Genomic DNA, 129,859 nt, shown 5'->3' on the forward strand with positions numbered 1-129,859 from the left:
GGCATCATAAAAAAAAGCTGGGAACAGGGAGGCCCCACAGAGTGTCCATCACACCACACAAACACAAGCTTCACTCAATAGAGGATGTCAAGATTGACTTGTGTGTTTGTTTCAGCAGCAATTTCTGTCAGAAGAAGTATAAATGCATGAAATATTAGCTTTTTATTTACATATATTAACATTTCAAGGACTTGTTGATATGAGCAGGTGCTTATTTGAAGGTTGAATTGCCAAACACTCACTATCTATACTAGTCTTAACTATCCCCCAAACCTTAAAGGGTTATTTTGTGTGTTGACTAGATAAAACATTAGTTCAGATCACAACAAAACCAAAGTCACACATAAACACAACCAAAGCATTGGTAGACAAGCAACTCCTGTTTCCTGTGAGGTAAAATTGCCGTTTTTGTCAATGGAGTTTGGTGGTTTTCAAGAGAGCCTTTTCTGGTAAAACATAAAAGGGATTTACTCTTCAAGAAAATAGTTTATCTCTGTTCTGATCTGAGCCTGTCAGTTGCAAAAACAGGTACGTTTTTAGACAAACTTTGACAGGTGCAGTTGCCCCAAAGATTACACTGCAGCCATTTGAGATAATGAGCATCATTTCCCTCACATAAACAGCAGATTAAAATAAATAGTTGTTAGTTGCAGCTGTAAATGTGATTATCATCAATAATCATTTTATGTCATTACTTCCGGTGAGACTAAAACATGATTAACATTAACGAAAAACCAGGATATTAGTTAAAATGTTTAAGTATTTTTTTCCGATTTGCAAAATCATTCTGCTCCCCTTTGGACAAAATTGCCTCTCTACTCGTGCCGATCATTATCATTATTAAAATATCTTACCTAAAGTAATTGGACTAAATATTAACTACTAGAAAGTCTGGCTTCACCGTGCAGGTCGGAACAGGACTACATGACCGGAGGCTCGGCGTGTGTGTGCAACCGAAATAGACTCATAAAATTGGATCGGGCATTGTTCGACATGTAATATTAATTCAGCGGCGATATCCTCTGCTGAGGCATGACTGACATTTATGAACATCTCTCTGAGGCATTTTATCACTCGAGGAAGTGATATAAAAAAAATATTGCAGCTGGCTCTCCCAGCCTGAACGTGACATGATCTCACACCTCCCCAGGAGGAGTTTAGGCCTGTGAGACTGCCGCAGGGCAACAAAACAAACCCTTTGTACGTCTTAATCCCTGTTTAGTAGTGAGACAGTGCATCTACACCCAGTGGCCACTTCATTAGACACACATATTAAATCTAATGCACTAAATATGAACTTCCCAGGTCTTCATGTGGGTGAATTTAATTAAAAAGATTAAGTTAAAGTTTGTGGTTTCCTGGAAGTATTACTAATGGCGCATTCATGCGGCGTCTGAATAGTCAGAAAAATGAGCTTCTGACCGGGGGATTCACGTGAACGCTGCCCTCGAGTCAGAACGACAACTTGGACGGTTGTCAAACATGCTGGTACTTGACTTCGATGTCATCAGTCTTATATTAGATCCAATAAAAGTCTTGTTGTCTTGTTGATTTTTTGATCGTTTTTGCTCACGTGTAATTTGCAATATGGTATCAGGTTGTAAACGTTAGTTGCTGTCCACGTAGAAAAGTTATTTATTAACATTAACCCTGATAAATACAGCACATCCCCTTCGTCGCATTCGTATTGTTTTTAAAAATTACAATTTAAAAACACACCAAAGTCCTAAGAGCGACTTCCCAAACTCTGGACTGTCCAAGGAGCACGTGAATGCACAATAAGGCCGTCTCAGTCGTTCACGAGCACATTTGGATCTTGTGCTTAAGGAGGCGCATAGCAATGCTAATGCCCGTGATTGGGTTGTCTCTTGGGAAAGCACCATATCTGATTAAGTGTGGCGAGGGTATGTGAGAGGGTTCCAGTCCCTGTTTAGAGTCAGACATCCTGTCTGTTCAACCCTCTCCCTGCCAAACTCATTAAGAAACTCCTTTCTAATATTAGAGTATGATTACAACTTCTCTCTACTCTGTTATTTGATCTAAGCACAACAGTCAGCAGGATAAACTTTTGAACTGTGCAGCTTTCGAATGTCCATGTTGATGTTTCCTTTCATGTTTAGTTGTTTGTATGAAATAGGGGCAATGGTGGCCTGGAGATGAAAGAGGCAGGAAGTGGAAAAACTTACTGTAAACACTGTCCCTTTCTGTTTGAACAACACTCTGTATGCTTTCTGGAAAATATTAATTATTATCATGTCTCCTCTCTCTCCACCATGGCAGGCTTTGAACCTCGTCTTCAAGAGTGCCCGCAGCCATGAGATGTAAAATCGCCGTTTTTGTCAATGGAGTTTGGTGGCTTTTAAGGCGGCGATATGACGGCTGTTTCTGGGTAAACAAAAAGGGTTTTACTCTTCAAGAAAATAGTCGGATTACACTGCAGCCGCCGGAGCCCATCTGAGGTGAAGAGGCGATCTTCTTAGCCAGCTGCAACATTTTAATTTAGTTTAGTTTAGTTAACTTAGCATAAAGACTGAAAATGGAGGAAAACCAGCCCAGTCGGCAGAATAAAATGTTGGCAGTCAACACTTTTACCCTCTGCTGTAGTCTGACGAGACATATTTTGAGCATGATCCGGCCGACGCTCACAGAAGCTTGTATATAATATCTGCAAAATGGTTTCACTCCCTAAAAATGAAAATATACCAAAGTGATGAACTCGACAGCTCCTCTCCAGCTCTAAAGAGCATTTTATCATCTTGCTTTGGTTTTCCGTCTTGCAACTTTTTACTGATTTACTCTAGCCGCTGTCATCGGCGTCCTTTCCAGATGTGGTGTAGGCGGCTGTTTTCAACAAAATAGCTCTAAAAGCACACTGTACACTACCTGCCAAGCACTTAACACCAAACAGACAGACAAAGTTAACGACTGGCCGGTCAACACAGATGAGCATTTAGCAGCTAACGGGCCAGATATCTGTCTCAGGAGTTGGTGAAGACAAAACCAGAGCTCAGAGGCGCACAAACAATGCGCTTACACAACACCAGATGAATGACAATGTTCCTCTGTGTATGCAAACACTTGACAAAGTCATGTTTACAGCACAGTCACTGTTACTCACTAAAACTTACGGTGTGAATCTGTGATAAAAAAGCACATTTAGCAAGTTTAATTTTCTTTTGGCAACTTAAAGGGTAACTTAAAATTGTGTTTACAGGTCTTGGGGAATGCAACTGTATATGTGGGAAAAAGTAGTATGAAGCCTTTTGTGGCTATAAAGGAAGCTGCATGTAATCTGATAAATTGCCTCCTAAGATGCATTGTGGGTAATGTAGGCGCCAGGTTTTGAAAAGGGCGAAGAATACGTGGAATAAAGAAAGGTGATATCTCTGGTTCTGCTCGATTGATTTTGATTATCTGTTTTTTAACTGTCCATTATGAGTCCAACAGTGTCAGTGCTCCACCAGTGGACTCAAAACATGGCACCTACATTACCCACAATGCAATGTAACAGTTACATTTCACCAGAGGAGAAAGAAATAGACTCAGCCGAGACTAAAACTCACACATCACATCATCAACGCCGACTCGTTATTAATTAATTACAGTAAAACCAAATTTTTGTGTCTTGTTTCTGGGAAATTTCTCAACTTTTGCAGGTTGTTTTTCCGCCTCTCTGACTCTTGTTTAGGATAAAGGGTTGTATAAATAAGTAAGTGTGACTCTGGATGGAGCTGAGGACCATAATTCGAGACAGGCACCCTTTGTTGTTTCAGACTGAAACAAACTGCGACCTCTTTTACTAACAGCTTGGAATGCATCTCAATATAATCAATTCATTGTTACTGACTTCACGCAGTGATCTGTGCATTATGGTTAAGTGTCCTGTCCTTACAGTGTTGCATTTTTCAGCCTCTTTCAAACATAGACTGCCTTTACACCACAGGAAATGTAATTATCCAAGAAATCAGTGCAGCACTGAGTGATGCCTCCATGTAAAATGTGATTAGCTCCGAGAGCACAAATCAATCCTTATGTGTTTTCACTGTGCTGTTTCTCAGACAACGGTGTTTGTATTCAATGCTTCGTGAAAAGTCTTTCAACTGAAAACAGAGCAGAAAAGACAAGAACACTGGAAGGTAAGTTTGGCGTTCGCCTCATTTGATTATCTGGTCTTTGACTGAACCCTAACATGGATAATGTGAGTCGGAGGCTTTTCAGTACAACTCCTCTGGGAACATCGGACCATGTTCTTGTCAACAAGTCGCAGCATGAGTCATCCATTAAAGAGAAGTGCTTCCTGTGATCTGAGGGAGAGTCTAAAATAGACTGTATCATTAAAGATGTCCGCCTTTGCTATTCATTCGAGCCTTTTAATGCAAAGTACAGAACACGTAACTCACCACCTAAACGTATACTTAATACGTGCCGTGCATTAGTTTCTCTTCCCTCTGAAAAGACGAATCCTGCTTGTGTCACTGCTTGTAGTTTGTGTCCGGATGCTACAAACTAGAATGAAAGAAATGATCTATGTGTTAAGAGAAGTCACGTCTGTCCATTCTCTGTAAAATCACAAATTTTCTGCCTTTCGCTGCTCTCCAATAATAGCTCAGACAAGCAATGCTACATTAAATATTTAGATATGCTTCCAGCGAGTTTGGGTTGTGCAACGCCCTGGAGCACAACCTCTGAATTGTTTTGGATGTTTCCCGCCGTCACATGCTATTTTCATAATGTTTAGTCATCAATTCACCATTTGTTTATATTGCTTTTAAAGGAACAGTACACCCAGAAAGGAAAACTATCCGCTCGCTCGTATCATGATGGAAAGTCAGGTGAAGTTTCGTAGTTTAAAAGTCAGCTTAGAGGCAAAACAGCGTTGCAGCATTCTCCGAAACTGAAGAAGATAGGGACTTGTTTTAAAACGTGAAATAAGCGAACAAAGATAAAGCATAAAATGGCTCCATACAGTTCGTCTGACGAAATCCAAGTCTCTGGAAGCCCCAACATCCCTAGTTGACCTGAAAAGATGTTATTTACACCCTCGAAACGCAGTCGAGCTCACACTCCCACCTCAGACGGGATGTGCGCTAACGCTTTTAGCTGAGCAGCTACAGTGAAGAGTTTGGCTTAGAAGTGTAGTCCTACTTTTGTTGTTGTTGCTGTGAAAGTCGAGAAGTGAGAAATGGTGGACTACATCACTTCATCTGACTTTCCATCCGCATGAGGGTGAGCAGATCACTGAATGACTGAACTTTCATTTTTGGGTGAACTGTTCCTTTAGGGTGCAAAACCAATGTCTTTTACAGCATCATACAATCACTAAATACATTGTGAGTGAAGCTCAGCTTCTGTTGAGTCCGTCAAACACGTGATATGCTAGTTATTTTAAAGCCTCGTCTTGAATGTATGAAAACAGTGTTGTTTTTATTCTGGGTCGTCTCCTCGAGCCTTCAGCCTGCACCTCCGGGTCCAGCAGTGCTTTTCCAGGTTGTGTCCAGTTGAATTATTGAGCGCCCACCGAGCACCAGACGCTTCCTGGGAGGACTGCTCCAATATGTGCCGCCAGAGACGGCCTGTAGTGTCCTTATTCCGAGAAAAAGGTTCCCTCCTATCGAATAAATGATTCACGGGGCTCTGTGGCTCTCACTTGTGACTGGCTGGTCTTTGGTGAGTCTATATGCACAGTAGCTACAGTATGACAGCTCTTAGCAGTGTCTTTACAGGTCAACACGCATTTTCTCTAAAAGACAAACTTGCACTTGCTCACTTTCCAAAGAAGAAGGACGCCTATTTTTGCCTCTTTGTCTGTCACGCTGAGGACACATGTAATGAGAGAGTGAACACCCAGCTCCACCAAGCTGATTATTGCCCGAGCCTATAATCTGTGAACATCTGCAGCCTCAGTAGTCTGTCGCTGCTGGTCTCCAGAGTGTTAGAAATCTGCCAACAGCAGATTTGTCCACTCTCGCTAGAGAGAGACTTACCTCAGTTTGGACACAAACACAGTCTTGCTCAGTTTTGGGACACGGACACGGTCAAATAGAAAAGCCACGTACTCGTTGCACTGGTGCCTAAACTTTTTATTTAGGTGCACCAGCACATGATTAAGGTGCACATGTTATCAATGTAATTTACAAGAACATTACTGATGTTAAAGTGCTGGACAAACTGAAATAAATGCTTCTTTGTAACACACCAACCAGCCAAGGCTCAGTTCTTACATACTAAACCCAAATGGAAAACATCAGTACTCGTGGTGACACTCAAATTCCTCAATTATCAAGAAATGGGGAGAAAACAGTCAGCGTCCGACTCACAGGAGAGGGAGGGGAGGGACAGGCCGAGGCCAAATCTCGGCCGAGCTCTGCCTTCGGACTGAGGCACAGTCGGACGCACCTGCCTTGAATTGGCACCTGAACCACAGCCACTGGCTCACAAGAAATGAGAATAAGCGTGAAGGCGATGATTCAGGTCGACCCTGTTACATTCATCCAGATACAGACAGATATTTTTGAGAATGTCCCCATTTAAAAAGAAAGAAGAAAGGAATCCTGTCCACATGAGTTTCATTTTGCAAAACATCTCCATACACGAGCACGCAAAGCGATTTCAAATGTCTACATCGACTACACGTCGAACACCAGAGAAGAACATTTTGAGCATGTGCATGGAGGTTATTTATCTTTGGTGGTAGTAACGATGGAAGCTTTTTATTTATTCACTCGTCGTTATTTGCAGCCTGTTTCTGAACCCTCACTTCAGACCTTTCAGAAACACCAACAGCGCCAACTGAACGTAAACTAACTAGTAGTTAGACGGCGCTGTTGCTGTTTTGGGTTTTTAAATCTGTACTGCAGAAGGCATTTTCAAAAATGGCTGTTTTGGTGTCTTAAAACGCTGTTTGACGGACGGCCAAAGCAAAGTAGAAAACATGGCCAAGTCAACTGAGACAGAAGAAAAAAAAGATCCATTAGAGGAAGCCATGTTAACTGTCTCATTATCTCCCAACAGAACCACAGTCCAACAGTATATAATAAATGCAAACACTCGATAAAAGCAAATTATGTAAAAGGTGTTTCATTTGCTGTTTTTTTTCTCCGTCCAGGTTTCTCTCTCCAACAGAAGCTCTTTGTCCTGCTGATTTTTACACCCCGAGCTGATGAAATGAGCAGCTGTAAGCGAAGTGTTCCTGTAACTGTTAAGACTGTGCCATGCTGGCAGACCAACCAAGTGAGGCAAATCCAGTCTATCCCAATTATACAGCGGAGCGCTTTACTCCACTTACTGGAGTAAGTGCATTACCCACTAATCAGTGCCTGGCTGTACTTGTTAGTGCATGACCTTCCCTCATATTCATGCCAGAGTAAGTGCTTCTGGCAAATTAGCTCTAATTTCGCCATCACAGTGAATTCTCCCTTTCAGATGCAAATTAATGTTTGCTTTAAAAAAGAAAAATAAATTGGAAAATGTTTGTGGGTTTCTCTCGACAGCAGCCGGCACCACATCAGACCACACATCAGCTGATACGCTGCTGTAAAACAAACACGTATGAACATGTTTATTTCACTTTTAAGCGCTGAAACATAGCGTTTGTCTTTAAAACAGCCATCACTGATTCATTTGGCCACTTTGGGTCAAGTTTATAACGTGTTAACATACAAATAACATGACATTATCACAGGTGAACTTGTGTGCGACAGCTGTATTCCCGAGATCACATGATCAAGCTACTCGCTCATGGCCAAACCAAGTGGTTTCAGACCAGTCGGCGTTCTTTGAGGAACTACTGGCAGCTGCGGGTGAGCGAGAGAAGCGTCTGTTGTCAAATGCGTCAGCGTGGATGCTGCTACAGCGTCAGTCATCAGGACCGGAGAGTATTTCCGTGTTGAAAGAAGAACCAAGAACAGCACTGAAGGCTTTTCTCGATATAAAAAGATGGTTTCGCACTTCACCTGACTGACTTCACCTAGTTTCATTTCTCGACACGCCCTGCTACTACAGATAGTTTGTTGATCTGATTGATTCAAGTTCGCCCCTGATAGACAGCGATATACTTATAGATGTGTTTTTTTGTTTTTCACCAGGAAATATCCGCTACATTCACCAGCTAGTCGCTCTGCTGTGAGCGGGTAGCGTGCGCAGTGTTTTTCAAATGTGTTTTCTGTCTTTCAGCTACCTGCTGCAGCCAGAAACAAAACTGTGTCGAGAGAGTCGTGAGACTGTTGTGGTCAGACAGCTGAACAAGAAGAGATGCATGATGAATGCATTTTCTACATTATTAAACATTTACAAAGCCTCGTCTCGAAGGTTTACAAAACCAACAGGCCCGAATGAGCGGTTATAGCTATCTGTGCTGGCAGGAAGACTGACATGTTGGTATAAATCCAGATTTACATATTGCGAAAAATACACTTCTTAGTGTTCTCGCCACGAATTAGAAGATGGATGTCTCAAGTCTGCTGGCTATGCTAACTGTGTAGCTAGCGCCAGAAGACGATTAGCTTAGCGAGAGTGGAAACAAGGAGAAACAGCTAGCCTGGCTCTGTCCAAATATAATATAGAAGATCAGTAATTAACTTTTTTTTAATTGCAAGTGAAATGAAATTTGAAAAAAGACTAATTTATTGAGCAACAAGAGGTAAGAACATGTTATGTTGTGAAATCTCCCCAAAAAATGTCAAAATAGACAACAGAAGATAATTCTGGTTAAACAAGAAGTACAGCATGTTCCATTGCGGTCGGCAGAAACGGATATCGAGTCAACAAAACTCTGCTCCTTTGTGTGATTGAAGCCGACAACACACACACACACACACACACACACACACACACACAGACGGTGACTCGCTCACCAAAACATCACTCTCCAGCGCCACGGGGCATCGGATACACTTTCCTTGACGTTTCCTATAATTGCAGAGAATGAAATCAGGAATCACAAATGTTTTTCATGTCCGGCCGACCCCCTCTGATAGTTCATCGTGTCTACTTTATGACAGTTGCGTTCTCATATTTCACTCACAGACCAAAGAAATGTCTCCATGAGGTTTAAACAGTGAATAGTTCACTCAATGTGGAGCGTATCACGATCCAGCAACCTTTGGACAACCCCTGCAAAGTTTCGTGAATGTTTTTGGAAATCAGTCAGGCCAAAAAGTCCCTTTTGATACTCCAGTTATCTGGGACAACCTCAATCCTGCACTTATGTTAATCCATCCGTTGCAGTACCATGCAGTCGGTGCCTGTGACACAGGACTGAACCAAAGCAGATTTGCAGTGATCTACAAACCCGGATGGCATACACCGAGTCTGAGCCGGGGCCTCTTACGCAAATTCAACCAGCTGTGGCTTTTTGGGCTGTGCGTGCCGGGAATGTGTTTACATAACGCTCGTTTGGGCTGTTTTCTCTCACACAGCACGTCCTATAGAAAGTTGAAGGCCTGCAGTGAGGATTATTTATATTTATTAACTTTTTTTTTTTCACGACAGGTCTGTTTTCTTAAAGGCACAAAGACATTTTTTGTCCTCCATGTGAAATTTGTAGTGTCTGTGGCATACACACTACTGCTTAGTAACAATCATACGCTACAGTGTTATCAATATGCAACACTTGTGGAGATTATTGCAAAAAGTATTTAGCGTTTATAATGTAGGGAGAAGTGTAAGACATGCGAGAGAGTGGTTGTCAGTAATTGAAGTAGTATTTGGATCCCTTTGTTGAGACAAAGAGGAGCTAAAGTAACAGTACAGAGGTATTAGAGATATAGATTAGATTATAGATAGACAGACAGATCAAACACACCTCTAGCAGAAGTCCTTGAACCCATGAAAGGAGCACCCTTCGTGGGGGCGGCGTTGAAGGCACGGTGAGTATCCTCCTAAGGTGAACGGCAGCACCAGGCAGTTCAGAAGGTGTCCCAAAAACGGCAGAAAAAAAAAGGTATCATTCAAAAGACAAAGCCCTCTAGTAACTGAACTCATCATGATAGGAGCAAAGGAGGAAGTGAGATGACATGACAAAGTCCACAGAGAGAGGAAGTTGAGGTGGATGGATGATTCAACAAAACATCAGATCAGATACTGAGACAAAAGGAGCGCTCACTGATGTTCAGTTCCCAACTGACAGTCAACACTGATCCAACTTCCCTTCTTAGAAACATCCAGAGTTGAATGAATATAATCGATAACACGTTTCAAGTTTCATTTAGTATTAAATCTTCATTTTGGCCTTAAAACACTCACACTGAACCGCTTTTTCTTAGTTTTAGCTGCGTTTCTCTTCCAGGAAGTGTTCGAAGCAGACGTGTTAGAAGAGAGTTGCATGATTATGATTGATAACAAGGTTAACGTTTCATTTAATATTAAACTAAACACACTAAATAAGTCATTCGGCAGTCTGACAGTGAAAAACACTGAACAGTTTCATTTTGTATTTACGCAACACGCTAAATATTCATTTTGGCCCTCTGAGAGTAAAAAAACAGTCACTTTGAACATCTTTTCTTAGTTTTAGCCGAGTATCATGTTAACAAACATTCAATGACCAAGCTAACCATCACCCCATGTTTATTATTGTAACCATGACAACAAAGCCTCATACAGTGTCGTACAGTCAGAGGGCACAAATGTATCTGATCGTCAAACAATAATTGTACCTTTCCACTGTGCAGCTGGCCTAGATTTAAGAAATTGTACTTTTCCAGCACTGAAGTGACCTTTTAGATGTGTTAGCATCTGTTTTACTGTTGTAGCTGGTTGAGTTGTAGCTTTAACAATGCGTCAGAGTTTACAAGTTAAAGGAAAGTAGCATAGAAATAGAAATACTCATGAGCACAAGCACCTTATAATTAAATAAAAAGTCTAGTACTTGCATTAATATATGTTATGTGGTCGATTTCATCAATGCTGATTTAAAGTCGAACAAACGACAGCTCATCGCCACTCAGGCTCAAACTCTCCTGTGTGTCAGCTCGTATACAACATGTACACTCAGTGTTTCAGGTCCTGCTTTCATCTGCGTTAACCTTAATGCGTCTCTCCCAGCATGTGCCATAATGGAGGCTCAGAGTCCAGTCCCGTTTTCCTGAGGCTGAGAATCAGAGCCTGATCTGTGCTAAGCCCTGGAGCTTAAATCCCTCTCAGACGCTCATTAATACGCTCGCTGTGGGACCACACCACACCGGGGTTATGTCACTCTCCTGAGCCCCGGAGCCCGACCCTGTGTCTGACAGAGGGATCTTCTCCTCCCCCTCATCCTCATCTTCATCCTCTTTCATTTCTTCACTAACCACTGTCTCTCAGCCTCTGACACCGTCTGACCTTTACGCTCCTCATCTCCTCCACAGGTTCCTCTGAATATGACAGCAGAAGGAAATAATCACTGGGTTAAAACTATTCATCTGTCTGTAAGTGGTCTTCTTTACTTACACAGAGAAGCAGCTCGTCCAACATCAACACAGCTCCTGAAAGACGATTCGCTCTGAACACATACGTTCATTTTACATTCGTCTGTATCCGTCTGTGTTCTTCCCTGATGATCACAACCTTTTTTTTTTAATAAAGTTCTGTAAACATGCCAAGAAAAAGGTAACTTTCAAGTCATTAATGCATTTTTTAAACACATCATATAAAGGAGCACTCGCACGCCTCACTGACTATGTTTACATGCACACTAGTATTCAGCTATTATTATTAATATGACAGTATAAAGGCCATGTAAACAGCAGATTCCCAGCCTTAATCTGAATGTAGTGTTTTCTGATTAAAGGAACAGTTCGCACAAAGATGAAAATTCAATGATTATCAGGTGAAGTTTCATCGTCCACCAAAGATTTCTGGAGCTTCACAGCAAAGCAGAGTTGTAGCATTATCCTGAACAACTGAAGTGGATGGGGACTTGTTTTAAAATGGGAAAATAACAACGGAAATAAACATAAAATGTAGCTTTAGCTCTAGTTTAGACTTTTGGCAGTGGGAATGAAAGATGGAGGCTGTGTTTGCACGAGTCAAACGAGTCCAGCAACGGTGGAAAACGTCAAAATCTTATTTTTGAAGGCAAGACGGCACAAGCAGCTCCAGTTTTCCATATGTTGACGTAATAAGGACACGTCAGGTCGTGTCAATCCAGTATGCCCAGCCGCATGTAAACGGGAATATCTGTGTAACCATTTTTAACGTGCCTGTAAACGTAATCAGTAAGCAGGTGATTTAAAGTGTGAAGTTATGCTCGGCCTGACTTAAAACTTGTTGTGATTTATTTAGCTAAACATAGCATCCATAAGCCATACTTGCTTATCCTTAAGCATCACAGGGGGGCTGGAGCCAATCCCAGCTGACAGTCAGCCTCAGTCACACTGACCAGACAACCTCTTAATGCACACGTGAACTTTCATCTCATCACAGTGATTTGATGTCGCCTCACGTCTCAACGGTTCATTTGTGTTTTGAAGTGTACTAAACCCACAAAACAAAATCCTACGTGTGACTCTATCCTTGCGTTTCCAAACAACGATCTTCTGACACTGGATTGTGCAAGAGGCAAAGTTCACGTCTTCTGATGCATGACTGGAAGAAGAAAAGCAAGAAGTGATGATTGACAGAGCACCATGAGAGCTGTTGATCATCTGACAGTCATATGTTTGCAAAGTCGAATCGTTCTCTTGCCTAACTGGTTGCTTGGAGGGTTCATGACCGCTAATTTTTTTTTTTAAAATAGTAGTTTGGCAAAAACAATCCTAAAGCTGCACCACTCGATTGAAGTACTGTGTTTAAGGTGCAGTTTAGCATCTTTCAGCTCCGTGTTTTGGTTTCAGCTTGGCCCACAACTTTACTCTCACGGTTCACTCTTAACGCTCTCATAAACCCAGATTAAAGTTCTGAAAATGCGACTGTATGCTACCTGCGCAGCACCAAACAGCGGTCGGACAAAATTAGCGACGAGCAGGTAAACACAGCGGAGCATTTAGCTGCTAAATTCTGGGCCAAATATTTCCCTCATGAGTTGGTTCAGAACAAGCAGAGCTGAAATCGGGCTGAAGACCGGACTTCAATTCAAAACCACAGCTCCAAATGACTGATCTTGTTGCTCGACGTCTGTAAGCATTCAACTGTTGGCTAACACTTGACAAAGCCATGTTTACAGTACAGTCACGTGAGTCAGCGGCAGTTGGAGTTGAAGACTATAAGTCTAAACATGAAAAACATCTCAGCTGTGTGGAGTACAAAAAGACAAAGTCAGCTTGCCAGACCTCTTTGTATTTTTCTGGTAAGTAGGCTCAGGAAAATAGGTCTAAAAATATCATTTCTTGACATTTTCTGAGTTTAATTTGTTCTTCCAGATGAAACTACGAGGGTTATCAGATCATCACCTCTCAGAAAGTATTAAGAGACAGGACAGACTAAGGCTAGCAGGTTAGCATGCTAACTTTTGCAGACACTTCTGCAACACAGTACATAAAACACCAACACTGTTGTTTCCTCACACTCAGTTGATAATGTAGCTTCATTTTTTTTGAATGTTTTAAAGAAAAGATTCTGGCCATATCTTACAAACTGCTCCTTAAAAGGTGTAATTTGTAGATTATGGCCAGAACTCGAAGGTAGCTCCAAAAATTTCACCAGATTAACAGACGACTGTCGCTCCTTATACTTTCTGCTGTAGCTGGCTAGCTGCTGTTGGCTAATTAGCTCAGTTAGCTGTGGAGCTTGTGGTCTTATGAGCTGACTTGAGTTTGCTTTGCTTGAATGAAGTGTGTTTTTACGATGGGTCTACAAGTAAGGTTGTCTCAAATGGTAAAAGACCATTCAAAACTTGAATTTGGACGGCGTACTATTGGAAAGTGTAAAGGTCAACAGGTCAGAGCTGTTTTTGCCTAATAAGGGATGAGCACCGTGCCAAAGTTCCCCGAGAACCCCAGCAGGGAGGAAGTTAGAAGTAAAAGCCCCTTTTGGTTTTGGAGATGGGGAAACTCATGTTGTTGGACAGCTGTGACTCATATGAGGAAAACTGACAGGTAACTAAAAGTCCCCATTGGTGTAAAACAATGAACAAGGAGGGATAAAAACGGTAAACAGACTATAAAAAAGACAGAGTTGATAATATTAGTTCATTTTGTGTTTTAAACTTAACTTTGCCCCTTTGAAACCAAGACCGTCCATTGTGAGTCTGACGGGGCTTTAGAGAGGTGCGATGGTAAGTTAATCAAGCGCTCATCTAAGAATTTAAGTTGTAAAAACAAACTTTGGGAATGACTTGATTAATAATAAAAAAAACAAAGTAGCCCTCATGTGTTTTAATAAAGTCTGTCCAGGCCTTCTGGAGTCCTGTGTTACCTTTTTCTCAGCCGCTCCCTGAGTCCACACCTAAAAGACAAACACTATCATCCGTCTGTTTAAACTGAAGTCATGATATAAATATAAAACTTAACCAAACAAGCTCGTGACACACGTACTTTCACAAAGCATACAAACTTTGAAAAGGAGCATTTTGCTGACCCGGCACTATTCAGTATCTGAGCTCACAGTATACACAAGCGCGTTAGTACACCCGCCACTTAGCAGCCTGACACAGAAACCGCAAAATCATCCAGTCATACATCATCCTCTCATTTCACTGTAACTACGCAGGCCTGTAAAGGTTTTAATCAGCGTTGTCTTTGTACGCTGCCACACATGGAGGCTGCTCATTTGTGCTCTCAAGCCCCAGAATCTATTTCAAACTGAGCATTTCATCACAAGAGATTCAGTTATCATGGAGTGTTTATTTATCTTATTGTTGCAACACCAGCGTTTCCACGAATTTCCGAAAATAATATCCTCTCAGAGTGCTTCACAATCTTCATTTTTGTGTACTTTAGCATTGACTAACCCACTGCTACCCACCCACACACACACAAACACACACTTTACCTTGTGTCTACATTGCGTAATCCATTTAGCTTTATCAACACTGTGAGATACGTTACAGCAGCGAGCATGTCACATGGTCGACCGTATGGCTGCGGGGTATACATGTTTGAACTGTTGCATAACCATCAGGGACGTTTCCACCGCTGGTTCTTCCTCTACGACATACAGCTGAAATACTTTAATTATGTCTACAGGATTATGTGTCTTACAGCAGCTTTACTGTGCAAATAATAAAGCAAAGCCAGTACAGTGAAAGTAGGAAAGTGAAAATACAGACAGTGAAAACTAACACCATGAGAAATGTTGTATTTTCTAACAGAGCAGCAGTAGTTTTTTTTAAAAATATATTTCTAGCATGAGAGTGAACCTCCTCCTACACAATGTGCTCGCTCCTCCCCGTGTGCGTGATGGGCCAGTAGGCTGAGGACTAAAACTCGGCCAGAAGCCATTAGTTGCAACATGAGATATGAGAGCTGGGCTGGAGTTTTGGCTTCCCCCCAAGTCACAGAATGTACTTGAACAAATTCCAGCAGCAAAAAGTTAATACAGGCCAGAGTGGATTTATCTATCTGCGTCTCAGATTGCATGTGTCTACAGGAACAAGCAATCTTCCCACAACCGCTTTCAGCCTCTCTACTGCTTTATTTATAAGATTTGCTTTACCCTTCTTGTTGTCGAAAAGCGCTTTAAGGACGAATATGAGAGAAAAATCTGATGTTTCAGAGATTTCACCACAGCTGCAGTGCGTACTGTCAAGATACTGTGTGCTTGACAATGTTATTACATTTATTTTTAGCCATACTACCACTTATACTACTTGGCAATGATGGTCTGTCAGTCAGTCGGTCCTCTAGTTGTGCTCCTGAATGAAATGCAATATAGACACACCAGTTGGATGTGTTGCAATGACATTCATGGTCCCCAGAGGGAGAAGCCTGCAGGCTGTGATGATACCTTGACTTCTCTTCTGACACCACCGTGTGGTTGGGGTCTTTACTTTTTGTGAAACATCACAGCAGCATTGGATCCAGTAAAATACCTCTGTATCTACGAAAAGGATTGGCACGTTTTGAGACAAACATTCATTGTCACAAGATGATAATTTTCTAGTGACTTTGGTGATTCGCTGACTAATTCTGTAGCACCAACGCCTTGACTCTTAAAGTTAAACATCTCGACAATCTTTTGCACCATATGAGGATATATGATATATTTCATGGATTGCCATGAAAATTAAATTAGTACAGACATTCATGGTCCCCAGAGGGAGAAGCCTGCTGTTATTGATGATCCCTGACTTTTCCTCTGGCACAACCATGAGGTTGAAATCTTTACTTTTTGTGCAATGTCTCAATAATAATTGGATGGATTGTCATTGAACTTGGTTCAGGCATTCATGGTACCCTGAGGATGAATCTTAATTACTTTGGTGGACCCCTTATTATTCATTTAGTGCCACCAGCATGCCAAAGTGGCAACTTATCCAGTTAAAATATCTCTACATCGTGTTTTTAGACCGACATTCATGGTCCTCAGACGATGATTCCTAGTGACTTAGGTGGTTCTCTGGCTATTTCTGTCACGCCACAACATTGACATTTACATTTTTGATTCAAAGTTAAATATCTTAACAATCCTCTGCAGCAAATTTTATAGATTGCCATGAAAATTGGTACAGGTAATCTTGGTTTTCAGAGGATGAATCCTGCTGACTTTGGAGCTCCCCTGACTTCTCATCTAGTGCCACCATCAGGTCGACATACGTTGGTACGTTAACATGGAGTGATGTCACCCATGCTGTATTGAAGAAGACTTGAGACCACTGACGGAGATCATAAACTCATGACGAAACCATTTACTGAGTTAAAAGAAATAAATAAAGTGAGAAGCAGGGGCATTTTCTCATAAGCTCATATACAATCGGACTTCTTTGTGAAACCAGTGGAGTCGCCCCCCCTGCTGGCTGTTAGACAGAATGCAGGTTTAAGACACTTTGGCATCAGCTTCACTTTTCAGACTTGGAAACTGTTAGCATCACGTTAGCTCACATCACCGCTGTGCCTAATAAGTACAGCCTGGCAGCGCCGCTAGCAGAGCCTGGCAGCGCTGCTAGCCGAGCTGTAGAAGCGTAGTTGTTTGTTCCTCTACCGTGTACATGTGTGTCTGTGTGCACGCATACATGCCTTCAACCCTTTTAACTCCACACCCTATTGATAATGGCGCACACAGCTGGTCACATCATTAGTATTGATCAGCGTTTCTAAAATGGATTACAAACCAGACGGCCTCCACTCTCTGGGAGCCACCAGATGACAATGAAGATACATTTTATTATCCTCACAATCCACTAAAAAAAACAAACCATTTTTATTTATTTATATGATAGAGGGTAAACATTGAGGGTTGTGTTCAAGTGGTGGACGAGCTGCGAGCCAAAGCTCTGCGTTTGCAGACTCTAATGAAAGGTGACAACAAAGGGAATATGGTTGGGGGATGGTTTGCACTGAGAAGATTTAGTTTTACTTTACGTAACACATAACAAAATATGATGACATGCTTTTAAAGGCGTACCAGAGTGATGTGATCAGAGCGATCCTCCATTATCAAGATGTGTTTTATGGGCCAGATTTTACAGCTGGTGTTTCTGATAAACAGCAGATAGATTAAAGGGGTTAACATGTCGTACATTACAGATGTAAAGATACGGTATAGGCCTGCGGCTGCGATGAACCACGGGACAGACATTTTGTCTGCAGGGAGGAAAAGCTCACAGCCAATTAATGATAATAAATTAGTTACCACAATGCTCTCTTTCTCCCCCCCCCCGCCCGCTCTCCCAACGGTTAACCCCATTCCTGAACACTAAGAGGATTTTTTCCATTCATTCCTGTATTTATTATTTTTGCTTAGTAATCAGTCTGTGTGGACGCTGATCCATCTGTATCATTAACGCTGTAATCTCATGTGAAATGACGGTTACTGAACATCAACAGGAACTTATTATCTACAGGAGGAGGAGGAGGAGGAGGGGTGAATGTGTATTAAGCCTCAAATATTTGATTTATCCTTGTTTGAACAGAAAACACCTGTAATATCATCATAAATGAATATTTAGACACAGCGGGAATGCTTTAAAGTCTTTAAAGTCCGGTCTAACGCTGTTTGGAGTTGGTAATCGGTATAAAAGAGACAGTTTAATTATGCAGCTTTATCAGATTTGTTCTAATCTTGAGAGGATTTCCGTTCACGGCACTGCATTGGTCCGCTGTGTCTCTACTGAATAGATGTTACACAACAGAGGATCTATACCGAGCAGCACACAGATGGAAGGATACTGCCCCCTGTTGGTGTCACACTGCACCTCCTGGTTGGTTTACACCTCCTTGTGCATCACCTTTTCATGAATTGAAGACAAGGGGACTCTTTTTATGTTTTATTTCTACGGATGCAAAATGAATTGAAAAGACAATATCTGTAAGAGATATTATCTGCTGTTTGCAGTGTGTTAAGTATAATAAGGAAAATGTATTAAAAAGTATTAAAAGTTAAAGTACTCAATGCAGTAAAATGTCCCGTGACTGTTATATTATTATATATGACATCCTTAGATTATTATGACTCTTTACCGTTTTAGTTTGTTGAGGTGGAGCTCATTCTGAACTGTTTTGTACAGCACTGCAACTAATGATTATTTTCATTCTGGATTAATCTGATGATGATGATTGTTCTACATTAATTGATTGTTTGGTTTGAAAAGAAATAATCTGAATTAGTGAGAAACGGCGTCACAATTACCCCCGTGACACCTTCACAGTGTTTATTTTGTATAACGCTACTAGTTTTTTAATGTATTTCTTGTAGCTGCCACCAGCTTCATTTTTTATAAGGGCCTGATGTCACATGTGGAGGTAATCAATGTTCATGGCAGCATTATTAAGTGCTTCATTTTCACACTGGGATTGTTATCAATGTTATCAATCGATTGTTTTACAGGTACATTATGTTGGAATAATTCACAGGAAAGTTTCCTGAAAGTGACTAAATTTTAGCGATTATTTTAAGCAAAATAGGAATTAACATTATTCAATTATCATTGTAAACTTTCTCTTTTAAATACTACGCCTGCGAGTAGACAAATATCCGATTTTTACTTGCTTTGCACTGACTAGAAGACTTTTGGTTACACCAGCGATGAATTGGAGCTGCAGTAACATCTAAACTCAGTCTACTTAATTGATTTAATTAAGTACCAAGTTATATTTTTATTTTCAGGAAAATTTAAGGACATTATTATGGTTTTATTCAGCAATAATGGACTGAAGACCATATTACAAAATCAAAAGAGGAGTGAAAAGATTAATTTATAATTCCATTTTATTTTCAGTATTACGCAACATTAGAAGTATAAATATCTGTTTTAATATACAACATCTATGACATCCATAGAGCTTTCCTTGGGCAAATTACAAAACTCAAAACACTTTTATTGCACATATTCTAAAAGACAAACCATCGTTAAGCGAGTTCATTTAATACTAGTTTTGCACAGAGGAAGAAAAAGGAAACTGAAAAGACAAGCAGACGAAGAAGAACCTGACATGTGAAAAGACATTGATTACTGCACAAACAAATGTTCTTATTAAACATCCTTGTGACAAAGGGAGCAAAAGTCTCACACTACTAGAAACAACATTATCCGTGACACAGAACATAGATTTGGCAAATCAACAATATACAAAATATACATCCATGATGCTTTGTAAACAAACATTGAATGTGCTTTGAGGATTTAAATGTCAGTCGTCACAAGAAAGAAAAAAGGTGTCGAAAAGAAAAAAACACACGTTCAATCGTTCAAATAAAACCCAGTGATTCATGTAAAGTCAGGACGAGTGGGGAATTCATAAACCACCTTCAGTTCCAGTTTTACTCCTCCTCTCACCCTCTGAACTGAATATTGGCAAACATTAAGGTGCATTTGTTCTCTCACAATACATTAGCGATACATTTACAATATCTAATGCGAGTAAACATCAGATTAACATTAAAATCTCTGCTATCAATCTCAATGTGTTTCGGTTTCATTCTCGGATACAGTATGTCGTTTAGATAAACTATATTTCTGCGTCACGTTAAATGACGTCTTTTCTTTTTGACTCGTCGACATAGAGTATATGTAGTAGACAAGATTACTGTGTTTTTGACATAGCCAGCACGACGGAGCAAATACTGCGTTACATACTTAGTGTCCTAGGCTACTTTCTGGTCGTCCTTTAGGGTTTGCAATTTAAAAAGGCATCTACAGTATAGAAACGTGTTTGTGTGTGTGAGTAAATCGCAGAACGTGATGCGGATATATGACAGCCTATATGTGTAGTACCAAGTATTTGTACATTAACATCAAATGTATGTTGTGGACACGAACTATGCGATGCAAATAATCAGGATTCTGCATATAAAATCTCTAAAGGGACAGTTCAGTTTTGTGGAGCTTCACAGTAGATGGGGACTTGTTTTAAAGGTGGCATATGTAAGAATTTTAGCTGAAAAAATATCGACTAAGATATCTACTGAGCCCCTTCCAATCCTAGTCCAAAGCTCCTTTTCTAGAGGTGTAAACGAACACTTCCCCAAGCTCCCAGTCTGGACCACTAGCTAACTAGCTTCAGGTGCAGCAGGAAGAGGTTATATGGTGACATGCTGTCCACTATTTTGGAGTATAATTCTGACAGGCGGTCAATTCTTACATATTGCACCTTTAAAACGTGAAAAAACGTCGTAAAAAATACGTTATTTACACCCTCGAAGCGCCGTTAAGCTTAAGCAGCTACAGTGAAGATCTCGGCTTAAGACGGTGCAAAGAACGTCTCTTTAAATCAATTTGGGATCTCGGGGCTTCTAGAGACTTCATGGAGCCATTTATTGTTATTTTTCTTTTGGGTTTTTTAATGTTTTAAAACAATTCTCCATCTACTTTAGTTGTTTTGCTGTGAAGCTCCAGAAATGTTTGGTGGACCACTTCATGTTTGGCTGAACTGTTCCTTTAAGCCAGCTGTTGCTCATTATGAAGAACTAAACACTCACACATGACTCGAACAACACTGAGACTGAAGCCTGATGTCAAAAAATCCTTTGAAACCATCGCTCTGTGCTCACTTGTCTGACCTCATATCGCTCTGCACAGACACGGACATGACCGCAGATGATGCCCGAAGCCTTCAGAAATCTAACCGCAGCAATTATTTGCAAAACATGAGCAGAACTGCTGGTTCGAATCGAACATTTTTTTTCATATTTCACACAGTCATCGCTCTTCGAACTGTAGCGAGCCAGCAAATACAACCCCGACAATAAAGACATTCTTGGGAATCACTGACAGCCCTCACAGTTTCGTTATATAATGCTACATTTTTAGAAATAACCCAGTTACCCCCTCATGCCCTTTTCCTCTCTCTCTATCTTCAAGTTAATTTTGGAACATGTAGGTCACAAAGCAGAGGATGCCTTTTGACGAGATACATCACGGTAGCTTACTTTAGACCACGGAGTTATCAAGCAGAACGTGATACTCTTTAATATCAAGCATACAAACAAATGACACTGCAAAATCCTATACATATAATACAAACATGTAAGCCCATGTATCCCCGTTTTACAGTGTTATCATATTTACACCCTATTGCATAAAAATCAAAAATATATGTACAGATGTCAGAGGAATGTGAATAAACACCACAGCTTGCTAAGAACAGCAAGGTTTATTTCCTATAATCCTAAGGCCCCTTCACTAATTTATGATTTCTAGAACCGTGACGTGATTCTGTATTTTCTTGTGAAGTTTTAGGTGCGTTCCCTCCGTGTGCCACTGCACGAACCCCAACGTTAAAACCGATTTCACTGAACAGAAACAATCGTGATACAGCTGCTAACTTTGCCGAGTGAAATTTGTGTGGTCTACTGCATTTTAAAAGACATCAGGTCCTCCGAGTCTACAAGTAAACAGTGCAATTAAAAATCTTTTTATGGCACTGACTCTACAGTACATCACAACCTTTGTAAGGCTACTTACCCCTATTGCCCCTGACATACTGATTGCACAAAAGCATTCTGGGATCAACGAAATTTACCAAACATTCACTTAAGAGTAAAACGCAAACGTCAGAAATCATCAGCAAATGATTGCCTACATTCAGACCTAGAAACGTGTCACACACTCACACACACGTCTACCTCTCTATCAGCATGTAACAGCTTGCCCGGTCCTTGAATGAACAAAAAAAAAAAAAAAAAAGAAAAGAAAAGAAAAAAGAAGGCATGATGATGTTTGCACATAACATTTCTAACATTTTACTACATCTGGATTCTCGGGAGCGATGATGCTATCTTCACGTCCCTCTTTATTTTTTGTTGTTAGAACTACGTGGAGACTCCTTCTGCTGCTTGCACCTGCCAGCGTCTTTGTCTGAACTGTCCTTCGCTGCAGATGGCGCAGCTCTGGATGCGTCTCTTTTTGTGTTTTTCTGCGCAGACGTCGGCTCTTGGGCAGTTTCTTTTTTCTTTCTCTCAGCCTGCTCCTTCTTGCTGAGGGTCACCTGTTTGTCAGGGGTGGTGGTTCTGGTATCCGGGCCCTTGTGACTGTCAGGTTTGGGGGATTCCTTGGATAGCTTGCCACCAGTCTCCTGGGGTGCACAGCCGGAGATCCTGCCGCTGCTCGGATCCTTTCTGGCTGCAGGTTTCGGCAGCACTGGCGGTGGATCGGGCTGTAAGGGAACATCTGGCGGCAGCTGGTGTTGAGGTGCAGCGAGAGGTGAAGGAACGTGTTTTGGTTTGGAGTCGTGATGGTTTTTAACGACTGGGGCTTGGTTTCTGGGGGAAGGGTCTTTATGTTTGGCATCAAGAGTTTGTTTAAGCAGTGTCGGAGCTACAGATGTCTTTAGAGTGGACGAGGAAGGGGCAGCTTTAGGAGGGAGACATTTTGGCTTCGAGTCAGTGTTTTGAGCTGCTACAGAGCTTTTGGGCTGGGTTTCTCTTTGCTTCGCGTCAGCAAAAGTGGGGGAGTGTGTCAGCTCCTCCCGCTTTACGTCAACTCCAGCGGGTGGCAGCGCGGCTTGTTTCTGTTTAGAGTCATGGGTTACTTGAGCGTTTGAAGTTGGGAGCGCAGATTCTTTAGACAGATCTCTCTGTTTATTGAGCGCTGGGACAGGAGGAGCTGAACTGTGTGATTTCACCTCAACTGTTTTTGTCTCCTTCTCTGTTTTCACAGCGGTGTGTGCTACAGGTTGTGGGTCAGGCCTCGACTTTACATTTTCAGCTGCTGGAGGTGAACACTTCTGTTTTTCTTTCACACTGATTACAGGTTCCTCTTTTTTAGAGGTGCAATGTTCTGGATCAGGTGATTTGTGTTGTGCTTTTTCGGCTGGATTGTTTTTTGATAGCTGCTCTGAATCTTTCACATTCTTAATCTTTGGTGATACGGGATCGTCTTTTTTCTGCGGCAATATGCTACCCCTCTCTATTGCACCACCGGACACAGTTTTATCCTTTTTATTTACACTCAAAGTTACATTATTTAACGAGGTGACCACAGTAGAAACGTCTCTCTTCTGCTCCGCTTTAGCAGCTGTGACACATGTGTTGACCGGATCTCCTGCCACTTTCACAGCTGATCTGTTAGCTTGCACACTGTCCTTACTAACAGATCTTTCCGAGCAGTCCTGACTTTGAGATTTCAAACTGCAGGTTTTATCTTCACGTGCAGGAGCAGATGCTGCTGTTGTGACAGAGGCCTGCGGTTGCGTTTTTGAGGAGCAGATGTTCACCGGCTGCTGTTTTGTTTCTACAGATGCAGATGAGTTGTTCTGTACTTTAGGAACGGAGGTCATGCTGGAGCTCTGTGCCGTCTTCTCACGCTGACCTGTATCCAAACCACAGTTTATACTCTGCTTCACTGACACAGTTAACAGCTCACTGGCTGCTGTAGCCGGATTCTGCACTGTTTTTACATTCGCCTCCAGCTTTGCTGAAGTCAAAGAGACTACTGTGTTGGAGCTGTCTGTGTGAGGTGTGATTTCCGGCTGCTCCACTTCATCCTCCTGATCCTCATTGCTGACTTCCCGTATGGAGGGTGTTTTTCCACATGAAGAGAAGTGGGAGCTGTGTCGAGGGCCTCTGTGTTCATGAGCCAGTGATGACCCGGTCTTTAAACCCGTCCTGCTCTCTTGTTTAGCAGTAAAGTTTGGCGCCTCCACTTTGCTGGTTTGAGCCTTTAATGATTCACTGAGTCTATCCTGTGTTTTCTCACCACTCGTACTGATTTTCACCTCGGTGGCTGCATTATTTGACTGATCTTTGGAGGCAACTATGCTATTTAGAGAAGAAACAGCTTCAGGGCTCGGAGAACAAGTCAGTGGGCTCTTCAGCTTGTCTGCAGTTTTCAGTTGAGGGATGGTTATCTGTCTCTCTGTCGGGGTCTGGAGCCAAATTGGAGGACTCATAGAAACAGTGTCGCTTGTGTTGTCTGCCATCTTAGATAAACAGGTTTCTGTCTTGGAGACTCTGGGCCCTGAGAGCAGACCTATATCCAGAGTGCCCTCCAGAGGTCTGAGAGAGGACACATGGCGTCCTTCCAGTTTATATTCAGACGATGTCTTTCGAAGTGAGGACTCTGCAGAGGAGATGAGCTGGAGCTTTTCCACAGCGCTCTCTCCTCTGCCGGAGAAGAGTTTGGGGGCCAGACCTTCAGGGCTGGAGTGGACACTTCCAAGTCCGGCCTTCATGTGGTCATGAGTCATGGCCGTGTCCAGCTGGAGGCTCTTGGACCTGGTGGAGCCGAAGTGCAGGTTCTCATGGATGCTGGAAGCGCAGCGACACATGCAGTCTTCTCGTTCTTCAAATGACAGCCTCTTCCTGGTGAACTCGATGTTTGGAGCTTTAAAGTCCAACCTGTCCGGCTTCATGTTGTCTTTACTTTGTCTGGAGTGCTGCCACTCGGGGTGGATAGAGCACAGAGTCGATCTGAGTCCTCCGTCACTGTCACCGCTGCTACCAGATGATTCAGCGATGCCCTCAGAGACACGTGTGTTGAGTTTCTTATACAGCACATCTTTGAGTGTCGTGCTCGCAGCTTTGGGCTCCAGAGGACCAGAGTCTGGGCTGCTTTTGTTTTGACTCCTGGTGAGAAAATCATCCCTGTCGTCAACACACACGGAGGATAATTCGGGGTCACGTAGGGCGTCTTGCTTCTGTAGAGACTCCCTCCTCTCTGACCAGTCCTGCCTCTTCACAACCACCTTGGACTTCAGCTTCTCCTTGTCGAGCTCCTCCACCGACTCCTGCCGGCCCATCTTGCGACTGATTGGCCTCTTTAAGCAGCCCTGCTCAACAGGTCGCACACGGGTGATTGCTGGTGGCTCGCAGGCTGTTTCTTCCACACTCTGCAAGACGGTGTAATCCCTCTCACCGGTCCTCACTTCCTCATCCTGCACCTCCTCTTGGGTCACTTCCAGGCTGTGTTTTCTGGGACACAGGTGCTTCTTATCTCCTGTGTAAGACGGGGACAGCTTCTCCTCAGACTGGACTCGTTTCAGGAGGGGTGAGCGAGGCGGCTCAGCACTTTTGGGACGCACAATGTGGCGAACAATCGTGGGTGGGGAATGAATCTTGGCTGGGAAGGATTGTGTTGTCTTGGAAATGGCGACAGAGTGCCCACTAAGAAGGGGAGAGGGTGAGCGCTGAGGAGATGTCGGCTGAGGTGTAGGCGAAGGTGTGCGAGCCAGAGGAGAAAGAGGGATGCTGCTGGCAGATTTGCGCCGCCCCTGACGAAGCCTTTGACCCGGCAGTTTGGGGCCGAGGCCGTGGAGAGTGCTGGGACGAATGTGGCCCGAGCCTGCAGGGGAGTTTGGAGCGCTGGAGCTGGGAGAGCTGCTCTGGGAGGAGTTTCCACCTGGAAGTTAAAAGAACAAAGACAATGGTTATCAGTAATTTCACATACGAAATAAAAACATACAGTTGCATCAGAGTGAGTTGAAATCCCCACCTGACTGGGTGAAATCTGGTGTGGGGCGGAAGGCGGCGGTAGGGGAACGGGGGGAGAGACTGTGGGTAGGGGAGCCAGGGAGACTCTCACCAGATGACAGGGAGTGGTTCAGAGAGGAGAAACTGCGGCTGGTGTGCAGGAGAGGAGAGGGCTGCATGGCAAAACGTCTGAAAAGGGAGCGTCGCCTGGAAGAAAGCAAAGTGAGACAGAGAAGAAAGAAATTAGTCCAGATTCATTTGAACACCCTGAAAACAAAACACCCACACAGTTATAGATCAGTGGTTGTAGTGATCCCCAGCAGAGGGAGAGACAAATATTTTAACTCTTATCATATTTAAAAAATAAAAAGGTAAGTAAGGAAGGGTGGATGGATACATAATAGCTCAGAGGTGCATTAGAAATCAACATAAAACATTCACGTTGTTTCAGAAATTAATACTTTTGATTTTGCTCTTTGTATTTCTATATTATCACATTATTTGCTTTTCCCACAGTACACACATCATCTTGCACATTTCCACAGTCTCCTTAAGTTATTTAGATGCAAAATAGCCCACTGATCCTACAGAGAAATCATTCACATATTCAAATATCCCCTCAGTGTTGTCTCTCTGCCCCCTAGAGGACAATAAGGAACATAGTAATGCTCAGCTGCATTTCAAACAGGACTGTGTCGCAGTTTCTTTCTGCGTTGAACCAGCACATGAATTCTTAACTCTGGTCCTCATTAGCTTTGGGTATGGAACCTCAATTCTGTCCAGACCGACTGAACTGGGCCAAAATTGTGTCACTTTCCCACATTTGTCACTTTCTGAACAATTTTCCACAATAAATGTCGAGCATCAAACACATATACTGTATATTTAGAAAGTTTAAGATTAAATCCACAGCATGTGGTTACATTTTCAAAAACATATTGTGGAAGAGAAGAAGAGAAAAAAGCCTTCAATCTACAGTGAATAAAATGAAAAAGTTGAACCTTTCTGGTGTCCGCTCCTTCTTGGGCTTTTTGGCACATCTGACCATTTTGCTCCTGTAGCTGTTCCTCCTCGCAGGACCAGTTTTTATCGAAGTATTTTCAAACGGGGTTGTGGAGATGGCCACTTTGCTGCCACTCTGAAAAGGAAGGACAAAACTTAGGATGACAGTTTGTTTCCCAAAAAAGGTACATTCATCCTACAAAGGACTAAAACCTAAGTCAGACCACACAACTGTTCAATTTCTAGTTATTAATCTCAACTTAATTTGCATTGCAAATTACTAAACTACATTTTCCAAACACCACGAAGAAAACCATTAATAACTTAAGCTGTAGAACATTCAAAAATGAAAGTCATTAAAAACTGAATTGCTGATACAGTTAAAACATAAACTCTTGTTTACCTTGAGCAGGAGCTCCACCACCTCAGTGTGGACGAGACCGTGAACTGCTTCTCCGTTCACATGAGTGATGAGGTCTCCAGCTTTCAGTCCGGCTTTATGTGCAGGTCCACCGTCTTCTACATTCTGATTAACAGACACAAGACGTATTTATTATTGTTATCATCACTATTATCATGATCATCTATTTTTCTTTACAGCCCTTTGGAGGGTTAATGATATTTTGAACATTTGGACGTCAGCAAACAACCATTTGCCATCTAGGGATGTATTTGAGTAATGGCATCCGTGTGTTGTTATCTGAGCGTCTCTGTCCAGCATGCATGTGGGACTTTCCCTGTCCTCCCCTCGTTTATTTTCAACATGGCAGCCTGTTAAGAAGCTTCCTCATATTATAGCATATTTACATATAACAGAACAGGAAGCTAAAATGTGTTTCTGAAACCATTTTTAGTGAGAAATAGGCTGTAGAAACAGAGAGATGATTCATATCTGATCAGCACTGCCTAATTTGACAGTTTGATCTGAGTTTCGTGTGTGCTCAGATGCTGCTTTCTTGTTTTTTGAGGGAATGATGCACACATTTGTTTTTGGTCTAAGACGCTGGTGCTCTAGTGTCGTATATTTATATTTTAAATGTACCATCACTAAATCTTGTGGTTGGTATGCTTTGCTATCACACCAAAAACGAACAACAGAAGACCAGAACAGAGCACCCTTGGAAGCTGAATGGGATTTCATCTGTGCAGCCTTCACAAGAACCAAACTAAATTGGTGATCACGCCACAGTTTCTTTAAACTGCACCCAACAGATAAAGTAAAGCACTTTTACAGTTTGCTGACTCATAATTGATCACGACTTGTCTACTACAGGCTGATATAGTCCTTACCCAGACCATATGGTAGACAGTGTAGATGTCACCGTCGCAGGCATACACCCGGATCGCTCTCAGCGTGAAGCCAAATTTCTTCCCTGAACTGTGGATGATGATGGGCTGCCGTGGGTTGGCGGTGAACAGGGAGGAGTCTCTGCTCGGAGACGAGTCTCTTGAGGAAGGGTCTGAAGAGAGGGAGTAAGGAGACAGGGGGCTGGCCAGCGGAGACACCCCGAAGATATCTGTAAAAACAAGAGATAATCACCACCTGAGCAGACTCCTTTATTTAATCAATCAGACTCTGACCGGCCCTCCAGTCAGCAGTGAGGTGCTGCTATAAAGCTCATGAGCCTGGTTCATTCTGCTCCTGCTGAGGGTGAAACTAATGGGATTTTCTCTCTCCTGCCCTGCCTGCTTACTTTACTTGTTAGCGGCTTGTACTCGGCTACTCGCCCGCAGCCACTCTGCAAAATGGAACTCACAGCAGGTGTCATGCTGGGCCAATTTCGCACGGATCTATAGGGCGCTTTCATCTCTTTCACATTATTTGTTCAAAGTCCGCTGCTCTTATTGTAATTCTGCACACGGTATGGCTCTGACATACTCCAACCTTCAACGAACTGGCTGAGATCATATTTTTCAGTCGGCGTATGCATCTCTTTCTGCATTATGTTCTTCGACTTACCTCCAGGGATCATGAGAGACAGGGCTCCGGTTGAGACAGACTTTGGGACTTTAGCCACGGCCCCGGTCTTCTCTGCAGCGCTCTCAGGCCGCAGAGAGTTGTTCTGAGCCCCCTGATCTGCAGAGGTATGACTGGTGCTGTCTGGGCTCTCAACACCTTCACCTCTGGGCGTCAACTGGTCGAGATGTTCGGAGAAACTTCCTGTTGTTTACAGGAGATGAGCATAAAATGAGGCACACAACTACACGGAAGAAATGCTCATTTTTACTTCTGTTCTCGTCGTTATAATATATCCAAAAATCACATTTGAAATTTGATATTTTGGGAAATTATGTCTTTTTGTCATTCCTCCTTCATCTCACTAGTTAACAGGTTGTATCTTAATTGTTTTGAGGATTTACAGGTTACTCGCAGACTATTTGAGTGACTAAAACACAGTGAAAAATACCAAGCAACAAGAAAGAAAGAAAAAAACAACATATAAAGCAGGGATACATGTTTCAGGTAAAGGTCATGAACAGTGCTCTGACGAAGGTCATTTTATAAATTGGGACTCCACAGTTGCAGTCTATATGTTGACCTCCCCCTTGCAGATATAGAGGACATAGTGGTATTTCAGAGCATAAAACAGTCATCAAAACAAAATATCTAGACTATGCAAGCGCCATGCATTCCTCTGTTTATTGACCTTGAAAGAGTCTGAGATGTTTTGGTTCGACAGGCTTTAACGCTGGTTTTTACTTATAAATCTTTCTTGTAATGATTTGATGCATGACACAGCAGTTGTATTCTTGTATTCCCCTGGACTAGATTGTATTTTGTAAGAGCTACTCTCTCCTTTGGTCCGTTCACTTGTCTCTTGTGGCTATCTAACAGTTTAGGACAACCTCTTTTAAGTGTGGTCTGTGACACTGGTGTCCTCTTTAGATTAAACTTAGATTAGTTTTCTTTGAATGGAAGTAAAAAAGGTCCAAGTTCAAATGTTGAATGAATGTACCAATTCACTTCTAACATATCGAAAAAAGGATCCTTGCACCGAACCAAACTCCATCCTCAAAGTTAACACTTTAAAGTTTCTCTGCTTACAGTCCAATGTAAACTCATCAAAGACTATTTATCAGGTTATCACGTGAACCACTCTTCATATCGGCATAAATTGGATCGACCACAAAGCATTTATTAAACGCTCCTGTAAATACTGTCTTGCAAAAAAGCAGCAATTGCCAGATATTCACTTGCACTGGTAGGGGAGACACTGCTGTAGTTTCATTGTTTCACAACTTATTGATTTGTGAAAATAAAAACCAAGCATGTGTATTATACATCTGAATACTATGCGGTTCTAGTTTCGTACCAGAGAGTGTGGCCCCGCTGTGGGTGCTGCCTGGAGTTGTAGCGTCAGGCTCATCCTGTGGGAGCTCCCCGATGGAGAAGGAGGTCTTGCTGGGGTCACCGAGGCCTGAGGTCTCGTCTCCTTCGCTCTCTGCTGAGATGGCAAACTTTGGTAACAAGTTGGGACGAGGACCCTGATTGACACTGTCGGTGTCTGTCGAGTGGGACAGTGACGGCCTGGTGGAAGAACAGGACATATTCTTAGAAGATTTTCCGCAGAACGAGCACTTTTACTTTTGATATTTGATATATTTCTACATTAATGGTGTCATCATCACTGAATTTGGAGAATAAGAATATGACATTTCTGCTACTATTTCTGACCATCGTAAAAAGGCCTTTTTTCGTCTTTAATGCAATATTTGATTGCTACATACTATATTGTCTTCATGTGCAGAGGTTTAATGGACTCAAGGACGGAGGCAAACGTACATTTCAGTAAAGTCTGGCGTCCAGCTGAGCGTGTCAACAGTGAGTGGGCTCTCGCTCTTCTTCCCCTCCGTCTCTCCTTTCTCCTCCAGGTGCCCTCGGGACAAATCCAGGCTGCTGTAAACCTGACAACCACACAGAAACAGAGATTCACTTCAGTACATGCAGGCTGTAAAATGTAAAATTATGTTCGACACGCAGATGTTTCAAAACACACACTGTCAGGTTTAGAAAATGTATAAATAAATGTATGATATCCTGTACAGCTAGCATTAGTTTATACAGCAGCGTTTTTAATCTTTGCAATTAAAAGCGGAGCAGAGACATTGTGCTGTCTGTGTTAATGCAGACCTCATCATGTCTAACAACCCTGCCGTTTATGTGGAGGTTCAGTGTAGCTCGACACTTCCTCCGAGACGCCCCGCTGGTCTCTGAGACGCTGTAATTCTTTGTTTTGATGTGAGAGGGGTGCATACTGCAATGCAGTACAACAATGACTCCCAGCTTATATGACTCTATTGTGTATTGTGTTCCACATTAGCAAAAAAAGAAAGAGGAAAAAAAAACAACACACATCTGATTTGCAAGTGGAAAATATATGCAAAGCCGAAATCTATGTTTAATACTGTAGGGTTAAAGGGAGAGCAGGAGAGGTGGGGGCTCGAATTTCCATATGAAATGAAATCGCTCGTGTTTTCTTTCCCATGAGAAAAGGAGCAGGACAGATGAGGGCATCAACTCATTTACATTAGGAACATTTTTGGCAGTAATGATGATAGATGTGTGTTGGTGTCAGTTAAAAATGTAAGGTGGGAGATTAAGGACACACCTTGGAGAACCTGTGAGAACACGAGGAGAACTGCCGCAGCTCCACGTTGAAGTCTTCATCATTTGTATCCTCTTCCTCCGTCTCCAGGTGATGGTATCTCTCAGAGCGAGCTGGGAATGAATGATGACAGGTTTAGATGTCAGATGATAAAGGTGTGAAGCACATAGACAGTACTGTTGCAAATCTATTGGTTCATGTTATTGCCATTTGCTTGTCTCAACTTTGTTCCTGAGAAATCCTGTTGCGTTTGTCATTTTGTCATGGCTGACAGGTAAATACTTCAATACCCATGTATTATTCAAAGTTTTGTCGGTTCAGAGAACAAAACAGCCCCATTGTTGCTGAATTCATCCAAAACTGTTTCACAATTTCAAAGTGTGAAAGTGATTTAAGATGCAGATTACAGATACGCTTTCTCGAAGACGTAGAGGTCCATTGTGTGGGATTCAGGGCGAAATGTAATATGATATTCATAATTATGTTTTCATGAGTGTATAATCACCTGAAACTAAGAATCATTGTGTTTGCATTGACTTTGAACAAGCCTTTTATATCTACAGGGGGAGCGGGTCCTCTCCCACGTGGTCCGCCATGTCTCTACGGTAACTCAGAATGGACAAACCAAACACATCCCAGTGTCCCCCCTAAAGCCTTAAACCCTGAGCCCTCACGGACTTTGCTGATGTCAACAGTCAAGTGTTTGAGTGACAGAGTTTGCAAGGGGTCAAAATGGTATATGAGGAAATGGGACAGCACTTTGTGACGCTTCACTTTACCTTGTGAGTTTTGTACTCTTTTATTTCACGTTTTAAAATATAAAGCCTCATAAAAGAAACAAAAACCTGGAGTACACATGAACAAAAACAGAATCTTATTCAGTCAGAGGTTTCGGGGAAAACGTTCCATGTTTCAAAAGCTGTCAATAAAAATAGAAAATCAGTTCTACAGAAAATGTCAGATCCGTCTGTTTGTTAAAAAAGGAAGCTACATATAGAATAATGAAAGCATCCTGATAATTGTTGTTTCAAGTGTTTTTCAAGATTACCAGTAACCCATGGTGTCCCCTGTGTTTAATGTTAATTTCCTCAGGCGAAGTCTAAAGAAATGCAGACTTACTGAAAATGGCCACAAAGGGCTCAAAATGTCGGCGTTGGAGCCCTCATGCACTCAACAATTTGACAGTGGGACAGCCCTAAACCCGCGCAGACTTAATGGGATTGAGCCTCAAAGTCTGTGAGTCTGTGAGTGTGGACATTGGGATTGGGCCACTGACTCTAAAGAGGGCCTTTCATGTTCGAGGAGGGTAAGATGTGGGGTGAAAAATGAATGGTAGCTGCACTTCTCAAAATACTGTTGATACTGAACAAAACTTCCAAACATGATGGTTATGAGGAGAGATTGTAAGTTGTCAGGAGCTGATCAGTTCTATGATTTCTAAGTACATCTATGGATGTTTTTTTTTAGCTATGTTGCTGTATATTTTTATATTTTTTGACTCACTGTCGAAGTAGCTGGTATCATCTTCAGACTCCAGCTGAGGAATAAACTCAGCCTTCTGCCTCAGCAGGCTGTTCCAGTCCAGGTTGTGGAAGAACTGGTGCTGCTTCACTTCAGCAGCTCCACCTGCAGATGCAATAAACACAAACAGATGACACGTTTGAGTTTCATTCAAGGACAACTGTGAGGAAAACACAAAGACAAACACTGGGCCTTGACACTGAGCGGTTCAGTTAGACACAGGTGGTAAAGAAACGCTAACGCTATGTTTTCCTTTTCCTTGGTGGCTGCAGGCCAAACCGATATCATGACCATAAATTATGCAGGACCATTTCCTGCCTGTGACCTTTTGTGGAATAGCGGGAGCATTTGTGAATGGCAGCCTGGCGAGATGAACAAGGAGGCGAAGCTGTCCCCGGACTGAACCGGCTACATGCATCCCTCTGATTAAAGGCCATTATCCCAGGTCAAGGCCACTTTTAGAGTCCACACAGCTACACTCACTGCCTGATCATGCATGGGACTAGGTTCATGTACTGGTGAAGAAATAATTGCGATTGATCAAAGGGAAGGGGTGAGGAGGCCACGAGATAAACTGCTCTGCTGGTGGATGACCTCAATTTCTCCCCCAGTGACTTGGAATAATGAGCAGTGCTGAGGTGGCACCAACGCTCACTTGAGAATTTATGGCAGCCTGCTGTGCCTGTCTGGTGCTAACCGAGTTACCGGCTGTGCCACATGTTTCTGCGCTCTGTGTGTTTGTACCTGCGCCCATCCTCTCCAGAGGATTCTGTCTGAGCAGCAAGGTGATCAGCTCCTGAGAATCGGAAGGCGGGGCGTCCTCTCCCTCTGGCCAGTTGATCTCGTCTGGAAACACACAATGCATCCGTTTGAATCAGAAATACTCCACATGCAAGGAGCACATGAAGCTCAACTAAGAGTAGACTAGTAGGGCGTGGTTTTGGAGTTGAAAAAACATCAAGCTTTGCTCAGAAAAATGTAGGGATGTGTTTCTGAGCAACATAATCAGAACACAAAATGAAAAAAAAAAAAAAATAATAACCAGAAAGTGTTGTTTATGAGAAGTTGCCTTAAACACTTAATGGCTGAGGAAACACCCCTGTCAGTTCAGGGTGCATAATTACTTGTTTTCATTTAGTGATTTGGTCAGAGTCCTGTATTTTAATAAGAAAATGATTTCAGGTTAGACAGATCACATTAAAAACTCCTCGTCTGTGGCTGTTAAATAATCACTGCAAATGTTTGTCAGGCTCTGTATAATAAAAATAGAAGTACTGCCTCATGGTTGTATGACTCCACACAGCATTAAGGTAGCTGAATTGTTGAGTAATGGCTAAAATTGTGTTCTGTAAGGCCACGGTCACCAAATCCATCCTTCAAGTTGACGGTTGTGCTGGATTTGAAGATATTCCCTGACATTAAAATGGCTAAATCCCAGCAGAAGAAAAGGAAACAGCTGCTAGTTTATTGAAGGTTTGGACTGTTAATGACCAGGTTAGAGTTCAAGTAACTTGCCAATTTAAGAATTGTCTTTATTCGATTATTAACTTGGAGATTGGGCCCGTCCTGAGGACAACGTTCACTTAACTGTGACCTACTAATGTTAATATTTGTGACACTTTTCCCTCAAGTTTAAAAAACGCTTCACCAGCAAAGTCAGACAAACAGTTAGCTTGAAGGTGTTCGCATAATATTGAACGAGACAATTTACATGTGGTCTAGCTTTTAGTGAAAAGCCTCGTGGATAAGCACTGAAAAGGGGGGCAAAGCCTGTCTGTGCCTCACTGATTGTCTGCTCTGTGTGCAGTTTGTCCCCCATTTTAATCAAATTTGGGAGGGGAGCTATGAATATGTATGCGCGGCCCGAGGCCATGGTGGCGTGCATTCAGCGTGTTCAGGCCCCTTTAATTAACAGTCACTCTCAGAGGCTTGGTACAGTTTGATTGAGAGCATAGCAAATCAGTCGTGGCACGCCATTCATTTCCACGCCACAGACCGAGGCTGCAAATAAAACAATCCATGAGCCACACCGTCGACAAGATAAAAGCTCTTGTTGTTTCAAGATTAAGATTTTCTCTGTGCCGCTGTCACCACGAGACTACGAGAGAACAAAGTGACATCATTATAATATTATAACTTCACTTGTGGTCTAAAGTCAAGCAGGATCCACTAAATGCCATCTGTTTTGCTACTAGACCTCAGGGAAATCTCAGTCTTCAATAAATTCAGAAATACACACATCAGCTAATTCCTCGTGGTCACTATTTAAATGTTTAATTCATATCTGAGAGAGGTTTGGGAATTTCTGCTGATGTGCTCGACAGAATTTAAACGCCAGATGCTGCGAGACTTTGCTTAAATCACCTCGAGCAGCAGAGAAAGAGTCTAGTCAAAGTGTATATTCCATAAACGGACATAAATAAATACGTATTGTTTATTTTCATCTTTAAATATCAGAAAACATTAAAAAATAAGGCAGTTGGTTTGATAACAAGTCATGTCTGAGTGAAATGTCATGCAATATCTGTCCGTAATGTTTGAGTAGCAGTCATTGTTAGGCAAAAATATCACAGAAAGGATGTCACAAAAAACATTATGTTTTATGTCTGAGAATATAATAATACCTTTAAAAAGTTACAACAAGCAACAGTTAATAAAATAGTATGCTGAAATACAATGAAAGATAATAAAACAAACAATAAAATCAGTGAAACAACGACCAAAATGGCACTCCACCAAGGCCTAACGGTCCGTTTTATCCACATCAACTTGCTCTCACTAATAGATACCAGCCGTCTAAATACAGCTGACTTTATTTTATGTATTTATTTATTTCATATCATCAAGATCCACGCATTATTCCCTGAGAAATTAATGAAAATGTTGAAAAATGCCCCATCTCACAATGTTAAAGAAAATGAGAAAATATTCCTGGATCAGTCCCTTTGTCTGGATCCACACCAAAAAAAATAATGGGGTCTATTCTGGGAAGAGACACATCCTCCATCCAAGTTTTGTGAAAATCAGTGAAGTAGCTTTTGTGTAATCCTGCTGACAAAACCAACCAAGCAATAAACAGACACTGGTGAAAACATAACGTCCTCGGCAGACGTAATGAAATCAATAAAAAGGAAGTCTAAAATCAATACAATGCAAGTGTAAACTAGTGAAAAGGATGTAACACTGACCGCTGATGACCTGTCCGAACAGCTCCTCTGGTGTGTCTCCAAAAAAAGGCACACAGCCCACCAGAAACTCGTACAGGATGATGCCCATCGCCCACCAGTCCACCGGCTTCCCGTAGCCTTGCCGTAGGATCACCTCTGGTGCAATGTACTCTGGAGTCCCACATACCTGAAGAGAGAAACAACCATTCAAAACATGATGTAGTTTGTGGAAGATGTACAAACTGTCCATGACTGTAGTTATAAAGTAAGATTTACCTGCTTATCAGAGAACTCCCTGGCATCTTTCTCAATGTGTCCCTCGTACAGGTTAGTGGTCATGTTCATCAGCCCGACTTTAGACAACCCGAAATCTGTCAGCTTAATGTGTCCCATAGATGTAACCAGCAAACTGTGAGGAAGAGGGATGTGAGGGGAAGGAGGACAAGAGGAAGAGGATGGAAATATTAGGATAAAATGCGATTATAAAAACAGACACACTTAAACTTTGCAGACAGCGATCACTGGCCGTATTTCTAGCATCTTTAGAAGTTTTTGTTGTAACCTCACAGTGGTGGTGGAAGAAATAGATCCATTACTGCAGTAATGCTAATAATGCTAAAATTTTAAATGACTACAAATGATTACAAGTAAAACTCCTCCATCCAACATTTAATTTGAGTAGAAGTGAATAAATATTAAAAAGAAGTACCAAAATTAACAGAGCTAATAATTAGAAGTTGACTTGATAGTATGCAAAATAATGAAATTACTCCGGTTGAATACTATTAATACTATTCAAATCTATATATATATATACATATCTATGATGAGAAGAATTAAAGGTCTTTCATCAACGTTATGAATCAAGGTCAAACATTTTTTTGTGTAAATAGCTCAGCACACGGAGTTGAGGGAGGGATTGTCTTTGTTCTGTCGAAAGTCAAAAGTTGAATTCGAAGCCTTCCTGGAGTGACAGCTGCACAATAAATGTCACCATTTAATTTTCTGTGACAAAAATAGTCTGTATAATGTGAAGGCTGCATGCGTTATTATGAGGGCAGGAGACTAAAATATTTTCACTTGAATTGTACAGAAACTTTTTCTGTAATCATACTCAAACTGATTTCCCAAAAGGAATTTTATTGAAGCTGCAGTCATTTACGTGCTAATCTATTTTCGGAAGTTTTAATTGTAATGTTAAACTGGCAGTGAAGGCAATAACCACGTATTATGGACTCTTCAGGGCAGCCGATCGTTGACATATCGTTTTTTAAGTTGCTTATTTACACATCCAGCAGTCATGGAACAAATGCAGCTTTCATTTGGAGTCAACCTGACAAAAGTCCAACACTTTTTTGCTCTGCTTTTGTTCTCAACTCCTGAGGGAAATATCTGCCATTTTAGTTGCTAAATGCTCCACTATGCTCACCAGCCAGTCTCTAACTGTGTCTGTCTGCTGTTTGGTGCTGGGCAGGAGCGTACAGTGGCTTTTGAGAGCTTTTTCCCTTAAAACAGCTGCCTGCAGTGTCTGAAGATGACTTAATGAGCGTGATGATGAGAGTGAACAAAATCAGTCATTTTACACATGGTGAAACCAAAGACGTTAGCTGCAGGGAACTGAAGAGTCAGTGGATTCATCACTATGAGCTAAACAAAATACTTTTCATAGCTGCTTTAAAATTTGCGAGGTCTCACTTGTCTGGTTTGAGGTCCCTGTGAACAATGCCGTAGTTGTGAAGATACTCCAGAGCCAGAACCGTCTCTGCGAAGTACATCCGGGCCATGTCCACAGGCAGGGGACCCATGTTCTTCAAAAGAGTAGCACAGTCTCCACCTGTAGAGATCAATGGAGGGATGTCACAAAACATACACTGATTTCAGCTGCAGCACTATGCACTAACAATCGTAGCTGCTGACCTTCAACATACTCCATGACCATGCACAGGTGCCGCCGTGTCTCAAAGGAGCAGTACATGGACACGACGAAAGGATTCTCAGCAAAGGTTAGGATGTCTCTCTCCACAAAGGCCTGCTGTATCTGATTCCTCAACATCAGGTTCTGCTTGTTGATCTTTTTCATGGCGAACCGCTGCTTTGTCTCCTTGTGTCGAACCAGATAGACAGCTCTGTGGAAGAAACAGTTAACCAGTCAGCTCTAAACAGGTCTACTGGGGTTGATCGTCAAATCTGTTTTATTGTTAATTGTTATCAATGTCTAGTGGAAATAGAATGAAAAATGCTTCTTTTTGGGGATTGTAACAAACCATCCATCATCAGAGATTAGATATTCTGATAAACAATGCGATGTCCTTACCCGTAGGCTCCATTGCTGATTAGTTTTGTCATTTCAAAGTCCAGTTCACAGGGTTTACGACGACACCGCAGGGCTGTGCTGAGGCTGTGAGACTGAGGACAAGAAGAGACACAAACAATAAAACAAATCAAAACGATAAAAATCTGTTCACATGCTGTAAAGATGGAGCAGATCAATGCAATAATCTTTTTCTTGAGTGCTTACAGAGTCATCGGTTTCTGGGGTTTCTGCAATGCCGCTGTCACAGCTGGTCAGCTGAGCAATTTCTACAGAGATAACAGAAGAAAATAACGAAAAAAAGAAGAAGAGATGCAGCAGATTAAATATAAAAAAATAGGGTAATAGACACAATTTGCATAGAGCCTCTCATCCATGAGTAGATGCACACTTCCACTTCCGGGGAGGGTGACATGGGGTGGTTCGGTAGAGAGAAAATAGTTCCTACATGAAACTGCTCACAAAAAGGTCTGTGGATTATCTTGAGAAACTGGGTCATGATTTCTGGGAAGAGACATTGCTGTTGAGGTTTTTAAATGTATTTGAGAACCACAAGCTGAGTTTTATTAAAATTGAATAAAGGCAGACAACTCGGCTGATAGCCAAAATCTCTGCAACTCACACCAAAACAATCTAGGACGCGTGAATAGAACAACGGGTAAAAGGAATTGTATTTTTGATTTTTGGTGACCTGTCCCTTTAAGCCTCTGCAGTGCCTAAAATCAGCAAACAAAACAACACAAAAAACAGCAGATGTAGTCTTTATTCACCTATTAAGTTTGAGGTGCTGACTCCGAGATAATCTGAATTGAGAGTAAATGGGCCGGAAATCAGATGTGGCAACACAAACACCCATTTTGAAAATCACAACTCCAGAACAAGCGCTCATTATAAACCACCTTGCATCTTTCACATTTGTTTCTGTGTGCGTTTGTCCATGTGTGTGTTTTCACAGGGGGGTGTTTGTCTCATCCCCAGAGAGCCTGTAAACACATTTCCACTGCAATTTAACATCTGTCCTTCCTCGTAGGTTTGCTTCAGGCACACGAGGCACTGGGCAAACGAAACACAGGAGACACTCGGGGGAAATGAATGGAGAGATTGGCTGATGGGCCAGCCTGTGTGGATCTGTATAAGGTCTGTGGGGAGGCCATTCCTTTCTAATTAGTCATAATGAATGTTGTTTGTTACTGAATCTGGAGAGACAGAGGGTCATTAGAAAGACAGTCTGTTCAGTACAGGACATTAGTCAAGAGTATCTTTGTCTTTTATTTCCTTCCACGGCTTCAGTTCTTTGAAGCCTTGCATTCAATTTGGGCATATTTACTTCAATGCTGACATGTTATTGAAGAAGCGGGAACTGTAATCTTCTGTAAGACTACCAGAATGCATTTCTCTTTATTTCTCTTTACAAACCCTAAAGAAGAGGAAACTAGATAACTTTATGATTTGCTGGCCCAGTCATGCTGAAAAATGACAACTAAAACAATATTTTAGGATTTATTTCATTCTGTCAAACCATTTCAGTGTCTTCTAACCAGTTGTTATTGTATTATAAAAACACAGATGATGGCTGAGCACTTCCTGTACCTTCCAGAGGATCTCTTGTGAGTCCCAGCTGGCTGATGATGTAACGAGGGATGTCCGTTTTGATGCCCTGACCCTCTTTAGCGTGTCCTTCAGCGGCCTCCAAAAGGTGGTAAAACTCCTCTGGGTCAAACTCCTAAAGACACAACAAAAGACACAGTTAAGTATGTTTCCGTATGAACAGTAGGGCCTGTTAAAGGCTAGTTAGTGACATGAAACATACCAGACATTCCAGCAGTCGAGCGGGTCGCGCGATGATTATGAGGATCTTCTTCACCAGCTCTCTGATGAAGTTCACCTCCTCACTCTCTGATCGCTCTGTGGACTAAACAACAGCAAACCAGAAAGGATTCAACATCTCAGTTTCTGTTTTACATGTAATCATGAACTGGCCAAAGACAAGTATAGTTAAAAAAATTGCATGGTTTGTAAGTCAAAGCCAAAAAATAACTATTTTGTGATCTTTGAAAAACTTGATTAGAAGTAATGATATAAATCGATTCTAAATATTACCTCCTGAACAAGCCTCTCCAGCTTGTCTGTGAGCTCACAGAAGTAGCTGGAGGTGATAAGTCCTAGCCGGCTCTTCTCCAGACAGTCACGGGCCAGCTCAATTATCTGGTGGTGGGCAAAGCCGAGCACACCATCTGCCAAAGGGAGGACGCTCTCCGGAGAGTTGCTGCGGATGATGTCCTGAATCCGTTCCTCCATCTGAGCTGTGGCCTGCAGTGACAAGGGAAGGTTTGTTTGGTAATGCGTGAGATAACAAATGACCAGACAGGGCTGTAGAAGCTTATTGTGAGCCCGTACCTTAGGAAACCGCTCTTTGTAGACGTGATTCATCATAATAATCTCATGGTCGTAACATGATGGAGATCTTCCAGGGCTGAAAAACAAATGGCTCTAAAATCAGTACCTGAGGGGTGACAATGGTATGCATTGTTAGTTTGTAGAGTTAAATCAATACCTGAGACTGCGCGAGCGTGGTCGCATGGCCGTCGCTCTGCGGCATTCATCCCCGGAGATGCTCTCAGTGCAGAAGTGCTTGGAGAGGAAGTGCAGTTCATCAGGCGTAGGCTGGAAGGGCAGCTGGTGCAGCTTCTCCTGTGATGAACAGGATGACTGGAAATGAAACACATATATATTCAACATGAAAAGAAAAAAAAAGAGACGGTAATTTTATGTGTGGATGGAAAAAAAAAAATCATGCTAACAGATTCCTTGAGGGGCAGCAGTTTCCCCTCAAGTACCTGCCACATTTTAAGGAATAGTTTGACATTTTGGGAAGTCAATTTTATGCTTTCTAGCTGAGAAGATGTGAATGACATGAAGCTCCAGTCAGGAGATGGTTAGCTTAGCTTAGCATGAAGAGTGGAAGCAGGGGGAAACAGCTAACCTGGCTCTGTCAAAAGGAAATAAAGGAAAGCTGACAGAGTCTGGCTAGCTGTGTCCCCTCTTTCCAGTCTTTATGCTAGGCTAAGTAAGCCACCTGCTGGCACTAACTTCATATTCAATATTTTTTTCCAGGGTGGTGAAGTCATGACCCGCTCTACTCTGCAAGCCAGTCAGAGAGAGAGCAAGGCAGATCATGCCTTCACCACCCTGGGAAAAAAAAAAATCACTTATCAAACACACAAAAAAAATGCTATCAATCTTCTCATCCGATTCTGAGCAAGAAAAACATATCACTGATTTGCCAAATGATAAAACCGTTCCTTTAAAGTAGAGATGCACTGATTCTGGGCTGGTTGATGTCGCTTATTTTGTTTTTGTTGTTATCTACTTCCCCTTTTTTGGCAGGGAAAGAAATAAATCTTCAGTAACTGAACAGTTTTAAAGTCATTCAGCCCTTCATTACATTGTCTTTGAAAGAAATTTAATCATACAGATTAATGGACAATCTTTAATTTAACCTTCTTTTGCATGAAAAAAGATTGTTGTTTTCGGCTTTAAAAGCCTTTTTCAGCCCGCTTTACAACTGATAAGAATTTTCCAGTTCTTACATAACCTTACAAATTGATGGCAAAGTGCCTCATGAATGTGCCAGCACAAAATTGATAAAATAGATAAACATCGGCCGATAGTGACGTGCAGCTGATAAATCGGTGCATCTGACTTTAAAGCATCTCACAAAATCAAGTCTCTTGCGGAAGGTTTATCTGATATCGACGTGTTCGTGTTGTTCCTGGAATATCGTAGTTAATGTTGCTCCAGGACTGGCCAGTTGATGGTCAATGATGGTCCTGGAGAAACATTAATTATGACGAACAACACGGCGATATCAGATTGTACTCCTGTGGATAGTAACACATGAGAAAATGACACAGCTCTGGCAAATGATACTGAAAAATGACCAAAAAATAAGAAGAATTTCATGAAACAATCAGACAAAACTCATTCAAAACTGATAACACATTCATTTTTACATTTAATTTAAAGTCTATTAAACAAATCAAACTGCTGCACTGAATAACTCAACCATGAGTCTGACTTTTAACACAAAACAAAAACAGGTACTGTTTCCAAGACGACTCGACCCATGACTGATGTTTGACAGAAACAAGAACATGCTTCCTGCGATTGATGGTGTGAAAAGCAGGAAATGTACTCGATGACCGAAAAACCCCATGAAACAAAAACAAAACATCAATATGAGCAATTTCTACTAGCCAGGACACTTTTGTTATTCCTGTAAAATGCTCTGCTGTGTTTACATGTATTGTATGTAAATGCTCGGCAGCTCTTTTTTTGCTTCCTTTAAAAGATTATGCTGATGTTTGAAAACGATTGTGTTCTGTCAGAGCGAAAGTGATACAGAGATGTAAGATGGAGGAACTGGACACAAAAACAATGAGAGGAAAAGTGTTTGTGTGTCTGTTTGTCTCTTGTCAATTTGTGTGCACTTCAGACTTTTGTGGCCGGATTGAGCATTACAAAAACAAACACCTTAAAAAAGATAACACCAATTAATAAATAAATAATTCTTAAATAAATAAATTAACAAGAAACAAACTTCAGAATAAAAAAATAATAACTTAATTTAATAGTACATAGACCACAAACACAGGTCTATAGTTAAGTTGAATTATTTTCCTCAAAATCGTTCAACCCTTCTTTGGTTGTGTTTCGCTGGTTGACCTGTCACATGTCTTGTTGCCAGTTGTGTGAGTGCACGATGCTTACAGAGACGGTGGAGCTGGGCGTGTTGGTTCCATATCCAGAGGAGGGAAGGGAGGCCAACGACCAGCGGCGACCATCAGTCCTGTGACCCAACAGCAAACACACAGAGAGAATCGTCACAGTTCGACATCTGATACCAAATCCATAAATGAAAAATGCATTCAAACATACAGACGGGTGACAAATTAAAGAAAAAACCTGAATAAATGAGTTCAGAAACATAACAAACGGCGGCTCTGTGAGGCTGTGGGGGGCAGTGCTCTGAGGGAATATCTTTTGGAAGAATGTATTCATCCCTCTGTTGTTTTGTTGCAGAGAGAAGATGATTCATGTTGTTTTTCCTTTAATTTTTCAGCCGTCTGTGCGTTTAAAGTTCCTTACAATTCTAGTCAGCGGGAAGAATTTGTCTTTGTTCAAAGACAAATTTGTGAAACTATGCATATTTTCCATGTTTGTATTCAAAACATGTAAATTAAGTCCTGCAATCCTAATGTTCATGGTTATAGATGAATGGTGATCTTTCTCTGGTATTGTTCAATCAGTTAAACTACACAGGAAAAGGGGAGAAACATTACAGCAACTGAAACTAGATGCCAGAATGATGTAAAAGGAAACTTTAAAGCTACAATGAGACAAACTAATGGAGGTAGGTGTACGTCGTTGGGACAAATGCAGGGTTCAAGGGCAAATGAAAGCCTAACATGAAGTTACCTGTCTGCTCTGTGGCAATGACTGTGGATTGTAATAAAAATACACAATTACATGACATCATGTTGAGGAGTGGTTCAAAAATAATTACTGATGTTTTGAAAGCATAAATAGACTCAAGAGGCTGAATGTTGGCAGAAAAAAATCAAATCTGACACTGTATAGTAGCTACAAATCAACTCTCATTTTTCTCTAAACAATCTGTATCCAACAAATCTCCCTCTGGTCTTTACTGGCTGATTTGTTCAGCTGCAAATCAAGTAAATATCCATGTGGTTGTGCTGTGTGTACCTTCGTGCAAAGGAGAAATGAGCAGAGGCACTAGGAGAGAAATTTCTAGGACTGTCTTGTGGGCTTGTTCCTGCAAGAAAAAACACAAAGAAACGGAGATTAAAAACAAATTGAAGGGGAAAACAACCTGCAAGCAAACAAAATTCAATAAGACTGGATTCCCCATTTCAATTTGAAGCCAAAACAAAGCCTGACAAACTGCAATTAACCACTGATGGCTGCATTATCACGGATCAGAGTAAACATCACAAAGATGTTTGACAGGGGACACGATAATTACAATACCAACTGAAAACTTATCAACTTAATTGATAAATTCTCACAATTTAGAAGTTCAAGAATGAAATATTTAGCTTTTTTGCTTGAGCTGCTGTAAAGCCAACAGCACGACACGAAAATGTTCATTTCTAGTTAATTTTTTTTACCATAACAGACATTTAGTTTGAAAGCACCTTGATATAGAGGATTAATGCATCTCACCTGGACCTAAAATTGTCTTTTGATGACCTCATTACTGCAATACGAGCTCTCACTTCACTGAAGTAGGTTTAGAGAACTTACTGTGTGATATATCGCATTAATCCATACTACAGAGCACTGGTCAAAAACCAGGTCAGCCACCAGGCAAACTAAATACACCCACAGCTCATTCCAAAGTATCATTTTCATTCACACCATATTCACAGAATGGAGATTTTCCTAATTTGGCTTAATGTCACGTCCGTCCTCCTATCTCTTACCCTACACCTTCCACTTGCCAGTAATTTTAAAACAGTCTGCTTTGACCAATGTGTTTCCAAAAGCTGCGTGGTTTTCACACAGCATGCAAAGTGTCTGAAAGTCAAACGTGACACCCAGAGGCAGCGCACGGTGCAGTGTAATACCTTCTCCTCACAGATCTTAAACGGTTAAACTTCTGAGAGACGTGGATTTGCTTTGCAAATGTGATAGCTGTACACCAAGAAAAGCCTGACAGGCACATAACCTATCAAACCTGCCTTGATGTTGCTATAAAGAGTGTTAGAGAGTAGAGGCAGGTCTTTAATGTGGGTTTTGCTAAAATGCAGTTCAGCTGTGCACATCACCCGAAGAGAGCAAACTTGACAGAAGCAGAATCACAAACATACATGTACGAATGTGAAGAGAACAGCAGGAAGTTTGAGTCGACTAGTTTACAAAGTAGAACTAGAAGTATTTCTTCAGAAAAGCTGCTAGAGTGCCTACATTAGTCCTACATAATGTTGCTTTAATTGTCCACCTTGATGCATGCACACTGGCTCGCCTCGTCTTTCTGTTTCTCTGTAATTTCTGTTTTCTCTCTACCAGCAACATTATCTGCTTTCATTGTCAGTGGTGCTTTTTATAAAGTCGACCAAAAACAGGATAGGATAGGATTTTTTTTCACCCGCAATTTCCGCTGTCATAACAGCAGGTGAGCCGCGAGCGGAGGAAGCTGGTTGTTAATTATGTAGCCGATCAAAACCAGCGTGCACCGAACGACATCACAAAAATCAGGTGCACTTGCGATGTTGTACAAAGCAGTGGCATAAGTAGGTCTATATTAAATAGGAGAGGTTGCATCACAATCAGTGCATTCACAGGGGGGATGTAAACAAAAGGGTGTCTTTCTCTGCAAAGCATGTGATTGACAGTAGACAGGAGGGGAAGAGAAAGGGGCGACTGTCGCCTAGTTAATCGATCGTGGATGGTGCTGTTCTCTTAAAAAAGTAGCTAATAAAATGCTTAAATTGGTTGCCATATATACCTGCGCGGCCCACCCAGGAAAATTTTTTACTTACTGACTATGTCCTCCGATAACCATGCACTCCCTCTCTTTACCTACATCAGTAACTGTATTATCTTGCTGGTTGTAGAAGCTTTGGGCCATTGAACACATTATACTGTAGGGACTTTCTGAAAGGCACCAATTAGCCGTAATATAAAAACAAACCTATGGTCCAGCATTAATCAGACATAATTACGTCCTTCACTAAAGAGAGGGACAAAACGGTTAATTAACCAGAAGCTAGGATGGAACCTCCTCCTGTGATGATAAAGAGAGGCCTCCTCCATGGTGGGGAACAACGATCGAGCCACTAAATCTTGTTAGTGATCAATGTCACCTATTTAATTGCAATGTCATCTTAATCATAGCCAATTAAAGATGAGAATCTCTTCCTTTGGGAGTTGGACTGCACCTGAAGAGATTATCTACAGACTAGAATAACAGGAAATACAAGAGCTACAAGCAGAATTCAAAGAGAAACATCAATGTAGAAACTTTCTTAATTACTGTACGTCACTGACCGCTGTAAATGGAACTTAAAGGATGTTTTCCTACCTTTTATACCAATATTGCGACTGAGCCATAGTCTGAGGTCATCCAACAGCTGAATACATTCATTAGCAAGAGTACAGTGGCTTTCCGAGTCTGAGTCCATCTTGAAATACAGACCAAACACTGCGAGTTGCGGCTCTGCTTTTGCTGACCAATGCCAGGAAATAAAACGCCCCGTGGTAAATGAGGCCTCCCCTCCCTCTGCTCCTGTGCATTTCCTCTCTGTAGGCCACCACTTCCTCTCAGAGCACAATCACTGACCTTCAACTTACCACTGCACAGTTAAATTCTCACCCAAACACCACAAAAGTGACCTGAGATTACCACTGAGAGGATGATTAAAGTTTTATGACTTCTTTTCAGTGCTTAGCTTTCTGTGCCTGGCAAGCTTTGGTACCCTATGTGGTTGGGGTCAATCAATAATATTCAATATGTACATTAACTGAATGTATTTCCATTTTATAATATCAATATCATATGAGCATGCCAGATAAGTGCTTTCATTTGGTTGAAAGCTATGGAGAGAGGGAAACACAGGAGGATTATAAATCTCCTTGAGCATTTTCCTGTGTTGTACTCCAAACTTCATTTTGCTTTACACAATGGACTGCATTCCTGTGAGAGAACATTGTGAATTGTGTGCACTAATGGGTACGTTTCTAACACTGGGGTGAGGGAGCAGTGCATGCGCATTAATAGACATTTGTTGTACGTAGACTTACCTGTAAGAGATGAGAGAGGGGAGTGAGGTCGTGGCAAACCTGACGACTGGCCGCTTCCTATCAGGCTTTTTCTGTTGCTCGTTCTGCAGCTGTAAAACCACACAGTCAAATATTAGGCAGGACACTGGATGGAGAAATTACTGAACATACATTTGTCTAATCGACAGCAGGGAAAATCTCAGTTTGTATGCATATTTTAATTATTTGGGGTTTTGAATGTGTTAAAATATGTGCTACTTTGTCAGTTTTATCCGTCTCGTCTTTTCTTTTGTTTGGTGACGTCATTACGATTTACTGATGTGTATTGGTCAACCCTTCTGTCTTGCTATTGTTCTTGTCAAGTGTTTAAAAAGGGAAAAAAAGGAACTCATATTCCCAAGTTGACTTTGAGATATCACAGATATCACTGCAGACACACAGCAGGGTAACAACAAACATTATCACTTCAGTTCTGTGAAATATTTCTTTCTGAGAAAAAAAATGTATAGATGGTGACTGCAAAACCTCGGCTTAATATAACAAATTTTCTTGAGTACATTTACTGTAACCAACCAATCCTGGCCTAAGAGATCATTACTGTGGATGTAATATTAATCCAGAATACCACTTATAATTATGGAAACACTTTCGAATTTGCAAAGAAAATGGCACTCAGCCGACAGTCAAGTTGTGACTTGTTTCAAACATTTCCTACAATGCAAAAAGAGCCCATTATACCACAACACGACACTTAATACAAACAATCAATCACATGTATTCTAATAAATAGTCTAATACATTCCCCAAACATGCCCTCGACATGATGTAACGAAGGGCAGTCCTGCCGTCAACAGTAAATTTGGTGTACACAGTGCCATAAAACAAGAGACAGAGCATCTTTGTTTAGTCACCAAAAAATTAGGCTCCGTGTACAGCACTGAGAATATCTATGTAATATCTACTGTGTTGGTCGTGTTAAAGCAGGACTAGGACTCACGGTGATCAACAGCATGTGACACATTAAAGCAGCCCAGTTTTTAACCTTGAGAGAGAAATGAACTAATTCAGTGTGTTAAAAAGCAGCTTTAGTGTTCAATGTCCCGATTAGTCTTGGATTTACACTTTGAAATTAGAGGCTGTCAGTGGAAACGCATAATGCCTGCAGAACATGAATTCATTTCAAGGTCAGAGACTCAATGACATCCTGTTACATAACCTCCTCAGAGAACTGAACCATTTTCAACAGAGTTTTAAAGATGTTATTCAATAATAATTTCAATCCTTTGCATTATACAAACACCACAAAAACTGACCGACTCTCCAGTTTCTCTCAGTATTTGAAGACTGGAGCCAGTTGGAGCTGTTCTCATATATTTTACTGCATCCGTTAGTACCACACCAGAGTATTCGTATTGCCAAGCTAAAATGTTATGATCTTTAACCTTTAACTCTCGCTTGGATCGAGAGTTACCTCTCTGGAAGAACAGCAGTTATTTTTCAAAGGCAGATTGTCTGGCAGCAAAAACTTTCATTTCCACTCTTTGGTGTTTCACAAGTGAGTTGCTTCAGACCACTTTCTATTTTTACTTTCTATAAAAGATTTACCATGTGTTGTTTAAAATGCCAATGTAGTTATGTATATGAATCAACTTTATTTTCAGTTAACCTTAGTTTCTGGTTATTCAGGCAATCGTCACATTAAATTACACACCGCACTTAAACTTGTACACTCTGATTTTTATCATAGGTATCACAAATAAAATAAATCATATTAGCACTAGCCATCTGGTGGTTTGATGTCCAAGAATGATGGATGTTATTTAAATTATTGCTGTTTTGGTTAACCATTTTGATTCATCTTATTTTCTTTTGATTGCTATATTTTTTAGACAATTTCATTTTTGTTTTCATTCTCAGCTTCAGTTGAATCATTTCACTCATTTTCTGACCTTTATCTATTTTATTCATCAATTTATGAAAAATGTTAACCAATCCCTGCAAATTCTGCATCATCTTGCAATTTCTTATCACATCATAGCAGTCCCCTCTGCAAAATCTTGAGCCATGCATGCATGAACATCTGTATGTACAAACTATTTTTCCAATTTTTACTCGCTCCTTCAATTTCCTTGCAAAACAATCAAAGAAAATATTGCAACATACATCACAATATTATTTGGGAAAGCTGCTGTGAGATCAGAACCTTTACACAGCCCATAAAACCTGCTAAATCTCCGAGGGACTGATTAATACTGAGCAATTTTTAAATAGTTTCTTGTTTTTGTGTCTGTTAGCTAGCAACCACTAGGGAAGACAGCAGGACCCAAAAAGAGAATGATGAAGCTGAGAGATAAAAAGATCTTTATGAAGAGCAGTAAAACTGATGCACAGCTGTAGGACAGAGTCCTTGACTGAGTGATATAGATACAGAACAACCATTCATTTAGGAGAGAGAGGGAAAGACAAAGAGAGACAGCGAGTCAGTCAGAAGTTCAGCTCTGCCTGTTGTCTGTGTGTTGCAGCATTGATCGCACAGAACGATCAAATGCACATGAGCTTCTGCAATGATGCAGAAATGCGTGAGCAGGCGGCCTTCATCTCTTTGTCACAGTGCTGAAGAGCAGCTCGTACAGGTGCCACTGCAGAGCCTCAATGTCACCTCAGCAGTAGTGACAAGCTCTGCACATTTTTACTAGAGTTGATAATGATGTGCAAAAAGCTCTCAACACTCCATGTTTGGCACGAGAAGACTTAGAGCACAGTAAAGGCCTTGATGGATACAAAAGAAATGACAAAATTCTGACTCTGCAAGATCTGCTGCAAAATTCAGGTGATTTCCAAATATTATGATTTTCAAATGCTCTAACAACACCTGGCCAGAGGCTAGATATTGTTGTGCAAAGACAACAATGCTGCTCGTGTATTCTAGTGTTCGGAAGGATCACTGCAAAAGAGTGATATACAAGTGTCCCATGATTGACTTGTGCTCATATTAGTGTTGATTACTTACAGGGAATTTCTCACAAGTCTGATGCATCGATTTATCAGTGACACCAGAAATATTAGTGGACAGAAGAAGAAGCCTCGCTCCTGCTCAGTGTCTGAGCAATTAGCCACGTACTACTACAATATAATGACACGATCAATGGATGACAAACAAATGTTCAGATTAGTGGTTGCTATGACTTTTGAGTAAATACTGCAGGATGCAAACTTTTGATAATGCTCAACGTTGCAGAGAAAAGTTTTGCAAATGAAAGTTGCCTACAAACTAAATGTGTAAATTCATATTTAAAAGGAAATTCTTACAAATTCAAGCTTGAGAATGCATAAAAAGGTCTTGTAGCTGTAGAATTATTTTCGGCAAGTGTGAAAAAGATTAATTTGCACATATGTATAAAATATTTTCTGATGTGTAATCAACATTTGTGCAGGAATATTTTGAGTGATTTTTCACAAGTCTAAGAGACACGCGCACAAATTTCCCATCAAATATTCATGACCCTCATTTGCTTCCACAGACTTGAAAGACTCAGAAAAAAGTTGGAAATTTAGGATGAAAATGCGACATTGAGGCTCAATGACTGACATCATACAATAAGTATTCCAGGCTGCTTGTAGTTCTCAGTAGTCCGGTTGCTGCCCCATCATTGCACTAAAATCTGAATTCATCTCCCTAAATCAGATGGGGGAAACCCTTTTTTTGTATGAAATCCTGTTCATCCGTTTTACTCAAGTGGTTTCTAGGGCTAACCCGTACCATCAAGAGTGTGGACACATGCCATGAATCATTTATCATGAACGGGAGGGAGTGAATAATATCTGGTACACAGGTGCTCAGTCAAAGAGGATCAGATTTAACGAGATCTATTTATACCCTCTCACTGTGGATTAGGCCAAGAGAATGCCACGCTGCTGCCCAATCAAGCCTCTTGTTGCTTCACCCTCTCACTACCCATCACAGTGTTTGCACCATTACAACCCCTATTAGAGAGCTGAGTGCCACTCATAGGGACGTTAAAATGACTGCTTCTGGACTACTTTCAAATAAACTGCCACAGGTTACAATGACACATGGGCCATCTTCATCTCATTTGATGCTAAGCTGAGCTTTAGTAGAGACACCTCTGTGGCCAGAAAGGCTGACTGAGGGGTAAAAAAAAAAAACATGTCTGTATAGTGGAGCTTTAAAGGAGGGATAAAGAAGCCCTGGGCGAAGATGATAGGAAGAAAGTAGGCCAGTGTTGTATGCTGTACTGCAGATGTGTGAGATTTCCTGAAACGGATCCAAGTGAGATTTACCAGACTCGGTTATATGCAAAACCCTCAACCTCACCAAACCATTGTTGTATTACACATGAAATCTCCACAAGCGTAGCTACAGATCTCTTTTTAAATGCCTAAAAATACTCTTTCAAGGTGTTTAACAAAGTTAAAAATACTTTATAAATCACCATTTTACTTTTACTTAAAATTTTACGTTTATTTCACGTTCAACACTGACCTACATTAGTGTAACTCTTTATTATTACAAAGTAATCTGAATCTGTCAAAAACTCTTAGATTTCAGCTTGCTAACTTATTTTGGGCTCCGGAAGAGGCAAAAATAGATTATAAAAGCATTTGATTTGCAAAACTCTGAATCCAGATGAATCTGAAACGTCTGATCCTGACCCACGGCAACAAAAAGCCATGATTAATCTTTTTTACTCGTGAGTTTTGCTTCCTTGTCAGAGCTGTCAGGTAAGCTGACAAAGCGCAATGCCACATAAATTGCTGCTCCTCGCTGACAAACCCAAATTCAAAGTCAGACATATGACACACACAGCTCTATTAATAGTAGTTACAAACTTGCTGCTCGGGTAAAAGCGATGAAGCCACTGGAGACACAGTCATTTTCTACATCTGAAGATTTACAGTATTACATAGATTTTCAGAGACTCAGCTGTGACAAATCTCTTATTTAAGTGCAGTGAATCAAAGTGCATGACAGATTTAACTTAGAGGTAATATGGTTAACAGTTAGAGCAAAGTTATGTCACCTTGCAGCTCCTTGAATGTTCACAAATTATAACAGAAAACAGCTTTCTGCATCTTTTTTTTCCTATTTTGTCTCCTGCCTTATCACTGAATTTACATTGCCTCGTTTAAGGTAACAGTTGCGGCAAATATCATCAACTTAAATCAAAATATTCTGATCATAATTAAAGCAGAAGTGTGAAAAATGACTAAACGAAATGGGGGGAAAGTGGTCTACAGGCAAAGTACTTAAAATGATAACAGACATCAATCACTGTTCATTCTGCTGCAAAATTAATTAAAATTTGGTGCAATATCCAATAAGCTGCATTTCTTTAATGAGGTAAAATGCGGGACAAAACAGCTATATAAGAAATGTCAACAAATATCATATCATCATTTTTTAAATTGTTTTTTTCAGTAAAAATGAAAATGAAATGAAAAAAAGATCATTTCCATTAATCGTGAATCATATCGCTATTACAATATCAACCGAAATAATCAGAATATGATTTTTTTTACCATCTGTAATGAAACTAATCATCTGTATAAAATATATAAATTATGAGGTCATATTTACAGCTAATAACCAATGTTTTCACAAACACATAGCTGAAAAACATGGCTGTGATCTTTGATCTTTCTTTCCAGTTTTCAATATCCACTAAATCTGATTTTCAAATGGGAGAAAAATATTTATGCACTGCTGTAAGATGTCCACAAAAAAGCCAGTATTTCATGTTAAGCTGTTCTGCACTATAAAATGGGTCAGGACAGGGATTAAAAATAAATATCGGTTATATGGGCTTCACCAAACCATATACAAAAACTGGGATCAAGTGGCTTAGCTGTAAACCAGTGTCGACATACTCTGAATCACATAAACCAATGACATGTTTTCAATTCAGAGATGTTAAGAGTGCTAAGTAATGTTAAAAAGTCAAATGAAATATTAAACCGCAACATGTTCTCAAAAGCAGTACTTTGTTGAAATAAACACAGAAATTATGGACAACAACAACAATCAGTAACAGGAACATAAAAAACAATCAGCATTTCCACCTTCCAGCTGTTAATTACTGGGGACAGCATATAGGAAGGTACGCATCCTGTGTGAGGAACATGAGACTGCCTCGAACAATAAACATTAAATTACCATTTGACTCACAAAGCAAATAATACACAATAGGCAAGAAGGGAACACCCAGCTTCTTATTCAGGCTGGCCTCATAAAAACTGACCTACTGTAAATACAAAGAAAAACATCCCTCCCTCCAAACACTGATCACAAACAATATATGTCACGTCACCGTTTTGGTAGAAAAATACGATTTGTACCAAAGAAAGACATTGCAATTTATAAAGAAATGCGTCGTTTGAAGCAACAAACCCTATTGCAGAAAAGGAAATATTTCCAACCGTTTTAACGTTACCTTTTGGAGCGGCGCAGACGGGCTCCACTGAAGAAATGCGGCATGTTAAAGTTGGACAGCACTGTCCACAGACTAGAATCTGACATTGTGTCCAAGTCATGCCAGAGAGGAAGATGTAAAGGCGGCTTCTGAAGACCGAGTGAGGAGAAGCGACGCCTCTCAGGGTTCTGGAGGATGCGACCTCCGGAGCAGTCCTGACAAGTACTCCTACAACAGCTCTCCTTAGGTCCAAACTTCCTCTGTACAGGCACATCTGCAGCCAGCTGCGGCATAAACACACCGGCAGAGGACACGTTGTCCTCCTCTGTCCTCAAATAAAAAAGTAATCCAGGGAGGATCCTGAGAGGCACACAGAATGTGTGATCCAGGTCAGGTGTTGACAGCCTCCACTGTTGCAGGGATGTGACACCTAATACCAGCTGACTTTTTTGTTTTTACCGTCTCACTGCGACTGTGCTCTGTATCCCAAACACTCACCCTGCTCCCTTCGCTCAACATGCTTCATATCATGTAACAGGCATCTACCACTTCACATCCTGTGAAGGGGGGGTTGTGAGACAGAGGGGTGCTGCATCATCAGCAGATGCTGCTGTGCACTCACTGCTTTCACAAACTGGCACCCCTCCAAAAGTTTGGTCGGTCAGTGTATTAAGCAGGGCCTATTTGAAATGGAAATGCTGTGTTTTTGCATGGATTATTTTTTCTGCTGCTGCATGCACTCTTCCCTCAGCTGTTCCCTGTGTAGACAGACGACGTCATTCATTTGATGAGAGCCTCACCTTAACTTCCTCACCTTTGATCTTTGCTGATAAGCAGCTGAACACAAACGACTACTGAAAAACACTCAGAAGGTTTACAATATCCAAATATCGATTAACAAATAGTTTTTTACTCTGTGTTACAACTGACCTTTCAGAAAACTTGATTGGAAGCACTCACTCATGCACATCCAAGCATAACACATAAAAACTCAAGTTTTGTCAGTGCAGTGATGAATTTGACTGTCAAGTCCTGCGTGTATGTGCAAGAATTCAGGGTCAGCTCATCGCAACCACCTGTGACGAGCCAAATGCTGTGAAGCAGCTGTCAGGGCTACGAACAAAATAATATTCCAAGATCATATGAACCATTGGGAGCCTATCACTAAGAGACTAACCTTGGGACCAAGCCATTGATTACTTTTATCCAATGACTATTCACCACAGCAGAGAGCAAAGTTCAGCCCTGCAAACAAAGCGCCTCTGTTTGCGCCTCTGTTGGGGTGTGTGTGTGTGTGTGTGTGTGTGTGTGTGTGTGTGCGCGTGTGCGCTCTGAGTCTGAGGTCACTGAAATCACATGATTGATGGAGTAAGGTATAGGTTTTACTTTCACAATCCAGCTTCAGGACATTAATCTTTTCTTATCGAGCTTTAAGCCAACAGAAACAGCTATCAAGCTCATGTAAGCAAGTAAAAAGAAAGAGAAATGCAACTCCTACTCGACAATAAGGTCTAATATTTAATATTAACAACACTTTTGATTTGGAATGAAAAATACAAAAAAGTGCGTTCTTGTTTTTGTTTTGTTTTCTGTAATCATAGACTTAATACCTTTAGTTTTTGCACTGTTGGTCAGACAAAACAAGCTGTTATAATACAAATATAACTTGGACTTCACTTAGACTATGATGGACGTTTGTCACCATTTTCTGACATTATTTACACCAAAACCAAATGTTTAACTGAATAATTGAGTAAGAAATTGTAAGAGTAATCAATAATAAGAGGTATTTGCAGCTCTGCTCTCAACACAAATGCTCCTCTGGTCAATAAATCCTGGTATCAACCACTGACTGTATAAAATATGGACGGAGCTTTCCAGTTTGAACAGTGAAGTCATAAACCTGCAGTCTTCCCAATGACCAGCAGGGGGAGACTCAACTGGTTTCAAAAAGAACTTTGTATATAAGCTTATGAGAAATGACCCTACTTCTCACTTGATTTATTACCTCAATAAACAGTTTCACTATGTAGTTTTTTAGAATAAATTCAAACTCAGAATTGTATTTTATTTGAAGCTAGAAAGGTGGCAGGGTCCGTCGTATATATAAAAAAAAGTAAAACAGTATGCAACTGTGTTGAACTTCAAGGTCAGTTTGTTTATTCAGTCATGAAAGTTGAGAAAGTTTGATTATTTAGTTTAAAATCAGTCAATGAACATCGTTGTCTTCGGATTAAAATTTCTTCCCAAAAACTACTTAGTGCATTTTTAAGGTATACAGAACTATAAAGAATTGAAGGGTATTATACTGTGTACATTTGTTAAAAAATATACATACTTCAAGTGTTATCAAGTTTTATGTCTGTCAGGACAGTACATGTTGTTTAATTATTGTAAAGCGTTTGTTCAACCAAAACAACCCATGTACTTTCATTTCAGGGTTACTGTAACTGTTATAAATATTAATAACTGTTTGATACCGTATACCACGATACCGGGAAACCCTCATACCACTGCAACCCGAGCAGGGATAAAGACAAACAGACCACATGAACGTCTAACACCAACAGTGTTATCAGATCCTGTCCTGTTATAACACTAACAGTGAGCAGGAGAGAAACAGAAGTGTTTCACAGACTGGCTGAAAGATTCTCTAAGGAAGTGCACAGTCAGACCTGAGGACCATCAGGATGCTGAAGATTAGTCCAATCATTTGCCAAGTGCATTGCCTGGAAGAGATTCAAAAGCTCAGGAGGAGAGACGGAGAGAGAAACCGACAAAGGAGGAACACTACCATGACTGGCACATCACCACCGCTTCTACTTACATGTGCCTCTTCTGTAATAAAGTGTTATCAAAAGCCATTTTTGTAGGTGTGTGTGTTCCTTCAGAGTGGCTCAGTCCATCTCCCTACAGGCCGGTGTGACAGCCTTCACTCTAATTATGGCTCTGCTCTGTTTCTGCGTTCCACATTAGAAACGATGGTTCAGACGGTTCAAAGTCAAACTTGCATAGAGCAGCATGAGCTGGGAGGTCACCGGAAACATTCACATTACAAGCACAACATTTAGGTTACCGTCCTTCTACTGACTGGTTTCTGGAAAATACATGACATTGGTTTGGCTTTAGTAAGATATGGTATTTTTATGTGCAGAGATGAAGATTAGCAATCTAGATAACTGTTAGCGCTTCCATAGACCATAATGACACAGGGGATAAAATGTAATTCTTTGCAGCAAAGTGATTAGCACAAGCACCAATCTGTTATCATTCATAAATCCTGGGAAAGGTCAGAGTGTTTTGTGTGTACTCTGATGAGTGATATGGTTTATGGACTGTCTTCCAGTTGGAGGCTTTTCCTGGACTTCTCTTTGCTTTATGGGCAGGTGGCCATGTATAGGGGCAATGCAAGTGGAACTGTCTTGTAGATAAAGTTATGTTAACATTAACCATTTCTCACCAAAACACATTGTGTGTATATACTATATATGTAAATACTACATGTCCCTCAAAGCAGCTGCATTAGGAAATATAATCAACTGCTTGAAAGACAAAATTGCTGCTCACTTTAGCCTTGTGTGAAAAAAAAAAAAACATTTGCTGGAACGCAGGATCGTCCAGGAAAAAATGTTTAGCCTGCCACAACACAACATCATCTGGCACGCTTCTGCACTGGCCAATTGGAGACATGCAAGCACACATTCCTTGTAGATTACTGAGTAATGTAAACACATTTTTTTGACTGTTTGCACTGCGATCCTCAAGATGAAATATAAAATGATTGTCACTTTGATAGCTTTCCAGGAATTCACATGTCAGAGTATCATAAACCGCTGTGCAGAGTTCTGACTCTTCCTTGATCGTATTTCACGTCTCAATGTGCAGCTTTAAATACATAATTTCCTTTATGCACAAGCGTTAAACAAAACCTGAAAACAGCCTCCGCAGTTTCATGTCCACATGTGAACATCAGGGTTTATATGCATTAAAAAATATCTGAAAACAATATAATACCGACGTAGAGTTGAATCAAAAGGGAGAGAAGCTGCCTCAAATGGTCGCCTGTAAACATCAAGGTTTACATGTGCACTTAATTTTAATACCTGCTTGTACAAAATGTCCCTAGGATGGTAAAATACTGCAATGTCAGACTAACTTTGCCACCAACTTTATCGAACATCAGTCACTCACTATCAACCTGTCTCTCATATGTAGATTAGGTTGGTGCAAAGCGTGATGGTCCTACAATGCCGTATGTTAAACTCTTACCCCTTTTAAGATTTGAACTAAATCTGTTATCTTTGTCTGTACTTTTGCATTTTTTAATGTAAATCTTTTTACCTTTACTGTATTTTATTATGATGCAAAGAACTTTCATCTGCCCCAGTAAATGAAATGTGCTGTACAAATAAAGTTGACTTTATAAGATGTGAAGGATAATGCCCTCTGTACATACACATTACAGGTTACTACCACATTCTTTGACATGAGAATTGCGCCTCTATCCCAATCATGACCCACAGCGCTGCAACATCAAACTCAGCCTATTGCTGCATGATGGAATAAAAACTGAAATTGTCAATAAATAAAAAGAAAAACCTCACAGTGAGTTCTTGTATGGGGCTGACTCACTTTAATGCCTTCTCCACTTGACTGTCTATGAAAGCGAAGCAGAACAAGAGGAGAGCAGAGGTGACATGGGTGGGTGTTTCATGCTATTCATTGATACAGAAAATTCTTCAGTTTTTTGAGTTTTGAATGAGTCGAGGGAAAAAAATTCAAGTTTCATTTTGACTATTGGCAAGATCTGCCTCACAAGCAGCGAATAAAGGCAACTAAACCTGACAGAAAGCATAGACTGACTCCCTCTTTTATTAGTAAAACATAGACATTTCTTTAGCCGTGAGGCTTTCCATTGAAATCCTGTTTTTTTTCTTTAAGGTTTCAACAGTTGAGTCATACATGGACTGTGTTTAAGTGAAGCTGCTGCAGAAGCGAAGAACCTATAAGAGGAGATCGCACTACTCTGTTGTAGAAAAGTATCTTTAGTCAGTCAGACAACACATTAGACAACTAAACAATTTACACAATGGCTCATTAATACATACAGTAATGTCAGCACTAAACTCGCTATGTCTTATTCTGCTTTTTGCAATATTATTCTATATGTACTGTATGTGTGTCACTACTGGTTTTATTGTTCTGCACGTCACAACCCTTGTTATTCTGTTTTGTCTCCTTTGTTTTGTGCCCTGTTCTGTTCTGTTTGTTTTGTTTTTCTCTTTGGTTTGTTTGTTGTTTTTTAGGAAGCATTTTAAAAGACCTTGGCCAGGGGATATTGTCATTAAATACAATAAACTAAACTTAAGTGAAACCTTCTGGGTTTTTTATTATCACTCGCTGCATCCCTCTGCGATATCTCCCAACATATGTTAGGTTAGCCTACAATTCAATGCAAGAGAGCAACCTTGAAACATGACTTTACAACTTTATTGTCTGGTCAAGGCTGGAAAATAGATCAACAACTTTAGCAGGGTATGATTTGTGTTGGCTACAAACTTCCGATTACACTCTGTCAAATATCGATGCAGATTCTCAGATGCGTCTATGATGAATCTTCTACGTCCTCAGCGAAATGCATCTCAGAATCGAGAAATGTTGACACCTGTACATATCAGACTTCTTGTCAGGCTCTTGGCCACCTTTTAATTCAACCAACCAGTGATTACATTAACACTAGTTAAGAAACAGCCACAACAAGATGTCTCCAACATTAATGACCTATTTGAAAGAGAAACCCCAAATGAGGCTTATCGTTGAACAAAAAGACTCGTTTTGAAGGGTGAAACATGTTTGAGGAGAAGACATTTAATCTCAAACATCACTGATGCACATTAACCCCCAAAGAAATAATCTCTTCAGTGACACGAGGATAAAAGTCTTGATAAATCTCAAACTTGACCAGCACACAGATTATTAAATATGAATCATACACTGGTTGAGATTATAAGCAATAAGCCTGGATAGGAAACCATTACTGAGGAATCTAAAACTTGCTTTTCGAATGCTCTTCATTCCTAAATGAATCAATCCAGATGGGATTCAGACAGATTGAGACCATTCTTCACTTTGATGTTTTGCAAATGCCACAAATCCTACTTAGCACATGAAAGAGGAGCATAAACCTCCAAACAGAGAGGGGCAAGATGGGGGAAGGGGTGACACTATCAACATTATATAAGCACTGTGTCCTCCTCCTTCAATGTCATCTCAATGGCAGATGATTTTAGGAAGGCAAACTGAATTCCCAGTCGCAGCCTTGTGATGCATGAAGACAGGACTCAAACATGCACTTACAGGCTTTTAAAAACAAAATAGTCACGGTTAAAGAGCTCTCGCTTACCTCCAGAAATGAAAAGCGTGCAGCGGGCTGCACGGACTGCAGGGGCTAGTGGGAGTGGGGCTCAAGCTTCGGGGAGTGAGGCTGCAAGTTAAATGGAGTGTAGTGAATAGTTTGTCTTTTATCACACACATAGGACAGAAACCCCCCCCCATACGCCTCCACACAGCTCCGACACGTGTCCACATGAAGACAGCAGCATCATGAAGAGTAATGATCCCTGTCAGATGAACCTAAATTGTGTTTAAAGAGCAGGTTCCCAAGGAATTTGTCTGATTCTGCAGGGTTTGTTTGACATTGAAGATGCTGTTTCACTCCAGACTAAAATAAAAGACAAACAGGCAGCCTTCAGATCTACAGATTATAAAATGAGGTACAGATTAACCTAATTTCACATTCTTCATTTATTTCTTGTGTTGCAATTACCGTGTATATCCAGAAAGACACATTTTGCCAATGTGATGTCATAGATTGAGCCCTGTTTACACTGAACAGTGGCACTGCAGAGCATTAGGTCATATAGAGGTGAATAACTTTCACTGCAGTGACAATCTAGAATACAGTTTTCAAAAAGGACAAGTCTGTTTTTTCTTCTTCTTTCATATTCATTCTTATTATTAACAAATCCCATGAAAAGACCAAAAAGATGCCACTAACATGTACTGTCTGTGTAGCCGGATATATCTTCCTCTGCACTAGAGCGCTCCATTGTGTCCTACAAACATGTTTCTTTTGTAAGATGAACATGACCACTGCAGTTTATTGTGTGTCAATACCAGTTATCAAGTGATCTCGCAAATCCACGTCTCCAGGATTCAAGCTTGTAGCCAACCCACAATGGTTTAACCAATCAGCATCCTTTAATGATCTACTGGCTGCTGCAAGCCTGGTTTAGGTGTGATGACCAGCAAGAACAGCTACTGTTCGAAAACAAACCACTACAAAAACTTGCTTCAAAGCCTGGTGCTCTTCCTTGGGCTTGCATTAGAAGTGGACATTTTATTTCATCGAAAGAAGAGGAAAGAACGGCACTGACGGCTTTCCTTAATGGAGAAGACTTTTTCTGTCTTCTCCTGACTGGCTTCATTAAGAGTTTGATTAACCAACTGTCTCCACTTGTGGTAGCGCTCTCCTACCGTTGATCTGATTGGTTGAAGTTAGCCTGTGATAGACAGTAATAGACAGTTTGTCCAATCACTGGCCAAGTATTTTTTCCGCCTTTCAACATGGTTTTGTGAAATACACCATTTGGCATGTCAGGTTAACTTACACCATCCTGCTGCAATAAATACTCCCTCGCAAACCAAATGTGTATTAATAAGCTGATGAAAATAGTCCCAGACAAATGCACCATTTCCTCATGTTAAAGAAAACTGCAGTGCCCAGCCACCTAAAAAATTAAAGTATATATTCGTGACCCACTTTCAGAGATTTTCATGCTCAGTTGGAACGAATGGGCTTGGTGTCGAGAGCCACAGACAAGCTCGATGAGTCAGTAAGTATTGAGAGATGGACAAAGACGTTTTTGGTCTCGTCATGGGAATTGTTGATAATTAGAAAAATATAAGAAATTGCCAACCTTACTAGAGAAAACTGTATACATGTTGGATAACATAGAGCAGTGAGTTATACCTCTATATCTATAGTTTGTAAATGAATACCAACACAATTATCAATTAATTACTTAATTTTCTTTCTTTTTTTTTGGAGCGTTTGTCATTGTGACCCAAAATCTGCATAGAAATAATGGTTTTAAAGCGAACATTCATCCGTCTAATTACGCTCTCTCTGCTGCAGGTTCTAAAGCCTCAGATGGAGGGAACCATAACAAATACCTTGTTGACCTAAATACAAAAAAATGTCTCACGTCAAACAAACGACTGAGGCTTTCACAAAAGGGGAAACCTGCCATGTAAACACACAGCCATCAGTGATTCACTGTTTTTCACCGTATTGATCACATCCAACAAAACACTGCCTCATCATAGGTGTGTTATGACTGTGTGTGTGTTTCCTGCGTGTGCACTGTGTGTGACTGTGTCACGCCAGCAGATAAAGCATGTTGTGCAGTTGCGGCACTCCTTTTGCCTGACACGTTATCTGTCTGTCCATCACACAAACACGTGCATGATAACACAAATGCAGAACACACACACACACAAACAGACTCACAACCACAAGTCTGCTGCTGTTGCCTAGCTGTGAAGGATTTGACATTAGACTTCCTGCTGCGGATGCTGCTGCTGCTAATGCTAACGCTGCACAGAGCTTAAAGCAACAGTGAAAGACAGCAACACATATGACACAGAGACACACACTGCGGAGGAGCTGCCACCCCGGTAGGATAACGGAGGAAAATACTCACTCTAGCGTCAGCCCTGGAATTCTCAGCCTCTCCCGCTGGGCTTTCATGGCTGAACTGTGCTCGTTTGCTCTATTGTGGTCATGATATGCATTCACACTGCCTGCCTGCCTCCCGCCCCCCCTGCACTGACAAAGAGCCAAACCCAGCCACCACAGTGCGATGAGACGGATTGGTTTTCTCTCCCCCCACAAAAAGGGAGGGGGTTAAAAAAGGGGGGCTTGTCTTCTTGTTTTGGTCTCTCCACGTTCCACCTTGAAGCTGTCAAATGAAATCCTCAGTCGCCTGCGGAGGGCATTGGAGGCAGGACAATACCCCTTCTTCCCTCCCCTAATACACGCCCCCTGCTCCTTCACATGCACATTTGTGTCCCCCACCAGCACCACCAGCACAACCAGCACCACAATTCCCCCACCAGCTGGTGACTTGCTACATAGCAGAAATAAATGTAATGAATTTAATCTTCATTTTGTCTGCTTGTCTAACAGGCAGTCACCTTGACAGATGCTAACACGAGGCACGGGCTATACGATGCAAAGTCACCACAGGCACAGGGATGATGTCATCTCCGAAGGAAAAACATAATGCACCACTACCTGCCAGTCCACGTCAGTCAGAGTACAGCAAGACAGAGTGCACTCACACCTGGATTCAACTCCGTTTTATACAATCAATCATGCAAATAGAAAAATAAGAAGGAAGTAAAAATGCATTTTGCAGTGGAATATCACGACTCAGGCAAACAGAAGCATGCGCTTAGATAAGAGAGGCATACAGTACGAGTGCTGGGTCTGACTGTAGCATTCAAAGACTTAAAGGATAAATTCACCAAAAAATGAAAATTGAGTTATTATCTATTCACCCTCAAGCTGATGGAAAGTCAAGTTTTGTTGTTGACAAAACATTTCTAGAGCTTCAAGTCGTTCTCCTATAGCTAGGAAAAAACAAAAAAACAAAACAAAACATAAAATGGTAAAACAGTAGGCTTGAGTGACATCGCAAATTTTATATCATGATATTGTTCCACCCAAATATGACGATTAACGATGTTATCGTTTTTTAAATGATTTTTATTTGTATCTTATGTTGATTAGTAGTGTGAATTGTATGAATAAATAAGGGACTGAGAGGTTGATATCCTACGTCTTCACTGCTCCCTTTACAGGAACCCATACAACACTTTTCAATAACAAAATAATATTAAATGACTTTTAAACTGGGACTTTAGTGAAAAGATTGACTTATAAACATAAGAGAATAGCCTTCAATATTAAGTGCAGCAAGACCGTCACCGGTTCCCTTATTATACATTATAGATTATATATCCTAAATTCAAGGGAGCCAGCCAGGTGACAAATAACACTTATAATCTAAAATTAAAAATCAAAATACAGTCAGAGTAGTTGCTCTCAGGAGAAGAATCTCAAAGCTGTTTGATATTGAGAAAATACTGCATATGAGGGCAACTATCATGATATTCAATATTATCTAATATCGGCCCAAGCCAATAAAATAGCTTGTACGGCATAATACAAATCCTCAGAAGCCCCATGATCCCAAATTGATTTTAAAAGGAGTGATTCACGCCTTTGATGTGTGGTTAAACTTGTGCACTCACTTCAGATGGAGCACACGCTCACGCTTTTAGCTTAGCAGCTCCAGTGAAAAAAAGGTAGAAATAACCCCTTTTCAAATCACTTTGGGACACCTGGATTACGCAGGACGAGGTGTATGGAGCCACTCCATGTTTTTTGTTTTGTTTTGTCTTTTCACGTTTTAAAACAAGTCACCATCTACTTCAGTTGTTCAGTAGAATGCAGCGACTATTTTCGCAGTGAAGCTCCAGAAGTGTTTTGTGGACTACGAAACTTCACCTATCTTTCCATCTGTATATGGGAAGATAATGACTGAATTTTCATTTTTGGGGGGGGGGGGGCTTTGCCTGTAAACCCAAAGTAATAAAGCATGATGACGCACCAGAGTGTCCTAGTGGGATTTAAAAGACCTCAGAGGCGACTGCTTATCATTTGGAAAATCACCCATGGTTTTATCCACACCCATTGTCGCAGATGCTTTATTGCCAAACCTTCAAGATCCCAATAAGTCAAAATGAGTCAGTGACTCACTGGCAGGAAATAGTCTGAGGATGAACTACTGCATGACAAAAGACAACGCACTGTTAAAAAATAAAACAACAAGAAATGTGTTTACAATGAGTCAGCTAACAGCTGTATGATGATGCTTTTGTTAAAGCTGGACTGATGGGAGAGGCAAGGAAAGCAGCTCAGACAGACAACACTCAGCTGCTGCCTCCCTCACTCAATCAAGTGTACCAATGAATTCTTTATTACGATGAGCATGTTTGAGGAGAAACAGCCACTGCAGACGACAGCAAACACTGCATTAACCGCAGAACTAGAAGATGAGGCAGATAGGAACTGGAGCAGAAGAAGAAGAAGAGTTGTATCTCGAGTAGAGCAGGTCAGAGTCGGCTACAAACTTGCAGGAAACTATACACAGCCTAATGTGCTTTCAGGCATTTTTATCTTTCATTTTTTAATCTGATAAATCTTCCAGCTTTGACTGTTATATTTGGAGGACAAAAGAAAAGCCAGCTATCCAAGCAGACAGTGTATGGAGCCAGTTTGGCAGAAACCTCTGACCCATGACTTCCTGTCAGTAAATGATGCTGGACCCGGTGGCTTGAAGAAGATTTTTCCCTCTTTCTGAAAGTCAATGACACAAAACTCCAGTCTTTTCAGGGTGCTGGGGCAATGCCCTCTGCCATAAAATGTGTCTTGGAATATGCAGTGAAGTGAAGAGGATATAAAAAGAGACAGACAGTATATTATAACTAGAAGGGCACTTGGAGAGCTCCGTCAAGGCCAATAATCCACTCTTCTTTGATGTGCAAAACTGCAGCAGATATATATGTCTGGATATACTGTATCTCTAAAATGTGTAGAATAATATCAAAATATGTTTGTGTTTAGCTGAAGCCTCGTCATCTCAGCAGAGTTCACACATTTCTCCTTAGATCTCTGGTGGAGTTTAATGCAGACAGTTCACATTTGGATGTAAAAAGTATAATCAGCTGCATGAAATGTGTGTGTCAACGTGTCGATTACACGCATTTTAAGTACAGTAAGGTAGTGTTTGTACGTAGTTACTCCCCACGTCTGTCTACAGTTAGTCACTAACAACCTCTAGGAAGTGAAGGGAACTGCAGAGTCTCAATGGGAATAAATGAGCATTGTGATTTATTTCTATTGTTAATTTTAAATATTCATTAGTACAGCTTTAAAGTTGAAATCCATAACTTAATGCAACTATTTATAGAAAATTACAAGGACTGTACAAAAGCCTGATGAATGAGCTATTGCAAAACATGAAAATGTGCCAGCTAGCCGAGTTCAACACTGTTGAGCCTTTGATTTCACTGCACAAAACATTACTTGCACCAATTTTTTATAAAAAAGAAATTCTCAATATTCAACAGGCAGTTGCTAAACTGAAAATTAGAATATTCTCCCACAATTTACTTTCAAAATACTTTCATTCTCCTCTGTATTACCTTTACAAATTACCATTTATATTTATTCATTCAGCTTTTGTTGAAGGCTAAGTACAAATGAGGTACTATTCAAGCCTTAGATTGAGGAGGTCATTGCAGGGGGAAAGTAAGCTTTTTTAAATCAGAGAGAGAGAGCATGTTCGGTGTGCAAGTACTCTCAGCAGAGGTAGATATTCAAGCAGTTTTTAAAGGAAGAGAGATATTCTGCTGATGAACCGTTTCACCACCGAAGCAACACACAGATGTTTGGGTTTAGATTTCCAACCATTAAATTAACGGCAGAACTAGAAATCATTCAGTGGCTGATCACCTCAGCAAAAACATATGCTGCCAGAACCACTGAAAACAAAGAACAAACTGTGTATAAAAAACCCTCCAGGAGGGCTGCAACTATAAAACTTCTGCTCAAAAAATCTCATGAAAAGACTAACCTCTGACAACAACCTCATCTGCTGGTGATCAAGTTCATGAACTATGGTTGTTGACAGCATCTGTTGAATTCAATATCACTACAAAAAGACCATGTAACAGAATCCACAGCCAACAATTCCTCCTTGATATCCTGTTGCATGAAAAAGCAGCTGATGGAGCTGGGCAGCACGACAGCTTTGGTCCTTCAGAACAACAACAGGCTGTTTTTGTGCTGAACAGCATCCAACATAATGTTTGTTCATCCAATAGTGTGTTCCTTAAAGGTGCCAACACTTACAAATGATTGATTTTCAGATATTTAATAGGACCCAGCACAAGACTTCCAGTCATTAAGGTCAACCTATAAATAGGTTCCAGTAATCGCTCATGTTGAAAACAACTCTACATATGACAGCATCTAAAAACATACAATCCATCACTGTTGTGGGGGTGGAAAGGGAATTACAGTAGTAAATGCCCCGCCAAGAGTTAAGGAGTTTGGGGAAAGGGCTGACCTTGGTAATTAACTGGTATGTTGATGCCAACCAGACGCTTAATGGCATCGAATGTTCAGTAGATGGCTCTCTGTCACAGGAAAACCTCTGTGAGATTTCAGTGCTCTCAACATTTAAAGAGTTAAATTCCTTTTTCATGCCTTTTTTTCATTGGTGGGTTAAAGATACATAGATTTAGAGTCCGGCAATCCCAGATTAGGCATCGTTAACAGTGTCAGTTCACATGTAACAAGCTTCATCTTATTCCCTTCTCGGCTCTTACATCTGTCACATCAACATTTTATCCTGTCTAACACACTGAAATCAAGCATGAGTGACAAAGCAGCCAGAGATTACAGCTATAATACCAATCTCATAAAATATGAGACACACCAACATGTTAATTATGGTCACTTTTCTCATTTCTAAGACGACAAATCCGTCCTAACCAATTTAATTCTATCAGCTTTTCAAACAAACGGCAGTTTTGATGAATTTGAAGCAGTTTTATCAACTTTGTCATATCCAAACACCATTACTATGGTTACCAAGGTCCCTGGCGTCTCCAGCTCTCTAAATATAAACTGGTGCGGGTTGGTGATCTCTCACTGCAGCCTGTTAGTAATGGCTGACCTCTATTACAGCAGGTGCCCCCTCTGGTAAGGTGCCACGAGAGCAGCAAGGTGTCAAGGGTACATGTTTTTCCTGCACCATCAAACTAAACCAAAATCAATGTCCAGGCGGTCTATTATGTCTTCATCTGGCTTAAAAGCTGTGGCCATCAATGGCTGAGCATCATCTTTAATAACCTGCTGTACAGAAATCTGACCATCCTAATTCACTGTACAGATCCTCTCTTTCTAATGACAACTTGGACCATTAAAGGAATAGCACTGATTAACTAATTAACAAAAAGATGTTCCGATAGCATTTTTTCTTTCTCGATTTAACATACTGATTTCAACTGGATCATGCAGCCGTCACATTAGTTTTGGCATGCAGTTCAGATAAAATTTTTAAAAAAGCTTGAACTTGTTACTTCAAACATCAACTGTTTATTTGAGTATCTACACTAACAATGTAATAGGTAGCGTGACAGCTGGAGGTTTATTACATGGTTTCCTGTTAAACAACTTTCAAACCACCAGTTTACAGCAGATGCTTTTATGTAGCAGATATCGGAGTACTTACAAACTGCCTCTTCTGGGAAGACTCAGCTCTTTCTGCAAATGAAAAGAGAAGAGGTGTAAGTACAGAAAATTAAAACTTTCATATAAACACAAGTTATAACATTGAAAAGATTACTTGGTCATTTATGCAACGCTTTCATTGATTCACTGAACAAAATCTTTATTATACCCACATATTTGTGTTTTCCCTTTAAAACAAGAAGCAAATGCGTTAATTTTATTCAGACCAAATCAGGCATCTAGGCGATTGTGCGGTGGTGTGGGAGCTTCATTACATGGCCCATTTGTGTAAACGCATCTATTGCAGTTAAAATGTTTAAAAAGTAAAGTTTATTTTGCATTTCTGATGTTTGCAACTAATGGGGCTATTACACTTTCTTAAAAATGAAAAAGTTTCCTCATTAGACTGGAGGAGGAATTTTGGATATATGATGCAGTGTGCAAAAATCATCTGTTATTTCAGGCTAATTGGTGGTTCTGATACTCCTCCTAGATCCTGCTGCCTGAGCAGCTAAATATTCAAACAATTAACACTTGTGGTATTGTTGATATATAAACAAAATTGTGAAGCTGTGTTGTGCATTGCGGTTGCAACTTAATAATAATATAATAGGATTATTAATAATGCTGTTCGCCACACAGTCTGATTGCTGATTCGGATTTATGCCTTTGCAGTGTTTTCCGGCATCCCCGAAAACACTACCCACGCTCAAATGAATCAGAGGACTGGCATTTTCGACTTGGTCTGAATACAGCCTCAGAAACACCACAGGTAACGGAGAACGTTGAAACCACACTGACAGCAGACTGTTCTGCTGCTGCAGCAGTGGCTTTACAGCCTTACAAATAGCCACCATATGGAAAGAGATCACAGAGCAGGTGTGAAACTGTAACTCAAACATCCCAAGAGAACTGGTAAGAAGTTTAAAGAAAGCATCTGGATTTAAAAATGTTCAATTAAAATCACATAACAGCTGTGCCAAGTGAACAGGAAGGCCATGAAAGGATGATGCTCTCCCAAACACATTTCCTGTAATTGATATACTGTAAATTATATAGTAAACAGGCATAAAATGCTCAAAAATACAATACATTGGAGTGTGGGGGGGTTAATTCTTGATTTTGTGATAATAACTGTAAATGGAAAGTTAATTTCCTACCTTGTCAAAATGAGATTTAAGTTCTCATGATACTTTTACAATCTGTTCTGCTCTTATGTATGTTTATCTTATTTTATTCAATTACATGAAGACCGGACGGTATATATGATGCTGAAGCTTACCACAGAAGGCAGAGTTACACGAGGTCAGGCTTTAATAGCACCGACAATGCCCTCATTGATTGCTTGAGGATTATGCTTCCTCACAGGCTTCTTACTTAAGGGATAAAACTGCTGGCAAACATTTGCAATATTGCAAAGTCCATGGAGTCATTAACTTACTCTGACTAAATGTCTCTGTTCATTTCCATTCTATACCTGAGACGTATACAATAAACACATTTCGATCGATTTTCTATTTAAAATTGAAATCTTGACTCAACTAGCAACTTGTGCCTCTAAAAGATGAAAGTAAGGCTGTTGACATAAACAAACTAATGAACACAGCATGGACCAACATGGTGCTAGTTAAACATCAGTCAGTCAGTCCGTCAGTCAGTCAGTCAGACTCTGAAACTCAGAACTCACATGCGACTTCAACAACTCTGGAAGGGTTTTAATTATCATATAAGGGTTAAAAGCTTGCGGCTCCCCACCAGTCAGTTACACCTCGATTCCACTGGGCACGACTCTGTAACATCACATGTGCAACGCTGTTTTGTCCCATGGTCCACACGCTCAGTGGAACCACAAGCATTGTCTAGAACGGCTGCGATTAGCTCCAACGACTGTGTCGCAGCCATACCATGACATGAATGTGCCTGTTAAATCTGGTGGGTAAAACTGAGGGGGGCCTCTAGGATGAGAAATTAAATGTCTTAAATAAACTCAACTTGTTGCCTGTAATGTTGCTTTAAAAAGGACCTATTTGTAAGAAAAGTTGATTTTTGAGTCTCAAAAATCAACTTTTCTTACAAATAGGACCTTTAAACCTGGCATTCTCATGAGTTTGGTTGACTGGGCACAATTTTAGAAATTCCTAGATGTATGAATCTATATGGAGAAGAAGGGGTCGCACTTAAGAGTAAATCAAGTTAAGGATAAAAAACACACCATTCAACTTGTGCCCCTGTCACTGGGTAAATTTACTCTGTTTTTTTCAGACTAGAGACTGAACCTAGCATTTGTGTTTGCGAGGCTGTACGGACTCAACAGAACACCTCAAAAGATGCTGTTCAGCTCCTTCACGGAAATTAAAATGAACCCTGACAATTTAAGATTCCAAAGACCATATTTCTCTGACAGCCGTGAGGACGAATAAGTGAAATACATCAGAGCAGAAACGATGCTGCTGCTGCTGCACCGTGGATGTGCCACATGGAAAGCCAAGCAATCAACCTCAGCCACAGTGACAGACGAGCACACCGTGTACAGATCGCTGTATCCCCTTTAGACTCAACACAACTGTTTGTTAATCACAGTAGTTTCTTGTTAAGAAGCGGGTTGTTTTATCACTTTCACAACATTTCCCTGTGCTCTTTTATCTCAGCAGTTTGAAACAAAGACAAAGCTCTCCAGCTCAGATAATTCCAGATCTCTCCCCACTGAATCTGTCCTCTCACTGTAAAAGAGCACTGATAAATAACCTGGCTTTGGATCCATTTTGTTTTGGGACTACAAATCCCACTGATTTGATCATTAGACATTTCATTGTCTCATAACTACCTGATAAGGGTGAGGTCTTTTGTCTCAAACAGTGTAGGACATGAGGTTGATGTGTATTGGCTGCTCCAGTCAGCAGAAAAAGCGCTAAGCCCCACTCTCCCTTTGCTATCAATTAGGGCTTAATGTCTGACTTCCCCTGCTGCCTACACAAGACCAAGGGCAGAGAGTTTCCTTGGGAGACATGGCCACAGCTCACACAACACTAATTACCAGCAGGGAATGACTTACAACGATTGGATATCCACCAATCACGACACACCAAGTAACAGTGTGAAGTCCAAAGACAATTTGAGAGCAAAAACATGACGATAACAAACCAATTTACTGAGAAACATGCATTCATGTGAAATACAATTCACGGCTCACTACAATATTTACATAAAGTGAAATAAATGTCTTGTGTTGCTTATTCATGCTTTTGATGCTTGATACTTACAGCTTTCTGAATAAGCAAAGCTTTTGTTGAGAAAATGGTCCATTACTGACAGCGAGCGCATTCAAAGTGCACTGTGTGATATGGTTTTAATGAAATAGAGTGGTGAGACACATCAAAAACACACAAACACTAAAACTCCCTCTTACTAAAGTCTGGTTTTGTCTTTCTAGTATAAGTAAAGCAGGAGCAGGATGGAACAGACATTGGAAAGAACCAAATGAATGCACTCATACTTTTGCGTAATCTTTTGAAACAGACCATTATTTGTGGTGTCGCTTTGCAGGAGTAACACGCTGAGCTTACAGAAGGTAATAAAAACTGCCAAAAAAACAAACAGAATGATAACACTAGTTAACAAAATTAAAGCCCACTACTATACTAAAGTTGCATTCCATTTTTGAGAATATTTATGATCATCATTTTCTCAGCAATAGCCACTCAATGTATTTACATTATAGAAATACTTTACACTGTAGGGTCCGCCACTCCCTCGTGGGATTAAAATGGCCGTCACGTACAAGGCTATTAACAGAACACAACACATGCATGCAATCGAGCAAAATTCTCGCTGAAAAACACTCGCTGATTTTCATGTTTCATCTCACTGGCTTACACAAGCATACATTTGTGATGTGCTTTTGTGTGTCAGTTTGTACTGCTGGTCTTGTCTCGTATGCTGGTTTTACTCTGCACAATTTGTGAATGTGCTGTGTCTCTGCTCTGAGCTACCGAGGGACTACAAATGCGAATTAGCTCGAAGCTATAATCTGGTACGGTGCATCGAATCTTGACCTTTATGTTTGAGCTGTACACCGTCTCTTTTAAATAAATTAAATTAATTATAAATAATTAACATAAATCCAAGGTCAGCACTGACAGCAATGCTACATAAAAAATGCATCTTCAAAACAAGACAAGGAGATTTTCTGCAGGTGAAAGGCTGCACATGTCCAAGTCCTCCTCAGCAAGCATCTTGTATTCGCCTAACTGTGCAGGTTTAATAAGAAAATAATTAATGAAACGTGAAGATGTAGCGTTTGTGCATTGAGTAGCAACACACTTCAGGGGACTACTTTCTGTGCTCTCTGGTGGGGCGCCTTTCAAATCACAATGTTTGCACCCAACGGTGCAGGGGCTCTGTAGTCGGCATCGCCTTATCAGCCCAACGTTAGTAACCAACATTTTCTCCTGGAATGCTAGTTGTGTAAGATCGTGTTGTGGTCTAATGGCATGATGGAAAATGACAACTATTGTCTGATGTCTTAATTAAAAAATTAGTTCAGCTGCACTGGAAACAGATGAGAAACCATTTGCTCTCCTGTTGCATTTCTGACAAAGTTGTGGGACTTAAAATTGAAATAAATAATTCTTGCTGTTACCACCAATGGCCACAGGTGTCGCCAAATCAACCAGTTCTGAAACCTAAAGGATTCCAACTTTAACCTGCAGTGTGGGACTCTGCTACAAATGAGTTCACACAATGTTAATTAAGCCTATCACTGCCAGATAGATCTCTCTGTATTTCACAGTTTTATCTGTAAAATCTGTAGTGATGCATTTTACGTCAACAAGCAATGACTGGTTTGCAAGAGCTGCCAGAAGGGGGAGACAAATGTGCTGCACTGTGGGGTTAAAGAACATGGAGGATTTTATTGGCGTGATATTTCCTTTCGGGGTTAACCTCAGTAACATTAGCAGACACCATGGAAACATTTTTCTTTTCTCCCTTTAACAGCCAGTGGTCCTCACCTCTTTCTTTTATTATCCCTTACAGACACTTTTATTAATGTACTCAGAGTCAGAGTGGAGCCTGAGCTTTGTGCCAATGTCACGGTCAGTGTTTCAGACTCACACTGCTTAAAAATCAAAAGCATCAAAGCCAGACCGGAGAAATCAATTCACTGAAACGCTCTTATTGGACCTATATGTACAATAACTTTTGTACTTTAACTCACAATTTTTGATCTGTGAATGTATCACTTTACTGTCATTTGAATCTATTTGGAAAGTTATACATGCTCTGTAGTACAAAACATATAATTTGAGGACAAATGTATGAGAAACATCGCTTACTAAAGCTTCAGGTGATGCATTTTTCTTTTCAACTAAATGATTTACTTGGCTTATTGTTGGTTCAGCATATTCTGAAAGAATTCTGACTAAACAATTCAAAACAAAATAAAAACCTTGCACTGATCAAGCAAAAATTTGAGGCTGTGTGCAAATGAAAAGCCTTGACGTGTGTTTTTCAAAGTCAGCATGAGGCTTAACATAAATACAAGTGTTTCCATTAAATGTTATGATCCTTAAGGAGGTTAAATCCTGTCAAACAGGTAACACAAACTGAGAGTAATTGCATGAAAACCTTTCATCTGTGAAAGTTGTCTGTCAGGAAGCCAAACAGGTGATAAAAGTAAACCTTGTAGATTTAATCATTAGTTTATCCACTAATCTTCTCAGTGTTCGAGAGATGACCTGAGATAGCTTATTGTTCCTCGGGGTAAATGTCAATTAATGACTTCTAGCAACAACATTTCATCTCCAAGACACCACATCAAAGCTGTGGGACTGCTCTGGTAAAAAGGCCTATGTGTAATGGTTCATTAATAATTCCCCTTGATTTATCTTGGATTTTCCTACATCTCAAGATCAAAAGTGTACTTGGTTTGACTGCAGTACGCTGCTGAGTGGCAGGAAAATCCCAATTCTCATATGAAGTCATAATGTCGTCAGATCAGCACCTTAAATGACATCAGAGTAAAGGAAGGTAAATCCCCGCCCAATCTTTCCTGTTGCATCTGGATTCTAGTCCAGTTTGTCCGTAATTATCAAGTGTGCCACAGAGTTCACGGAGGATCGCTGACCAGATCTACTTAACTATCTTGTAATTAAGGGTTCTCTGATTTAGTATTGGCAACCCTAATCCAGCACTGAGCAAACTGCTGCCTGTGGCTACATGAAAAGAGATGCACGATCCATTTTTTTTCCAGGTCCCATCTGACTTGATAGCTACATTCTGATATCTGCTGAAAATATAATATATATTGTTGTTGATCTTGTTCATATGTGTAAGATCACATGAGGCTGTAGTAAACTACAAAATCTGAACAGATCAAATGCAAAGCAATGCATCATCAACTAGAGACCGACCTGCTTGACATTAGGTTTAAGAAATAAGACTTCTTGTACATTTATGCGTTAGATAAATAAAGGAATCTACTGTTTTTTAGAACGGCCATGGAAAGGGTCCTAATTAAAGACTTAACTCAGAATAAAATCTTTGCCTACATCTAACCTGAATGTTGCTTCAAAGTCAGAGACATCAAGTGTATGTGGAGATTAGGAGAGGTCAAATAGATCAATGAAGCTGGCTATCTGCTCCCAACACATGTGTACAGAAAGTAGACAAATACAAAACTGACTGAAGGATCTTTAAGTAGCAAACAGTCTGGACATTTATAAAGAGTCAATGACCTAAATTTGGATCATATAGAAACTATGTGTAAGCAGCTGATGTGAATTAACCATGACAGCTACATCAGTAAACTTAAACCCACTGTCTGAAGTAATATCTTCCACCATTATGCCCAGCTCAATGTGAAAGATATTGATTTCTCTACCAGCAGGGGGAGATTCAACAGCAAAGTGCACAGACACTGTTAGAAAGCTTGGCTGATTAAATCTGTTGGCATCCTCACATTTCTCCTTGTAGCAGGATGTTAAGTGTCATAAATACTTAATCCTGTGCCTCGTCCAATGTTGTACGAGGGAAACAATTAATTTCAAGACCGACAGTAAAAAAAACGGTCTCGTAATTTGATGATCTCTCTTGTTTTTTAATGAGGAGCATCTTTTAATGCCACGATAATGGAACCTAGAGTCAAAATAAATTAAGATTAAGAAGATATTTACAGCTGTAGCCTGACGCTTGCAGGTTAGAAGTTTTGTTAAAGTTGCTTTATCTGGTGAGAGTTTATAAGCCTAATCATATGAGATTCTGTTTTTGCCTAAATGTGTCTCATATTGTTGGATTTGAACAACATATATTACCATTTGGTGATACATCACTGTTGATTTTGCACAGTTGTTTGATAATTGCCACTGGAACTAATGACATTATGTTTGTAAAAATGCCACATTAGTAACTGTCACTCGCAATGTACTTATGTCTTCACTCACTGTTAAATGTGGACTGGTGTCTGTTCATGGTTGACAGGAGCAAATGCAAATGACAGAAGTGATGCACAAACTCAGACAACAGAAGGGACGAACAGCTGGAGATGACAGAGGACTCCAAACTACTGAAGACGTCACTACAGCTTGAACAGAAGGCAGTGTATCCTCACAGAGCATCAGAGAGATGTAAAATCTAGTGGAAGGTAAAACTGTGTAGTCTCTAACAACTGATACAACAGCAATAAAATATTTCTGTAACACAAATGAAAGACAAGATTTAAAAAATACTTGCACTAACCAAAGAAGGTGGGACGCTGTGTAAAATGTAAATAAATCAGAATGCAATCATTTGCTAACGAACTGTTTAACAAACAACCGTTGTATGAAGTGTTCCTGACTCCAAGAAGTAACATCCTTCTTACACTCATGTGCTTCACAAAGTGGTGAACCTCACCCCATCCTTGTTTTTGAAAGACTGAGCCTTTTAAGGATACCTCTTTCATACCCAATCATGAAACTATCACTTGTTACCATTTAGGGCTGCCGCAATGTCAAAGTTTTCCCATGACTAATAAGCTTGTATGAACAGATGCTGTAGAGTGCTGTACTAATTTAGTGCTAATGCAAACTTAACTTTCCACTGCTGCTGCTTGACATTAAAAGCATTTAACTGGCGAAATGCAAGTTGACATTTATTTTGAAGCAGACTAGTCACAGGAGATGCATTGTTCAGTGAGTTTAGCACTTATTCCTATCGTTCATCAAAAATCCGTCTACATAGCAAAACAACGGTCATGTTCAGCATTTGCTGACAGCGGATCAGTTTGAAGTATGTCTGGGGGTAGTTTTCCCCAGTTTCCTTGGAGGAACAAGAAGGAGCTGTTTGATGAAGAGCTGCAGGCGACAGGCTGCACAGCCCCAACTTCTCAACGAGGTAACCAAATTAACTTGGATCTGCATCAAGTTTTCAAGGGAACCTAAATATGGCAGAGTTCTTTCATCAAGATCCATGCATCATTCTCTTAGAATTGAATGAATGTGTCAGAAAAATGCCATATCTTACAATGTTAAAGAGAGTGAGAAAAAACTCCTGGATCTTTAATTTTAACTGGATCCGCACCAAAAGTTAATGGGGTCTGTTCTAGACTGAGACACACATCCTCCATCCAAGTTTCATGAAAATCTGTTCAGTAGTTTTTGTGTAATCCTGCTGAAAAACAAACTAACCAGCAAAAGGACATGGGCGAAAATATAACATCGTTGCTGAAGGTAAAAAATGACAGATTGAGAAGAGGATGTGTACACAGATATTGTTATTTTAATGTAAGTGGTTTGTTCCAACCTCAGCAATCCAGATCAATAAATAGTTTTTAATTCACCTTTAATCTGCTGGAGGAGCAAACATGAGGCAGCTCCTGGGATCCACACCAGAGGATGCTATTGGACACAATTTTACACACTACTACCAACAATTTTGTTTACCAACATTTTATTTTATGTAAATATTTTTAATTATATTGGAATCTCTTCTGTTGCAGCAAAAATCAGTCATCTATTTGTTTACATTACTTGCAAATCATGCTGAAATTTTGCAGCTGCTCTTTTACAAATGCGTTGAAACTCAAACATCAACTCAAACATCAACTCAACAGTGACCTGTAAGAATCTGTTATTATATTCTATCCAATTTGATTTCTCAGTGATGACGGAGGTTATCTTTTGTGATTATTCTTCCTCAAGGTGAACCTAATCTTCGAATCTGACCTCTTTCACTGCATCAATGAAGACCACTGGAGCTGATAGAAACTCACTGTGTTGCACAAGGACACTTCAGCAGGGAGGCTGCTGACGTCCTTTAGCTAAAGAAAAGCTGGCCTATTCACTTGTCCCTCCCAGATGAGAGCTTTTCTTTGGTGCTTCAGTAGTGATTGCTTCTCTCGTCAAATTAGCACAAAAAACAAGAACTCAATGGGAATACAATTTTTTACCTGCTGTTAGATACCCGTAAGAATTAATGGGTCAGGCTTCAAAAAAGTGCTCAAAAACGTGCAAGTGGCTGGCTTGTCTTGTGCTTTACCATCACGTTTTATCAGCCAGGCCCTCACAACTCGACATGAATGGCTCTTTAGAGGCTCACAATGTCACTGCACTCGTCAGGATGGCTACCTATAATTACGAGGCAGTGTTATGTCACAAAGTACAGTACACAATGCAATGCGGCAGCGTCTGACAGCCTGCGCCTAATTAAGATGAAGGGTGTGCGTGGCTGCTATAGGCATCATTAAAATCTATATAAATCCTACAAATTTTATGTAATGAGGGAACATGTCGGCTGTACACCCTCAAACCTGGTGAGACGAGAGACACAAAAGATAAACTAGAGGAAATCATCAGAGCAGGGATGCTTGTTGAACTGTCATGACAGATACTTTAGATACACTGACATATTAATGAGGTGATCTTAAAAAAAAAAACTCCAGCAATATAGTACGGCAATTATTTACATTTCTTAAAACTGATAGTCTAACACACACACACACAAAAATATATCTTTTAAAAATATCTTTTACTTTTATTTCTGTAGTGCATTAAATCAACTGCCAATTCTTTACTTATTCTTATTCATAAAAACTACCAAAACTACAAAATAAAAAGGAAATGAAGTGAAATGCATCATAAACATATACCTCCATCTCATTATGCTTCTTAATGCGTCTCCAGACAAGCCAACACAAGCTCCTCACAATGCTGACAAACATTTATACTGAACTGAGCTGAACCACACAGCTGAGAACTTTATTTAAAGAACTCATTAATGGTTCTAATAACGGGTAAGAAATCTCCTGTGCATTGTTCGTTAGACTGCGCTTGTTTTCAACACATCTAAAAATAAATTCTGCACGCTGTCACATCCATTAGGCAACAACATGAACACTTAAGCTTTCCCTTCTTGTTCATCATGATCGAAGATTTGACGTTTTATCGCTTAAGATTACAGGATTCTTTCCACATCAAGCATTTTCCAGTTACATAAAGGTGCAACAGTGTACAAAATAATAGCTGCTGATGATTTTGAATGTTGTTTTTATCTCCTATTGGATATTTTTTGCAGATGTTGCTTCTTAACTTTACTGGATCTCATTACAAAATGGAACTTAAATCAATAAAAATTCCCACAGTGTTAATATTTTGTGAAAGTACCAATAGTCACCCCTACAATAAGAAGTAGTTCAGCTTGCAGTGTAACTACCCACAACTTGTCACTAACTGACATAGCTGCATACCTGATTTTATTACTTTTGGACTGAGCCAGGTTACCCATTCCCCTTGCTTCGTGCTTCTATGCTAAGCTAAGCTAACAAGCTGCGGATGATGGCTTCATATCTACCGATATATCTAACTCTTTGAAAGAAAGTGAATAATTTCCAAAAATGTCAAACTGTTAATAATTAATAAATAAACATCCATGTCTTAAAAATATTAAGACTTTAATTGAACAGAACAGTTCACCAAGTTTGACTGAGACGAAGTTGTTAATTAACCAAAACTGTAAAAAGCTCCGTTTTTTTAGCCTATTTTAAAGAATAGCTCCTACAATTTTACACTTTTATTTTACACAGTACGACTGCATACAGAAGAAGCTGCATGTAATCTAATACATTGCCTGCAATGATGTCACTCTGTTGCTAAGTTGCATTGTGATAAGGTGATATCTCTGGTTCTGCTGTATCGATTTTGATCAAACTGCTCATAATGAGTCCTGCGGTGTTTGCAACTCGGCCACTGAGTGACATCACTGGAGGGAGTTTATCAGATGACATGCAGCTTCCTCTGGAGCCACAAAAAGATTTTTACTACTTTTTTTTTTTTTTTTTTTTTACATATGCAGGAGTACCACAAGACCAGTAAACACAACTCTTGGTGGAGTTACCCTTTAAACAGTTTTTACAGGACATCAATTTCATAACATGATAACAAAAAAAGAAGCAACAAGGTGCCTAAAGATTTATGTAATGCTGAGCTGTGTCAACATGTTTCCCCTGAGAGCGACACCACAGACACCCTCTGTACTGTAAATAGTCCAGTTCTTAATCCACTCAACATAAACAAGGTCTGACTGGAGTGATGTCATCCCTTCCCTGCCTGAGAATGAATGGGAAACTGTGCAGCTGAGCCCGCTACATTCATTTGCCTGACAAACTAACTTCCGTGTTTCCTTTTGAATGCAAAAGTCGGAGCCACAGGAGCAACCGTTGTGTCTGGTGTAGGCAGTGCGTGTTCAGGCGAATAAAGGAGTCCTGTGTGGAAGAAAGAGAGCGAGGGAGGAGGAGGAGGTGTCCATCAAAGGAATAGAGAGATTAGGGTGCACAAAATTACTGTTTGGAAGCTTTTTGATAAATCCAATTACAAAAAAATTGTATTGGTTTCTGCAGAGAAATTCATTAAGACCTTCAAAAAAAAAATCCCAACAGCATAAATTAAATATCAGCTAATTGTCAGAAAGATTCTTAATCACAGAGGAACACATTGACACCACATTTGTGAACATGAAAGTCAGCCTCATTGTAAAAAAAAAAATGCTCAACAGCTAAATAAATAAAACATTATGAGAAGAGAAATTTGCTCACAAAGAAGCAAAACTCACCTTTGTTTATCATGAAATAAACGTTGGAGCATAAACGCAGTTTTATTGGTTTAATTCATCAGCCACAGTGCTGCCTAATTAAAACAAATGACACATACAATGGATCGTGGGGCATTTGTGATTCAAAACACACACAGCAGTTTGAGCTGAATTTAAAAAAGGCTTCCTTTTAAACATGTCTATCAATTACTCTGTAAGTGGTCCGAACTGGAGCGAGCAAAATTATAAATCAAGTCCAATTTAGGCTTTAATGTAACACCTACTGCACAGTTTGTGAGCTCGTCTGGAGGAAATGATTAATATCTGAAAGGTCCTGGATTTCAAATGACATGACATGTGGTGCAAAATATAAGCAATTCCATATTTCAGAACACTCTGTCCTCCCTTTCCACCTGCATTTATATCCCAGAGTGATGGCAGCAATGATTTGATCATCATTTGTTAGGACTGTTTGTCGGCTTACACCTCAATTATGATTTTTGACCGAGAGTCGAAAGCCTGAATGTGCACTCCATCATCATAAAAAGTCAATGAAGCAAAAGTAAAGCCGTCCACACAACATAATCAATCCAGCTCCATAAATACTCTCATTCTCCCTGCAAATTAAATGTGACAAATGATTTGAGGCTGTTTAAAAAGTAGCACTCTGTGGACACAAATCTTCCTCTACTGTTAATATTTCCAAGGAGTGTAAATTAAAACATTTGCTTGGTGAAAATCCTAATGATCCTCTTCAGTACATCTACTAAAAAATGTCTTCACAGTTCTGCCAAGAGATTCTCTCACATGCAGGACACAAGCACTCGCAGAGCCAGAACGTTGCCCACTCTGTACTGCCAAGTGTGGACACAAAAAAGGTCTCAAAGTCCTGACTGTGTTCTGTTAAAAGAGCAACACGGGAGCCTCACGAGCCACGAAGGCATCCAGTACAAAGTCACCCTGCAGCTCTAACCCACACAGACTCCAGCTCCACACACAGCTAACATTTGCTTGCCTACCTGTAGCCCTCGTCTCCTCAGAATGCTGGACTCGTCCATGATACCAAGCCCCGACTTGTCATGCCTCCCTACCGGTATGAAGCCACGCTGCACTGCCTGGCTCCTGCTCCCTCTCTCCCTCTCTACCTCCCTCCCTCCCTCCGGCTAAATCTGATCTTAGCAGCTGCTAAACACTTCCATCAGAACTTATCTGATTGGAGGGGGGCAGTCAGCTGACACCTCCTCTTGTTCCTCTCCCCTGTAACTTCAGGAGTGAAGGAGAGAGATGGAGCGAGAGAGAGAGGGAGAGGGAGAGAGGGAAGATGGGCAGTTCTAATTTAGCGCAGCGACGGGCGGGGGTGAGTGGGTGAGTGAGGTGGAGGGGGACGAGTGGGAGCCCCAAGACTCATTTCTCCGAGCAGCCACGCTTTTTGGGCACCCTAGGTGACCATGAAAATGAGAGGATATCCTTCCCAGCATTGTTCTGCTCCAACCTCAACAATGAATCTGGCATCCTGTCTGCAGCAAGCAGGCTAACCAACCTCACTGGTCTTATTGCATTGAATGAAGCTTAGACCGGTGAGGGAAAGATGGGGGCTGAGACTAACAGCTAACATTAAATGTAGCAAGAAAAGTAGGAGTAGAAAGAGGAGGGGAATAATAGCCCAGCACACTTTTCAGCGCTTTCAAACCTGCAGTGGAAATGTCACAGAAACTGCTGTGGGCCAATTTGTACAAAGATGCTTCCTTCTTTCCAAAACAACCAAATACTGAATCATTATCATGCTGAAATCAACCGCACTTCCCTGCACAGCCTGTCATGTATACAACTCCATATCCTGTGTATATTTCCTCCAGCTCTACATAAAGATGAGTTTTGAGGCAGGCAGCAAGTGGCCGCAGATCTTCAGCCTCACTAACTCGATGTCCCCACACCATTCTCATTATTAGCATTTGAAAATAAGTTGTTTCCACTGCCATGCTGCCAATTCTATCCTGCAATTTCGCATTCTGTTTCAGTCTGTGTTTTTCTTTGCGCCCCCTCCCTCTCTCTTTTTTTCACCCTCTCTTACTCATTTCCATTCACTGTGCTACTGCTCTGTGAATATTAAGTGGGCCCCTTCCATTCTCCTCATCTCCAGCCAAGCTCAAATGATTTCTCTTAGAGACTACGGCCTGCAATGACAGCTACTCGCTACTACTGAAGGCGGTGCACGGGACTGTCAGACAGGTGACCACTACATCAACTTTTCCCATTTGGAAACCTGTGTAACACAAAGCTGATTGAGTGTTGCAGAAGGCTGGGGCGACACTCATTTGTGCTGCTGTGCTGATAAGAAAAGGGAGAGGAGAAAGCTCAGGTCTGCGCTCTCGGGTAATCAGACTGTTTTTTGAATAAACCCCTTAAAACCTCAGAGGACGAGGATTACAGTAGTCAACTTTTTCAGCTTGAACAATGCCCCCCAGATTACCTTAGGGAATTAAAGAATCCTGCTCAGTTCTACTGACTGGCCTCAAGTCATTGCTCAGTCTGTGGCGGCTTGAAGGAACAATTAAGAAAATTCCACATTGGACTAACAATGAAGATGAGAAGGAACGCAGGGGACGGCTCATTCGTCTTATTTAATACGGGAAGTCCCAATTTCTCTGTTGTACACAGCGGCTGTAACAAGCACAGCAGTCACTATACTGGTGCTGAAACAACTAATAAATTAATTGACTGAAATACTGGAAAAATGCCACTTCAAAAACTAGTAAAAAAAATGAATACAAGATGTTTCCTGCTCGTAATAAGCACAGAAAAAACTGCCAATGGAACAAGGAAAATTGTCTAGAAGCTCGTCTCTATGTCACATAAATGTAATGAGATATTTTGACAACAGCAGAGGTTAATGGTAATGTCATTACTTTTGCAATTATTTAGCCATAAGCCAAAAAGTTTTTTGACCTGTTGCTAGCAGCTGGAAGAAACATCAGGCGCCGACCAAGGTCAAAGACCAAAGAGGGATTTTTTGTGAACGTCTGTACAAAATTTGGAGCCAATTCATTCTGTAGATGTGGAGATATTACACAGAATAAATTCAAAGTTTGACCTTCTGGTGGCACAAAAGGAAGAGTCAAGAGACGACTGAACGTGAATGTGAAAGAATGTTTGTATAAAATTTCACACTGCCATCCTTGGAGCCATGCCACTAGCATTGCTACATATATCAAATATTTGGTGGGTCAAGCTTCTCAAATGAGAAGATTTGCTGCTCTTCACTGTTCTGGATTATTGATCGGATAAAAACAAAAGCCATTTCGAAACGAAATCTTTTATGATGAAATTATATCGGTTGTTTTTCATTATTTTCTGAAATTTCACAAAAGGGAACATTTTATAGTACAAATAACAATTCTTTTGTGATTGTGTACTATTTGGTCTAATTTGTACTTTGAAATCTAACTAGACCATTTTTAGATAAGAAATGACACAATGTAAAGCTACTTTGAGTCATGTTTCAGGGCAGTTATGAGGGCAGACAGTTTTTGCCAGTGGCCTCGGAGCACAGCCACAGAATAGCCTCTGGGAAAAGTCCAGGGGTTGTCTGTGACTCATTTCCTCCTGGCAGGTGGGCAGCTTGAGGTTGTTTCCTCTGCCTTTGGAGAAAAAAGGGAGAGCAGGCACTGAAAGCATGCAGAGAGTGCTGATTGAGTGACCCACAGCCTCTGCTCTGCCTGAGCTTATCAGACCAAGAGGCAACCTGCAGATGTAAGGCAAGCAGAGGAGGGACACAGGCCTGTGAAGAGAGCGGTAAGGAAAGAAAGAGTCGATTCCCTCCATAAAAAGCAGAGCGAAGAATCCATCTGTCCAAAGCCAAAGGAGTTAGAATATCCAGCCATGATAAAACCCCGTAGAGCCAACCTCCCAACGGATGAGGCAGGTCTTTAACCTTGACAAACAGCACAAAGATAGTAACCAAGAAGAACCAACAGTTGCGATGCATCACTCTCGATTCCCCTCTGGTTTTTCAATTTTTAAATAAATTTGAATAGCCGAGTAAATGTATGCATTCATAAGATGAAAACAGTGCCAGCTTGAGTCCACTTGAAAAAAATCAAAATAGGCCTTTCTTCTCAATTCATTTTCCTCAGTTTGAGTGTCACGCTGTGCAGAAAATACCATCACTTGTGATTTTCAGAACAGGGAAAATTGTATCTCAAACAGAGCGGATGACAGGGGTTGAATGTCTCAACTGCAACTACTTCATCTGGAGTGACAGTTTCATTTATATGCCACCCATATGTTTACCGTAACACGCCCCATGGTTTGTAATTTTGTGATGCCTGAAGCAAATTTATTTAAAAAGCTATTCTGTGGAACACAAAAGGGAAAACGAAAACAGAGATGACGACACCTCATGGACATGACAATGAATGATTTTATTCAGTAAGGTGTTATGTGTTATTGTTCCTCAATTCTGCTGAAATACAAACACACAACCTCTAAATAAAATTAGGTTTATCATACATTTAGTTAGAGGGTTAATTAAGCTTTAATCATTCTTTCTCTAGTTTCTAGTTTATGTTTAACTGGTTTACAATGACAGCAATACAATAACGTTTTAAGCAGGAGGCAGGTTAGATTATCCATTTTTTCAGTGAAAAAACATGACAATAACCAGACATAGACAGGTCAAAACAATATTTTTCAACTGAATATGTGGAACAACCCAATCTCCAGAATAAATGTTAGCCAAGAACGTTTCAGCTAAACCACACATAACTTCAACCAGATGTTTCTTTATTTTACAACTTTACATTTGTTTAGGTTCCATTTCTGACTTGTCACAATGCTGTGCTTATGCTCTGCTTAGGTTAAGGCACAAAAACCACTTGGTTAGTGTTGGGAAAAGATCATAGTTTGGCTTCAAATATCGCCAGAAAAACAGCTGGAAATTTCCAGAGGTCTCCATAAAAAAACACCTGTATTGGCACAACAAACATGGCTAGAAATATCTCCAGGTGTCCTTACAAATATGCACTGGTGTGACTCGAACAGCAGGTGGCTGTTTGCCAGCCTTGTTGTTGTTGTTGTTGTTGTTGTTGTTGTTGTTGTTGTTGTTGTTGTTGTTGTTGTTATGGACATAATGCGCCCTCCGAAGACTATTTAATATCGCTGGGGGTAACAAAAGTCTATATAGTAATGTCTTTAAAATATCTGTCCAGTGTAGTAGACACCGTTTATGAAAGGTTTCATTTCTTTTGAAAACATTGCAAACCATGGAGAGATCTGCTGATTAAGTAATTAAAATATAGATACAAAAAATATAGATACAACTGCACTTGTTTTTGTGTATAAATACACAAAAAACAATTTGTATTACATACAAATTATGGGTAAAATTTAGACATTACAAAATAATCTAAAACTCAATGACCACATGGACCACCGAACAAAGAGAGACCACAGACAGACACCAGATCAATAATCTGAGTAACTTATATTCCACTCTTGTGTTCTTCGGTGGATAGTCAGTCTGGATAATAGTATTTTTATATTGTATCAAGTGGACTGATATTAAAAAAGCAGAGAGGCTGTTCAGCGTTGACTGAAAAATCTATAGTATTTGTTAGAAACTTTATGGTTTTTCTGACCAGACACTTTCAGTTTGTACACATAAACTGCAGTTCCTTCCTTGGCAACAACAATGATATCAGCGAAGGACATCACTGACTGCAATTATGAGGCAGAATGAGAGTCCACAAAGGCACAACATCAGGATTATGACAGTCTTATCTCCATATCACACCAGAGGTGGAGTATTGATTTTCTGCCAAAGAGCATCACAGTCAAGAGAGATGTGCCACGCTTGTCAAAGAGCCATGCACACCCAGGGGCAAGATGGGAGAGCATAAAGCAGGAAAAAAGCAATAACAGGAATCCTGTGAGGCAAGGGGGGGGCAAAGCGTGGCTGAACTAAAGGAGTCTTAAACCTGCAATGAAGGCACACACAGGTCAGACACAAGGGGGTTGATAAAGTCACATTTCTATTGTCTAGGTTTTAGATTATGGAGTTTTTTTTACAATGGTTATAGGCTGACTACTAAACAATATGAAGAGGTGCACCTTCTAATACGAATAACATACATTTAAATGAATACTTTAGGATTTAATAAGCTTCAACAACAGCTGAAAAAATAGGCAATTCATTGATTAGTCAGAAAATCACACTGCAACTATTTTGATAGATGCAGGCCAATAAAGTCATTGTCAAGCAAAAAAGTTAAAACATTTGCTGTTTCCAGAATCACATATTGTTTATAAATTGAACATTTGAGATTTTTGGCCTGTTGGTGAGAAAGAACAAGCACTTTTTTAGCACCTCCGCCTATAAGAGATGGTGATTATTCACGACTTTGTCACATTATAGATAAGATGAAGGAACTGATTAAGTTAGGAAATAATCGGCAGAAAACCAATCAATTGTACTTAAAAACGTTATTTTACCATCATACGATAGTAAGTAAAAACAGAGAGCCATTACTGAGTTTGCAGAAGTTTTCACAGACTAGTGCTGGACCCTCTTGATTCCCTCAGACCTTTTCAGCTATTTGACACCAGGTTCAGTACCACAGGGAAAAATCGGTGCCACATTGAGGTCATAAAACTTAAGACTTTTTTCTAAAGCTAAATATCACAAGGCTAGTGTACTGTGTGTTGAGCTCAACAGGATCTACATTAATTAATCTATAGTTGCAGCCCTAGGAAATGCAGTAACTCATAACAAAGCAGAAATGAAGACACCAACAATTATGGTCATGTTACTGTAGCTTATGCAGCTATCTTCTCATTCAGGTTTTGAATTAAAACTATTTGAATCAGAATCATTACCTTCTCTAGACAGATTTTAACTATATAAAGCCTTTGGCTTCTTTAGTGACTCTGGAGAACTGTGAAGCAATATAAAGTGAATTATCCCCGGTTTGATAATGTAGAACAAAATCCCAAATTAAACTCTCATTCTCCTGGAAGCCCTTAAAATGAATCTTTTAAAAATATTGCCATTTCTAGTATGTCTAGTAAAATAAAACTATTACAGCTTGAACTTAAACCACCCACATTTCAAATCTGCCCATTTCAAACTGAATGAATAGTTACCAATTTTAATAGCCAATTATATCTCTTCAGATGTGATATGTCTGCCAAATGTGACTGTGGATTGATTGAAAACAATCTCATGCTCGGCACACTAGATGCAGCTACAAAGTGTGCACGCTGGCAGTCCTCCATTCATTCATTGTCAGTAAGGCCAGGGACTTCCCAGTCACACAACCATCATTGTGGCAACAACTACTCTGCCTGTGTAACCAGCAAGAATGACCATTGCTACTTTAAAGATGTTGTCTGGACCTCATTAATATTATGTAAAAGTCCCTGCAGAACATAGACAAAGAGGACTCACAATTACCAAACTTTTCTACTAAGAAATAAAACTCTCAGGAGGAAACCAAAGAAAAACAGCACCCTCCATTCAGAGTCTAGAAGCCGAGGAGTTTGTCTCTTTCGCTCCTCTCTCAAGGTCAACCAATTCACCATCTTTTCTAAGCTTGTTCTGAAGGCGGGATAATACAGCTGCTGTATGAAGAAGCCCTGTGGTGTCAGTGCAGCCGACTCCAAAAGATACCGTTAAGATGCAGCAACACATCAGCCATTCAGCTTGTGTCTACACATGACAATATCTGAGCAGCGGTCACCGGCATCTAATTCTCTCACAGTGCCAACCACTGAGTCATCGGGGGCATGCAAACAGCGTTAAGAATAAGAATAAGGATGAGACAACGTTTGAGATGCATACTGCAGAAACATAAGGGGGATTCACTAATACATTTTACTGCATACTGTATGCATTCAAATGACTGCAGGGTAGATTTTAAAGCAAGGAAACTGTATATAATAAAAACTATCAGTTGGAAAAAAGCCCTAGCGTTGGCAATTATTTGTTTCAACCAATCCTGTTGCCCGAGGAAACTCATTTGACTTGCCTCGAATTATCGTATTACTGGTCTAAACTGTTAGATCTTTAGTCTTAAAAGCATTAATCAATTAATCATTTAAAATAACACTTGACAGAATTCAGGTATTAATTGAAGAAATTAGTATATTTAAAAGGGGCTCTATGTAACAATTTGTAGTAATTTACATGCATTAATCATTTTTTTATTGGCCATATGTGAGCAGATTGTAATGTGACGTGAAAAATGAGACCTTCCCTGGCTCTGTCGGTTGTCTATACAAGCCTGTGGGTGATTTGTTTAAGTTGTTTAATGCTGCTGGACTGTGGATGTGGAAGTGTTTATTGATGGCTTTTTTCAATGAATTTATCAAAACTACGGCACCAGAAAATAACATCCGCCGAAGAAGAATCGTGTTGGTGAAATGCTAAAATGGCTACAGACTCGGTCATGTTTTTGAAATGGGTATACTACCACTACCTTTAGTTTATCAGAGAAAAGAACAAGAATAATAGGCTAATAAATTGTTCCAACTCACACTATCGTCATGCGAATGAGCATTTTGAATACACAGTGGTAACCTCTGTATGTAAATGCATGAATGGGTCACACCTGCGTTCCAGAGGAGAGCCTTCATTAGGCTAAACAATATCGCCCACTACTGGATGTGTAATGAACTTTAAACTTTAAACTTGAGCTTCTGTGTTGCGACTACCTGCCACGACACAAGGTTACTCTTTCATTTCATAACGCCTAGTCGTACTTCTGCGGTTATTTTGGTGAAAGTGGCACAAAAGTAGTTTAATCATTAATGTATTATTCTACACTGACAGTAATATTGTAAATCAATTCATTACTTTCAAATTAAAGTAACTAATAATATGTAATGCATTGCATTTTTGAAGAAACTTGCCCAACACTGGCCATAATGAAAGTCTGATCAGTGAAGTCATTCCTAAATACTCAATTAATTCTCTCACAAGGCAGTGGAAGCACTAACTGCTAAACCAGTCTAATTTGTTTTTCCTTCTTCCATGAAAACTAATTTTTGGAGGTGGAGGGCTGCAGCGTGGCACGAAAAGGAAGGGGGAACATAATGCTCTTTGGCTGCACACTGCACCCCAGTGCCCTTCCTTCGAAAAAAAGCCCAAATTAAACCATCTATCTGTGGTCCCATTTACTGAATGAAGTCTGATGAAAAAATTTGTTCCAGGCTCCCAGGTCCCCATGACCTTACAGTCCTCTGCCTTTCTTTAACTCCATTAACTGACTCAGGGCTCAGAGTACACCAAGTGCACACAAGTACTCATGTTCAATATTAGCCAACAGGAAACATCTTAGTAGATCTATGCATAGCTGTCTAGACAGATAGTATATTTATGTATTCCTGGCTAGGGGAAGGAATTGCATTTGGCTGGAGACTCTTCATTTCTCCTGCTGAAGTGTCCTTGAGCAAGATATTCGATCCAAACAAGCTCATTGAGTGTTGCTGTGAAGCTGACCTCATGCTCTAACCCTCCAGTGATCGTAGGCGAGCAGCACAAATGTCTACGGGGAGCAGTGGAGCATCACTAAAACACAAACATCCTAAAAAACTGGCAAAGTCAAAGATGTAAAAGACTCGTTCAGGTCATCAAGTAGTAAAACTTAAATTGAATCCACACACATCGACTGAAGGACTTATCCCCTGGAGGACAATTAGTTCCAGGAAATCATGTTTTCATTCACTCTGCAGGACACAATAACCAAAGGGAGTAATTTGTGCCTTTTACAAGCACAAGAATACATGTGTTTTACTTCTTAACACTGAAAATGCACTAGCGCCCCCCAGTGTACAGAATCAGTTCAGATATTCAAAGATGAAATAACTCAAATCACCCGAGATGCTTTCAGTCTCAAGGTTTGTGTATTTCAAGCTAAGTAATGTCAATGCCGTAAATAAATTCTCAAAATCAGCCGTGACACTACATTATTAGTGGTGTTACGTAAGCGTAAACAGGGTCACCATGATGTCATGTGAGAGACAGCTAGACCTCCTCTAGTTCAGGTTACAGGTCCATTCAGGGTCGACCCACTCAGATCACTAATGGTGCCAGTTACCAATCAGAGTGTCAGTTACCAAAATATTCTGTCACGGTTACTCTGAAAGTATCCACACACAAACACAAACACATGTATTTATGTACACACAGATGCATTTTATTACATTAACCTTTTCTCTGACTGATACTGAGCACACACTGGGGATGACTCATAGCTTAACAGCATTGGATTAGCCGCTGATATCGTGATCTCGTTGTCTCCGCAGTGAGATACAATCAGAAGCAGGGTATCTGTCAGTGTCAACTGAAAGGACAGAGCTGAAGGTCACCTCTCTGCATGACTTCATCGGTTCAAACTACAGGGATGCAGTTGGACCTCTTGGACCTGTGGTTTTATTCTGTTTTATTAGTTTTTTACTGAAGCATGTGTCACGAAACACCTCTAAAAGGTTGCCTTTCTAAATATATTTAGCTATCTTTGATGGACGTAAACACTGATGTTGCGCGGCTTGTCATGTTTTGTATCCATGGAAATAAATGTATTTGTGTTTTCCAAAACAAAGCAGAAAAGTGCTTCATAAACCTGCAGCGGTGACTAATAAGAGCCATTAACAAACAAACGGGTCATTCATTAAACCAGACGTCAGCCACAAAACAGTATGTGGGTAAAAACAAATGATGGGTGTGTGTGATCTTTGTTCACTGTTTATTATAGGCTCAGATAAGAGAGTATCAGTGATGACGGCTGAAAATGTTGGAGCATGATCAATGTTGTTTATCAAACAATACCAATAGGTAGCCGACAATAAATATCTTTTTCAGATTTTTGCAGAACTTTACATTGTGTCTCTGTAAAAATACAGTGTATTTTAAGAAGGATTTGAGCAGGGATTGGTGAAGAGGGATATCTACAGATACTTTGTATACACATATATGTATGTAGATATCAAGAGAGCAAATTGTCATAAGTATATTTACTTATCATGCCTGTCAGGTTGACACCAGGTGGAGAGGATGAGCTCCAACACCTCTGCCCCTCTGACCCTGAACACGGGAGCCCCTCAGGGCTGCTTGCTGAATTGCTCATTCCTTTTCATATTTTATACTGTTTTTATTGCTTTTTTTGCACATGTTGAGGGAGCTGAAACCAAAAGATGTTGCTCTCTTGTACTTGTATAATGAGATGCAACAGTAAAGGAATCTTAAGTCTTATTTCACATTGATGTTTGATTTTGTTTACAGGACAAATCATATCTGTGGCAACTACTTTAACCACCCTTGGCCATCTGTATCCTCAAAGGATATAGGTTTGATTACTGTGGACTGTTGAATATTATTTATTCAGAAATTGTAGTTTATTTTATCTCATCTTTTAGAAATGTTCCCCCTTTTCTTTTGACAAAACTCTGTTCATACAACAAGGTAATGCTCATGTTCTGCCTAGATGGACATGCAGAATACTGTGGTAGAGGTACTCACCAGGCTGGTGTTGAGGGAGGGGTCTGACTTTCCAAGGTTCAGGGAACACATACGGACCAGGTTGGAGATCTCAGATGATGGCTGCCATGCTGTCTGTGTCGGCTGGGGGTTGGTGGGCAGCAGAAGATACTTTCCTGCAGAGCAACAACAGGACGAGGTTTAGTTCACGTTTCACGGTTATGGCAGTGATCCCTTCCCCCCCTTAAACTTCTCACATGGTTTAATAAGGTAAAAATCATGTCAAAATTATCCATTACCTCACAATGAACAAAGCAATAACAATTTCATGCAGAAGAACTCCCCCCCCCCCCCCCCACACACACATCTTTTCTCACTCATTTGATTCCAACAATACAACACACTGGTAAAAGTGTAATCCTGTCTCACAATAGTTAAAAACTGTCTCTCTCAAAATGTTCTTCAGCTAAACTCAGAAGCCATTATCAAACGTCTCGACTTCTCCAAAGAGCACTTTTCTTCTCACTTAGGTTCTCTATTCCGTTGCATCCAAACGCAGCACAGAAATCTGGGTGTTATATTTGATGATAATGCTTTCTGCAACTTTGTAATACTTTGAAAATGGGAACTTTTTTATCCACCAAGAATCTTGAGTTGGCAGCAAGACAACTGACAGAATCCAACCAAAGAGTCCACAGGAGGCATATTTTAGCATCTCTACATTAGTTACCTGTACGTTTTAGAATAGATTTCAAAATTGTAATGATAACTTTTAAAGCACACCTGGGGTTGGCTCCTGATTACATCACTAACTAACCACTTACAAGCCTGAATGCAGCCTGACTTCTTCCGGCAGAGGTCTGTTAGTAATTCATAGTTCGAGGCTAAAAAACAGGGGAGACCAAGCCCCATGATGAGCAGGAACCACCTGCCAGAGGATGGCAGACAAAGCTCCGTTTGTTCTTTGAAATACCTCTTAAAAACACATTTGTTCAAAATTGCTTTCTCCTGAATTGTTCCTGAATCTTCTAATCAATTCTACTTTTGTTGATCATTTATGTGAAATTGCTCTTGTTTTTATGTCTTTGTAGCCTGTCTTTGAAAAGTTGTTGTCATCTTACAACCAATGGACTAAACTGGCTGTTCATAAAGTATTTCAATGTAACTCCACCTCAAGCAGCTACAACAGCAATGTTAAGTCAATATTAAGCTAATGTATGATGATGTTAACACACTGATGCATCAGTATTTACAATTAGTAATGTGATCAATCATATCAGTTAAATAGGCCTGTTTTCCTCATGAGTATTTTTACTGATTAACTTTTACTTTTAATGATTTTGAAAGCAACACTTCCCTTACAGTTGTTCTTGCATTAAACTATAGGTGCTTTTACTCAAAGGATCTGAGTACTGTTTTTTACCACTGTGCAGTTGTCAACGAGCTTTGTCACACCACTGACCCTGATCCATAATGAGAGGGAGTAAACTGGGAGAGAGCACAGGTCAGATGACACAACAGTAACATGAGATTACCCTCGCTGTCTGCTCTTGTTAGCAGTATAAAGCTGAAGACCCTGACCCAGTGCAGCCAGGCAGGATGTCAAAGAGTTAAACCAAAGCCCATTAAGAGATCACTGACAATCCCAACATTACATAACCGCCAACACGCTATGAAGTCTGATGAAGGTGGGTAAACGGATCCACCTGCAAGTTTTGTTAACGACAGGAGTTCTGTGGAAGAATGATCTTCGTTAAACAATCTCCACTTTCAGCTGCTGCTGCTGGCAGCTAGATGGCACTAACTGCTTCTTACCATCACACATCCACTTTCATCTGCACTCTTTAATCCTAAAAACACAGTGCATAAGGCAAGACAGAGATTAAAACATAACACAAGCAGCCTCAGCTACTCTAAGGGAAGATCATATTGTACTTCATGCAAAAATAATTCATAGGAGTGTTGTCATCCTTCATCCACATGTGTATATTTCCATTTCCTGTTCAAGTAAACACTCGAGGAGACAGGAGAGGATTAACAACCTTGGCACAGAAAAGGAAGGGGAGATAAGTAGGCTGTGCTCAGAACATAAAGGGGGTATCTCAAGTTCATATGGCCTAAAGCAGGTATGTCTCTTCATCACGTGTTAAGCTTTTATAAACTAGAGGAGGCAGGTTTATATATTCATGTCCTGCTAATATCTGCAGGAACATGACTGATTTCAAACACTTTTCTGTTTTAGAGGCATGCAAGTGCAGACATGAAATAAAATAAACAACTTCAAGCTGCAGTCGTTTGACTTTATAAAACACTGTTCTGTGGCCACACGCTGTAGATATTATGCTCCTAATGTGTTGCGAATGAAGCGAAAAAAATTTCTTGAAGCCCGTCATCAGCCAAATATTAAATGCCACTTAAATTACAAACATTTCTGCAGGGCAATGATAAAAGCGTTTACTCACTTTAAATACTAATTCATCAAATGAATTACTGTATGTAAAATGTGTTTTTATTAGGGATGGTACTGTTTTCGGACATTGGTCGGACACTGACAAATAGCTGGATCGGTATCATTGACGCGGATCTATTCAATACAATCTGTTACTGTTCTGAGTTGCGTACAACAATTAGGCAAACGCTTGTGAGAACTAGAAAGAAAAAAAAAGAATCCCTAGTTTCTATCCCATTCACTATAAAATACTGAACGAACACTTTTGGACTGTTGTATTTCAGATCTCTAAATGTCTCATCCTGACCTTTCAGCAGGCTCACTGCTTTTTCACACTCGACACTTGCCTGAAACAGAAAAACCCTCTCAGTGCATATAATGTCTACTTTTATTGTTGTCGAATGATAAAGATGCTATCATGTGATTTCATGCCTCAATGATAGATCCATCTTCATACTGCATGGTAACATTCTGCATACAAGGTTAAAAATAGCATTGACCTGTGATCCTTTTCCAACTTTTTGCTCTAGTTAGTACTGCCCTTGATAATTTTAGCCACAAATCGTGCCTTCTTTCTCACTCCCCTGCAGATGACACACATTAAATAGATAATGCGCACTTAAATCTTACGAAAAATAACTGAAAACCCTTAAAACGGACATTTTCTTTCCGACTACAGACAAAATTATAAGGCTGGAGTTAACCTCATAGCTGCATTGTGATCACTGTCGTAAAATCAAGAGAAATAAAGAGAAGTGAGGCCAGACAGGATAAGGAGGGAAAATTGAGGTCCTTCCTTCCTTACCGGCAAAAGCTTTCCTCACTAGAGCCCATCACATCCCGGCAAAAAGGAAATGTCTCTTCAGGTACTAGTCAACACTTTATAAATGGGTAGAGGGGTTAAATTTTTATCTTATTACATTCGACGCAGGTATTAGCAAGGTCACCCTGTTCCCAGCCTTGTACAGATGCCCCCGTTTCAGACACACCTCTGCTGCATGAATCATGATGTGAAAGATAAAGGGATACATCAGAAATCTCCACACACACACACCGTTCTACTGGGTTTCATTCAAAATGGCTATTTGATATATATTTATCTCGGCCTAGGTCATTTAGACTTGCGCATCCTGTCAGACTCAAAGTTGAAACAGGTTCTGCTAACTGAGGTGTAAACCATTAAAAACACATTTTGTCACATTATCATACCCTCTCAGAGAGAAAAAACACTCCCTATTCAGAGGGAATAAAACACAAGCTTCTTGTATATATTAAAAGCCAAGTTTTCTCGATTCCAACATGAATATTTGATTGTACTTACTTACTGTAAGATATGAATCCTTTCAAAGCAATAGCACAACCACAACATTTGTAAAGGCAGGGGTTGTGTCTTATTTTATCGGTGCATTATCAAATTTATAAGGATGCTTAAAGTGAAGATCTTTTGATAATTAATTATTGCTGGTTATTTACAACCTAAAACAAGTTCAAAGCATTCAATGCACTCTGTGCCCTTGGGTACTCTGCAAGAACAAACTAGCTGCACTGTAACAACAAATGAAGTTATGTTCAAATCAATACCAGGTATAAAACCCAATTTCAAATGAAAAACAAAGACTTTAACAGCACAACCAGGTTTGTTTATCCAACTTCTTTTTACGTAGAATAATTAGTAAAGGGTAGTGCACTCATTCAAAGCAGCACCTGATAACACGATAGTCCATTGAAGGTGAAAAAGTTGACATTTTAATCAGGGGGGTGAAAGTTTTCCAGATATAACTCACAAGGAAAAATTAGCTGTTTAAAGCGTAAAACAGGCAATCAGTCTGAGGTCTTACAGTTTTCTGAATTGAAGCAAGCAAAGCTGCAGTCACAATAGAGGAGGTATATATCTGTCAATGTCCAGAGAGAGGAATTCATCTGTGCTCATGTGATCCAGACACCCACTCCTCTATCTACAGGCACAATGAAACAATAAACTTAACCGTTTTATTTTCAAATCAGCAAGGCTCTCCTCTTTCCTAATTTGTCCAGCTGTTAGAGATCCCTTGTTACTGGAAACTGGATACAAACTGGCTGTAACTTGGACGCACAAAAAATTTAAAACCTGCTCTGGTAGTTTGTATTCTCCAAGTCTTCGCTGCAGGATTTGCTACCGACCTACAAACTTAAATCACAAAATCCTCACACAATGCATTTCACAATTCCAAGGGGATCACTCTCTGCTGACTTTACACATTCCCCATAACAAGAACACAGTTTTTTTTTAAATATGGGAGCACACCCAAAATGCAGTCCTAGTGACAGAAAAACCAACTAAGTAATGAGCTTGTTATCTCATGCATTCTTCCTCTTTTCTAATGCTAATGTGTGGCTGTAGAAATAAGTAAGTAACATTTTCAACCACAGTCCATTCTTCAGCCATTATTGTATGGACAACTGTGAAAAGCCGAGAATACTCGGGGCCAGGCCTGACAGGTATTAGTGATGCATGTGCAGTTACCGGTCAGTTATGCCAAGAGGTAAATACTTACAACAAAGTGGACTGTGCAGTTGCTGTTTTCAGTAGTATTTTTGTTTTTTTTACTAAAACAGTATTAACTCACTACTTACTTACAATTACTTTTATTATTTTTAGACGCATATAGTCGTAAATGTAGAGTTTAGTGGATTTCAAAACTGCACAACAATCTGCTTTCCATTCTCCATTATAGACTACATTAATGAATAAACTCCGGAGTTGTTGGTAGTTGCTACTCTGAGGAAAATGGAAAGCAATACTTTTTTCTTTGCAACAGCATCACCTACATTAAAAACACTGGGCCCGGTAGTTGTCCGTTTCCACTTTAAATAAGACGATTAACAAATATAAAACTGAGGTATGAACTGATCTTTGTTTGTGACTTTTGGACATGTATACATGTATAAAAATACATAAATCTTTTCAGTGTATATATCTAAAGGGATCTGTATTAAATAATGTTAAAAGGGCAGGTGTAATAAGCTATGTCTTCAGTCTTCTACCGAATAAGAGTTTAACCCACAAAACTACTACGCAACAGCTTCGATGCTCAAATTACATCACCTCCTCACCTCCTTCAAACCAGTGAGAGGAGCACTAAACAAACAGCATGAGAAGATGAGAAATCTCTCCAGTGAAATAATCAAAACTGATCCAACTGTTTGGCAGAAAACTGTATTCCTGTAGTATGCCATCTTTCACAGAGAGAAGCGGATTAGGAAAATATGTTTTCAAGGCCTTTGAGTAAATAGAAAATGTCAGTTGGCAAAAATCTCATTGAATTGATACCTTGATGCTTTACAGTTCTGGAGGCAATTGAGTTTGGTGACATTTGGGTCATATCCCTGCTGTTGGCAGATGATGATGTAATCCTATCAAACTTCTCTCTGATGCACTTATGGATGGTGTCCGGCCAAGTGTGACACTGTCATTGTTGCACTCCTTGAGAATTCCTCTTCTCAGAACCAGTTTAAGTGACAGCTGGTGTGTGTTCATCTCTACTTGCTGCAACTGAAAACAGTCACACATTTGAATTGTAAGAGTGTTTTACTTCAAAACATGTCCTTGAGAACTATTTCATCCTTGGTCACTCACAAACATCATGATAATCCTTCTGAATATAACTTTTTTTCCAAGTCATTTTTCATTGCTTTGAACTCAGATGTTTTCTCTAGGTTTGTGGAAGACTTTGAGCAATTATTATTAGGGCCCGAGCAGGGAACCTGCAAGGACTCGCGAATGTCGCAAACCTACTTTTTCGAACTCCATGTGATCAATTGACTCAAAATCAGTGTGGGATCATGTAACTACACTGGCTGCATGAGATACACTGCTTGTTTTTACGTTTTACATCTCTAAATATTTTGTATACATTTTTATTAATTTGTATATGTAAATATTAGCATTTTAGCTCAATAGCTTCCAGGTCATGTGATCAATTGACTCAAAATCATGGTGGGATCATATAACTACACTGGCTGCATGAGTCATGGGTCACCAGATTTGGCCCGTAGCTCGTTACACATGAGTACGTTTGATTCGATACTACAACTGCCCTCATGTGCAGCACGATAGCTCAGTAGCGCCCCCTAACGCCCCCTTATGGCTTTTCCCATTAATTCTTAATTTTCAGGTGCTTATACACTAATGAAAGCATAATTATGAGTATTATATTCCATTCTTGCCAATAGATCTTCCTAAAACCATCATACCTTAAAAGGGATATACATTTTCCATTGGTAAATAATTAATCTAGACAAATGCTTTTGTACCTGCAGCCAATGCCTTACTGAACAAAGCTCGATCAAGATGATGCACTTCACTCATGTATGACCCTTTAAACTTTGGAATGAGTGGGTGAGAGTAGGAGCACTTTGTCGTGATCTTCATAGGCGTTTGTATTCTTTGAATCTTTTGTTCTATGAATCCATATCGTTGTGAGGTTTTCAACTTGAAATGCTACATCTCCTGTCTGCACAACAAATTTACCCTTGGGTACTAATAAAGAAACCTTGAACATTAAGGAGCGTCCCTGTATTGTTAAAGTGATAAATGGTCATCGGTTTGTGGCCATTAATGTGATAAGGATTAACATAAACCATTCTTCTCCCTCAGCCGTCAACAACAGCAAATAAATCTTGTAGCTGTTGCAAACGGGGGAAACAACTTGTGAAGGTGAGTGAGTTTGAGTGAAAGAGGGGAGAGTGGTTAAGTGATCTGATGAGGAACTTGTGTGTTTGGTTACTGGTTACTGTAATAATGTATAGTTACCTACTGTACAGTGAGATTACACTGTAAATTTCTAGGCTGCTTTAATCTACTCAAACTGGCCAATTAAGACCATAGAGAGTACACTGAAGGTCTTCTTTTATACATTATGATATCTTTATCATGGGTGTGCCAAGTCTGGAGACTATGATTTACCATTGCATGGGAAATTAAGAACACATAAATCATGAATAAGGCAGCTGTTATCGTAACAACTCTCCAAACCCCAAAGGAAAACACACAAATATGGTGCTGTTTTCCCATGCATGCATTCATCTGGCGGTCTAAAACATCATAAATACTTGTGAGAACTTAAAATAGGAAGACCACACATTAATTACCTGTGAGACCGCCCCCCAGACTCCTCCTTCGAACGTGTTTTCCATCATCAGAGAGATGTCGTCTAAATTTGAGAGCAGGACTTAATCCATGAGTCAAATCGGGGTTACTGGACTTCCTGAGGGATGTGGAGGGAGGGTAGAGGATGTTGTCCAACTAGAGGAAAAGACAGAAAACAATTGGTTAAAAAATGCATTTAATGTAACAAGAGGTTGTTGTTGTAACCATATAAGGAAGAATATAACTTGTTCGTTGTTTGGTTCAAAAGAAAGAAGACAAGAAAGCAAAAATTTCAGCTTTTAAATAATACATGATCAGCACAAAGCTATAACAAAACTGACAAACACTGCATAAATATGAAGGTGAGCTACTTTTTGGTTGTGACTAATTAGTACCAAGTAGTGACTGGTTGAGCCAGTTTGCCAACTGGCTTCCTAATAAATACAAAACATTTTGTATTTATTAGGAAGCCAGTTGGCAAACTGTTCAGTACATACAGTAAACACTTCAGCAGGTGTTTTCTCTGCATATTTTCCGCCTTCTCAGACAGACAGTTATTACAGTGAGGAAATGACACGCTTGCTCACTCTTTTCTGGAAATTCAAATGAGTCTCATGTCAGTAATCGCATGAATGGCAAACACAAAAGGGGGCTGGTTTCATAAAGATGACTAGAGGCGAGGAGAGTGGTTCCTGCTTGTACTTTTTGCGGGAAATGCACTGTTTTTCCAAGAGCTGATGCAGCTTCATTAACCATGCTATACTTACATAAACCAGGTCTAACCGACAAGATATGGACTTAGTCTGTGTTAATTGGTCTGTGGATATGTTTTAAATGGTGCAGAGAGGAATAGTACACACTGAAACAGCTACAGGGAGGTGGAAAGGGCTTCAGGTATTTTTTCTGTTTTTCATGACTAGCACACCTCCAAGTTATCAACGTAAACAACTATACCGTCACTAAACCGTGCCAGAGTGGCAGTCATTAGATTCTTACATTTTCTGATGGAGAGAAGAAAGCCGAGTGGTTTGATGTTATTTGGTTTGAGAAAAGGTCTTATTTTGCCCAGAATTCACATTGAAGTTGTCCTACTTGAGCTTACTCTAATCTGTGCAACAGATGAAATTAACTGTCTATCTGCTGCTGCTCAACAATGTGCGCTAAAGTTGTCATCACACATTTTTAAAGCTGTATTTTCTTTCTTTTTTAAGTAAAGAAGTTACTAAATGGACTCAATAAGTTTCAAGTTAAAAATCTGTGCTTCTCCAATGCTCTTTGGCAGACGCAGGATGTCAGGAGGGGCTGCGAGCCGAGCTGCCACTAACGCTGGCTAGCTCAGCTTGTTTCTAGGCGCTTTGATTGTTTTTAGGTCAGGATTCCTTCACTGAACCGAATTATCACAGAGGGCTAGGCTCCTCTTCTCCAAAATAAACTGACACGGTAATCCAAAAACGGGTAAGAACACTGAATAAAGCAAAGCAGAGCTGCCACTAACATTAGCTCAGCTTGTTTCTCTGATAAATTACGATCAAGACGTCAAATGAATGAAATCATTCATCATAATCTACATCTAAAAAAGGTGACAGTGATGTAACTTGAAACGATAAGAAAGTAGTTGGCTTTAACGTTTTAATGTCGATAATCAAAGTCAATCTCCAAAGTGAAAATCTCAGCAAGCATAAATTCACAAGGGCTTTTCATGAAGGGGATATGATGTACAGAACTATGAGAAATAAAGCTGTATAAACCTCAAGGGAGGACTCAAATGATCTAGGAGGGGGATTCCCAGGGTGTTTCACAAAATGTTCAGCTCATGGCTGAGAACAAAATCCAATTTATGAATCAGTTTCTTAATCCAATACTTTTACATATACCACACCCATGTCTGTTTTGGCTTTTCAGTGAGAAACAGGACAGTCTTATCAACAGGCCATTACTCCAAACTTTCATGACAGTACTCAGAATATTATAATAGAGACAGATAGAGCAGTAGAAAAAATAAATTGCACACAACTGTCAACATCGAGGAATATTGGTGGTTAGATATACATTACAAGAATACTACATTACACAGCACAACCGGCTGCCCCACACTATTTTCAGGAGATAATGACCTAGCAAGAATCTCTGACCACATAACAATGCCCGGCGGTGAGGAAGGGGCCCTCCCTGAGAATACAAGGATACACAAGGCTCGGAGCATTCTGTGGAAGGAAATACCCTCTGCTTCTCTCTGGGATGATTCATGACCCCCAGGACTATTAAGGCCAACTAAGACCAATTCTTTGGAGGGTGACCTGACCTTTCAATGAATGCAGAAATGTAGAGCAAGAGTGATACAGCACAGAATGAGGACAAACAGTATGTACACTTTCAGAGGAAAGTCAAGCGCAGGAATTTTGGAAATTTTCCACAATTTCAAAACAGAAATTGTAAGTTAAGATTGTTCAAAGTTATTTGAGGTAAATGTCACTGAAATATCAGGTCTCTGCAAATAAATGAATTTATAGAGCATGATCTAGTTAAAAGCCAACTAATTAAATTAGAGTTCAACTCAACTACTGCTACAACACTTTTTTTTCTTCAGTTCTGTTAAAAGGGTTTTGCTTATGCTACTATAAAATATCTCTACTATAAGTACATATGTCATGATAAATACAGTTTCCACCTTGAATACAAAAACAGTTCTGCAACCCTTGTGCAATAAATGAAAGCAATGCTTTTCTAAATATTTCTGCAGCAATACAATGCATGCAATGAATTTGATCTTCAGTCATTAGTTCTAAAAATAATAACTTGAGTTCTTAAAGTCATGGGGCAAATGCTTTTGTGACAGAAGAGCTCTTGATGCTGATATGCTGCAGCTTCGCATAAATGTTATTCACCATTTGCTGTAGCAGTGGTCCTGAGAAACACACATGAAGAGAGGAAAAGAAACTGAGTCTGGTGGAGCATGCAATACCTCTTAGCAATGTCTAAACACAGACATCAACTCTATTTATATTGAGGTGGCATATACATGGCCCCATGTCATGTAGAACAGACCGTCTGAATGTACTGAATGTGTTCACAGAAGACATTTGTTTTATTATATAACCTCATTCTGTGGTGAGAGTACAATAAAAAAGACGGCAGAATGAGAATTTTCCATCTGTGCTGAACAGTGTAAGACAGCCCAACCAGAAAAATGTTCAAAGTGAGAAGGAAGTGAACTAATACCAGTCATTTCCTCAGTAGTAACTTTTAAATGGAGGACTTTGTGCAACATTACAAGGGGCCCCTGCAACTGAATTTGTTAAAACTGGATTTCATTTCAAGGAATTCATTGTCTGGGCACAATTCAGCCTTTCTTGCAGCTAACATGCTTATGCTTAATAAAAACAAACTGAGTCACACACCCACCACCTAATATTTAGCCAATAATCACAGCTGAGGATGAGAGCGAGAGCAAGAGCTGCAATACGCAAGTGTTCATTTGCACTTCTATTTCAAATCATTTTTGTTAAATTGCAGTTTTCAGTAATTATAATTTGTTAATTTAATTAGAACTCAACAAGCTGCCTTGACAGGAACAGACTCCATCATCTTTCAACCAGAGGTGCAACTGTATGCCCTAATGTGAATATTCAGTACAGTAGAAAATTAGCAATTTTCCATTTAGTCATGCAGTTCATTGTATTGAATTCATATGGAATTCAATGACTAGGAAATTGTGCAAAAGCGTGTAGCTGATCTGTTGTGCAACCACTGAGTTCCTCTTTTAATGCTGTCCCAATAACAAAAAAACAACAGCAGAGACATATCAGAATTGTGTGTTGCACCAGTCATTACTACATTGACTATTACTACATTGGTTGTATGTCCTTTTTCAGAAGTTTTCAGAAAGTGCAATAATAAAACAACTGATTTATTGAATTAGGTTGCACAATTAAAACTTAAGAATTTAGCAAGTTAAACCAATAATGTGTAAACTGGTTATTAGGAAATATCTGTCGCGCTATCCATCAAAAATGAAAAGATATATAAATCTTAAACTATGCTGTGTTAATGTAAGTATGACTTATTTATGTATGCACAGAGAAATGTTTCAGTATGAATGACGTTAACAATGCAAGTGAAAATCTGCATTATTATGCTATGTATTTTCATTATCTGCTGACATATGCTGACATATTCAAATGTCTTGTTTCTCTGACCATGACTCCAAAATCCAAAGTAATGCGGAGAGGACCAAGAAAATCAGCAAATATTTACATTTGACAAGCTGGAAACAGGATTTTTTAAGCAAAAATGCCACAACACCTGTCAACAGGTTCACTTTCTAACTCATGACTACTATTACTACATTAGGTACTTGAGTACCCATTACTCATGGGTTGGACCACATCCTTCTTCGAACTCGACCTTCGTTTTGATCTTAACTACACACCTATAAAAGTTTCATGACTTGTTTTGTGAGTTAGTTCAGTTAGCTACGCAACAATTACAACTGGCTGTTTGTATAAATATCTAGCAATATCTATGTAGAAACTGGTTTGTGTGGTGTGAACATAAATTAATTTAGTCACATGTAAATCTCCACTTAATAACACGTAATAAATAAAAGTTTGAACTCTCAAACAGCTGTTGCAACTCTCTCAAGGTGATTAAAGGCAAATATATTCAGATGAATCCAAATGAAATAAGGAATGGACAGATGGACAGACAAACCAATAAGAACCAAGCAATGCCTTTATAAGCAGCTTAGAGTTACACTGTGAATCAATCAGTGGTAAACTGTGGCATCATCAAATCGCATTGTTTAGAGCCAGAAGCATCAGGACAGGCTATGATTGCCTTAACGCGTCAACACTGTGGACCATGACGAGGAGTTGTGTAGATCTATTAAATGACTGTCACATTTCGACACCACATAAGGAAGTTACAGACTCATTTCATAAAAGTATTTCTTCATATATTTCAGCTTCTGTTGCCTTTCATCATCTTTCCTTCAAGGCATTTTCAGAGACATTATCTGCAGTGTTTTTATTTGAGGCCTTTGGCATACCTGTACCATTGACGTACACAAGGAGAAGTAATGTTTATGTTTTGTTGGTTGTTTTACAGGCAAATAAGATCGTGTTAACTATCACCATCAGACGACTTTCAACTCATAAAAAGGAAGTAAGATAATCAGCTATCGTGCTATCTGTGCACTTGGTCAAAGTCTGAAGTTGAGGCGTGCAACATTTTATAGTCTGACATTTGCTTTTCACTTGACTATGCAAACATGAAATATCAATTAATCAATATTTTAAAAACTGAAAAACAGGGCGACCTGAGGAGCAGTATGTGATACAGAAAGTTTTTTTTAACCACTGGCAGAGACAATTGGGCATATCCTTACTGCCTGTTTATATAGAACAATCTGACAATAATAAACCCGACACACAACAGCCTTGTAATCCTTGGAACCTTTTGCCTTCATCCTCCTCGGTCGATGCAACAAAAACAGAAATTTGAGCCAACTGTGGAGGGCTGCCAGAGCTGGCTAGAGTTTCATTTTAATATTTGGTTGGCTGAGCTTATCAGCCAATTATAAATGATCAGCCTGGAAATCAGTAAACCCATATTTCCTGTTCCTGCATATCTGAATTTAAGCAACTTACAAGCTGACAGCAAGTTCAGTTATGAGAGGATATAAGTCAAATTTCTGCTGGTCCAAAACATCTGCAGTGGTTTAAAGAGTGGGTGTCAGCCCTTTAAATGCCTATTTGATTACATGTAGAGCGCAGCAGTAAGCCAATTTCAGTTTGCTCACTGTGTGCACACAGCGGGTAGCACGCACGTTGCAGTTTTGGCAGCAGCTAGCGCCCTTTCACCTACCATTCCTCTCTCCCTGCAGCCGAGAGCCACGCACAGCTCCTGAGAGCAAGATCAAACCTGACCTGCCCCTCCTTCCTCCATCCTCTTTTCCACCCTGAGCCTCACACACAGTGGACAGTACCAACAAGCCTTTGTTGTCAAAGCAAAGAACAGACGGCAAACAAATGAAACAAAGGAGGTCGGCTGCACAACACACAGTCAGTTGTGTTTACCAACTGAGGGGATGAGGCAAACTTAGACTGAATGAAATGTGTCACAGACAGACTTTATTTCTGTTAGTGTTTTTTTTGTTTATTTGCCATTACCTCATCCCCCTTTCTATTGAGACTACTGAGTCTAATGTTTACAAGAGCACCCTTTCACTTTGATTGTACATAAGATTGCACATTGTGGCATCCTGATCCCCCTGTGGTCTACGACACAATGTTAACCACAGTATCCGTTTAGCTTGACATTTGACACCATACCACCACCTTATAATATTTCCTGTCTCTCCAAAATGCTTAAAAATAAAGCATTTTACTCATCACTAATACCCTACGTTAAATTACATTAAAGGTGATGCCAAAATAGTGTGCAAACAGTAACCTATTTAAACATCCTGCAGTTACGGGGCAACATTAGCATTTGGAGTCATGTTTCTGGGCACCTTTTATGCAAGTCCAATGTTCACGCTCTTTATCAACTAGTGAGGGAAGTATCTGTCTCTGTAGCTGCAAAATGCTCTACTATGTTCACCAGCTTTTCTCTATCATTGTCTGTCTGCTGTTTGGTGATGAGCAGGTAGTGTGCAGTAGGTGTTTAGAACTTTTTCGCTCAACACATTTGCCTGCTGTGGTCATAAACAACACTATAAGAGTGGTGAATGTGAACCAAAACTGTAAAGGTGCAGCCTGACAGAAAAACAATCAGCTGAAACTCTCTATGAAGCTCTGTAAAAGCCAAGGGGAGCTGCAGAAATGATTATAGTGACATTAATAAGACAACTTCAGGCTGTCAGTGAACCACCGAATGTTGCAATGATGCAATACAAGGTTGTTATTAAAGAATCAAAGGAAATAAGAAAAAGGAAAAAGCCAGAAACAGAAAAAAGGGAATCAGATAATGTGCAAGAGGAGTATGAGGTATGAAATAGGTACGGGTCAATATCACATTGTTCACGATAGTATCAAGACAGTTTATTGTATATATCAGTCATTTTCTTATTAAACTGGAACAGTTAAGAAAACATAAGATACTCTGTTGCATTGGTGGTGGCAATGTTTCTGCTCTGCTGGTTGCTGTGGGTTTTTTTTTCAATTATGCTGTTGTTATTTTCATTTTCATAACTTAGCTTTCTCACTATAGCTAGCTGGCTTACTTTGTCTTAAGCTTCTGAGGCTGAACACAGCTTAGTTAGAGATAACAATCTCAGTGGTTTACAGAATAATTGCTGCAGAATAACTGCCAACATTACATCCTGGCGACTGGGCTGAGTAAATGCAGAGAGTCACCACACCATCATTGCCCAGAGGGAACAGTTCCAGCAGACTGTGGATAAGACCGAGAGCAAACACTCAGGGGTTTTACTCCTACTGTCGACCTTTACCAGCCAAGACTACAAAGACTAAATACACTGGAGGCAGAGGAAAGACACTCGGCTACAGAGACGAGATGCTTTACTACACCGGTACATACACAAACATACACAGCTACCCAAACAAGCTGACAAACAAAAGGACAGAGCAGCAGGAAGAGTTGAATATATCCTCCACAGGCAAATGCAAGGATGAAAGGGCCAAAAAAGCAAGGCAGCACACAGGGACATTGTCCCCAAGGTCGAGTGATAAATACTCTGATAGTCCAAGCCAAGGAGAACTCTGTAGTGTTCACATGTGGTCTAAGCTACCAGACCACTAGGCTTGGCTGTGAAAACAACACAAGTGCAAGAACATCAACACCAATCTCAATGTTTTTCCTGCTACTTTTGTCAGCAATAATTATAACACCTGATGGTACACTTCACTAACAAGCATGTTTCTGCATTACAAAGGGTGCAGAGCGTTGAGTCATGATTTCCACATTATAAAAACAAACCTAAAGCAGTTGTACAAAGAGAAAATTAGCAAATGTATTCACACCTCAGGATATCAATTCTCTTTGAAGGATCTGTGGGGAAGTGCCATTTATCATTTCACTCAGATGGATGAAAGGAAGCTTTAACAAGGGGGAACACAATGTTGTTAGTGTCTTTCAGTGGTTGCTAAGACACAATGAGTATGCGTTTACAGTTAAACAGGAAGAGAGACCCCATACATCAAGAAGCATTGCACCTTACCTCCAGTCATCGCTCTCCCTGCCATTGTTTCTATATCATATCCTTTTTAACTAGAATAACATGTTGGGTAATAATGAAGTCATGCTTTTCACACACACAAATTGTTAAAGAGAAACAGCTTCAAGAATTTCCGGTCTTCTATCAGTTAGGTTTGGTTTTCATCGAGAAACAAACAAGGGTTTATAGATCTCACTACATCATGTTTGGTATTCTGCCATCTAACACAGTGAAATGTCATCAAGCAACGAGACAATTCAACTTAAGTTGTTATTTTTCCCCATTTTAGTATGTCCAATATTGCTCTTTTCTGAAGATGAAGATACACTACAAGCCATATGTACAGAAATATAAATGCAGTTGTTGTCAAATGATGTCAAGTTTGCACAAGAATAAAGGGGCTAACGATAATACAGATAAACCAGATTATTCAGAAAAGCTCCCCATTCCCCATTAAGTACACTTTGTCAGAATTACACTTTGACTAATTGCTGCACTTGGTGGTAAAAGCTACATGTAACCAGCAAATAAAAAAGCATCTTCACCAGTTGATAGTTATGTTGAGGACATGGAAATAACAGCATTGTTCTTGTGTTGCAGAGTAGAGTGAGATGGCCCTAGTATTGTTAAGTATGATGAGAAAAGATGTAAGATCAGACTATATATTTTGTGCCAACATAACCTTGTTTGGCGGCATAGCTAACATACTTGTTTGTATTTACAAACAGTACGTTTTCACGGTTACAACAAAAAAGGCTTTTAGGAGGACTATTCAGTGTTTTTGGCAAATGTAACGAGTTTGGCTCAATTTGATGGAGTGTGAAGCTCACCAAATCCAATACCTATCAGCGCTACTAGAGTTTAGGTGCATCCATGACTGGCTTCCACGCAGTGATACAACACAAACTAATGCAGTTAGCTCGTGATTTGCTCCTTGGCCTTGGACATAATACTCTCCAGGTAGTAAGTAGGTTGGCTGGACATTGTAACAAGTGTAGCTAACATTAGAGCAGACAAACAAACACACTTTTTAATCAATTTACACTTTTGTTCTTGTGTTTTTGGTTTTGGAAAGCCTAAGCTTGACAGGCCTGCCGTGCCTAGTTGTTTGCTAAGCTATGATTGGACAATCAGTGTTTAGCAACCGGTCAGCTGGTTGAAGAAATGTATATGGAGCGGGACTGTTGTTGCGGTTCCTGTAAACACTGAAAACCGTGACATTTCCTCTTTAGTAGCCTACATGACCCCTCAAACAAGCCCATGGTGTGATTATATAATGTGATGGTCATTACATGCAATGCTTTCATCTCCGTAAGATAGGGAACATGTTGATCACTGTTTTTCTCAGGGTCAACTGCAGAAAAGCAAACTATGTTCTGGCCGACCTTGCCACCCAACATCTGTCTTCTTCAACTCTCCCCGAATTCCAGTCAGGCCTGAATTTCTCTTCCCTTGCTCTCTGAACTGAGGATCTTAATGTTTACTTGTGAGGAAACCAGAACACTTTAAAGCCTCTCAGGTCAAATCCAAACAACTTTATGTGATCAAAACTCTCCACGGGGTACTCCACATTTCAGTCACCCGATGGACACTTGATTTTCTCTTACACCAACAGTCCATTTATTAGCTAAATAAAATCTTTGGCGTTCGGTATTTGAATTCTTCTGCTGTCTCATGGGAATTCAGTTTCCTGTGTTGACATGAGCTAAAGTTAAGAAAATACAGCGGCTCTTTCCTTCTCCAATTTCATGTGATTGACCATGTTATGATTCATTATCTTCAGCATGTCAAGAATTAAATCATGTGTTATGTCTTCAAGTAAATCATGTTTTCCTGCAATTTAGCAGTTTGCCTTAGAGACTTAATGTATGCATTCCATGAAATCTGCTGTACTGATAGTCCTCAGGCAAGAACAACTGATTACATTCTGGTCATGATGAGCATCTGGGTTTTCCGCCATGAAAAATACAAGAAGAATTCAAGTAATAAAACGACCAAAGACAGTCCCTTAAGAGCTATGAGGCTGCATAACCACTAGGGTTGTTCTGTGTCTGACTCAATAATGATAATGAGACAAACATTTTTATAACAGCAATCAGATTTGAGCCTAACTAGTGTAAACAGCTGTTTTGCAATAAGAAAGTTAGAGTGAGATATTTCAGCAACATCTGTAACAGGAATATTTTTTAAGGAAAGAGTGAATGTGTATTAAAATTGTTTTGTTCCAGTGGCTATTACTTAGATGTAAAAGTCATAGCAACATTTCCACAGGTGCTTTAGAAGCCAAGTTTACCAAGTTAGTTTTTCAACAGAATTTTACTTTATTTATTTTAGTGGCTATTTATTTTCCTGTTTTGTTACTGTTAATTCTCTCTTCAGTCCTGATTAGTGAAGAAACGGGTGCTTTCATCATGTTTTATTGTCTTTGTCTACTGTCAGTGTTGTTTTTAAATGTGTACCAAGGTGGATGCCTCGTCTTCTACTACAAAGCAAATCCACTGGTATAAATACAGTAACCTGAACCTGAAACAATGTGTGGCTGGAAGTCAGTAAATACATTGATTTATTGTATCTTTATCTACTTACTTGTATTGTATAGCTCTATATGTTTCTGGTCTTGGGCATTTAGTTTAAAGTATTCATTACCTTTTTAGTTTGTGACACTTGCCAATGTTGTTTCTGATTATTGTGCTCAAACTTTCTTTATTAGGAGAGGCCATTTCTGGGTGGTTCACTCACGGATGGATTCGGTCATGCAATTGTGTTTGCTCTTTGCCGATTGATGTTTGGACTTCCCCTGTATGTATGAATTGCTATTTCAGCTATTTTGATTGCGTTGATTATGACTTCGAGCTGAAACATGTTTGTTTTCTGCCACAAAGAAAAGGAAGATTGTTTCTCTGTGACCGCTGAGGCTGTGCTGCGCTGTGTTTTTGATTTGGCACATCAGCTTCTTACCACTTCCATACCGCAGGCTGTATTTTAATTACAGCTTGAAGTTTTAACATACCCACACAGTGCTAACCCTGTAGATCTACATTTAACTTTAAAGCCCACTTTTTAGCATTTATAAGCACTATAAGAATATTGAATATAGGCACAATTTCAAGTGCAACAGATTGATTGTCAATGAAAATAATCCTCAGTTGCAGTCTGAATTTCATGTTAACTTGTGTTGCGTCATCAGCCTCCACTTATGGTTGCCCACAGGAGGAATTGTCGTTGCTGACAAACATTAATAAAAGCTTATAACTACTTGCAACTACATTACAATGGTAATGGTAAAAAAATATTCTATTTCATATTGATTAGGTTGAAACCACTTAAGTATGGATCGATGCCTTTAAGATTAATTAGAGCTAAGCATGAAATATTTTCTCTTTTTGTCTCCTTTACACACTCCCAATTAGGATATAAATGTACTCACAGCACAACCAAATTAAAAAATATGACAGAATTTATGGTGACGTATATCTAGCAATGTTCATTCAGAAGGAATTAAACACAAAAAGCAACTCAATATCACTTTACATACAAACTAAGATGAAATAAAATACATTACAGAAAGTTTAAATGAACCCTTCTTCTTGATCTAATCAGCAACTGTTGGACTCTCTTACCTTGCGTCCCTCCGAAGATGTGCGGTGGCCGACAGGTAAATTCCGACCGAGAGACATTTTGTTTTAGTAACAACAAATTTAAGCTCCTGTATCACCTCGACCGCACAGTCATCACAGACAGTGCTGATTAAACCCAGACGTGCACGCATACAAAGGACAGGAAAGAAGAGTCAAAAAGCAAAGATGGATCCTGGAAAGACTCCCTCCAACACAGGAGTGAAAAGAGTCTAAATCAGATTGTGTTAATCCTCTTAGCCACAAAGCATACAGTGACACTGGACATCCCTCTAATCACCCTGACTGGCTGCCTGCTTAAATAACTGGCTGCTTATTTAGTGGCACGCCACAGGAACAAAACCGCTGCACAGACACCGAGTTAAACATTGTCAAACAGGAGCAAATATTTATACACAAGTAAGCACTGATGCAATATGCGAGAGTTACCCCTCCAACTTCAGGGAACAGGCGCTCATAGAATAAACCAAAGGATTACATCAGATTGGGACAGCCGATAGAAAGGCTTGACTTGACTAATTCAAATTAGGGATTAAATTGAGAAATTACTCAATAATCTTAGTCGAATCACCAAGTTCCCATCGTTTTTCTCCAATAAAGATCAAATGAGCCTTGGCATCATTGTGTGCCACCTGAGTCAATGTTTTCTTAAATTAAGCACAACACTGCTCCACCTAGCTGCAACCACAGCTCACCTTCAGTAGTTTGCTTTAGGTGTTAAAATGACTTGTCTATTCTTGTTCCTAAAATACTCTGTCCTTAGTTTAAATGCAGCATACGCATCTGAACATCATGAACACAACTCAAACATTTTACCAAAGAATAGTCAAGATTTTTAAACTGATCAATGTGCATTTCTTGACATTCAAACACTCTTCTATATCAATAAAACCATGAACTTCTTTCTGCATCTGGCACAGCAACCCATTGCATAAGATGAGCAAACACAGCCAAGATCAGTGATCACATCTAACCCTGAAACTGTTCAAAATGTTCAGTGAGATACTCTGGTACAGTGTAAAACTGATCTTATCCTAAAAGGTTACTCAAAAAATTCAGTACTGCACTTCTATATAAATTAGGGGACTTGGAATAAGTATGTTTTAAAATGAATGGTCAAAATTAAAGCAGCAGAGGCTGAAGCATCCTCACTTTTAGCCCCTAGTGTAAGCCAAGCCCTAAATGTGCCACACTTTCCATAATCTAATCCATCAATACACTACATAGCATCCTCCACTTGAAGTGCGAAAGACCAAGTGGATGTTGGATACCTCGGTCATGGTGATTCAACCGTTGGCCAGCTGCTGCCTTGAAAACAATTCTTGCAAGAATCACTTTGCTTCAGCCTGCCAGATTCCTTCCAACAATGACACACATTAGAGGGTTTGGTGGTTTGGCTCTGGCCTGTGATGCTCAAACTGCTGATCTCCTACATACTATTATTACTTCACAGGCTGTGTATATATTATCCAAAGCTTGTGCAGGAGAGCTTCACAGGTATAGGGAGTTTAGTTCATAAACAGAGTTGTTTGGGTTGTAGTTGTAATCATCGGGTCTCGAATAGTTAAATTAATTGTCTAATTCTCAGGTCATCAAATACTGGCGTTATCCCAAATGGCACTTGATTTTACTACATAAACCGACCGAAAAGCACATTTTAAACACATTTTAAGCAAGACTTGCTAACATTTCACCACTGTTTATATATAAGACATCCTGTCTTATAATGTGTCACAATAAAACGCCCCAAAAAATGGCTTAAGATTGCTTTTTTATCCCAGATGACATTAGCTGTCTGTCAGAAGGCAGAATGGCAGAGGGTTTTAAGTTTTGTTAGATTTTTTAAACTTTTTGTGGCTTTTTTGCTTTTTGCCATGGAGGTCTGGAAAGTTATCTGGTTTGACATTTTGTGACTATAATGTCTAATAATTCCCAAACTTTGTAATACCCTCATTATATTTTCATTTCATTTGATAAAAATGGATGAATAGATTCAATAAATGTGGTTATCTTACATTTTAATTCTTAAAAAGGGCTTTTAGGCTCAAATTTGCAAACAATTTAATAGGTGGCGGGTTGTGGTATTGGTGGATATGGTGATATTGTAAAGTGTGAATCTAACCGGTCTAGTCCATGCTTGGCTGTACTTCTATCAGCCTCCATTTATTTAAATAAAATACAATTTATCTTCATCATACAGATGTTTTTAAACAAACAACCCTCTCCAGGAGCTGTTCCTGTGTGCTTAACACCGCCAGAGCAAATGAACACATCTTCCATGTGACAAATGAGTGTCCTGCTAACCTAAACAGAGCTGCACCAATTCAACAAACCTTTCTGGTTGTTTTAATCCTCCAGTTAATGCAGTTTGCTGAGTGCCAAGTGTCACACATGGTTGGTTCCCATTTGAACAAACTCATTACTCACAGCAGAGAACTGTGCCAGTTTGTTCAAAACAAAACTGCTCACCAGGGAAGTGCTGAGAAAGAGATTTCATTTCAGTAGAGTCATTTTCTGTTTGGTTTTTGTATCACTGTATGTGGGTTGATTGCTTGTTTTTACAGCCTTCTAACACTATTGAGCTGGCTTTTAGAGAAGTAATTTGTTATTTGGCTGGTGCACTCCTGTTGTAAATGATCTGACTGCTCCATACAGTACGTCATTCAGTGCAATTCACATGCATGGACAAACATAGGGTTGAATCTATCAGTCGACAGCAGCTGCCTGTTGGTTCACACATGAACAGATGTCTGATACATTTTTAAGGCACAACAAACAAGTTGTGAACACAACACTGCAAAATGATCGTTAGAAGTTTGTTAGAAAAACTGCTTACTTAAACATCCAGCAGACAAAGAGCAACATTTTCATTGATTTGGAGTTGTGTTTTTGGTCACCTGATAAACGTTAGTCCAATACTCCCCGTTTTAGCTCCGTTTCTGGTCTCCACCAACTCCAGAGGGAAATATCTGGCTCTTTATCTTCTTAATGTTCCACGATGTTTACCTGCTAATCTCTAACTGTGTCCGTCTACCGTTTGCTGCTCAGTGGGTAGTGTACAGGTGGTTTTTAGAGCTTTTTTACTGAAACAGCTGCCTGCTGTGGCCAAAAAACAAGGCTATGAGAGCAGTGCAGGGCTTATGTCCTTCAAAGGGACACCATGTAGTTTTGGGGAAGAAAATTTAAATCGGAAGAGAAAAATCTTCATTTATTGATTTTAATGGCTGAATAAACATACTGTCGTCAAAGGACAACACAATGTCATACTGTACATATTTTCAAATATTTGCAGGACCCTTCTAAGTAGCCAGCTTTCAAGCTTCAAACTCTGCGGGCCTAATTCCCATCTGAGGACAGTTTTTTATTCAGTTATGGAAATATATTCATCAAATAAATATTTCTTAGCTTACACTGTTACCTTATTAAATATAACCTATAACCTTCTGAATTCGAATTTCTTTTCCAAAACTACATAGTGCACTTTTAAGAGGGCTAACCAATACAACGAGAGATATAACTACTTGTAAACGTATATTCTTACATAAACAGATCTCCATACCTACCCATTACAAAAGATTTTTTTTTTTTTTTTTTAAATCTGCCCATGTATAAATGGTGTACATTTATTTTTTAAAGTGCTGTTGGAAAAGAACAAGAAACTAATAACAATAACATGTGGCTATTTCTTTCAAAAAAAATAAATCTAAACTTTTCCATTTTAAAACAACCTTCAAGTTTACAAAGCACACTTGAATGCACCATGACATCCCTGTCAACATCCACAGACTCACGCTGTTCAAAGTGATGTAGATTTTACGAGTTAGCGACCTGCACCTGAATGCAACATGAAGTCCCCAGTCCACCCCTGTGTGAGTCAAACTCCAACACAAGACAGCAGAGGACAGAAGAAGAGTTATATCTGAGACTCTCAGCAGAGCTTTTTTTATGACGAGAATATTTCAGTACAAACATTAACCAGCCAGAGAGCCTTACGAGATTTACTCGCCAAACAGAAAATATGCCAGCATTTGGACTCTGACTCAGACATATTCTGACAACTACATTTGTATCAGTAGTAGAAACTGTGTGTGTGTCTGCGATTTAGGAGCTGAAAGTAAATTCTCCGGCTTAACATTAATAAATTAGCTCGGCAGCAACATCATGCAACATTCCAGCAGTTAACATCGTCAAGATGTCAACAACAGGAAAATAAGCCACATTGAAACCACATTCATCACAATGACGTATTGTAACCTTCATGAAACAAGGTGCAGTCTGAGACTGGATTGACTTTGATAAGCCCTGATATAAAGTATAGCCGCTTCAAGATCAGTATAATAATAAAAAAAACGTAACTATAACTGTGTTCTTTAATTGCTTTGGCATGAGCTGTTCATGATGCAACACATTTTCCATCTAACCCCACCACTGAGGAAGCCATTCAGTTTATGTTGTTGCTCACTGTGTGTGGAAGATAATCCAGCTAATTATCAAGTAACTACTGCAAAAACATCTGCAGTCATTATCAAAACTGAAGGGGTAAACCTGGTATGTGGGAAGAATGGGAGAAGGTGTTCTCTTGAGAATAATCTGCCTGTATCTGAGCCAAAATGACCTACCCACGTAAAGTTTTTAGTACTTATCATAAAAGTAGTGGGAGCATTCATTTCAGTGAGATTTAAGGCTGAAATATGGGGGATAAGACAGGTGATCTGCTGTGAGAAATGCTTCTGTTGTTGCAGCAGCATAAATAGAAAAACAACAAAAGTCCTACCCTAACCCAAAGAGGAAATAGTGGGATTAAACATAACACAACCAGCAATTCCCATAGTCTGTTTACACAACATGAGAGGTGGAGATGAGAAAGTATAGAAAACAGGATTTATGGGTATGAGGGGCTATAAAAGCAGCAGGATATATATAAGTAAGGAATACAATGATTAACATGCTGACAGATTGGGTACGTTGACAAGCAGTGTGTGAGGCTGTGTTGAGGCTATGTTAGACAGAAGTATCATCTGAAATTTCTTATATATGTTAAAGTCATGTTCACGTGTCTAGACAGGACCAAGACAGAGCTTCTCTGTGATGTTTATATGGTTGTTACATAAATTCCTATTAATGTGCTTAGATTAAATCTTTTTCTGGTAAACATTAGACTAGAGCGACAACAATTAGTTGATGAATGATTGCAGCTCTAATCGAGATGACCAAAATCTGTTGATAAATCTAGACTGTATAAAACCCATTTGGATCCATTTCTGTTATTTTATCTAGTGCATGTAAGAAAGACTGATGTGTGGGATAATCTCATCCTGACTGTAGAGAATGTTCTCCATCTCTGCCCACGACACTGGACTGATCAAGATATCTGGGACGGTATAAGATCCACTGAGTTATTGTGAATATAAGCATCAAATAAACATTGGAGAAGACTGCTTGAAGCACCAGCATAGTAAGTACCTCACTGCTCGTAACACTGTACGGAGCTAAGTCTGGAAGGGTGACGTCATGTGAGTTCTCGGAAGACTTTCCGTCTTTAACTACAGTAGCAAGACAAAGGTCAAGGGTCAGGTTCCCTGATTAACCCTATAGCATTACAACTGGATCATCTGACCTGCTTTGTGGTGTTTAGGCCAGTAACGTCTATTTAGTATAACAGGTCAGATTACATCTCCTCTTCTGTGACCGGTGTAAGAGAAGCCACTGGTTTTAAATTAACATCAAACTGACATTTCAAAGAGATCAGGAGAGAAGGGCACAGGGTTAATCCAATACATGCTGTCTTGCTTTAGAAGTCAGTTTCAATTCAATTTAATTTTAATACAACTATTTTTGGAATATCAATGTAATTAATTATTTTATAAAAGGGCTCCTCCAAAAAGTACCCTTATTTTTAACATCATTCACTGGCTGGAGAGTTGGAACACATCAACAACTGGTGCTGCAGGTTCCTAGAATTAGCACCGATCTGGAGTAGACTGCAGTGTACTTCACACTCTGGTTCCAACAGATCAATAGTCAAAACCCTGACTGAATTGAGCTGTGCATGAAGCGCTCTGGCTTCATGGCTCTGCAGACTGAAGCTGGGCTCACACCTCATCTCATGGGGAAGCAGACATAAACGAAATAGAGATAAGCGTGGTGTTGTAACGCGTTGCGATGAGAAAAAAACAAAGCAGAAGGTTAATTGAGTCTGGATGAGTGGGAAGATGTGGTCAACACAGGTTATCTATTCTTGAGCGAGAACTGGAGGTGAGATTTTTAGTTTCTGTCAACATTAGTATGCTAGCTAATGTTAGCCTTAAGGGCTAGAATGTTTATCATTGCTAGGTAGCACCTTCAGCTGCCTCTCCCTTTTGCTGTTCTGGTCCGGCTCGGAGAGTAACGATGTAATCATCCAGGTTTTAAATCGTAGATATAAAACATGTTCAATGAGTCTGTGAGCAGTTCAGGAGGCTTAAGACTGGATCTGTTAACCCTCACATTACCTGATAATCTGTGCCGAACTGCATGTTTTGAATGGGCACTGCACTAGTTTATCAACAATCTCATTGTCTTACTATTTTGGTCAGAAATATGGTGACATTTACCTAAAATTATTACAAAATTATTTTAAGGCCATATCACCCTACAATTTTTAGATTATTTCAATGACTATGATTAATATTAAACTTTTTTTTTTTAAGTTTTGGTTTTATTGACTCATGTCTCTCCTCCTGAAATAAAGATCTCAGTCTCAATAGGACTAACCTGATTATATAAAGGTTTCATTTGAAGTCCAGAAGGAGGAAAAACATTGTTTTACAGTCAAATATACAGTATGTAATTTAATGTTGTAGAGTTCACTGTGAGAGCAAAAATAAGAGCCCAGCCCCTTCATCTGCGGTATCTCAGCTCTATTACATTAATGGACTGTCAAACTGTTACTCAACAAAACCAAATTAGTTAGGCACTGGTGTTAGCAAACATGACACCACCCCGGGGGGATGTTCCAGGGGTGAGTCTGATATGCTTACAGATAGTGATTCAACAGGCATAACATGGGGAAACAAGGTAACATCCATTACAGGAAATGCAATTTGGACCCTGTGTGCAGGTCTGTGCATTTCCAACGTCCATGACAAAACATGTGTCACGTCAAAAAGTACATATAAGCCGCCTACTGTTGTACCTCGTTGGGACTGGGAACTCTGAGGTCGATGGTGTGGAGAGGCAGATGGATAATGTTGCTCAATTTTCTGTATTATCCCACTGTTTGGATTAGACTTTGTAGGGGATGACAGTCAGCTGCACCTACAGCCTGAAGTCATGTTGCATGATATAAAGATTTAGAAAAGGTTTTTGGGTCAGGCAGGAGCTTGAATTATTCAACACACCCAGCCACACATCTGAATGAGCCAGTCCAACCAGTCTGCATAAGCTTCCATGTCAAGTGTTAACTTAAAGGCTGAGACATGAATTTTGTCTTCCTCATTTTCTACATCTGTTTCCTGAATAAACACCACAATAAGTAAGAGCTTGGCTAGCCTCAGTTTGTGCCTCTTTACAATGACAGTCATCCAAATTTTCTGAAAAATAAACAACTGTTGAAAAAAACCCAGAAGGCCACTGAACAACACCTACCGCTGGTGTGACGGTACTTACAACAACCTTTGAGATTATTTCAACAATCTGAATGACAAAAAACTTCTGTTTCTCAAGTTAGGACTGAATTTCCTAATCCAGGTAGCAAAAAAATCACATATTTCCTTGTTCTTTTTGTAAAACACAAGCAACATTATAATGTTATTGTATGGAAGTATGAAGTATCAGACAGAAGCATCACTTAATTGAAAGTTTATTAGGTATCTTAAAGTAATGCAGGCTAATGCAGCAGCTCGGTAACACATCCTGTCCTCAGAGAGGTTGTAATGTTCAGATTTGTTTGGACTTGTTTCAGAGAGGTGTTGATCAAAGTTTGTGCTTAGTTTGGAGACTGCAGTTTGTGGTTCTACTGAATTCTTTATTTATTTATTTATTTATTTATTTATTTATTCATAACTATTATTTGCATGGTTGCTTAATCTGTTGATTATTTTATTCAATTAGTTGTTTTATCTATTAAAATGATATAAATGAATGAAATAAAAAGGTGAAAAATGTCAATCAGTGTTGCCAAAAGACCAAGATGCCATCCTCAAATGTCTTGTTTTGTCCACAACCCAAACATGTTCAAAAGGGAATGAGAGAATTATGACTTATTTTTTCATTAATTACTCAAATCGATTATAAAAATAGTTGGCAGTCAAGTTAATAATTGAGAACTCATTGATTAAGCGATGCAGCCTAAATGGGCTGCACAAAATTGAATTTGCCGAGTTGAGTCACCACCTCTGGAAAAATTTCAACAACCACTCAACATCAAAACCTTCAGGAAGGGAGAATGTACTGAGGGACTGTTGTATTAGACTGCATTATTTGAAGCAAGGTTTTAAAGATTGTTTGTGTTGTTCAAGTTGAATAACAACACATATAGTCATGTGGAGCTTAGAGCGTTGGAAGAACTTGGAAAAAATCTTGTTTTCCATGCAGCAGATGGACACTTTTTTCCTGGGGGTTTTTTTTTTTAAATAAATGACGGGTAGAAGTGGCTGAGATGTAAAAAAAAAAAAAAAAAAAAAACTTCTGGGTTTTCTCAAGGATTTCCAGGTAAATATTTTTCAGAGAATCAAATGCTCAGTTCTGTGATTTCAATGAAAGAGTCATACATAAATCAGAGCTGCAACTTTGAGTCGATTAATGGAAAATTAATTGGCAAGTAGTTTGACAATCGATTAAGCCATTTTTCAGGCAAAAGTGTCAAACATTTGCTTGTTTCGGCTCCTTACACAGGAGGATTTTCTGCATTTCTTTGTCATTTATGACAGTAAATGAAGAGTCTTTGGGTTTTTGACTGTTGGTTGGACAAAGGAAGAAGAAAATTCTACATTTTTTTGACACTCGACTAAACAAATCATCTCAAATATAACCTGCAGATCAGTCGATAATGAAAATAATCATTAGATGTAGCCCTGATTGGACAGGGAATCATAAAACCAACACCCACTAGACTTTGACTGAATGACTTAGGGCTCAAAACAGAAAGCAGTGCAGCTCTGAGAGACTGCATGATGAGTGTGAGTTGTAAAGGGAGTGGATGAAGTCAAACAATGATGAAGTGCACCCAACTAAACATTAGCTCATGTGAGAAGCTCATGCAGGTGTTTGTTTGCAAACATTATGACAGCAAGAGGAAAGTTAACGAGTATACTGTCTTCAGATGTGTTTGGCTGACTGCTGGTATTAAAGGGGATTACTGTAAGGAGTAACTCTGCACTGTTTGTAACCAGCAGAGCGTGTTTGTTTGTTTGTTTGTTTGTTTGTTTGTTTTCAGCATGAACACACACGTCAAGCAAACTATAAACGAGTTGTGTGTTGTTTACCTTTTCATCTTCGTCTTCGTCTTCACTTTCACCCCCTCCTGGTGTGTTTCTATCCTCGTCCTCTTCGTTGATGCTCTCAAAGTCAGAGTTGGGACCATCATCTCCATCTGCGGAAACTCTGATTCTCAGCACGGAGGTCACTTCTTCTTCTTCTTCTCCTTCGGACAAGGTGCGCGAACCTGACGACGAAGACGACTGACTGTCCAAGTAACTGCTCTCCTCCATTGTTTTTTGGGGGGTTTTAGCGTTTAATATAAAGACGACTCCAGTCAGACGTCAAAACAACACGAAGCTATTAATTAACCTGTCAACGCACCTGTCCAGTGAGTTCATGTCCGTTATCAACCGCTAGCCCGTAAAAGGATATGACCGAGCAGCTACAAACAAAGTCACGACGCTGGCTTAAAAAGTCTGCGTGATATTGAAAATATTCACCGAAACTCTTCAGCATCGAGGTGGTCGTTAGTTGAAGGTCTCCTCTTCTGTTAAAAGTCGCCTCTGTTTGGATTTAGACGCTCATTACCTCTCATGCAGCGTGAGTCCATGCTGCCGCTGCTGCTGCTGCTGCTCCTGCTGCTGTCACTGACTTCATAACGATCAACTGAAGCCGCGAGCGGCCCAAAATAAGCCCCGCCCACAACGTGTCGGGGAGGGCCAATCGGATCGCTGCTCGTGCCAAACCAAACAGAGGCAGTTTTAATCAGATTTACATGTTGAGGTCACGTCAGGAGGGCGGCCATTAATGAGCCCCATCCAGGTGTGTGAGGCCTCCAGGGGACGTTTATATGCACTGCACATGTGCTGGAATGTAACTAAGTACATCTACTCAAGTACTGTTGTACCTTACTTGAGTATTTCTATTTTATGCAACTTTATAGTTCTACTTCACCAATACATCTCAGAGGCAAATATTGTACTTTTTACTCCTCTGCTTCTATCTGACAGCTAAAGTTACCAGTGATGAAATGTAACTAGGTACATTTACTCAAGGACTGTTGTACTTTGCTTGAGTATTTCCATTTTATGCAACTTCATACTTCTAGTCCACTACATCACAGAGGCAAATATTGTACTTTTTACTCCTCTGCTTCTATCTGACAGCTAAAGTAACCAGTGGTGAAATGTAACTATGTATAGTTACTCAAGTACTGTTGTACTTTACCTAAGCATTTCCATTTGGTGCAGCTTTATAGTTCTACTCCAACAATACATCACAGAGGCAAATATTGTACTTTTTACTCTACTGCCTTTATCTGGCAGCAAAAGTTACCAGTGATGGGGTGTAACTAAGTACATAAACTCAAGTACTGTTGTACTTTACCTAAGCATTTCCATTTTATGCAGCTTTATAGTTCTACTCCAACAATACATCTCCGAGGCAAATATTGTACTTTTTACTCTACTGCATTTATCTGACAGCTTTAGTTACTAGCGATCGGGTGTAATTAAGTACATTTACTCAAGTACTGTTATAATTTACTTGACTATTTCAATTTTCTGCAAATGTATACTTCTACATTTTCAGAGGAAAATATTGTACATTTTTTTCTCCAATGCATGTAGCTGAGAGCTGTATCTACCAGTGATGGAATGTAACAAAGTAAATTTACTCAAATACTGTTGTACTCTACCTGGGTATTTCTATTTTATGCAACTTTATACTTCTACTCCACTACATCTCAGAGGCAGATATTGTACTTTTCAATCCACTACATTTATCTGACTCACTCACTATTCTTATTCGTCCATTTTACTCAATTAGTCTTTGTATATATTTAACATATATGTGTATATAATTAAATGAATATGAAATATACGTTATACATATATGTATATGATTATATGTTCAACAAAAGATTTAGCAAGTCCATATGCCATTTCTGGCTTCCGTCATTGTTTGGATTTAGAAAAAGAGGCACAACTGCTTAAAAATGTTTTGACACTGATAAACTATTTGTGGCACAGGATAATAACCTATGCCCAAATTCAAAGTCCTAAACTTTGTGAGCTCAGTAATTTAACACTCTGTAAGAGTCCATCCTGCATTATGAATACTTTAATTTTGACATTCTTATCAAGATCCGGAGGTGAACAAATTGTAAAACGAGCCTTTTTATTCAACTTTTTCTTGCAAAAAATACTTAGATTTTAATTTATTTAGAAGCTTCCAATGACCTTGAAAATAGGTATAAAGAGATAGCTCCTATGATCATTTATTCTTCTAAAAATTCCTCAAACTGGCATAAAATTTAATTCTTTTCTTTCTAAACGACTGAGGTGACACTGAGCGAGTCAATCAAGCCCCGACAGCTCCCAGGATACAGCTCCATGGACGAAGAACAGGTCTCACGGGTAACTTCCTGGAGTGAATGTGTAGAATTGCATGAATGTGAGGCAGAAAACTGTCCGCTGAAATAAAATGTCTGATAGGCAAAGATGTATCAGCCGTCTTTCATTGTTGTAATGTAAGATGTGTGTGTTGTTTGTCTTCATGAACAACATCTCTTTATTCACATATATTCACTATCTATGGCTTTGTTTCTCAGAAATGTCTCTCGTCCCTCTGCCCAAGAAAACGGCAACATTTCCTAGAATAGTGATTGCTGGTTACACAGATTACACAGTTTTATCTTCTAAGTAAGTATTTGTCTTCACTTGGTTGTACTTCCCAGCTAAGCCACTCCATCCCTGTGCATACTGCATACCAGCTGTACCATAGTATTATCATCCCACATGTAGCAGCAGATCAGGAGCTCAGCATACAGATGGACCACTAGAGGGCCCTCTTTCACAAATGTCTGCAAGGACTGTAAATCACAAAAGGATATTACTTTCATGATGGGAATTTGCCTGTTATATCAAACATGCACTCAGTCTGCAGAGTCCTGATGGTAAACATAGATAGCTGAACATTTAGTCATGGCTTATGAAGAAAGAGGATCAGAGAGAACATAACCAAGAGGGAGTGCTTCGCTGCATGGATCATTATTTATGGTGGATTGATTTGTTGTCTCTGAGGTCGTAAACACAGTCAAATGCAACATGCAGGAGGAATTAGCAAGAGAATAATATTGGCTGTAGCTTTTCATCCCTTCAATCATATTCATTAAACTAAATTGGAAACAAATTTGCAGTTTGAGTCTCCGTCATGGAGGATCCCAGGGCTCCACACACACTCACTGGTACAGTACCACACCCATGTATGATGAGTTCATCTTTTTGGTTGCCAATATTTGCTCAAGACTTCTCACCACATGAATCATTTCATTCAGCTGATATATTTGTGTTTACATGCAAGGGCATAATTCCCATGAGGGAAAGCTTTATGAGCAACAGTGAGTTCGACACTGACTTCATACAGGTTTCCCTACCCGGAGATGTGGACTCGAGTCGCTGTTTTGATTACTTGCAACTTGATTTGACAGAAAATAAAAATGACTTGAGATTACTTGGGAGTTAAAGACTCTCGACTTGGCTTGAGACATGATGACTCAAATGTCTGTCTGTGTTGATTTTATGTTTTAAAATGTAAGAAATGTTCAACATTGTTAATGTTTACTTGGGAGTTAACCTGCCTGAACTTACTTGACTCGCCTGTGACTTGGCTTGGCTTGACTTGCCCAAGACAACATGACTGGGGACTTGTTTGAGGCTTGGCCCAAATGACTTGAGTCACATGTCTGGCCCTAAAGTACGTCACTAGCGGAGGTTGTTGGGTAATGTTTTCTGTTAGTGTCCCAGTATTAAGCATTAGTTAATAGGTGGTAAGGCCCTTATACGTCTTTATACGATGCTTATTAACATTAAAAAAGAATGTAAAGCATTATAGCATCATAAACATGTTCATTGTTAGATTATAAGGCATTTATAAGCACTTAAAATACACTCGTACACAGTTTATAGACTGCTTAAGAGCATAACACTTTATAATAACCTTTATTATTATTAAATGGTTCATTTATCATTAAATAAATTTAAGTTAACAGTTATTTGACTATTATTATACTAGTTATTTGAGTTTTATTTTAACAATTAACTAAAGTTTAATCGAAAATTACAGCAATAATTACAAACAACAAAATGCATTTACAATTTATTAGGTAACTAGGCCTTTATACATCCTTACAACATGCTCATTAACATTAATAAGACCATATAAGGTTTAAAAATAGCATCATAAGCACTTATAACTTGTTGACAGTTTATAGATACTGAAGAAAAAGACAGCAAACCTTATGAGTTTCCAATTGTTTAGAACAGTTTAACCAACTACCTATTATGTCATTATTAAACCTTTACAAAGCTTTTTTTGTTGCTTTATTAAGATTAATACACTTCATCGTGCATTTATTAGCCGGTAACTATGCACTTACTAACAGTTAACTAAGCTTTGGGTAGCTACTGGATCGAAAGCAAGAACAAGGCCTTATTAAGGTTAAAAGATCCTTTATTATGTACATTAACATTTATTATTATATGTCAAAAAAATGCACCCCACATTAGTGCATTAGTAGTACAGCAATTAACACAGACTTTAATAAAACAATACAATACAGTAACATTCGGCCCTCTAGCCTCACTGTGAACCCTGATCTCCACATGCAGTCAACATTAAAAAGCTTCCTCTTTACAATCCTTATCGGCCACATTAAGTCAAGGTACACTGAGCTCCACAGAGTTAACAGACTACTGAGTGTTGAGCCATTATAAGCAGCCAGCTCTTCATCTAGTGTTGACTCGCTGACGTGTCAACAGCTGAGAAAGTGTTGACATTGCTCACCATTCCCAATAGTCAACACTGCTGTCAGAATCACCACATGTCATATTGTCCCTGACGACCTCTGCATCAAGGCTTTCTGTTTCTGAACACATAGATAAGACTGAGATTTAAGGATGGTAGCTGAAATTGTGGCATTATAAAGGACGCTGTATTAAATCTATTTTTGATCTCTGAATACTATGTTTTTTGTAATTATACACAAACATGTTGATGCCTGCGATTCACAAAGTGAGAAGAACTACAGTGTCCCAACTTTTTTGACCTCGTCAGAGTCTAATTTTAATTTGTCGTAATTTTTATTTGTCCAATACTAATGGCATTCCCAGTTAGCGAATGTTAAACGATAAACCAAGATGGTGAACACGGTAAAAATGATGCTTGCTAAACGTCCGCATGTTAGAAATTTTATTTTATTGCTGTCTGGTGAGGCTCAGTAGGTATTTGCTTCGGGCGGACAACATAATTACTTATAATTACTTATAATAACTGAATGACTGACAAGTGTTTTTTTTTTTCACTGAAACACCAACACAAACCCTCCCTGCACATGGTAAAATTAAACATTTCACTGAGCTGTCGTTGATCTTTGAGTCACGTTTTTAAGTTCATCTTGACCTCATTTATCCACTTGAATATTCTGGAATAAATTGGAGGCTCCCTGGTAGTTAAATGACACATTTCTATTGAAATCTGTAACACCTGCTTGATAGGTTTGACAGCTCATCACTCTTTAAAAATGTTAAATACAGAAGAAACACCTCCTCAGTGCACAGATCAGTCTGCTCCACTCGCAGTCGATGTTTTACAGAGTAAAATATTGCAGTGGTAACGGTGACTTTGCTTTGTGCAAATGTCATCTGGCCGGTGTGATGCCCGAGGGTCACCCCTGCCTTTCTCTCTCTTGGGCACAAAAGACGTCCTTTTGAAATGGCAAATCAAACATGTGTATTCTTATCACACATGACACAAAAAGACCAAACACAGGAGACACTAGGAAAGGCAAAAATGCCTTAAACCCAGACTTCATAACCGTGATGATCCTCAGACTTTTCATCTGGCGCCATCATCAGGTCAAAACTTTAAATGTCTAACTTCTTCCAACCAGGCCCCAGTGAACATGGTAAACATTATGCCTGCTGTGACATTAGCATTGAGCTCTGTGCATCATCACAGGTCTGCTAGCATTTCAAAATAAATCCTAAATTCAAAACCAAACGTTTCTTGTCATCAAACTTGAAATATCCCGTAACAGATTTTCATTTTACACCATTATTTTTCAGTTTTACGTATCATCGTCCTTCCCAATAACCTAAACCTTCCTTCTCGACTGAAACTATTAGTCACAAAGCAGTTTCCAAGAAAACACACATGAAAGAAGAACACTTTCAGATATGATCTGTTGTTGTTAGTATGACTGTTGCTTTAAGATTCATTCATGAAAATGAAAATGCTTCTTACCAAAAGTGATGAACGTCTTTCAATGCTTATTCAGAGATAGAAATTATCTTTGTGCATTAACATGCAGCATCATGTTTCCTGCAGCTTAGTCTTACACACACTCTCTCCACAGGAGGGTACTGTTTACCGATGTTGATGAGAAGAGGTTACAGGCAGCAACTGACCTCATGCTCTCCTCATAATGTGATCTGGTTGTTGCCATGAAAACAAAACATGTACCTCAGCTGTTCATATTAACAACAACAAGTACCCTGTTTTTGTCTATGGAAGCCTGATGATGTCTTAAAAAAATAAAATGGTTGTTGTTCTTGAACCACTTCATTCGGATTTTATGTTTGCAGTTAACGTTTCTGCAAACCTCAGTAGCATCCTAGGTTCACATTTTATGCTTATTAACCACATGTTGCAGAAGAAGGAAGGTGGGTGGTGGGGTGTTATTACAAGCCAACAAGGCTGCCAAACGGGTGACCGGAGTTTGAAACACACCACTTGATATTTCTGAGGACAGTTGGAGACATTTCCATCCGTTTTTGTGTCGACAAAACCAGGTGTAATATAAGGAGTAATGGACATTTCCAGCATTTCTTCTGGCGATCAAACCTGGCTACTGTCAGACCATTTCCATCCGTGAGCGTGGCAAACAAAACAGGTATTGTAAGCCAAACCATTATGTTTTCCTAATCCTAACAAAGTGTTTTTTGTGCCTAAATCTAACCCGAGTATAACCACAGCGCTGTCACAAGAGAGAAACAGAAAATTCAATCTCAACATATGGAAAGTTGAGACATAAAGACACGAAAACAGTTTTAACTTATCTGTGGTTTTCCAGAAACTTCCTTAGCAAGCATTTTTGATGAAAGGGGACTCTTTGCAATATCTGCTATTTTAATTATCAGTACCATGTTACACGTCAATCCTGATAACATCTCTTTACAGGGAATTGGTTGCAAACATTGATGCCACTTTGACGTAGTATAAATTATCAGGAAGTCACTTGAGATAACATTTTCATCAAAGAGTGCAAATACATTTTATTTGTGATCTTTTATGCAGTCGTCATTTTGTCCTTCAAAACCAAAAACCAAGAAAGTATTCAACAAAAACCCAGTGTATAAAAGCGGTGTATGTCATGACTTTATTGTTTATGTGCTCTGAAAACTGGAGAAATAAACATCATTTATTGCAAAATTACACTTAATTACTCTAAAGATAGCTTCCTTTGAACTTTATCAGGGTTATAAAATGTAGAATTTGATGTTGCAGATGCATTATGATGTATTTCCAAAGCAGAATAATCCATCACTATGTTACAGTAAGTACAGAAGAAATGATGAATGCCAGTTTGTAGAAATGATTACTAAACCCTGGTTCTCTGGTTGGGCACTCAAAACTAGGACGACACTAAAGTGATCCTGATCAAAGCAAAACAACATGAGAGGAACCCACATGATCTTTCAAGTCTCCGAGCCCTCAAGTGTGTTACAGCATCTCGCTGATCTCTGGGATGATAAGAGTAAAGGTGGGGGAAATACACGTACTGAAAACATGAGTAGGCAGGCATTTACGCATTTAGTGGAAATTAGTTTCCTTTGAAATGCCCTTTTCAGATTATAATGGCTGCTTTTAATTAAAAAACATTTTGTCCCTTTGGCAGTATCAGTTCCCTTAATCTCTACACTGTGAACACCTCCTTCAAAACATGCATGAAGGAGATTTGTCGTCAGCAAAAAAATGTCCTTTTCTTCTACGGTTGACCTTTTTTCAACCGAGCTGAACTATGAGCAGCGGGCTTACAAAGATGAACTTTCCTCCATAGCTGGTTAAGTGCTCAGGTGAAGTGTTAAGATCAAGATCATGATAAACAGCATTAATGATGTTCTGCAGGCCGCCTGCTAACTGAAGTCAGTGAGGTGAGAACTGAACTTCCTGTTTCACAGAGGGAGGAACATGCAGCAAAAAGCACATGTTTCTCTGTTTCGCCATCTTAAAACTCATGTATGTCAACACATAAATGCACTTCTGCATACATGTTGCGGTTGCTGTGGTTTGTGTTACTTCCTTGAACCCCCTTGCCCAAGCACAGGTGCAGCCTAATTTTATCCTCCTGCTAGACTGCAGCTCTTGAAGAGCTGAGTTAAGCGAGGCATATGAATCATAAAAACAGTGATTGTGGGAAGTCGTTTTCTACGAAAGCCCTAAAGGGCCATGCATTCATACCTTTTATTTCCTCCGTTTTCCTGTGATAACAAGTTAATTTAATTTGTTTTCTCGAGATTTCAAATTATTATCTCGAAATAACAACTGCCGTTATTACTCCCGAGATTACGGGATAATTTTCTTGAGATCTCAAGATAACGAAACTTTGTTTTCCTGAGATAACGATATCATTAATTTGAGATCCTGAGAAAACAAAACAATGGTGTAGTATATTAAATCATTGCAGGAAACATCATTCAGTGCAGCAATGTCAGGGGAGCAGGAGCATATCAATCACCGCGTCACATATCTTTTCAATCAAGGCCTGACACAGGCTGAAATAGCATTATGCCTTGCTATTAAAGATAATATACACATTAGTGTGCGTAATCTAAAAAGAGGTTAGCAAGGCTTCAGCCATATCGGCAGCGCAATCTAAGTGAGCCTGATGTCGTCGTTAACTACATAGCTGACCAGCTACGAGGTCCCAGGCGTCTCCATGGATACCGGATAATGACTGAGAGACTAACTGACATGCCATGACACTTGTGTGTGATGGGAATCTCAGGCCTATCATATCACAGTCATTATCTCGAGATCTCAAATTAATTATATCGTTTTCTCGGGAGAACAAAGTTTCATTATCTCGAGATCTCGAGAAAATTATCCCGTTATCTCGGGAAAACGGCAGTTGTTATTTCGAGATAATAACTCGAGATCTCGAGAAAACAAATGAAATTAACTTGTTATCACGGGAAAACGGAGAAAATAAAATGTATGAATGCATGGCCCTTTAGGGCTTCCGTAGGTTTCCTAGAGGAAACATCTCTTGAATTGCGATC

At 39.9% G+C, this 129,859-nt stretch overlaps 1 protein-coding gene across 9 annotated transcripts; it reads right to left on the reverse strand.

Moving 5' to 3' along the window:
• Nucleotides 1-19,263: 19,263 nt before the first annotated feature.
• mast4 (microtubule associated serine/threonine kinase family member 4) lies at nt 19,264-121,139 on the reverse strand. 9 transcript variants are annotated; one of them, XM_084383169.1, is made up of 31 exons: nt 120,584-121,139; nt 99,308-99,461; nt 91,771-91,904; nt 68,197-68,228; nt 60,168-60,248; nt 47,355-47,443; nt 44,295-44,364; nt 44,007-44,027; nt 43,299-43,377; nt 41,083-41,219; nt 40,926-41,001; nt 40,629-40,838; nt 40,339-40,440; nt 40,119-40,251; nt 38,736-38,797; nt 38,532-38,623; nt 38,135-38,343; nt 37,913-38,051; nt 36,494-36,626; nt 36,239-36,404; nt 33,795-33,896; nt 33,033-33,155; nt 31,533-31,642; nt 30,707-30,828; nt 30,237-30,451; nt 28,883-29,083; nt 28,213-28,439; nt 27,326-27,448; nt 26,922-27,058; nt 25,943-26,127; nt 19,264-25,849 (listed from the first exon to the last, which is right to left on the reverse strand). In XM_084383169.1, the coding sequence occupies exons 1-31, from the start codon at nt 120,806-120,808 to the stop codon at nt 22,305-22,307; spliced, it is 7,434 nt and encodes a 2,477-aa protein (XP_084239295.1). In that variant the 5' UTR covers nt 120,809-121,139; the 3' UTR covers nt 19,264-22,304. The 9 variants fall into 9 exon arrangements, with proteins under 9 accessions (XP_084239295.1, XP_084239294.1, XP_084239298.1 ...); XM_084383168.1 differs by having other exon boundaries at nt 41,083-41,237; XM_084383172.1 differs by lacking the exon at nt 60,168-60,248 and having other exon boundaries at nt 41,083-41,237.
• Nucleotides 121,140-129,859: the final 8,720 nt, after the last annotated feature.

The sequence above is a fragment of the Pagrus pagrus genome (genome assembly GCF_965226575.1).
Source record: "Pagrus pagrus genome assembly, chromosome: 19".
Classification (NCBI taxonomy): domain Eukaryota; kingdom Metazoa; phylum Chordata; class Actinopteri; order Spariformes; family Sparidae; genus Pagrus; species Pagrus pagrus.

Excerpts from the sequence above, each read along its gene's own strand:
- mast4 (XM_084383168.1), bottom strand. The coding sequence starts at position 120,808 with ATGGAGGAGAGCAGTTACTTGGACAGTCAGTCGTCTTCGTCGTCAGGT. Across the intron at positions 91,905-99,307 it reads TCTGGGGGGCGGTCTCACAG|GAAAGTATCTTCTGCTGCCC; the intron begins GTAATTAATGTG and ends GTTGCTCTGCAG. Across the intron at positions 33,156-33,794 it reads TCTGGAGAGGATGGGCGCAG|GTGGAGCTGCTGAAGTGAAG; the intron begins GTACAAACACAC and ends TTGCATCTGCAG.